The sequence below is a fragment of the Prunus mume genome, linkage group LG7, assembly GCF_029339155.1.
Source record: "Prunus mume cultivar Tortuosa linkage group LG7, ASM2933915v1, whole genome shotgun sequence".
NCBI lineage: Eukaryota > Viridiplantae > Streptophyta > Magnoliopsida > Rosales > Rosaceae > Prunus > Prunus mume.
Window position 1 is genome coordinate 8,375,690 of NC_142704.1, and position 121,896 is coordinate 8,497,585.

Here is a 121,896-nt window from a genome sequence, read left to right on the forward strand (position 1 = left end):
TCCCAGTATTGTAATTACAATATAGCACTCAAACAATTCCGCTGACAAGATGAGAGGGGAAAAGGGAAGATGAGACAACAATCCCAATTGGGAAAAGGCCTTTCGTCGGCAACCAAATTTGTAAGTAGATATGCAGAAAATCCAACACTACTTTGGCACAACATTTAACACCATACCTCAATTTGGCAGACACTCCAATTCAAAGAAATCTAAAATAAAATAATAATTCACAAAGATTCGAATAGGTTAATTAGGTTGGAAACTAAGGAAGGTGAGACAAAACAGATAAAAGTAAGAGGGAAACAAGAGAGAGACAACAGCAGCAACATGCGAAACTGAGAAAACAAACGATAACAGTCAGTCAATCTGGGCAAGCCAACAAAGAGCCGCACAACAGCTTACTGTACCAGACCCGAAACAACATATAAAACTATCCTATGATAGATGTTTAGGACTACACTACACTTATTATCATTGGACAACTTCTCCTATTTTCATGGACAATTGAGCTCTTTACTTTGTTTTAAAAATTTATAAATAAACCCAATCCTAGACATGTATTAATAAAAAAACTCAAGCACTATGTAAACATAGAAACACACCCAAAATCAACCCCAAAGTCAACTTTTTTGGTGTGTTTATAAATGGGTTTTGAGTGTGTGTAATGATGGGTTTTGGGTGTATTTATAAAGTGTTTTGGGTGTTGGGTTTTTTTATAATTTCAACCTCCATTTTGGGTGTTTTAGTGAAACTCCCTTAATTTAAATAAGTTGTGAATATACTATTTTATCCCTTCTGTTTTAGTATTTTCATTAACAAGGGCAGCCTGTGGGGATTTTGAATGTTTTACTTTAAAGGTCTTCTGCCATTATAAGATATAGATTAAAACAAATAAATTAATTATGTGGCAATTTAAGTAGTTTAAATTTAATGACTTGACATGAGCCAAGTTATTTGAGACTACTCAAATTTACTGTCCCTATTATAATTGGTTTGATAAAGAATCAATGTTCAAAAGACAAAAACTACTCATAGTTTGGAAATAAAACAGATAAAGATGTATTGGTCGATCAATATTCAAAAACTAGACCAAAACTACTCAAACGTTCAAAAGAAAATATAACAAAAACAAGATTATATAAATGAGAAAGCATAAGCTAACCTTTAATTATTGTGGACAACGAAGCAAAAACGATATGCAGCCAAAGAGAGATACAAGGGCATACACCTTTGATTAACGAGAGCGAAGAAGGGATGGAGTCAAAGAGATATCTTTTTTTTTTTTGGGTCTGAATCAAAGAGAGATCCAAGAGGGAGAGCTGCATATGCATTATATAGGGTTTGCACTAAACCACTTACTCATCAACTGTCCCTAAAGCCCCAATCTCATAAAAACGAGTAAGAAACTCAAATATCATAAAACAAGTATTAAAAAAAAAACATTGCATGATAAAACAGGTAACAAAAAATGAAATTTTAAAAAGGGAAATTAAATAGGATAAATAAATCATGTTTTATGAGTTGTGTGGTATACGAAAAGAGAATAGCCACCTCTAGAATTTTACACGAGTTGTAAACATTCCTTATAACACACCCACCCACAGCCAAGCCTAACGAAACTTTCCCCAATCACACCAACAAACCAAGCGAAACGAAACTTTCCTCATATCACACCCACCCACAACCAAGCCTAACGAAACTTTCCTCAATCACACCAACAACCAAGCGAAACGAAACTTTCCTCATATCACACCCCCAACCAAGCGAAACGAAACTTTCCTCATCACACCCCCAACCAAGCATATAATAGAACTCCTCTCTGCAGCGGCATCCCCAAACCCTAAATTCCCTGTGCCTCAATTTAGCATTTCAATAGCGAAGGCCTATCATCTGGTATCATGGTGTATTGGAAAAAATCTCAACCTTCCGCCGCCGCCGGTGATCTCACCTCGGATCAAGGCCAAGCTTTGACGATGGCTTCACTCCAACATGATCTCCATGGGAAGTTACGGGAGATGGAGAAATCTCTAGGCAAGATATCGGAGATCGAGAAAACCCAAAAGTTCGAATTGCAAACATTAATATTGGAGCTGCTTCGCTTACTAAGCGAAAGTAGTAGTTGCCCCGTTCAACCTGGCAGTCACATGCCGGCAATCACCTTGACGATGGCTTCCGCCGCTGAACCCACCCCTCGTCAATCGGAAGTGATGAAATCTCTAGCCGAGCTTTCCGCCCAGCAGAAATCCATAATGGAGGAGCTTCGCCTGATACGCGCCATTATTGCTAGCCCCAGTCAATCCCAATGGACAACTCCAAACTTCACGGAGATTTACGAAAGTCCAAGCCTTGAACCCTTTAATCCTTACCCAAGGTCAGTGCATTATGGCTTAGTGGATTTCATATTATCTTTTAATTTTTGTTTCTCTGTAAAATTGTTGATGTTCTTCATTCACATTGTTGTTGTTACTTTTTTTTTAATTTTTTTAATTTTAATATTTTTGATTAATTTTCTTAAATCTCTCTAGCTTTGACCTTGCTTCATTCATTAAATCTCTCTAAGTAGGTAGGTGTTTGATACTATTAACTTGACTTGTTCTATATATCTCTCTCTTCTCTGTCCAGCTTTCCCATGGTGCCATCAACGACAATAAATCAGGGGGAAGATAGATCTGTATATTTATTTGTGTCTTTTTATGATGGCCAATATACTGATGCAATCTATCAAGTGACGTTCAAACACGGAGGAGAAGTCACTCATGAACCCCCATTTGTTCAAGTTGAGGATGAGTTCTCTAATGGTTTTTACATTCAGGGTGCAAGAATTTTCAACCGCTCCGAATTATACATCCTTCTACAGGGAGGTTATAATAACCCTCTCCTGGGAGATTCTTCCAAGTCATTCGGATACATTATTGACACGGAGATTGGGTCATATTATTCATCTCTTCCTCCCAATCTAGCCTCTAAACCATTAGCAACTCTTGTGTCTGCGTATGACAAGCTTTACTATGTTGCATCTCCAGCATGCTTACAACCAATTACGGAACCGTCCTTCGAGAGATATGATCCTAAGCAAGACGTTTGGGAGCGAATGCCTTCTTTTCCATTTTATCGTGATGATGTCCGGATGGAAATAATTGGTTATGCCGTTTGTTATGGTGTTATTTTGTTTTCATTGTGGGACTCCGACATGAATCCCGATGTTGTTGCTTTTCATGAGAGTAGAAACCAATGGAATAGAGTGACTTCTGCCTCTTATGCTCCTTTCCGAGGGAGGGCCGTGGTTGTAGGCGACACTATCTATGCCTTACATGCGCTTATGGTGGAGGAGATTATAGCATTCTCCTTTAGGATGGACAAAGGTGATCACGGTGGCATTGCATATTCCCTAAGCCCACTTTTTATATTGCGTGGTCTGGAGATTGCGTGTCCGCCAATGCCATTTTGTGAGCTTAATACAGGGTATTTGGTTCATTTGGGTAACCATGACTTTTTCCATGTCAAGACTGGCAGTCCCAATAGTGAAGCACATCCCAAGGTTCAATATCTTTGTATCACCACATTTCAAATTGTTGTTGAAGGAGGAAAACATATGATCAGGACTATAAATTCAACTGTTCATCCTGTGGATGTCAAGGGTCGTGATTGGTTCTTCCTTGAGTTCTGCTTCACGCCGTAAGTTTCCTTCATGTTTCTTGTGTTTACATTAATAAATTTATATTTGTACGTTGGGATTATGTTACTGTAGTTTTTATGTAATAAGTTCTCTCATTATTATGACTCAGTGAGTGCGGGGATTATGAACCCATAGAAGGGGACATTGTGACTAGTATAAATCAGCCAAAAGAAGAAGAAACCACTCTGGAGACAACTCAGGATGAGACTTTTTCTATGTGGGAGGTGACTCGTAGTGAGGTTCTTGCTCGCCAATGTCAAAGGTGAAAGAAATGTGTTTGCATGAAATCTTGTTATTTATTTAATGATGTGAATCAAAAGACTCAATTACTTGCATGTCTTAATATTATTGGGTTTTGTAGAAAGAGGCCAAGAAAGAAGCCAAGCTGGAGTAACCGCCATGTAGTATGAAGTAGGTGCCAGGCAGCATGGAGAAGCCAACCAGAAAAAAACCCAGGAAGTTTAAGAACCTGTAATGTGAGAAGCTGTTGCATGCAGAGCTATATGACGAATGATAAGTTCTTCAGAAATTACTTATATAATTGTCAATTATGGATTATGCGTTATTGTAATTTTCATGGAGTTAAGCGTTTGTACCGAGATTATTGGCTTGGCATTTGCTACATATCTTCCTAACTCAGTTTTTTTTTTTTGGGGGCATATGTATATATATTTATTAAAATGTAGTTAAGTAATTGTCAGCTATATGACGAATGATGAGTTGGGAAGAAATTACTTATGTAATAATTGTCAATTTTGGATTACGGGTTATTGCAATTTTCATGTAGTTAATCATTTGTTTCAAGATTATTCGCTTGGCATTTGCTGCATATCTTCCTAACTCATTGCTAGTTTTTTCCCGGCACAGGGGCTCGGATCCGTGGCACTTTGTTTTTTACACTAATTTTGATACAGTTTTCACAACTTCGACTCAATTTTGATATTATGGGAGGGAGGAATAACAAAAGTTTAAAGAAAAACTTAAAAACTGAAAATATTTAAAGTTGTTTTCACTTTTGTTACTCCTCCCTCCCATCCTCCCCTCTCATCCTCTCTCTCAATCTCATCTTCACTCACATTCTCACTCTCATCTTCCTCTATAATCTAGCACAAAAAATAAAAAATAAAAACTAAAATTGAAATGACAATATTTCAATAAATAGTGGGGAGACTTTGGAAAAGACCAAAGGAAAGAGAAATTATAAAATTAAAAATTAAAAAAGCCAAAATGGACAAAATTGCCCTTATTTATTTTTGATTTCTAATAGCAACTCTAAACCCACCAGAGGCTGGGGAGAAAAAAACCTAGTTCCAGAAGCCCAAGCCGGGTTGGGAGGGACCCACGAATCGGTGGCCCTCAGCCGCCGAGCTCAAGCCCGAGGATTGGTGATGTCATTGTTGACGCCAAGGCCAACCCATTCATTTGATTTTTTTGTTGCCAATTGGCGTCGTCTGGGCTCTCCGATCTATTTTTTCTCCAATCCAATAGCCAATTTTTTTGAAATAAAATACTGGAAAATTTTTTTAAAAATACCCAAAAATTAATTAATTTTTTTCTATAAATACCAGCCAAATTTTTTTAAAATTTATATGAAATTTGAAATTGAAAATTTTATCCGATTATGAGATATGAATAGTATTGACACGTAGGAACCCGAAAATATTATCCAAATTAATTATTGAGGTAAAAAAATTTGTGAAAAAAACAAAAAAATAAATAGTAATTGCCTTTTGCCATGGCAACGGGTAGAAACACAAAATACTATTTGCAGTGGCAATCACTATTCACGTAAATAGTGGCTGCCCTATCTCCCCCCTTACCATGGCTAAGGGCAAATGGGTAGAGTTGCTCTAAGGAATTCTTTACATTTACATGTCTTTTGTTTGAAAGTTGAGAGGTTTTTCTGTCTTTTTTGAAAAAACTTTGGCTTTTTCAAAAATGAAAAAAAATTTGTGGCTAAAACCTAAATTTACTATAAAAGTATCACAGTTGACATAATGATAACATACCATTCTATAATTTCTCCACCCGAACCAAGCATGACGAAACTTTCCTCGTATCACACACCCCCAATCAAGCATAATAAAACTCCCCTACAGCGGCATCCCCAAACCCTAGAAATCACAACCTTCATGACTACTCAACCTTCATCTTGGGTAAGGGCCATGTCTTGACCATGACTTCCAGCCAATATGATCTTACCGGAGATGGAAAATCCATCTTCAATATATCGGAGATAGAGAAAACCCAAAAGTTCAATTGCAAACGCCAATTGGCCTACTAAGCAGTTATTCCTGTCTTACTGTAAATGTTCTCTGTAAAATTGTTGATGTTCTTATTTCGCATTGCTGGTTTTTTTTTTTTCTTAAGAAAAATCGAACAATTTCTTTTTGTTTAGTTTTTAAGAGAATTTTGCATGCATCTTTAATTATATTTAAAGATTCTTGGTTGGACTATTTTTACGGCTATCTTGATGCTACAAGAGGTTTTATATCTCTTTGCTGCCATTCAGTTCACTTGTGTAGCATATTTTTGAATTGAATTGGATTACCATCTCCTATTTCGAGCGCCTTTATCTGTTCCTTTGAGGTGTTTTCTTGCAAAAAATGTGTTATATTTTCTGAGGAATCGGATGTTATATTTTACAATATATATATATATATATATATATTCTATGAATTGAACTTTGCATTTAACTATGATCGATCTATTACTCTTTAATATTTACTGTTTTGTTGGCAGTTGTTTATGTGTATATATGCTTACTAAAGTAAATGGTGCAGCCTTTACCTTGCTTCATTCATTAAATCTCTCTATGTAGGCAGGTGTTTGAAAATATTATTTGTGTCTTTTTATGATGGCGAATACACTGATTCAATCTATAAAGTGACATTCAAACATGGAGGAGTCGCTCATGAACCCCTAGAAGTTGGACTTGTGGCGGAGTACTACGACAATTTTAACATTCAAGGTGCAAGGATTTTCAACTACTCCAAAATTATACATCATTCCACAAGACGGTTATAACACAACTCGCGGAGCCAAATCTTGCAGACCATTAGGATATAGTATTGATACCAAGACTGGGTCATATTGTTCATCCCTTCCTCCAAGCATAGCCTCTAAACCAGTAGGAACTCTTGTGTCTGCTTATGACGAGCTTTACTATGTTGCAGCTCCATGGTGCTCATCAACAATTAAGGAGCCCTCCTTCGAGAGATATGATCCTAATCAAGACCTTTGGGAGCGAATGATTTCTTTTCCATTTTATCATGACTATGGGAGCCATACTGAAATAATTGGTTATGCCGTTTGTTATGGCATTATTTTGTTTTCATTGTCGGACTCCTACATGAATCCATATGTGGTTGCATATCATGATAGTAGAAACCAATGGAATCGAGTGACTTCTGCTTCTTATGCTTCTTTTCGAGGGAGGGCCGTGGTTGTAGGCGACACTATCTATGTCTTACATGCGATTATGGAGAAGGTGATTATAGCATTCTCATTTAGGATGGACAAAGGTGAAGACGATGGCATTGCATATTACCTAATCCCAAAATTTATATTGCATGGCCTGAAGATTGTTCGACCACTAATGTCATTTTGTGAGCTTAAGACAAGGTATTTGGTTCATTTGGGCAACAAAGACTTTTTTCATGTTAGGACTGGCAGTCCCAATGGCGAAGCATGTCCTGTGGTTCAATATCTTTGTATCACCACGTTTCAAATTATTGTTGGAGAAGGGGGAAGATCTATGATCAAGACCATACATTCACATGTTCATCCTGTGGATATCAAGGGCCGTGAATTGTTCTCGCTTGAGTTCTGCTTCACGTTGTAAGTTATCTTCATGTTACTTGTGTTTTCATCAATAAAATTACATTTGTATGTTGGAATTAATTTACATTTTGAATGTAATAAGGTTTTTATTATTATGACTCAGTGAGTGCGGAGATTACGAACCTATAGAAGAGGAGAATGTGACTAGTAAGAATCAGCCAAAACAAGAAGAAACCACTTTAGATGAACATGATAAGCAGTTTTTGATCCATGAGGGGAGTCATCGTAAGCTTCTTGCTTGCCCATGGCTAAGGTGAAAGAAATGCGTTCTACAATGAAATCTTTTTATTTATTTAATGACCATGAATCAAAAGTTTCAATTGTGTAAATTTCTAAGTGTTTTTATAGCCTTTGAATTTATTTTATCGTAATATTATTGGGTTTTGCAGAGAGTAGCCAAGCTGGAGTAGCCGCCATGTAGCATGAAATGGGCGGCATGCATCATGAAAAGGCCAATCACAAAAAACAAACCCAAACGAAAACATGGCGGAGGGAAGGATTACGAGTGGAAGAACAAAAAAACCTGTAATGTAAGGTGGTGTTGCATGCATCTATATGACGAATGACGAGTTGAGAAGAAATTAGTTTTATCTAATTGTCAATTTTGGATTATGGGTTACTGCAATTTTCATGTAGTTTAGCATTTGTACCCGTTATAAAATATAAAGATATATCATTGCTTCTGTTATACTAATTCAAGCTAACAGTGCCTTTGGTGATTTGGACTTGGAGTTGGTGGGTACTTGTCAAAGGTCAACTAATTCAAGCAAAACTTAACTACAAAATCAATTAAGCATCCAATTACATAATTACAGCAAAACCAAATCAAATGTATACCAATTCAATGTTTGAGATTGGTTGACTGACCCCTTATTCTCAATTGCTATTGTTGTTGTTGAATCATAAAAAGGTTGAAAATACTGTCAATGATATATATATATTCAGTCTCATTCTATTGAAGAATCCCTCAAATAATTTTATTTGAGGAACACATTTTAGGTATCCTACGAATTTATTTTCAACGATCCAAACCATCTATTTTTTAAGTCTATATTCATAGATCATCCTTGCAAAAAATTAGACAAATCAAAAACCGTTTCGACATTCAATTATGTCCTACAAAATCAATGAACACGATGTTTCAAGAAAGTACTAAAATTTCAAGAACTCAATTGAGTGATCAAATGATATCGGATCAAGTGATTTTTTATAGAGATGATACATATATATATATATACACACACACACACACTAAGTACTTACATACACAAACACACACACACACACACACACACATTGGTGTACCTGAAAAAAAATGCAAATTTGTTATTCATGATCAAACGGTTACAACAGACAAATAAACCAGCTACCAGTGGAGTGTCAGTTAGATTGGCTCAGGCCTTTGGTGTGCTCCCAAGTGGTTCTGGGTTCAAACCCCCACGGTACCCATGTGTGTGAGTTTTCCCACTCTCCCTTAGCCTTACTAACTTTGGATATATATATAATAAAAAACAGACATATAACGCAGCTACAACTCATCTTAACTATCAACCAACTTAAGACCCCAGCTCATATCCTCGCAATGCCTCACATGAGGAACTAATTTGCCGGTGTCCACTCCTGTCTTGGCCTTGCAATCATAGAAGGGAGGCGCATGGAAGCAAGGCTCCATTGACATGGCTCGCTGACAAGGTGGATCGGGTGCTGTCCTGTTCTCGGGTTTGTAGAGTATCCATGGTGTCAGCCCTCCAAGACTCTGCGCGACATACCCAAAGGTTGACCATGAGCTTGTGACCAGCACATCTGTCAAACTTAGCAAGTACATTTCGGTCCATGCCTTGCGGTTGTGCATTAGCTTCTCGGTCTGTTGATACTCCTCATGACTAGGCTGATAAATGCCAATCACCTCCCCTGTCACAGTAGGATGCTCCCAATACATGTCCCTGAGCTTCTCAAAGTACCCAGTACTTAAAGATGTCATCAGCACAGCTTTCGACTTTGGGGTTCCCAATGGATTGACGATGAAATCCTGCCTGTTGATTTCTGGTAGCAAATTCTCCTTCACCGCACAGGCTAGGATCTGATCAAACACGTGTTGAAAGGGGCCAGTTCCTGTATCAAAAACTCTGATCTGGATGCCTATTCTTTCATCTGCTTTTTCCAAATAAGCTTGATAGTATCTGGTAATAAGTCCCCATACTACATTTGTGGGGTGGAAAAGGTATCGACCCAAAAAGTGGAAAGCCGTTTCCTTCCTCGGGAAGAGATTATTTAGTTCTCGCTCAAAAGATGGGATCAAGAAAAGAGATGGAACAAAATAGTTATCTGTTTTCATGATCAACCATGGTATCTTTTGGAGAAAAGTTTGATCTTGGCTGCAGAAGAAAAGCTTATCTTGATCATCATAATCATGGGCTAGATGGAGATATACAAAAGATGGCATCACCGAACCATCGGAATTTGTAAAGTTGCTATTCTTCTTCAGCATCTTCCCATAACAGTGAGGTGATTTCTGATCCAAGCTGTCAAACTGATTCTTAAGGGGGAAATCCATGGGGAGGAACCACGAGACTTCTGGAAATGGTTCACAGAAGAGATCAACCATGTCAACTCCAGGGTCCACTAGTAAAACCCGGTTTGTCAGGACAGCATAAAGAAATGCTGAAGCTAAGGTCAATATCCTATTCCCTAATCCACTAAAGGAAATCCATACCACATAGTTACAATCCAGGGAGCTTGTGTGATAGCCAGACTTGAGTTGTTCCAAGGTTTTGTTATAGGATTCAGTATAAGGTCCACACCGTTTATGTAGAGCTTCATAGCTTCGCAACTTGGATATAAGGTAAGAAGAGGGTCTGTATGGCAGTTCTTTACGATATGAAGCTGACTGGTATCTGCTGACACAAGATCCCTCATCAAATCCATCAGCGAGAAGGCCTCTAAGCAATTTATCCTTTGGCACCTCAAGAGACTCTGAAAACTGATCTTCTGAATCTATGAATTGCAAAATGAAAAAAGAACGATGCAATGTTAGAAGCTTAACAGAAGTAGACAGACCAGGAACTTTACATATATGCATCACTCAGAAGTAGATTATCAGAACCTACGAATACTAGAACAACCTATTAAGGGATTTATATCACCATCATAGCTGCATCATGTGACTCACAAGTATGGATTGCATATGAATTTTCTGGCACTAAGAGAATAACCAAAAAAAGTGGGTAGTGACAGCATTTGAAAGCAAAAGAAAAAAATTAACACAAAGAAAAACACAAAAGGAGATTGAAACAAAGAAACTAAATGTGATAACACATATATTAAACAAAGTAGTTAAAAATGGAAACATAGCAGACAACTAAATATGATAACAAAGTAGTCAGAAATGGAAACAGAGCAGTAATTTAACAACCAACAGCACTTCTTCCATTTTAGAGGACATATTCGTATCGACTCCAACCCACAAGAAACCAAAGGATGAAAATCAGCCAATGTAGCTGACGAAGTGCAGGATTTGAGCCAGTCTAAAGGCACTAAGAAAACAAAAGGTGAAGTAGTAGAAAAGGCCAAAAAGTTTGCCAAACCGCAAGCAGTAAAAGTTCCTCAAGTCCTTAAGTTCAACTTGCTCTCAAGAACTATAGTGCAGCTCATGCAAAAGCTTCGAGAACGTCAATCAAATTGTAGTTCTTTTATTATATGACCCAATAAAAAATCTCTCAAACCCAATTAAACTAAAGACTTCAAATTGGTACAGAAATCACAGTGAAATTAAAATTAACCAAATCCAACTAGATCATACTAAAAATTAAGCTTAAATCTGTTACCTTTTCTGTGTTCCACTTCAAGAACTCGAGCTTTTGAAGTTTCAAAAACGGCATCCGAAGGTGGGTCTCTGAGAACCACATTCACTGAAAAGAGCACCGAAAACACAATCAAGCCAGCCACAAAGATCCCCATCACCTTCATCGAACTCAAACCAGATTTCCTATCCGGGTCCCTCAGAGCATTACGGGTATCCAAATCCAAGTGGGTAGATAAATGATCACCATCAAGGTTTTGCTTGAACCTCTTCATTTTCTGAAAATCTTCATCTGGGTATTGCCAAGACCCAGCTCAGGCCCACTTTGACGCAGTAGTATTCTGATCTGGGTCTATTTGGACCAATGGGTGGGTGAGTTGGATCGTAGAATTGTGCTTCCTATGACTGGTTTTGGACTGTGAAGTTGAACTTGCAGGTTCGGGGGAGAAGAAGAAGAAGCCGGGGTGGCAGGGATACAGTACAATTGGTATTGAATAAGATTTCCTACAATCGGATAGATAGCCAATAGTGGCAGGCACGTCCAAAAATTTACATTTGATATGTCGGTGCGGCCATGTTCATCGTTGGGACACTCCAGTACAAAGAAGTGGGCTAAAGTCCAACCCCTCACGTGGGCAAAATGGCCTAATCATTTTGATTTAGGGACTAAACTTGGCTCCCTAAATCCAAAACTTGTGGGCTGGATCAAATGTTAAAAATCCCGAATGGATTTGTGGCCCAAGCCAGACCCAGTGATTTTTTTTTTGGGAATTTCACTAAAACACCCAAAATGGAAATTATAAAAACCCAAGCACTATTTAAACATATAAACACACCCAAAACCCATCATTACACACACTCAAAACTCATTTATAAACACACCCAAAAAGTTGACATTGGGGTTAATTTTGGGTGTGTTTATGTTTAAATAGTTTTTTATAAATACATGTCATTTATAAATTTGTATTTTAACCCAATGATTTTACTTACACCTTTCAAAACAAGCGATTGGGGAATGAGAGTTTACTCAAATATTCATTGGATGCCTCAGGGTTTTGAACCTCTGCTCACGTGGGTGGATGTGGAAGAGCTGAACTAACTAAGGTATACCCCTTGAGGTTTCAAAACAAGTTTAGTAATATTTATGATTTTAAGTTAATGATTGGTTAAGGATTTCTAATCTCAACCATCCATTAGATGTGTTAGTGAGTTTAATATGCACCATACATGCAATCTAATGATTAATATTAGAAATTCTTAACATAAAATCCATGAAGCATTCTCAATATTTATAAATTTAATATGTTATGTTATGTTTTTTCTTATCAAGATACTATATTATTCTTTTGCTTTCGTTCTATGAATGTATGAGCGTATGACACTATGATAACATGTAAAAATTTCTGTTTATAGTTGAATTAACGTAATCTTTTATAAAATGTGAAAAATTAAATTTCAATTACCCTAAGAGAGAATGATGGGGTGTTCATATTCAATCCAATCTGCCTGATCCAATCTAATCCAAGTCAATTCATTTCTAATGGGTTTTGAAATGTGAAAACGATTGGATGTTCCTTAGAAATCACTTCAACAAGGTCTCACTTTATTAAACCATATATACTTTATTTCAATACAATAACATCATAAATGTGCCTTGTTCGAACCACATTGGGACTAGGAGCTTTGATGTGGCACTATATACATTTCTTGGAGAATTCTCGGATGCTTCAAGTCGCAGTATTTGTTTGTTGGAGCAGTCATGCATGCATTTTCCCTGGCATCACAAAACACAAACAAACATGTTGAAATACGAGGCAGTCAAAAGAGAAAAAATGCGATGATATATCGAAAGAAAGAAAGGGAAAAGAAAAAAGGAAAAAGGAGAGTATCGTTGTTATATTTGACACATTGGTCAATAGAGCAACCAAGTCTACAATACAGTTAAGATAGTTCACAACATTTTGAGTTGGATGTGGGCATTATTGCCCTATATATGCATAGTTGAACACAAAGCTGAGGTAGCAATTTACAAGTGCCAATGCAAATTTGGTAACATTGATCATCTGCACTTGCATATGAAGTGAATAATAAGTACCATAATCATCAAAGAGCATACTTGCACATTCTTCAACACCATTTCAAAATTTCTTTAATATATGAATACGCACTCGATTGATCAACATTCTAATAGAGATTTTATTCATAACTCGGAGAATCTCACGACTACTAGTATGAAGAGTACAAATAGGTCATGGTTTCAAACAAATTCCAATTGAAGGTGATTTTGAATTAATTACAGATTGTGTTTACAACTGAAGCCTAAGTAGTTGCATTCACCTAACCATTGCCAAATATACCAAGCTCTTCTCTCTGTTTGCTTAACAGGTTGTCTTCTCTTCATTTTAAGGTGATTTGTAAGAGGAAACAAAATTACCTATGTTGTCACACTGACTTGTAAGTTAGTGAAAGAAAAACATTTCAGCACCCTTAATTAGGTGGACAAATTGAATTTCTTGTTAAGTCTGTTTTCAACAGTTTCGACTAAAAAAGGAAAAACTATGTTTTCAACAGAAGTATGGGGACAAGAGCCCAACGTTAGCAAACGGCCTTTGGCTACTTGCAAATTACAACCATAGAGCGCCAACCATTGCAGATAAGAAAATCCACACACACACACACACACGAAGACAAAAAAACCCGTGGTGACACGTGTCGCCCACAGGTTTTTTCTTCCTGAATTTCTCCGAGATTTTTCTTTTTCAATCCTGCGCGGAAGGATTGGTGGGAAGGCAAAGAGAGAGTTAGAAGAAAGAAAAGACCAAACCTTTTTCTCACTACGGCACCAACTAACCGTTGAAGCCACAGGCAGAGATTCAGAGGGAAAAAGATGTCAGCTGCTTCACTTTGCTCATCAACTCTCAAGTCCCAGATCAATGGACTTGGTGGAGGTCTTAAGCTTCAAAAACCATGTCTTTCTCAGCCCACTTCTCTTACCTTCACAAGGTATTGTTTTCTTGATTTGGTGTACGTTTTTTTTTTCCTTTGAATTCCAATTGGGTTTGATTGTATTTTGGATTTTCAAGTCTAGGATATCATATTTGTGTGTTCGGATGAAACCCAGTTGTGAAAAGTAATACACCGTTGGAAATGTTTAAATTTTCTGAAAAACTGTCACACAGTTTTATTGGCGTGAGTCAAAATTTATACTGGAAATCATTTTATTCTGATGATGACTGTTGGCATAGATGAAGATAACTTTTTTGGAGCTGCACCCATATGTGCTTTCCTTCAAAGTGCCATTAAGAAAATAGTGATTCTTTCTTGCTTTATGAGAAGGGTGAATTTCAAGTAAATGTATTCATTTGATTTTGTTTATAAAGAGCAGATTTCTGTGTGCTGCGTTCAAATAGATATTATGGTCATCAAATTTGATATATTGGTATTTGACTTTGTGCCTGACTGCAATCGTGCTCGTTTGATTTCAGGAAGAAATGTAAGACTCTGGTGAAGGCTTCAGCTCGGGTTGATAAATTCTCAAAAAGTGATATAATTGTTTCTCCATCTATTCTTTCTGCCAACTTTGCAAAGTTGGGAGAGCAGGTTCTATTCTTATTTTTTAACTTCTTAGTGGAATTTTCTTTTTCAGTTACTAAATTGTAAGGGCAACATGGATTATGGAAACTTGAAATTGTCTATAATCTGTTTCATTGCCAAAAAATTGTTTAGAATTGTTGCATCAGATTTTCAAATGTAGAAATATAAGTTGAAACTCTTAGCAGTTTTGCTGATATTTGTGGCATTTTCATATTGGTTTGGGCGTTAGAGTTTGACTCTCACTTTATCTAGGTAAAAGCTGTAGAGTTGGCAGGTTGTGACTGGATTCATGTGGATGTAATGGATGGTCGTTTTGTTCCAAATATTACCATTGGACCTCTTGTAGTTGATGCCTTGCGCCCTGTGACAGACCTTCCGTTGGACGTGCATCTGGTATTTTTTTGTTCTACTTGTTTTGATATGAATTGGATAGACATTGAATAAAAAGCAAGAACTAATATGAAATCTAAATGCTCCAGATGATTGTGGAACCTGAGCAGCGAGTGCCAGATTTTATCAAAGCTGGAGCCGACATTGTCAGTGTTCATGCTGAACAATCGTCCACCATCCATTTACATCGTTCAGTTAATCAGGTAAGATTTCCCTCTTATCCTTGTGATTGCACATGTGTCAAAACATGGAGACATCTGAGTTACATTAAAATTAGTTTTGTGTTATCTTGTCTCTACTCAGAATTCATGGGATGTATTTAGGCTTATCCAAATTGTGAGAAGTGAAGAAGTGATAGACATAGACGGTGAAACCAAGCTAGGGCTGCATGATCCAAATTGTTTTTCTTGTTTTATGGGAATGCATTTAGGCTTATCCCTGCTATAGACACTGTGTTAAGTAACCATACATTTATGGTGCATAAGATGCAATCATTACGAGAAAAGGAATATGGTTTGTGCTACTAATTCATCTTTTTAGTAATCCTACACTTTTATTATTATTCAGATAAAGAGTCTGGGAGCTAAAGCTGGTGTTGTCCTCAACCCTGGTACCCCACTAACTGCAATAGATTACGTCCTTGATGGTGAGTGTTTCTGTGAAAATATAATATGTTCTCATTCTTTTAGGGAATATAGTCATGCTGTTGCCTTATAAAAACGTTAAAGGGGATCTTGCTTCTCAAGGCTCTTTCCTCTTTGTGGAGTATTTTGCCCATGGGATTGGGGTCTAGTTACATACCTAGCCTTCCTGACAGGCTAAGCTTCAAATAATTGAAATAGTAACGAAAAGGTGAAGAAAATCTGGATAACAAGAATAAACATGCTGGCGAAAAGACCAATTTTTTTGTCGGATACCAGTATTCTGCTAAAGGTTTTTAACATATAGATGTTGGAGGGGATTATTGGTTAATGGTATTGACAACAAGCAATGGTTTCTACAGAAATTACTTGTAGTAGTACAACTATTTTATATATGTAAATATCGTAAGAAAGGAAAACTTGTATAAAAAAATCTGCCAGAATATTCCTTAAAAAACAAAAACTTATCTGTCCCTTAATTTTTAAAAGATGAGCTCATGCATGGGAAGGGAGAGTACAAAGAGAAAAATGAGTGTTACTCCCGTATTAAGTCATCTAACAATATTATAATTGGAGTTATATGGTATATCATCTAGTGAAAAGTAGTGATATTGACTATCTGTTGCATGTTTCAGTGGTTGATCTGGTCTTGATTATGTCGGTAAACCCTGGCTTTGGCGGGCAGAGCTTCATAGAGAGCCAAGTGAAGAAAATTTCAGAATTAAGAAGACTGTGCGTGGAGAAAGTATGATCTCTATTCATATTTTGTGGGATTCTATTCTTGCATTTTATGTGAGCTGAAGAGGTATTCATAGTTTGTTTTTATTACTACAGGGGGTGAACCCATGGATTGAAGTGGATGGTGGAGTTGGTCCAGCAAATGCATATAAGGTGTGTGGACCAAGTGTTGATGTACCTGTTATAAAATAATTGAAATGGAGCCTGATGGTTAACTACATCATGCTAAGAATTAATCGGAAAATCTAACTTACCCTCTCTGAAAACATTAAAACAACTGTTGGATTCAGATTATGTTTGACATTATCATTGTGATCCACAATATTGAAATATAAAATCAATGCAGAAAGTGGGACTTGGGGAAAAGGTTCTGTAAAGAAAAATGGTGGTTGGGGCAGGGTCGTGTTGATTAATTGAACCTGAACACATTTGTTAAGTGTGAAAGGAGGTGCACGACTTAGGATGCAATGAGTCCAGTTTCAAATGTTTGCTATGGTGGCAGGTTATTGAGGCTGGAGCTAATGCTCTTGTTGCCGGTTCTGCTGTCTTTGGAGCTAAAGATTATGCTGAAGGTATAAACCGTACAGATCGGAAACCTATATTATTAGTCCAGATGAACTAATGCACTTATATCTTGATGTTGGCTTCTATTTACCATCTTGCAGCTATAAAAGGAATCAAGAACAGTAAAAGGCCTGTAGCAGTTGCAGTGTGAAATGACCTCCAAATGATCCTGTTGTTTTCGAAAGGTGATTCTATAGTCATCATTGCCATATATGTTATATCCTCACTTCATTTGAGTTTCTGAATGAATTTTCAGAGTATGATATTTCTGGTACTGTAGTTGGATAGGATTACTGCAATTAGACGAGAAAAAGGGAAAAAGAATCACCATAGTAAGAAATCCTCAACAGTGGTGATAAGCAAAAACCTATTAGCATTTTCTGTAAATCAATTCACCAATATGCAGCCCAAATTGTTTTCTTGAAATTCATCTGCTTGATGACTTCTTGAATTTCCAGACATGATGCACGGCTATGGATTTGAGCAATAGCAAAGCTTGTAAATTTAGAAGAGATTCTTTAAAGCATGATTTTGGTCTTGTTCTGACAATTTTTTTGACTAACCTGAACAAAGTTATCTTTGTATATGCAGAAATTTAAGTACAAGCTCGGAAGCATACTCATCATTTTCACCTTCTCTTGTATCAGAGAACAGAGATAAACTATTAAGCAATCAAGTCTGCGGTCCCCCTGTGATGCATAGATTCTGTACCATACAGGGGTTTGATAATTCGAACTTCAAGCCCTTGGCTCTGTAACAGATCATTCCATCTTAATGAAGGATTTTCTTGTCTTCCCTTTTTTCGTCCTTGCCTTTTTGAATTAAATCAGAGTTCGAAACTTAAACACTAACAGCGCATTCAGGCCAAAAAGAAATTAAATTATGTTATCTACATAGTTTATCAAAATTTTGCTATCTGCATAAAGCAAAGCTCCTCAACAGCGAGCATGCGTTTGGGTTTAATGAAATGCAAAAGGGAAATATTGACTCTGAGTGAAATGGCCTCCGGACATCCAAAAACAATGAAATGTCGAAGGAAAATACTGACTGAAGAGTAAATTGAGCACGAGAAGAAGATCAAGGGGGAGCATAAATTTCTGAAAATGTCTGAAATACACAAATGCATTTTCATTGCAAAGCAAAAAGTTTCTTTCCCAACATTTCTGAAATTTTTGTATTGATAACTTGCATCTAAAACAGCAACTTTCAATATCCACTCCATCTTTAAAAGGAGTAACATAATGCCTCATAAGGAACTATGTTATTTACACTGCACAGAAAAAAGAACAAAAAAAAAACAAACCCCCAAACTGCAAAGGTTAAAAGTACAGGACAAGACCATAACCATTATATACATTACTAATGGGCTAGTAACTTCTCTTTGAAACACCACTGTACACAAAATACATGTATTTCATTCACACATTTTGTCTGCATAATGGGCACGAAGCATGTCTGATGAGCCACTTGTCCACACATGCCAGATGAAATTTATGCTGACACAGGGGCAGGGTCCTTGCAATTTCTCCTACTTCAACATCCTGCAGAAACCATATTGTTATCGTTGAGATTTAGGCAGAGCCCTTTCAGTTAAATCAAAGTGAATTAATACATGTAGGGTAATTGCACCGTTCTTGAAATATTAAAGATAATTATAGAGATATTTATACAAAATTAAGATTTACTTATTGATTAAGCAATTTCTATAATAGCAGTACAACAACTATTATTATCTTCGCCACATCAACACTTACAACTACCAGAAACAAAAAGTTCAAGCATTCCTAGAAAGAGTTCTGACCTGCAAACATATCGTGCAACAGAAACCTTGAGCTGCCCTGGTATCCCCAACAATCACATGAGATGGTAGTTTCTTCAGCACATCCCTTGACAGCCCTTTAGTTTCAGATCCTCCAAAGGCATCATAAATCTCATCACGGCGAAGATTAGCGAAGGTAACCTGCTCATTCCAGCTTAATAAATTAGATAAAAAGCAACTGAGGGACACACCATCAGAGTTTTTTTGAATAACTTGTCCCATCATTAATTTTCAGAACAATAAAGTGGTAAGAAAGGCGACAAGGTGTAATGAGGTCAAAGGTTGGATTCAAAAGCAGCTGGGTCATATGAAAATCTAGGAATAAAAAATTTGGGAGCAAAGAAAAGGCGACAAGGTGTAATAAGGAAGTCAAAATTGATGGCTGAGAGAGAAAGGGAAACACAATCCGCTTGCTAGCATCCAACTAAACTGGACATGCCTATGTGCACCCACAAAATTTTCAACTTTCAAATGAAATTGCATTAAAAGAAAAAAGTTTTTGGGTTAAAGAGTGAAAACCTGCCACTGGTTAGCAGTGTGCCCTTCTGGTGGTGCTAAGTTTTCCTCCTCAAATCTCCAACAAATAAGCTCCTCTGTAATTTCTGCCTGAACTCAAAAAATAGACAATCAGTCTCTAGTATTACAATGATGTAATGCTATGCCTGTATAAGCTTAACTATGGGTCCCTGATTATAAACTTCAGCTGAAAACCAAAAAATTTCAATCATGGTTCAGACATTTCTAAGGATCACCTTTGGTGTGAAAGAAAGAAAGAGAAACTTATATACCAGAGCGTAACAACTAACCATCAATGAAGATCTTCGTGAACCAGGCCGACCTAGTCGCAGTAAATCACGTGACGCCTCCAAAATCTCTACAGAGAGTACAGCCCCAGCAACAGCACCCAGTCCAGCTCCACGAACAACACCTTTATCAGAAGCTTTTCCAGCTAAAGCACCAGCAATACCTCCTGTGAAAAATCCAGCTGCAAGAGGACGATAATGTAAAGACGCAAAGCAATCCCCATTAAAAAGAATATATATCACTACTATTATATAGTTACATCAGCTTCTTCATAATCGGACATGGGAAAAATAACATCAATTTCTTAGTTACATATTAGATTTACAATTCTTCAAACATTTATTGAAAAATAGAAATGAAAACACCATGAACATCAAGTTCAAAACATGAAGTTCCATACAAACACAATAAACACAGGCACGCACTTTGACATATCTGAAAAATAACCAAAACCCACGAGCTGATATGATATCACAACCGCTAAAAATTCAAGATTGAAAGAGGAAAGCAAAATAAAATAAAACAAAGCAATAAGAATTTGTAAATACCAAGAGCACAGAGCAAAACCAGAGCTCCAGCAACGAAGTTAATGATAAGCAGAGGAACACGTTGAACGACTCCAACCCTTTGTAGCTCAGCGGTCTCCATAACGGTCAAGTAGAGGCAAAACGTCGTGGGATTACTGAAACTCAAAGTGGGGTTTTCTGCTGCACAAATCTCAGACTACAGGTAGAGAATGAGAAAGATTAATGGGTCACACGTAGAAAATGGAACCCTAGCTCCAGTTCATGAAACTTGCAGAAAATTAATTGAACGGATAGGATAGGCTAATGACATAAATGAGGGAACTGTTACCGATCAAGATTCATCAAAATGATATAAAGGCTCAAACTTTACAGCTTGTTTGCTAATTTTGGGTGGTATCAGAGACGATAACAAATCCAAAACAGGGGGATGATATTTACAAAGCAAAATGCAAGATAAATATCAGAGAAAAGCAATCAATTCTTGAGACTTGGATAAGTCCAAAAAATATATTAAATTAAAAGTCCAAAATAATATAAAAGGAAAAATAATAATAAAATGGATGAGAAGTGGAGTGCGACTATAGTATAGGTGGCAAGCTGTTAAGTGATTCTTAAGTCTAAATAATTGCTACTTCCAAAAAAAAAGTCTAAATAATTGCTCCCCAAAAAAAAGGTCCGGATAAAATGATAAACAATTAAAATTAAATTAAAAAGCAGCCACCCCTCACCTACCCAACCCGAACCTCACAGCTGACCCCACCCCCACCGATTTTCACTATTCTGGAGTGTCTTGTGTCGGGAACATGGGTGTGGGTGCTCGTAGGCTAGCCGAGCTCGAAAGATTCCATGAATTGATTTGTCCGGACGCTTCATGTTTGTTTGAACTCAAAAGAGAGGGAGAAATAGGCGGCCGTGAGGTGGATAAAAACTTATTTATACCAGAATATCACTGTGGTTTAATTCCGAATCAATCACTTATTACCATCGTATTTCGACATAACAATACGAATTTTCAATGTAATAATACTTGATAGGTTTAGGATATCGTCACGGTGGCATCTACATTACATGTAAGTTCTTCTTAAAAGGGTATGGTGGGGTGGTTTGGGTTGGGTCATGGGCGGCTGTCACGGTGGGGTCAGGTTTTTGGTTTTTTCTCTATTGTTTGTTTTGATTTAGACTTAATAATGTCAAGTTGAAGTTACTTAAATATGTGTGTCAAAAATTTCAAAATTTACGGCGTATATTTAAGTTAATAGATTAAATTATTAGAATATTTGTTAATTAAATATATATGTGTGTGTCAAAATTTCAAAATTTTACGGCTTATATTAAAGTTATCAGATTAAATTATTAGAACAATTGTTAATTAAATATAGATGTGTCATAATTTCAAAATTGACGTATTACATTTAAGTTATTTGATTAGTTGACTAAAATATTTCTAGATGTAGCATGTATCTTTCAATGTATATGTTTGGAATCTTTAAGAATCTTTAAATACAGAGATTGGAATCCATTTGCATATGTATCGTGACGTTGTGACATTGTGTGTTGGCACCAAATGTAGTTGAGTTGTCATTGTTTGTTGTTAATATCAAATGTAGTTGACTTTAATTCATTATGTTTATATAACCAATCTAAACTTAAGATTAAATTCTTTCTTTAATTTTCCTAAGATCATTCATGCATTCCTCCTCAGAAAATAAAAGTCCATCTTGAAACATATAAAACAAGTACTGATATTTAAGTTACAAGTAGCAACACAGTTGCACTACAACCTTTGTTCTCCCTCAAGACTCGTTTGGGCTTGAAAGCTCAGGAGAATGGCCATATACTTAGAATCAACTGCTTGAGATCTTCTTTGCTTCAGCAATGCTCCTCCCCACCTCAATTGAACTGCAACCAGGAGATCTTCTTTGCTTTATTTGGTCTCTAACAATCACCTTCTTCTCCCACATGCCTTTGGCAGCATAGATGTTGGACAAAGCAACATCATCGCCAACATAACTTGGCCCCAACTCAAGCAGCTTCTGCCTCACTTGTGACCCAAGTTCAGCATCTCCATGGAGGCTGCATGCACCCAGCAATGTCCTCCAAACCACTGCATTTGAAGGCACTTCTGTCTTCGAAATAAAATCGTAAGCTTCTTGCAGAAGCCCGGCTCGGCAGAGAAGATCCACCATGCAGCCGAAGTGAGCTTCTCTGGGCTTCAAACCGTACTCTTGACACATGCTTTTGAAATGCCACTTCCCTTCCTCTACCAGCCCTGCGTGGCTGCAGGCCATCAAAACTCCTATGAAAGTAACGTCATTCGGGACAATTGAAGAGCTTCCATAGCTACCGTCCTTCGTGTTCTTCCTGGTGTTATTACTCGCTTCTTTCATTTGTCCGAAGAGTTTAAGCGCTTCTTCTGCTTGTCCATGTAACGCATGCCCCACAATCATTGATGTCCAAGTCATAACATCCTTTTCTTGCAGGCTATCGAACAATCTCCTTGCAGTTCCAATATCCCCACATTTTGCATACATGTTAACAAGAGCATTGCTCAAGCTTAAATCTGTATCGAACTCATATTTACGACGGACATAAGCATTAATCCATTCTCCCATTTCCAATGCTCCGAGATCAGCGCACGCGGAGAGAGCAACTGTCAACGTAACTTGATCAGGTTCCACACTGTGCATCTGCATCTGCCTGAACAGCTGAAGAGCTTTGCTAGGCTGTTGATCGTCGACATAAGCAGAAACCAAGGTGGTCCAGCAAACGATGTTTTTGCAGGGTATTTCATCAAACACTAGGTGTGCATCTACAACAATACCCGCAGCAGAGTACATACTCATAAGAGATGTTTGGAGGTAAACTACGGATTGAAAGCCATACTTAAGCAAAAGGGCATGCAGTTGTTTCCCCTCAAGTGAGAGAGACTTTTGGGAGCAAGCTTTGAGGACAAACAAGAGAGTATAGCTATCAATTGTGGAAGGGCTTTTTCTCAATATGTCTCTAAACAGTAAGAAAGCTTTGATGGTGCAATTGGATTTGAGGTATCTCTTAAGGGTCTGGTTTGCTTTAGGTGGTTTGAGGTGTGTGTGAAGTTGGGTTTTAGGAAGATGAAATGGGGCACAAGGTTTTGCCAAAGCAAACCTTTTCAGGAATCTCATGATCTTCGCTACAAGAGCAACCAAAATTGAGCTATCAAGGATAGAAACGACATCATGTATTTATTTATATTCAATATTGGTTTGTGCTTGTTCAATCTCTAATCAAATTTAATTACAGAAATCATTAGGTTAATTGTTAGCTACAATAACATATCATTTTGGTTAATTGTTATTAATACTTTAAAATAGGAAAAACCAGAAACAGAGGACTTTTTAGCATCGCAACACTTTGGGTGGATTTTGGACCATTTCAAATTTGTTCCCCTTGCTCTTAATACCACTGGTGTTCATCTGCTACATAAAATCTATATGTATAACCAACCTTGCTAATAGTCATGGTGGATCCCTCCTAGGTGCTTGTTTCTTCTGTCTGAGGCCAGGGAAATGTTTAACCCTAGATTTTTCTTGAATCATAAAAGCAAGCATGAACTATAAAATAAACCCTTCTGAGCCTAAGCATTTCCTTCATGGAGCATATGCTTATTTTCCTGCAACAATTTGGATTTTGAAGTTCATGGATAACCAAATTTTGTTTGCAACATAGAAGCTCAGTCATTATAATCATGCCATTTATTTTTTTGATACGCATGCGCACAAAGTCGGCTCTGGATCCTCTGGAAACTCTTCATCTGTGATAGTGTCATCTAACACCAGGATGTTGTTCATAGTTGCTTTGGCTGAAACCACAAGACTAATGCTCTTCCGTGGCGGCTAGAGCCCCTGTAAGAGAAAATAAAAACCAAACAAAGACACAAATATATATGAGTGTTTTTCGATTTAACTGTTTGCTTAGTTGGTGACAAGGGAAAGATTTGAGCACAATGTGGATCACTCAGTAACCAGCCATTCTCATGTTGTCAAAAAAAAAAAAAGAGAGGGATGCCTACCTTAGGAGGCTTCCTCTGCCTACAAGAGTGGATCTACAAGTTTAATATCTCATCAATGCATAATGGCTTGACCAGATAATCAGTAGCACCAAATTTTACGAAATTGTAAAGAAAACGGCTTTCGTCCTGCGTCGACAGCACTTCAAAACAACAAGGAAGGCAAAGTATGATGTGCTGATTTACATGGCTCCCAAGCATATTGTTCTTATCTATTTTGATACAAGAAATATAGTGCATAAGGTTTGTGATGTAAAACTAGTAAGCTTACTGATCACTGAAATATGCTGGAAATGGAGAGCCTGCATTATATACTTCAACATTCTCGTGCTTGCACTATGGGAAGGCCAACTGCAGCAAGGATGATATCAATGAATCACTCAGCATTCAGAGCATCCATTTTATTTTTTTTGTTGGCAAAATATAAGTTATCTTTGTTGACAAGACAAGGTTTAAACTGACGTTTAGTAATTAGCTTAATAAATTTATAGTAAAAATAAGAAGTTAACAATAAACAATCGTTAATAACTACTTTCATTTTAAATCTAAACGACTCTTAATATTGGATTACGTCAATCATTAATTTAATATGTTTTTATTATACTGTTTTTTATATACTTAAATAATTATAATCTTTTAATGTTGCGCAATTTTTTTTTATAGGTTTGGATCCTCTGCTTTGTTAGGATATACTTGACATTTATTATTTACATGTCTGAACCTAATTGAGTCGTTAATATTCTGAAAATAGATATTAGCCTCCAAATCCTAAATCCAAGTCACAACGTGATTCAATAATATTAACTACTTGTTGGAGTTTGAATGAAATACATGAACTTAAGTTCCACGTTAGAAAAGAAGAGAAAGTCTCTACTCCTCTTAAGTGGGAGTCTTTCCACACGTGCTATGTGGAAGTTGGGTCTAGTAGAGTGGAACTTGGGCCTCACCTTTTGATTGGGTTTGGATTATATATACATAATAATTAATATTTAGGGAGTTTCACTATCAAATTATAAAAAAAACCCAACACCCAAAACACTATAAACACACCCAAAACCCATCATTACACACACTCAAAATTCATTTATAAACACACCCAAAAAATATACAATTGTTGACTTTGGGGTTGATTTTGGGTGTGTTTCTATGTTTAAATAGTGTTTGAGTTTTTTTATAAATACATGTCTAGGATTGGGTTTATTTATAAATTTGTATAATATTTAATACTCATAAACTAGGTCTTGGGGTTAGTACGACATAAACTATTTCTTGGCGAAATTTCATAACTCTAATTGTAAAACCCTAGGTCAAATTACGTGAGTATCCAAGTCTAATCGCATCATAAGTGCCCCATAATAGTCTTGTGGTTAGGGTTTGAGACTTGGAATTAAGGTTTGGAGGCTCAAACCCATTTTTGGAATACTAAAATAATTTTAAAAAATTAAAACTATTTAAAAAATATATTCAGAAATTAAAAGTAATTTTAAAGTCCACAAAATTATTTAAGATAAGTAAATATAATTAATTAAAACATAAATAATCATAATCATAATTAAAAAAAAGTTAAGATCTTACCTAACTAAACTAAACAAATTAATTTTGTCTAAATAAAATAAAATACAAAGTCCACCAAATAATTTAAAATAATTAATTACTCTTAATTAAGTAATTTATGAAATTAATAAAATATATAAATACTAATTATTCACTAAAGAAATAATAAATAAAGTAATTAACCATTTTGTGCAGTATCGCCGGCTGGCTATACTGTTAAAACATTGAAAAATATAAAGCGTACAGTGGCTATACTATTTAAATATTAATATTTTAATAGTAAGCTGGGCGGCTATACCATTAAAATATTCGAATGCATTTAAAGAGTAAAGCAGCTATACTCTTTAAATATTAATATATTTTAAAGTATAGCATGGACTCTTAAAATATTCGAATATACTTAAAGAGTGTAGGGTATAGCCGCCGGCTATAACTTCAAAATATTCGTATATATATTTAAAAATATAGCGGGGAGTATTTAAAGCGGCTATACTGTTGATAATAGTATTGGAACTCAAGGTTGCAAATGCTAGAAAACAGAGCTGCTGCATATTATACATCCAAACTCCAAACTGCTTGGAATTCAAGAAAACAATTAATTGGGAACTTCGTTTCAGCCCATGATCAAAGTGCAAGAAGAAAGGATTGCTATATACATACACGTACGTTATGTTACATTACATACCCTGATAACTGCATTTTGCCAGTAGTGTGCAAACCTCCTCACAACTCTCTGCGTCGCGGTCACACGACAAAATTCTTACTCTGCTACAATCAATGGACATGTTCTTGATCTTAGCTCTGCTGCTACCATAATGCCTGCTGCTGTTGCCAATGTCTATTTGCTTACCTTTCTCCATTGCAATTCAGATCAGCAGCACACAAGCACAAGGCCTAGAGATGCACATATCCATGCAGCAATCAAACTCCCATGCTACAAATACACCAGTTACCCAACAAAAAGTTTGGCCTACCAAACTTTGGGTCGGCTTGCACGGCCTCCAGCCAGATATTTTGAGGATCTGATAATAAATTTTACAACATCTCACCTTTTCAGAGTTCTAAATTAAGCTCATAGCTCCTTCTCCATTTTAAGGATTAAACCCATTGTCTCATGGATTACGACAACTAAACTCAGAGCACCAAAATCATTTCAGAACATAACCACCACATGTTATGCTACAACTTGCACAATAATTGTCTTGGACTATATACGTTCCAGAATTCGAAAACTGAGATTGATTTTCTCAAAATGATCAAATTGAAATTAATGCGTAACCTGCAATAAACTAGAATTATATCCAAAACTTCTAATCATTTACTGCAAAAAAACCCCAAAACCCAAATTTATAGAAGCAGAGCATTGTGTTGATTTATATCTATATATATACAAGCTGCATGTGGACACAGCTAGAAATTAGTAGAGAAAAAAAACAATGAAGTACATTGGATGCACGGGAGGCTTTATCCTTGCCCAAGATTTCTTGCTGCACATGCTATACCATAAAATTTATCTCACAGTATCATACATGAGTATATTGTAGCCATCACATCCTTTACCAACTGACAAAATATCAAGCACATCCATGATTTCATCCAGCAAAAAAATTTCAGTCACATGCTCAGCAAAACATTCAGTCATATGAAATGGGAAAGAAGGCTTTGCCACCCTTGTTTGGATAAAAGGAAACCTTTCCAGGAATCTCATTATCCGTTTCAAAGTAACCAAAACATTTAAGACAAGGCTTTATGGAGTGGAAATTCAAATAGGCTTGCCCTGGACTGATCACACACTGAGAAAGTTGCTGTGAGAATTCCATGCGAGAAGCAACATTCCCTTCTTCTAATATCTTGAGGATTTCAAACCTTAATAATATCACCTCATTCGACCAAATAAAAAAATAACATGATTTTATGAACTTCACATTATCCAAGTTTGCTGCTACACTAACTTCTGCTCTGTGACAACTTTAACAAATTGCAATACAAATATGAACCAAACCAACAGAGCTAGTTTATGTAAGCAATAGAAACTGTCGAACAAGATTGGCCTAACTCGAATCAGGAATGTTTTGACAATGACCATGAGCATCCGAGTATATTTGCAGGCTTTAAAACCCGTTCACAATAGTAAGCATTGCACTATTCAACAAATAGGTTAGTCTTTTACCTCTCAGTAGAGAAGACGTAATGTTAATCCAACTTGTCTGTTACTTAAGCCAATAACACAGCATGAACCCGATATAGAGACCTTAATTCTATTCCAAACTGTAGCCTCTTACGACCAAGAACCAACCTAATTCCATTTTATCCTCCTCACAATGCCTGAGCTGATTTTAGGTCACCACTTTCTCGATAACCACTAGCTAAGACTGCACATATGCGTGCACTGGGCATCATACCCATCTTTATCATATCTGCATGCAGCATCATCACGCCAATCATATGCTTGGCTTTGAAGTGCCCATTTAACATGACAACGTAAGTTAATGCATCTGGTCTCAAACCATAGCATCTCATTTCCGAAAAGAACTTGGTTGCCTTGAAAATTTGGCCTTCTTCACACAAACCATGAATTAAAGCTGTATAAGTTATGTGATTTGGGGAATATATAGAGGGGCCAGCTTTAGTTTTCTCCAGAAAAAGTTCGATTGCACCAGAAGTCCTTCCATTTTTACACAGGCCATCAATAAAGCAACTAAGAGTAACAGCATTCGGGGTGAGGCCTGCCTCCAGCATCTCCTGATGCAGCCGATGAGCCTCCTTCACATTACCAACTTTAAAATGCCCATCGATCAAAGTTGTGTAAGTTACTATATCAGGCACAAGGCTTTTACTCACCAGTGAGTACAAGTCCATAGCAGCTTCCATGTTCCCCATCTTGCAATATGCATCAATCAAAGTACTGAAGGTGATGACATCGGGTTCCATACCAATTTGAATCATTTGAGAGCACACCTCCAAAGCCTTCCCTATATTGTGTTCTTTACAATACCCATCAATTAGTGAATTATAAATCACAGAAACCGCAATTAACCCCTCTTTCTCCATCTTTTGAAGTAAGTGATGTGCTTCTCCCACTCCACCAACAGTACACAGACCTTTAATTAGGATGCTGTAAGTCATGCCATCCGGCAAAATTCCAAACTTTTCCATCTCTGATTTCAAATCCATAGCTTGAGATAATTGTTGAACCTTACAGTGCCCATCAATCAAAGCATTATACACAGATTTATTAGGAACAATGCCGAACTTAACCATATATACAAAAACGCTCCTTGCAGCTCTCAGTTGGCCTAATTTGCAAAGTGCATCAATTAAAATACTACATATCACAACATTTGGCTGCAAGCCATCGCCTAGCATCTTCCCATACAAGATAAGGCCTTGCTTAATATTAGCCAATTTGCAATACCCATTCATCAGAGTACTGTAAGTCCACAGATTTGGGAGCACACCAGCTTCCCCCATCATCTTAAATATACTTTCCGCTTCCACCATTCTACCCTCATTGCACAGACCCCGAATAATAGATGTAAAGATCACAACCGTTGGTTTAATCCCTCTCTCACCCATTTCATCAAACAATTTACGGGCCTTCAAGTTATCGCCTTCTCTACAACATACACAAATTAACACGCCATATGTAACAAGACTGGGTGACAATCCACGAGAACTCATTTCATTATAAAGTTCCCACATCAATTTGAGCTGACCGGTCTTCCCCAACCCATCTAAGAGCGCATGACAAGCCTGCATTGCAGGCAACACCCCAATGTTGCGGTACACCCACAAGGCTTCTTCAACAAGGCCCATCTCGGATAACCCAATAATTAACACTCCAAACACATCTGGAGAAAACCTTGAGCTTTCTAAGCAGTTAAGTGCATCGAAAACCAAGTGACAAGCACGGCTGGGGTTGCAGAACTTTTGAAGGTCGTGGATGAGGTCTTTATCAAGCACCTGGATTTAACATACCGTTGGGCATTGACTAAAACATGGGTAATCGCTGCATAAAGCTGAAGATTCTTTCTTGGGCCCATTTGCTTTGACGCAATATTGAAGAGCTCTAGTGCTTGGGTAGGGGTTTGACATTTGAGTATGGTGCTCGTGAAATTGGATAACGAAGAAGAGGAAGAGGAAGAAGAAAAAGAAGAAGAAGAAGAAGAAGAGGGAGATGATGAGAAAGAAAGTGCTCTTAAAAGCTTCAACATCTGGTGGAAGTGGAACTGGTAGTAGGTGAAGATGGGTGTGTGTGTGTGGAACAGAAGAGCTTCGACATTTGCTCGAATGATTATTTCGAGCAATTAAAACGACGTCGTTGAGTTCCTTATTATTACGCCAAGTTTGTTTTGCTTTGCCAATAGCTTCTTTAAATGTCGGTTATGGAAGCCATTCCCGCCACCAGCCCTGCAACCTCTAGAGCTCTACAGCAGTACCTCTTCTCTTTATTACAGAGCTGCAACTCCATAAGAAAACTTACCCAAATTCATACCCAAATACTTGTTCACGGGTTCAACCAAAAAAGCTACATTCTTGTTAGATTATTATCATTCTATGTATCTTCTGGGTGTCTCCATCATGCCCTCAAAATTTTTGAAAATGTCGAAAACCCTAGTACTACTTTGTGGAACCAGATGATTAGAGGCCATTCCAGAAGTGAAACTCCCCGAAAATCTGTTCAATTATATAATCAGCTGGTGGGTGTGGGGGCTGAGCCTGATGGGTTTACTTATTTGTATGTTCTTAGTGCTTGTGCGAGGTCAGGGTTGGTGAGAGAAGGGGAGCAGGTGCATGCGAGAGTTTTGGCAAATGGGTTTGATTCTAATGTGTTTGTCCAGACGAGTTTGGTTAATTTGTACGCAATTAGTGGAGGGTCAGGGTGTGGCGTTGAGTATGCACGCCGGGTGTTTGACGATATGGGTGAGAGGAGTGTTGTGAGTTGGAATTCACTGCTTGCGGGGTATATAAGGTGTCGGAATGTTGATGAGGCGCGGCAAGTTTTTGACGAGATGCCAGAGAGGAATATTGTCTCGTGGACAACCATGATTGCGGGGTGTGCTCAAAACGGGAGGTGCAAGCAAGCTTTGTCTTTGTTTGGTCAGATGAGGAGGTCCAATGTGGAACCGGACCAGGTGGCGCTAGTGGCAGCGTTATCGGCCTGTGCTGAAATAGGGGACTTGAAATTGGGAAGGTGGATTCACTGGTACATTGAAGAGAGATTGTGGATGAAGTCCGAGCCACGGTTGGTGACTTTGTACAATGCACTCATACACATGTATGCCAGTTGCGGTTTAATTGAAGAAGCCTATAAATTGTTCAATCAGATGCCAAGAAGAAGCACTGTCTCGTGGACCAGCATCATCGTTGGGTTTGCAAAGCAGGGTCACGGGGAGGAAGCTCTTCATATCTTTCAATTGATGCTGAGCTCCGGAGTTGATGATGTAAGACCTGATGAGATAACTTTCATTGGTGTCTTGTGTGCTTGTAGCCATGCTGGATTAGTTGACGAGGGCCGCCGAATTTTCAAGTTCATGATGCAAACTTGCGGACTTACCCCAAGGATTGAGCACTATGGGTGCATGGTTGATCTCTTGAGCCGAGCTGGTTTTCTAGAAGAAGCACATATGCTTGTGGAGACTATGCCCATGAATCCAAACGAAGCTGTGTGGGGTGCTCTCCTTGGCGGTTGTAGGCTTCACAAGAATGCTGAGCTCGCATCACATGTGGCTAAAAAATTGACAGTTGCACTTGACCCTGACCAAGCTGCAGGTTATCTTGTGCTCTTATCAAACGTGTATGCCTCTACTAAAAGATGGCTAGATGTTGCTTCTGTGAGGCAGAAAATGGTTAAGATGGGCGTGAGAAAGCCCCCAGGCCGAAGTTGGGTTCAAATCAATGGAGTTGTTCATGATTTTGTGGCAGGTGATAGGACCCATAAGCATGCATCTGTAATCTATGAGATGCTTGGTGAAATCACCAGGCCAGCACTGCAGGAGGGCTCCAAACCAGACATATCAGATATGCTTTCCCATGTTGCAGAATAGCAAGAAAAATATGTCGACATCTCAGACAGCTCTCTCTTCTTTTTGAATTTGGAAAGCTTCGGGTCAATTTTCCTGCAATGCAATCTGCCATGCTACTGGAAACATCTTGTCTGACATACGGTGTATGAGACTTGCATCCATTTTCATCATTTCTAGTGGGATATCATTTTCTGTGATGACCCTTTTTGTTTAATTTTTAGAGTCACAAGTTCTTTCAGAGTCCTATGTTGACAGTAGAACACTGGAATCATTCTTAGCTCTTGATGGGTAAGTCAAACAGAAGCATGTCCTCAAGCTTTCTCTCAAACTTTTTAGCCTGTAAAGTTAAAACAGTCTTTGTAAATTAAATAGATGTACCATTCTTTGTAATCAGAGGGCTTCCATTGCATGCAACACAACATCATGGTTCATTCAAATGAATATTTTACATCTGCCCTCTTCTTATCCATATGAACTAAAGAAATACTGAAACTAAGTATAGGATGCTAAGATGTGTTCTTGATTCTGAGACAGCTGAAGTAAAAGACACTTAAATTATAATGAGCTTGCACCAATTCATGCTTTCCAAGAAGGCAAAGTGCCTCATGCATGGCTTGCTCCTAGGGTTATTTGAAGCTTTGGTCATACACCAAGGCAAGGCAAGGAATGAGATACCATATATGCATGCCCATATTGCTTCTTTGCTCAGGTCACCCACCTATTGAGGACAAGCAGGACCAAAGCAAAAGCCTTTTTCGTGGGCCTGTTTAGGCCCAAAAACTAAATTAATAGCAAACCAAACAAAACCCCACCAAGGAAGCAAAGCCGTGTTCTTTTTTTTTTAGGTCGGAAAGCAAAGCCGTGTTCAACCGCTCCTTTATATACACTTGGCGGGTTAAATTTCAAGAAATAAAGTGTTAGAGCATCAAATCAAAACCCACGATCGTTCTGTAACTGTCGTTTTGGCTAAGATAGAAAATGGTGAGTCGGAGCGAAGACCGGTTTGAAATAGCTTTTTTCGACGTGGAGACGACGGTGCCGACCCGACCTGGCCAGGGGTTCACCATATTGGAGTTCGGGTCGATTCTGGTTTGCCCTAGGAAACTGGTGGAGCTCGAGAGCTACTCCACCCTGGTGCGACCCGCCGACCTTTCCTCAATCTCCTCCTTGTCCGTGCGTTGCAACGGCATTACCAGAGACGCCGTCGTTTCTTCCCCTACCTTTCAAGAGATCGCCGATACGGTCTACGACATTCTCCATGGTTTGCTCATTTCCCTTTTCCTTTCTTGCTAAGTCTCTAACTGTCAGTGTTTGGTTGCTGAGAAATTGAGGAAAAATTTAAAAAAAAGTGAAATTTTTTATTCTTTTTCATAAATGAAGTGATATTCGTGCTTTGTTTGGTTTGAATTGCGAGCAAGTTTTTATTTTTATTTTTTAATATGTTGAATTTGTTTTTGGTATGAAAGGAAGGAATCGGAATACTAAGAACGACTCAAGCAAGATTAGCTGAACTAAACTAAGCTCAATTAAAAAAAAAATTAAGGGGTGCTTCGGATTTTCATTTCTGAGGTTGTAGGTAGTGGAAAATTTGAGATTCATTTCAATGATGACATCAAAACTTTTTTGTTGATATTTTATTTTGTTGAGGGATATTTTCTTTATGGTTGTTGTGTGTAGGACGTATATGGGCAGGTCACAACATACTGAGGTTTGATTGTGCTCGGATCCGGGAAGCATTCGCACACATTGGTCGGCCTGCACCCGAACCCAAGGGTACAATTGATTCCTTGGCATTGTTGACACAGCGCTTTGGAAGAAGAGCTGGTAACATGAAGGTACATTTTCTCTCCATCTCTCATATATAACATGTGTGTGTATATATGATAAATCTTATCCGTTAGATTTTGATTCAAATAAGTTTTTTAAATTCTTCGAAATCAATCTTTAAAGGACAAAATGAAATATGTAATTTTGAGGCAGAAAAGATGTGCAGCTTCTAGATGTTGATCTATTTTGTTTGTGAATGTTGATACATACTTGGGATGTATTATTTTGCGCAGATGGCCACCCTTGCAACCTATTTTGGGCTTGGACAGCAGACACATAGGTATTTGTGCAAACATACTAGTAATTTAGTTACTCACTCTTGATTTCATTTTGGTTTTCTTGAACTAATGTTTTATCTAGTGATTTTTCAGGAGTTTGGATGATGTTCGTATGAATCTTGAAGTTTTGAAATACTGTGCAACCGTCTTATTCTTGGTAATAATGTTATTTTGAAAGGCATGGAGAACGAATTCATTCTTTATTAATATGGCATTAATATATTCACACTTCGTATAGTTATATTGAATTTCACTTGTTGGACTGTTTGAAGGTAAAACTCAAGAAAATATATCAATAGTAAAAAATTGACTATAAGTCTGATGTACTCACAGGAGTCGAGCCTCCCAGATATATTCACGGAGAACAGTTGGGTTTCTCCAAATGCTACCACAAGAAGTCGTAGTGATGGAAAATCATCTGCTGAGAAGAGGGGACAAATGAACATGAATACTTCCTCATTAACTATGCATGAGGATGCTCAGGTGTTATCTTTTACAAATCAAAGAACAGGGGAGAATCATCCAATAGCATCTCTTAGGAATCAAAACGCAGAAGTCTCTAATCTGGTTGAACCTATCACAGCTCAACCGGATCCCTTTGACATGGCCCCACTCAGCATTGAAGTGCAGAAAGAGTTGAATCAGCCAGACACCACCATGCTAGAAGTACCTGTATCAGAGACTTCCAATAGTTCTTCCCCAGCTGCTGCATCTGAGAGTTGCAATAGCAGTGTGGGATTTTTACAGCCTGATGAAGTTTTTATTCCTTCTATCTGTGCTTCCCTTGCTCCGTTGTATCGTGGGAGTCAGAGGATAAAGTTATTACACAAAGATGTCACTTTGCAGCTTTGCTGTAGGCGTATGAAATTACGGTTTGGAATCAATACAAAGTTTTTTGATCATGCTGGACGACCAAGATTGAATATTGTTGCTGATGCATCACCAAATTTATGTGAAGTTCTTGATGCTTGTGATGGCATTGCACAGAAGTTGTCTGTGGATTCTGGAAGCAACTCCGAATGGAGAACCGTTGTGATCCGGAAAGAGGGCTTCTACAACTACCCTACAGTGAGATTGCAGTAAGTTCTAGTCTTAGTCCTCTCTCTCTCTCTCTCTCTCTCTCTCTCTCTCTCTCTCTCTCTCTCTCACACACACACACACACAAAAGAAAACACAGGTTTTTTCTGCAGTTCATTGGCTATTGAGAAAGTTAACATTTCATCCCAGTGTATCAAACTCTGCTTTATAATATCTGTTTTTTTCTACAAAATAAACTGAGCCAAAGTTTTATAACCTTGCAAGTCATGACCTTTTTAGTAGTGTAGATGAAGAGTACTTCAAAATTTCCCTCCTTGAAGATTCATCTCAGCTGATTAGATATGCGATGCTTTCTATGTTTGTTTCTGCAGTATACAGACAGCAGTATGGGGATGTTGCGATCTATGCCACAGAGATATATAAAAAAGAGCCTTCTGGCACTGAGGAGAGGCTAGTCTTCACTAAGTTTGATGCTTCAGAACTTAGTACCTTGTTCAAACAGGGGAGTTTTATGGATGCTTTCTTCTCCTTGGACCCATATGACTATCAGCAGAGTGCAGGCATTAGGTTGGTGGCAAAGAAATTGATTATTCATTCGAATTGATGGATGAATTTGTATCACTGATTTATTCAATCAAGGGTGGCTGTTGCTTTGTTAATTAGATTGAAGTAGATTGACGTATTCAGGAGAACAGTTTTTCATGTTCATGATCGAAAATGGAAAACAGGGATACTGATAGTTGTGAGATGTAACTCCAGACTCTATGCTACCATACATATTCTTTAAATATGCTACCATGCATATTCTTTAAATATGTTACCATACATATTCTTTATTATTCTACATTTTCTGTAACGTTGAATGGCTAAGTCAGTCGGTCTTGACGTTGTCATTAAGCCAGTAAAATAAAGCAAAGTGCAATCTGTATATCATGAACTTATTAACGTAGGGAACCCGAGTATGTACATGACCAGAACTGAATCCAAGGAAAAGTAAATTGGTATATGCTAAAGTAGTTGGCATATTTGGACTGCTAGAAGCTTTGGAAGAGCAGTTAATAAAAAGCGGATGTATGACCCTTGAAAAGAAAAAGAAAAAAGGCGAGCAGATGAAGAAATAGAAAGTGCCCCAACTATTATGTTTGATTCTTTTGATGAAACTTGTGCTTGATTTTTTGTCCGTTCGGTAAACGAAGTGGGGTGGACATACTCGTAAGCTTCTAGTGTTGGTCAATTTCACTTCCAATTTTGGAAGCAACAACCTTATCCCCACAATTAAATTGTTAAGGATTTGTAAGATAATGAAGTGTTGAGGAAGTTTCCATTATGGGGTGACTAACTAGCTTAACTTCTTCTTCCTTAGTGCTTTTCTCTTCTGCAACAAAGATTAGTATCTCCATGATCATCCTATGTTTTTTAATTTTCACATCTGAAGTTTGTTTGCCACGTAGAAAGAGAAAAGGGTTTGAGAACCCAAACTCTTGATTGAAGATGGTGGCAGACAGAGGAGAGGACAAGGCAAGCCGCCACGAGAGAGGGAGCACATGCCTGTGCACCAGAGAGAATGGGGGCCGGTAGCTGGTCCATGGGGCAAGTAGGCAAGTAACACAGCAAGAGCAGCCAAATGTCATGATGTTATGATGAATACTGAAACAAATATAGGATGCTAGATGTGCTCTTGAATCCGAGACATCTGAAGTGACAAAGACCCTATTAAGCTTGCATCAATTCATGTTTTTCAAGTAGGCAAAGTCCCTACACGGTTCTCATTAATATTCTGTTTCATATAGAAATGCATAGACGTATATAAATTGTGTTGTGCCTGCTTGATCACAAACTAGATGTCGGACGGTGGGAATTAGAACAAGAAAGCAAACTAGACATGGGAAGAGGAACAAGGTCCTTTTGGCGCTCCTACGGTTGTTTGAAGCTTTGGTCCTTATGCCCAGCCGTAATGATTCCTCTTTCATTACAACAAACTTTTTTTAATTTAAATGTAAGGGATAGTCTAAATTACAAAGAGGGATGTTTCTCGCACACACTGCTTAGGTGTCATCGGATTCAAACTTGAGAATATTGGTTTGAAAATCAAGTTGCTTTTCCAAAGGGACCCGTTGGTGGCATTACTGCCTTTAACGCAATGATAATGTCCATATATTACATTCCTATTCGTGGATACGTAAAATCCCTTTTACACCCCCGGGTCCCCAGAAACAACAATAGTGGGAGGGTGTAAATTTGCAAAGTTTGCTGGAGATGCATGTACTTTTACATCTGAAACAGCGGGGTCCCGCCGGAGAAAAGAAGCTTGGGAGAGAAGCACAAAGCAAAGCTGGCGCGGAAAAAAATTCAAGAATTACTTAGCAAGCAAGCAAAGCCTTGTTCAACTCCTTTTATATATACTTTGCGGGTTAAATTTCAATGATTAAGTTAAGTCTTGAGAGCATCAAATCAAAACCCTTTTAACAGTTTCAACACAATCATTCTGTTTTTCATTACACAATCGTCGTGTCGTGGAAGATAGAAAGAAATGGTGAGGAGCGAAGACCGGTTCGAATACGCGTTCTTCGACTTGGAGACAACAAAGCCGACCCAACCCGGCCAGGAATGCATCATATTGGAGTTCGGGGCGATTCTGGTTTGCCCGAGTACGCTGAGGGAGCTCGACGCCTACTCCACCCTGGTCCGACCTGCCGACCTCTCCTCAATCGCCTCCTTGCCTATGCGCAGCAATGGCATTAACAGAGACACCGTCGCTTCCTCCCCTACCTTTCAAGAGATTGCAGATGAGGTCTACGACATTCTCCATGGTTTGCTCCTTTCCTTTTCCTTTTCTTGCCAAGTCTCTAACTGTTTGTGTTTGGTTGCTGAGAAATTGAGGACACTGAAAATTTGGATTCGTTTTATTGAAGTGATAATCAGGCTTTGTTTTGTTTTGTATTTTTGGTACAAACACTAGTCTAAACTAAAGTTTCTCACATACAACATAGAGATTCGAAGCTTAGACCATTTGTCTGCAAGTCAATTCCAAATTTTACTCGGCTAGACCCATTGTCATAATCATGATTTGTTTGGTTTGAATTGCAAGCAAGGTCATTTTATATATTATCTTACTATATTTGTTGAATTTGTTCCTAGACTAGACTAAGCTCAATCTATTTTCTTTAAGGGTTGCTTTGGATTTTCATTTCTGTAGTTGTAGATGGTGGAAAATTATTTGGGATTCATTTTTCAATATGATGGCATGAAAACTCTTTTTTTTTTTTTTTGGTTAATTTGTTGAGGGATTTTTCTTTATGGTTGTTGTCTGTAGGACGTATATGGGCAGGTCACAATATACTGGGGTTTGATTGTGCTCGGATCCAGGAGGCGTTCGCACCCATTGGTCGGCCTGCACCCAAACCCAAGGGTACTATTGATTCCTTGGCATTGTTGGAACAGCGCTTTGGAAGGAGAGCTGGTAACATGAAGGTATTCCATTTTCTCTCCATCTCTCATATTATGACATATATGTGTGTAAATGTTATCCGTTAGATTTTGATTCAAATCAATCTTTAAAGGACAAGATGAAATATGTAATTTTGAGGCAGAAAAGTTGCGCAGCTTCTAGATGTTGATCTATTTTGTTTGTAGATGTTGATACATACATGAGACGTATGATTTTGTTGCAGATGGACACTCTTGCAAACTATTTTGGGCTTGGACGGCAGGAACACAGGTATTTGTGCAAACATACTTGGAATTGAGTTGCTCTTGCCTTCAATTTGATTTGGTTTTCTTGAACTAATCTTATGTGATGATTTCTCAGGAGTTTGGCTGATGTTCGACTGAATCTTGAAGTTTTGAAAAACTGTGCAACTGTCTTATTCTTGGTAATAATCTATTTTCGGAAGGCATGAAGAGCCAATTCATTTTCTAATATTATTCTTAATGGGTGAAATGGGTCGTGTTGTGTCAATGATTTTAACAGGTCGTGTTCGTGTGTTGTTTTTTTTTCCTACCCGTTACAAACACGACAAAAACGACCTTTGCCAGGGCCTAGCTGAGGGTCTTACACGTGAAAGGGGTGTTAGCTTGGTAGAACTTAGAATATAAAATACTAGTATGTCTAAACACATCCCTCAGAAGTTAGACCTTTTGAGGGTAAACTCAAGAAAATATATCAATAGCAAAAAAATTGACTATAGTCTGATCTGATGTACTCACAGGAATCAAGCCTCCCGGACATGGGCCCCCTCAGCAATGAAATGCAAGAAGAGTTGAATCAGCTGAACGCCGCTGTGGGATTTTTAGAGCCTGATCAAGTTTTTATTCCTTCAATCGATGCTTCCCTTGTCCCGTTGTATCGTGGAAGTCAGAGGATTAAGTTACTACACGATCTGCGGCTTTGCTGTAGGCATATGAAATTACGGTTTGGAATCAATATGAAATCATATTTTTTTGATTATTCTGGACGGCCAAAGTTGAATATTATCGCAGACGCATCACCAAATTTATGTAAAGTTCTTGATGCATGTGATGACATTGCAAGTAAGTTGTCTGTGGATTCTGGAAGCAAATCCGAATGGAAGCCTGTTGTGATCCGGCAATACGACTACCCTGCAGTGAGATTGCAGTAAGTTTTAGTCCTAGTCTCGCCTTTTCTCCTCTCTCTCTCTCTCTCTCTCTCTCTCTCACATGAGAAAACACATTATTATTATGTATATTTAGAATCCTGTCATATTTTCACTCCTTGAACATTCATCGGATTAGATGTGTAATGTTTTCTACGTTTAATTTGTTTCGTTTCTGCAGTATACCGGCATCAGGGGATATTAGGATCTACGCCACAGAGATATATAAAAAAGAGGCTTCTGGCACTGAGCAGAGGCTAGTCTTCACTAAGTCTGATGGTTCAGAACTTAGTACCTTGTTCAAACAGGGGAGTTTTATGGATGCATTCTTTTCCTTGGATCCATATGACTATCAGCAGAATGCAGGCATTAGGTTGGTGGCAAAGAAATTGGTTATTCATTCGAATTGACGGATGAATTTGTATTTCTGATTTATTCCATGCTACCATACATGTTCTTTAAATATGTAATCTGATCAACTCATGTTTTTAGTATAAAGTTATTATTACTTTACGCAAGTTGAAACCTGTGTGGAATGTGGAAAAGAAGTTGAAGATGGAGAGAAATGACGATATATATGTACTGAATATATTTGTGCATGTAGTGATGGACCTAATGGTCCTACAAAAAATAAGGGGAAAATGAAAAGAGCACTCTTCAAAATTTATAACTAATTTGTCAAAATTGTCACTTCTAGCCAAGAGGGACCCACTATGAGATTTGGGATTGTGATCAAGGAAATGGGAATTTTGTATACTTATAAAGCCAAAAATCACCTTTTAATCAAACTTAAGAAATTCTTAAAAACTGGCCCATGTCTTGGTGTTATGAGATGGCCCCCTGCATGGCAGCCCCTGCTGCTGATGTTTGAAACCTGCCAAGCATGTGGCTGATATTTTATTCTTTTGATGAATCTTGTGCTTGATTTTGTTCTAGTTCGGTAAAGGATGTGATGGATGATAGCAAAAATGAAATGAGGTAGACATACTCGTAAGCTTGGTGTGTTGGTCAATTTCACTTCCAATTTTGGAAGCAACAAACAACCTTATCCCTAAAATTAAGTTGTTAAGGAGTTGTACAACCATGAAGCAACAACCTTAATTTCTTCTTCCTCAACGCTTCTCTCTTCTGCAATAGAGATAAGTATCTCCATGATCATCCTATGTTCTTAATTTGCACCTCTGAAGGTTGTTTGCCAAGTAGAAAGAGAAACGGGTTTGAGAACCCCAAACTCTTGCTTGAAGATGGCGGCAGACAGAGGGGAGGACAAGGCAAGCCATTGCGAGAGAGGGAGCACATGCGGCAGAGAGAATGGGGGCCGGTCGCCGGTCCACAGGGCAAGTAGGCAAGTAACACAGCAAGAGCAGCCAAGTCATGATCTTTAATAAGATCGTCCCTCCCTGCAGGGCCTAATTAAACATGTTTTGCTAAGCATGTGGCTGCATTTTTGTTGGTGGATGAAATCATGCATGTGCTTGATATTTTGTCATTTGGTAGAGGATGTGACGGCTACAATATACTCATGTGCAGCAAAAATCTTGGGAAAGGATAAAGCCTCCCATGCATCCAGAGTACTTCATTGTTTTCTCTCTCTACTAATTTCTAGCAGTGTCCACATGCTGCATTTATATATAGATATAGATATAAATCAACACAATGCTCTGCTTCTATAAATTTGGGTTTGGGGGTTCCCTCTTGTGTTTTGCAGTAAATGGTATAGAAGTTTTGGATATAATTCTAGTTCATTGCAGGTAACCCATTTATTTCAATTTGATTATTTTGAGAAAATCAATCTCAATTGGGAATTCTGGAACAAATATTTTGTCCAAGACAGTGATTGTGCAGATCATAACATAACATGTGGTGGTTAAGTTCTGAAATGATTTTGATGCACTGAGTTTAGTTGTCGTAATCCATGAGACAATGGGGTTTAATCCTTAAAATGGAGAAGGAGCTATGAGCTTAATTTAGAACTCTGAATAGGTGAGATGCTGCTGCTGGGTGAAGTCCTAGATATATATAGAGACATGTGCTACAAAATTTATGATCAGATCCTCAAAATATCTGGCTGGAGGCTGGGCAAGCCGACCCAAAGTTTGGTAGGCCAAACTTTTTGTGGGTAACTGGTGTATTTGTAGCATGGGAGCTTGATTGCTGCATGGATATGTGCATCTCTAGGCCCTGTGCTTGTGTGCTGCTGATCTGAATTGCAATGGAGAAAGGTAAGCAAATAGACATTGGCAACAGCAGCAGGCAATATAGTGGCAGCCGAGCTAAGAGCAAGAACATGTCCATAGATCGTAGCAGAGTAAGAGTTTTGTTGTGTGACCGCGATGCTGAGAGTTGTGAGGAGGTTTGCACACTACTGACAACTTGCAGTTATCAGGGTACGTAATGTCATGTAACGTACGTGTATGTATATATCAATCCTTTCTTCTTGCATGTTGATCATGGGCTGAAACAAAGTTCCCAATTAGTTTGTTTTCTTACATTACAAACAGTTTGGAGTTTGGATGTATAATATGCAGCAGCTCTATCTTTTAGCGTGTGCAACCTTGAGTTCTGATATTATCAATCCATGTAGGTTATAACTTATAACACTTCAGAAAATTAATTAAGATCCTTAATTTTGTATAACAGTAATATCAGTAAACTCTGCTGTGGAGGTGTTGGATGCTCTGAATGCCGAGTGGTCATCCATTGATATCATACTTGCTGCAGTTGACCTTCCCATAGATGCAAGCATGAGAATGTTGAAATATATAATGCAGGATCTGCATTTCAAGCATATCCCAGTGATAAGTAAGCTTATTAGTTTTACTTCTTGTTGTTTCTTTAGCTTAAAAGAAAGTTGAAATGTCTAAAAAGGAAGAATATATAACATCACAAACTTTATGCACTATATTTTTTGCATCAAAATGGATACAAACAATATGCTTGGCAAGCCATGTAAATCAGTACATCTTACTTTGCTTTCCTTGCTGTTTTGAAGTGCTGTTGACGCAGAACGAAAGCCGTTTTCTTTACAATTTCTTAAAATTTGGTGCTACTGATTATCTGGTCAAGCCACTATGCATTGATGAGATATTAAACTTGTGGATCCACTCTTGGAGGCAGAGGAAGCCTCCTAAGGTAGGCATCCGTCTTATCTTTTAACCACTTGGGAATGGCTGGTTACTGAGTGTTTTAAACATGGCTTCAAAGCTTTCCCTTGTGACCAACTAGACAAACAGTCGAATCGAAAAACACTCATATGTGTTTGTGTTTGTGTGTTTTTGTTACTTTCTTTGGCTTTTCTTCTCTCTCTTACAGGGGCTCGAGCCGCCACAGAAGAGCATTAGTCTTGTGGTTTCAGCTGAAGCAACTATGAACAACATCTTTATCAGAGATGAAGAGTTTCCAGAGGATCCAGAGCCAACTTTGTGTGCATCAAAAAAATAAATGGCATGATTATAATTACTGAGCATCTGTGTTGCAATTAAAAATTTGGTTCCATGAACTTCAAAAACCAAATTGTAATCAGTATTTTAGTGGTACTAGTGGTACTAAAAGCAAGGTGAACAAATTCGAACTGAAGTTTTACCTTTTCATCATCTTACTTCAATGCCACTTAAGCTCACTCGTAGGCAAGTTTTGAGGAGTTGGAAAATTCAATAGTTTGATCTAGTAAATTATCTGACTTTCCATCTCTTATGACCTATCATTATTATTTTTCATTTCTTTTAATCTTTTTGTGGTTGGAATTCATATGGCTTATTCCTTACAATACATATAGTTACCTTGTCATCAAATGCCTTGCAATCTGCCATGTCAAATTCCTCATCAAATCCAGACCAAACAAAAACTCCAACAATCATGAAGTTTTGTGGACAAATTAATCTTAAACCAACTTCTTTACTTTTGTTCTTAATGAGAAATGTGATCATCCTATACTTACCCGAGTTAGTTTGCAATCCCAACCGTCAATCAACTGACAGTCTTCACTTGTATGTAATTCTTCACGGCCCGCCGCTCCGCCAGCCGTACGATGTGGCCGTGGTGGTTGCTGAGATTGGAGTCTCCGGCAACTGAGAACCATAACCCTGATCCTAATTAGGAACTTTGATTGAAGCACTGGACCTCAAGTGATGATTTTTATCTGCCCATTTTGACCATGGAGGTTCTCTAATATAACAGAGTTTGCCTGGGGCGGTTTTTGTGGTTGTGGCGGTGGTGGTGATGGGATTTTGAAGCTGTTTTCGTTTTGGAGTGGCTTGGGCTTTGGTGGGTTTTGGCTATGGAGTCTAAGGAGCTTAATTTGAAGAAGCACTCTGAAAATGGTGATGGTGGTGGTGATGGGTTCATTGACAGAAGCAAAGTGAGGATCTTGTTGTGTGATAACGCGAGTACAGTTCGGAAGAGGTTTTTGCCCTTCTGATGAAATGCTAACCAGGGTAATATATTATTTACTATAACTTTTTCAAATTAATTACTGGTTATCTTTGCAATGGAAACTGTTAAAGCTTATCATTTGTTTGGCTGCTAAGAAAATGGAAGAAAAATCAGGTTGGTCTTTAGATGCCACCTGTTGAAACAATCTTGTTTAAAGCTGTAAATTGTTAAAGCTTGATTTTTCTGTTAGCTCATTTCCCTTCTCCATGTCTTTTATTATTTATTATTTATTTTTATTATCTAGAAACTCTTTATTGAAATGGTGTAGAGAATTCTGAACATGACAATAAGGCTATGAATGCCAAGATGAAAAGCCAACGTAAAATTGAAGAATGGCCTAAGAGTTTCTTTGAAATCCCACAGTAACATTGCCTTACATGTTGTTAGGCAACTTAGATTGTAGTAATTTGTGTATTAAAATCCGTATCATATCTGCTTTTAGAGCCATCTAAAGTGGAACCTGATTATCTCATTCCAAATTTCAAATTGTGTCAAACTCTAATCATGGATCTTAATTTCTTTGCTTCACAGTCATTTCAGTGAGGTCTCCAAGACAGGTGATTGATGCATTGAATGCTGAAGCACCTGATATAGATATCATACTTGCCGAAGTTGACCTTCCCATGAGAAAAGGCTTGAAAATTTTGAAGTATATCAGACGGGATAGAGAGCTAAGGGGCATTCCTGTAATCAGTAAGCATGTTTTGTTCTTATTACTGCAATTTTCCCTAACAAATTTTTTCTTTTACAAGAAAGTTATGGTCTTAACCTCATTGACATTGTTTGAACTTTTTTCTCTTTGTTAGTGATGTCGGCACAAGATGAGGTCTCTACTGTTGTTAAGTGCTTGAAGCTCGGAGCAGCAGACTATCTTGTAAAGCCTTTACGAACTAATGAGCTTCTAAACTTGTGGACACACATGTGGAGAAGAAGGCGCATGGTTTGTTGCATGACTTTTGATGTTTTGTTCCTGTACATCCAAAATTTATTAGTCACTATAACCATGAACCACCTAGACATGCAGCCCAATCATGGTTTACTTGTTTAAGTTTTTATTTTTCTTTGCTGGAACCTAACTATTTGTATTTGTCCTTGCAACTCCCTAGAGTGTGCATTTATATGGTTTTTATTTCGTTTTTCTTTTGTCTTGTTTTTTTAGTTTTCTACTGCTGCTGCTATGGAGTTTCCAGTCAATAATGTATCAGAATTTCGGCCCGATGTCCCAGGAATACACGACCACCAAACTGGTGAGCCACTTGTCACAATTGAAGTGCTACTTTGCAAAGTTTAGGCGTCTTCTGAGCTTCAAATATTGTTTATCTTCTTTCCATAGCATTTGAGCAAATGAATCGTGATTTGCATGCATAGTTGAAACAAATCATCTTCTGTGATGCATAGGATCACTTATAGGAATATCATGAGAAGACATCGTTTCAATGTTGCTTTCTTTTCTGATGATAAACTATTCTTAAAATAAAATTTTCGTTTGGAAAAATAATCTTTCTCCAATTTGAATCTGATCTAAAAACCTCGTTTCTTCTGCTGCAGGGTGCTGTTTGGCTTGTATTCATTTAATAGTGAGATCATGAAATGACATGATTTCAGTTTTACTGTCTTTTTGATGATTAGATATGTTTGAAGTTTCTGTACATGGGAAAAAATTCTTTCTCCAATTTGAAACTGATTACGAGATTGTTTGTTTGTGCCGTAGGATTCTATTCAGATTATATTTATTTGGTTTACTTACTTAGACTCTGATCTTTTTTCTAGTAGAGTACTCTTCTATTTGGTCTATGCTTGGAAATATGACATTCTTGGAAGTCTTTGAGAATTTAAGACAGTTAAAGCAAGAGAGTGTGATTGACATTGAGTCTCTAGTCTCTACTTTCCTTTATCCTTTTCAAAAGAAGTATGTAACAAACGAAAGTCTAACGAGTTTTTCTCACTCATTGTAGGGTTTTGTTTATAGTAGATGTACCGATGATGACAAAAATGACAATGAGAATTTCTGATAAATATGTGATGGACGTGCTGCATCATTCAATTGACTTAGCTGATCTGAGTAAAGAAAAAAAATCATCTAGAAGCAGAACGGTTTTTCTATGTCATTTTTCATCTTTACCTTTTGAGAACTTTTTCCACTATTTTGTGGTAATATTCTGCAGGAAAATCTTCATCTGGCCCAAAAAAGAGTAACCTAAAGATGGGAGAGTCATCATCATTCTTTACTTATGTTAAATCAAGCACACTTGCCTGCACTGAAGACAATGTTGTTGAACAAGTGAGGATAAAAGAGAAACATCAAGCATTTGGTTACCAAGTTGTGGATGATCCCCAAGTACACATAAGTCGAGAGGCACGGGAAAGCAATTCAGAAGGAGATGACTTGCAGAGCAGCAATAGTAGTGTCCCATATTCCCTTTCATTGGAGGGGTCTGGTACCCCTCTTGGATCAATGTTACTTCAACATGAAAAGAATTTTGAGAAAGACCAATCCTCACAGGTGCTTGTGCATCCAAGAAATGAACTTCAACAAGATTTTTCTGGCTTACCTGCCCAAGCTGCCTATCCGTATTATATTCCAGGGGTTGTGAATCAAGTTATCATGTCATCATCAACACAAGTGCATCAAAAGAATCCGCATGACATGCAAAATCATTCTACAACTGCTATTATGCCACAATACAATCATATTCCGCACTGCCCTCCAGATGTAACTGGGATAACTCCATTCCCCTGCTACCAGTTTAGTATATGCTTACAACCTGGTCAAATTCCTAATACTCATCCATGGCCATCACTTGGAATTTCATCTTCCACTGAAGTGAAATAGAATAAGGTTGACAGAAGAGAGGCAGCGTTGATTAAATTTAGGAAAAAAAGAATGGAGCTTTGTTTTGATAAAAATATCAGGTATGTTAACCGAAAGCGACTTGCTGAAAGGAGTGCGGGACAATTTGTGAGGAAGGTAAGAGGTGTAAATCTGGAGCTTCAGTCAAGGGAGTACTCTCCGGAAGACGGTGCTTCTGGATGTTAAAAGTCATTCTTATTGGACATGAACGGGAATTTTCTAATTCTTAAGATGTGATACTTACTTTGTAGTTGTAAAAGTTTTTCCTGCATGCATCTTTAGATGCTCCCTACGTGGATGGATGAGAATTTGGCTGCTCTGTCTAATTGGAGTATCCTATGAGCATCATCATACCGGTTGAAAAATATTGGTCAAGGGTTCAAGCTTCTCGTTCTAATTTCAATCATATAAAAAATCAGATCATTGTCTTCATCTTGTTCAGCATCGCAAAAGCCCGAAAGACAAATGATATGGAGCTTGTCAATCAACTATTATTCCACGGCAAATTCTGTTTGCTAGGATTGGAAGCATTCATCGTTGGTTCATCGCCATGTTCAAAATCCAAATGGGAAATAGGTTAGTCTTCCAAATTCTTAGTGAAGAAATGTTTTACTTTCTAAATAATGTCTCAAAGGAGAAGTTTTGAATAATGTCTCAAAGTAGAAATTCTGAATAATATCTCAAAGGAGAAGTTTGTTTTTCTTTTGTTCGTACGGAATTTATAATCATGAAAATATCATAACTAAGTTTCTTATTTTGCTCTTTTTTTCCATAGCTTAGTAATATTTTGAAGACCTTTAATTTGATCTATTTATACCCAATTCAGCATGACAGGCAGCTGCATAGCAAATCATCATCTATAGAGACCATGTAGTTAAGCGCCTGAATGCGTACATGTAAGGATCACCAATTCATCACCTTGACTTTTATAACTTTATTTTAGAAAGGAGTTAGAGAAGGGTTTATTTTGAGCTCATAATGTGGCTGGTTTGCTTAGCATGGCTTTCTCATGCTTCCTTGAGTATGTTGACGACATAATGATAGTGAACAGTGACTTTTCCAGGACGTTTTTCTTTCTCTTTTACTTTTAATAGCAATTTTGTCTAGGATAAAAGTTTTATTTTTCCAGCTTCTTGACAGTGTTGGTTCAGGTGGACAGTTGTAAATCTTTTCATTATAGTTCTCCTTCTACAAACAAACATTTCAGATTTTATCGATGCAGCCCTCCAGTCTCGAAATTGCAATAACCATGGATGTCCTTAATGGTGTTAGCAGTGTGCTAAATTTGAGTTCATATGGTACCCAAGAACAATCTTAAAAGTTGAACCCAAGTTGAAGCTGTGATGCCTTTGCTACCCCCCACTATTTTATCCATCCATAAACAGAAAAAAAAACTGAGCCAATTTGAGTGAGATCAGCTTCTGAGATCATGTTATGGAGATTCTATCAGCTGATCAGATCCGGTACAAGCAGTCGTTACATGTCGCTTTAGCTTTTTCCATCACAAGGGCAAGTAGGAAAACAGGCCACAAATGTTCCTGGTTAGGCAAGTAACAGAATTCTGCATGCAGCTCAGCTTCATCCATGTCATGATGTTGCAAGATGGTCCCCAAGTCCCCTACTGAACATGTTTTTTTTAAAGCATGTGTTATTTTGATTATGGGATGATATCATGTGCTTGGTATTTTCGGCTTTTTAGATGAATGTCCATGTGTTTATTGTGCTTCATTTTTAATTCGGTAAGGATGTGACAGACACATGTTTGTGAGATTAATCTGGTAATTGCATGTGGAGCAAAACTCTTGCAGAAGAGCAAAGGCTCCCCCAATAGAGTAGTATTTTTTTCTTTCTCTACTGATTTCCAGCACTACACGTGCCGCTTGTCAATCAACTAAATGCTCTGCTTCTATAGATTTTGAGGTTCCTCTTGTTTTGCAGTAAATGGTATATTACATCGCTTATATATGGACTAGCCTTTCTACACGTTCTCTGAATGTCTGAGGAATTCATGGCAAAAAATATTGTTCATTCTCTTTTCACTAATACAAGATTACTCACTTTATATCTTATGGAGCCTAACTTCTAAGTTTTGGGTTCTATTTCTCTTTTTGTTCACAACAAGAGTTTAATGTAGGCTCTACCCCTTCATCTTTGCACCCCCAATATCATTTGAATTAGGGTTTATGGACAAAGTTTGAATTGTTGTTCAACAACTTATAATAAAATGCAGTCTAATTATAAACTTGTAACTAGATTATTCCCATTATAGTTGAAGCAGTTGTATGATCAACCCATTGCAACTTTGATGGATGTGGAAATATAGACAAACAATTGCCAAATTGTGATATATTTCACTTTCCCAAAAAAGAATAAAAGCAATTTGACATATTTTCTCTGAGTTAAAACCCAAAAATAAAAATAAAAATGAGTAAACATATCCATGTAGTCCTCTCTGTCTCTACCAAACAATCCTAACCTGAACACTACCCTTTTGCACTTTTCTTTTCTGTTCCCCAACCCTCCACGTCTCCTCTTATCTATCATGCGCCTGTCGTCGTGTAGGCGCACGTTAGTAACTTTTCCCGTGCCGAAAATAAAAATATCCCTTCTATAATTGGACAGATGGAGTTGAGAGATACAACAGATCAATTATACCCAATACCCAATAGGCGGATTGAGAATTTAATAATTTCATTACTGTCCGTCTAGTCTTTTTCTAGTTTTTTCGTTCTTTTTGGCTCTTTTGTTTTCACTTTCTTTCTCTTTCGGCCTCCCAAGGCCGAGTCAGACCGATTTTGGCTGTGCTAGCGTGCGCTGCTGGCCGGTGATCCAAGCTCGGAACTTTTTTTACTCTTAATTATTCTATCCGCTCCCCTGCTGGTCAAGAATTCTCAACCGTCGATCAACTGACGTCTCAGCTCGCTCGGGGTCTTCGATTGTACGGACGGCGGGCTTGGGTTTTGACTGGGAATGGAGTAGCTGGGAAGTGGAGACCCCCATAACCCTAATTTCGAATTCTGATTGAGGCCATGAAGTGGAATTTTCTGCCATGGAGGTTCTCTAGTATTAAGAGTATTTGCCTGAGGGTGGGTTTGGGGTGGTGATGGAATTTTAAAGCTGTTTCCTTGAGGAGTGGTTTGGGTTTGAGGTGGTGATGGGATTTTAAAGCTGTTTCATTTCGGAGTGGTTTTGGGCTTTGGTGGGTTTTGGCTATGGAGTCTAAGGAGCTGAATTTGAACAGAGACTGTGAAGCTGGTGATAGCGGCGGCGGCGGCGGCGGTGCTGATGGGTTCATAGACAGGAGCAGAGTGAGAATTTTGTTGTGCGATAACAACGAGTACAGTTCGGAAGAGGTTTTCACGCTTCTTGTGAAATGCTCTTACCAGGGTAATATATCATTTTCTTTTATTTCTTTAATTAATTTACTGCATGTGGTGCTGAATTTTGTGAGTCGTGTGCTTAAATTTTGTTTTTTGGTGTGGGGTAGTCTTTGGTTTCTGAAGTTTAGTTAGGAAAATGTTAACGTTTATCTTCTGTTTGGCTGCTAAAAAAATGGAAGATGATGTGCGTGTGTTAAATTATGACTCTTGATTTCTTTGCTTCACAGTTATTTCCGTGAGGTCTCCTAGACAGGTGATTGATGCATTGAATGCAGAAGGGCCTGATATCGATCTCATACTTGCTGAAGTTGACCTTCCAATGAACAAAGGCATGAAAATGTTGAAGTACATCACACGGGATAGAGAGTTAAGGCGCATTCCTGTAATCAGTAAGCATGTCTTGCTCTTAGTCTTACCACAGCCATTTTCACTTAATGATAAATATTTCCTTTTGAGGAAAAGTATTGTCGTAACCTCACTGTACTGTTGAACCTTTTCTTTTGGTTAGTGATGTCGGCAAAAGATGAGGTCTCTACTGTTGTTAAGTGCTTGAAGCTTGGAGCAGCAGACTATCTTGTGAAGCCTTTACGAACTAATGAGCTTCTAAACTTGTGGACACACATGTGGAGAAGAAGGCGCATGGTTCGTTTGCATGACTTTGATGTTTTTGTTTCTAGAGCTGTTCTTCTAATTATCTCTACCCCTTCCATACCAGTCAATCTTCTCTTGCCCCTTGCCATCATATAGGTGTTGATGTTGCTTTAGGCTGTTAGTATCTCTTTATGACCCTCTTAGGTGAATGTATTATCTTGGGTAGTTCAGAAGAAAGCATGCAATTAGCTTACTTGGCTTCTCAGCCTTCTCTCATCTGAAGTTAAAGTTCGTAACCTTTATTTCAAAGAGCCATGTCTGTGTATCAGTAATACCTCTCTTTCAAGTTCCACTACCTTATTGATGTGTGTGCACTAGAATACTATTTCCTCTCAAATCAGTAATTATATTATATTTTTATGTATTTGGCAGCTTGGGCTAGCAGAGAAGAACATTTTGAATTATGTTGATCCGGTGATATCAGACCCTAGCGGATCTAATACAAACAGTACTACCTTATTCTCGGATGACACAGATGACAAGTCTGCCAATCCAGAGATAGGAATGTCAGCTCATCAGGAAGATAAGGTGACTATGCTATTTTATTCTTTTGAAAAGTAAAGAAGAGAAGTTGGGTTTAATAATTAATAAATATAGAGCTGAAGCTTGATTGTTAAATATATACAAACTAAAAAATATGTTCATTGTGAGACCAATATCTCTACTGACGCTGCATCATGTAATAAGTCTTGCTTGTATTGGTCTAAGAGGGGTCTAATATGCAATATATACAAGATGTGAAATGTGAACTTTATACGCTGTTTTGAGTTTTATTTGGGTGATCTATGGAATCAGTCCAAGTTGGATTATATAGCACTATAAGAGTCCGTAGTGCTACTCAAAATACATGTGGAAGCATTTTAGATTAGGCATAACACCTAAGAGTACATATGCATAGATATTATTTGAGGTGCAGGATCCGGCCATTGAAGGGCCCTGTATATATCTAAGTAACACATTTTAGATGTTAAATATTTAAAATGTACATTAATGGCTTGAAAACTGAATGTAACTCATTATAAATCTTTTTAGTTGAAATTTTATTTTCCTCTACCAGCAGACATCATATATTCAGTAATAACTCATGCTGAACTAGATTTGAGATGAAACAACTGTTGGAATCTGAAAAATTAGTTAGGACTCGGGTTGAATCTGTCAAATAATTCATAATTAACTACAGGAACTTAGGTTTTCTCTTCATTTAAGATTAAATTAATTACTTATTAGTAGCGCTTACTTCAACCATGAACCAAGTAGACATACGACTCACAATGTCATGGACCAGTCATGGTTTACTTGTCTACATTTTCTTTGCTGAAACCTAAATTCATTTTTCTGTGCTGAAACTGTGAAGCCTAACTATTTATATGTGGATCCAGCTCCCTAGGAAAATCAGTGATGTTTATAATGACTATGAACGTGTATTTATATATGTTCTTTTCTTGTTTTGGCTTCCTCTTCTTTATGTTTTTATTTTTTAATTTTTTAGTCTGCTGCTGTTATGGATCTTCCACCCAAGAATATATCAGAATTTCGGCCTGATGTTCCTGGAATAAGTGACCGACAAACTGGTGAGCCACTTGTGACAATTGAATTGCTGATTTTCAAAGTCCAGGCATCTCCTAAGCTTAATGTTGTTTATCATCTTCCGCATTGCATTTGAATAAATGAATCATAGTTTGTGTAGTTGAAACAAGTGATGTATGAATACATAGGATCAGTTAAAGTAATACCATGAGACGACATCATTTCAATTTTACTGCCTTTTCTGATATATATATTTTTTTTTCTTAAGCTGAGTTCTGAAAATATTTTGAGGTTTTGGCTTCAGTTTGGTTTACACTAGGAAAGATGACAGTCTTTGAAGACTTTGAGAGTTTAATACAATTAAAGCTAGAGACAATTATTGACATTGAGCCTATAGTTGTTTGTCTTACTGCAGTCTTTATTGTTTTCATTTCCTTTTCCAAAACAAGTATGTGAGAAAAGTTTAATGCTTTTTCTGAACTTCTTGTATAGTTTTATTTATTATTTTTAATGATGATGACAAACAGAAACAGTGAGAATTCTTGTTATATCATACGCGATGAGCATGTGTTCACTAGATACCATCATGTATGGCTAAGGGCTGTGTTTTGTGTCTAGCTGCATCATTCATTTGACTTCACTGATCTGAGAAACTTTTTCCTTAGAAGCAGAATGGTTTTTCAGTATGCCATTTTTCATCTTTACCACTTGGGTAACTTTTGCCCTTTTCTCTGATAATATTCCTCAGGAAAATTTTTATCTGGCCCAAAAAAGAGCGAACTAAAGATTGGCGAGTCATCTGCCTTCTTTACCTATGTCAAATCAAGCAAACTTACAATCAACTCTCAAGTGGTTGCTCATGTTGAAGACATTACCGCTGAACATTTGAGGATAGAAGAGAAACATCAAGCATGTGGTCTCCAAGTGGTTGATAATCCCCAAGTACATGGAAATGGAGATGCATGGGAAAGCTATTCACAAGGAGACGACTTGCCAAGCAGCAATAGTATCCCAGATTCTCTATCATTGGAGAGGTCTAGTACCCCATCTGGATCAATGGAACTTCAAAATCAAAAGAGTGCTGAGGAAGATAGATACTCTCTGATGCCTGTGCATCCAAGAAATGAACATCAACATGATTTTTCTGGCACGCCTGCCCAAGCTGCCTATCAATATTATATGTCTGGGGCTGTCAATCAAGTTATGATGTCATCATCAGCCCATGTTTATCAAAAGAATCTGCATGATATGCAAAATCATGCTACAACAGCTATTATGCCACATTATAATCATCTTCCACACTGCCCTCCACATGTAAATGGGATGGCGTCATTCCCCTATTACCCGGTTAGTATATGCTTACAACCTGGTCAAATGCCTAATCCTCATTCATGGCCATCATTTGGAAACTCATCTTCAACTGAAGTGAATCTAAATAAGGTTGACAGAAGGGAGGCAGCATTGATTAAATTTAGGCAAAAGAGAAAGGAGCGGTGTTTTGACAAAAAGATCCGGTATGTTAATCGAAAACGACTTGCCGAAAGGAGGCCTCGTGTGCGGGGACAGTTTGTGAGGAAGTTAAATGGTGTAAATGTGGATCTTAATGGTGACCCTGCTTCTGTTGATGATGATGATGAGGAGGATGAAAAGGATGATGAGGAGCTTGTGTCAAGGGATTCCTCCCCGGAAGATGGTGCTTCTTGATATTGAAGTCGTTGTATTTGGTTTTGAGGGACAGTTGTCTCATTCCTAAGATGCATTAATTCCATTCTAGTCGTAATCCTTTCGTTATGGAAGTTACCTGCATCTTTTGGTGCTCTCTATGTGATGAGTGGGGATTGGTGCCTGCCCATTTAATTGAAGTATACTAGGTGCATCAACATATTGGTTGAAGGACATTGATCAAGGCTGCAAGCTTCTGGTTCTAATTCAATAAAATCAAAGATCAGATCTTGGTAAAGCATCCCCTTGCCCATCTTGCTCAGGGACAAAAATTCCCAAAAGACACATGATATAGAGCTCTTCAACCACAAATTCTGCATGCTGTCCTTGATTCATCACCATATTCAAAATCCAAACTGGCAATATGTTAATCTTCCGAATTTATTTTGTGAAAAAATGTTTGAGATTTTGAATAATGTCTCAATGGAGAAGTTTTAGATAATCTCTTAAAGGAGGAGGGTTTTTTTTTTTTTTTTCCCCCTTTTGTTAGTATGGAATTCTGTAGTCATTTAAATATCATAATGTAAGTATCTTTTTCCTTAGCCTTGTGTTCAGTATATGAAGAACCTGCATAGTAAGCTTATTTCCTTTCTTTGATGTAGATGTTGTGGTTTACTGAACAAAGAAGGGGACACATTTCATTTTTCATCTCAATAGGACTTCAAAAGGGGTTTTCAGATGATGAATTTAGGTGCTCACCCTGATAAACGTTCTACTCTCTGTCCTATTTTTCAGCCATGCTTTCATCTCGTAAGAGTCCATGGTTTGCTTTCCTTCATTCCAACAACAATTTTGTAAGATAGAACAAAAACACAACTCTGTTTGCCCCTCGCTGGAATTAGCCAATATCTTGGAGAGAAGAAAAAGAGAAGCTAGAAACAATATCCAACAACATAAAGAACACGGAGAGTTTGATGAAGTGTCAAATCAGTAAAATTATTCCAGGCAGTGCAGCAGCAGTATAGGCTAGTGGGTAAGCTTAAGATATAGGATAATCATGATGGCAAGGGCAAGGACTCCTATTATGGAGCCAACAATCCATTTGTTCCTATTCATCCTGCTTGTCATTTCTGTCAGGACCCTTTTGCTCTTGCCAATGTTTCCATCCACCCCATGGATCTGTCAAAAAGGAAGAAACAAAATCAGGTTTACCACCTCAACCATCTCATATCCTCATCAGACTAATTTAGGCACAGAAGCAAGCCAAACAAGCCTATGCTTTCTGTGGCAATGTCACACATAAAGCCAGAGTAACTAAGGCTAGTAGGCATAGCACACATACTGTATTATGGGCATGTAGAAGAGACTGGCGTTGTTGATGTAAATCTTGGAGGATTGAGACCCCAAGCTCTTCTGTTTCTAGCATTGTTCTTCTACTCTCCTTGACCCTGTCCGTCGACTGATTTAATCTTTCAGTTGTCATCAATAATCTCCCTCTTTGATCGTTCGATGTCTGTTGCATAATCAAACGTCCCATGCCATGAACAAGAAAATTATGACGAGCAAACATAGATCATGCAGCAATGCACACATGAGCACATACACACGCACACAAACACAGAGGTATGGAGAAAATACCGTCAAGGTTTCTGCCATTCCGGGCTCCAGCAACTCGTCCTGGGCTGCATGATTAGCAACAGGTGATGTGATTCTCTTAACTTGGCTTTTAAGATTGTTGAAATCAGTCTTATATTCTCTTAACTTGGCAAGAAGCGCTGCCTTCACACTTGGCTGCAAACTCCTTGCCTCAAGGTCCATTTTCCTAAGCTGGATAGTTTTTCCAACATGGCATGATTTATTAATCTAATAACATAAACAAAAACACACATCTAAGCAATGAAAATTAACTGGAGTTGTGACATACCAAAGCATCAGCATCATCTAATCCAGCTTTTACCTCTGCAATTCTCTGTTTTTTTCCCTCTGCAAAGCAAGAATTCACAGAACACCATCTTTTATGCACATACTAAAGTCTCTCACAAGTGCATATACAAAATTTTAATCTAAACAAGAAAAATAAAACATCCAAATTCATGATGCATCCCACCAATACGAAATGAAAAATAAAAATAAAAATAAAAATAAACCCCAAATACAACTCTCTTTCTTTTTGGGATAAAAAACCCAAATGCATTTTTTTATGTTGAGTTTGCCAAACCCAATAACCCACAAAAAGAAAAGAAAAGAAAAGAAAAGGCAAATGCATTTCTTTTTTCAGAGATTTATTACCTCCATCAACAGCGGTAGCAGCCGTGCACTTCTTTGATAGATTGACGGAGAGCTCGCAGTATTGGCGCTCGTACCCCTCAAATACCTCACTCATCCTTCTCGATCTCAATTCCACCAGCTACCTAATTGTCCTTGATCAGATTAAAGCGTAAAGTTATCAACTTTTTTATTCTAAAACTTCGAATTCGGCATTAGAGGGTTGAATCGGTGATCAATCAGAGAACTTCGGGGCTGCCAACTTAACCATCTCAGGCACAGTAATGGAATTTGAGGATTGCAGGCCTGGCAGATTGCGAGTGTCTCATTATGCCCTTGTTGGTTTCCTTGAATTACATGCAAGGGACACGTATTGACGTGTCGTTTAACGGCTATTACAAATTAGAGGTCATAAAACGTTTGGTAAGTATTCTCATTTTGCAGTAGGCTGGCAGGCTATGTTGGGGTCAAGCTTTTTATATAATGCAGTCTAACTGTTTGACGAATATCCTCATTGAACATGCGTTCTGTATTGATATCAAAATGGCGGAGGTGTTTGCTGTACAATGCAGTCAGCACTCAGAAATCTCAACACTTTTTGTGTTTTTACTATTCTACCATGTTGCCTCCGTCGCCCGAGCTACAAGAGCTGTGTACTATTGTTTCGAGAGCAATTGGCGGTTTAGATGATTTGGAATTGAGTCTAAATAAATTTACAGGTTCCTTGACATCGTCACTTGTGACCCAAGTCATTGATTCTTGCAAAAGCGAAGCACCCACTAGAAGGTTGCTCAGGTTCTTCTCGTGGTGTCATAAGAATTTGGATTATGGTTTGAAAGACAAGGATTATAACTATGGCATTCGGGTTTTTGCAGAGAAGAAGGACCACACGGCAATGCACATTTTACTTTCTGACCTTGTGAAGACTGGAAGGGCAATGGAAGCTCAGACTTTTGGTCTTGTTGCTGAGGCTTTGGTCAAGCTGGGGAGGGAAGATGAGGCATTGGGTCTGTTTAAGAATTTGAGCACATACAAGTGTCCTCAAGATGGTCATACAGTCACCGGCATTGTCAATGCGCTTTGTTCTAGAGGGCATGCTAAGAGAGCAGAAGGGGTTGTTTGGCACCATAGGGATAAGATTGCTGGTATAGAGCCTTGCATTTATAAGAGTCTTTTATATGGATGGTCTGTGCAGGAGAATGTCAAGGAAGCAAGAAGAATAATCAAAGAAATGAAGTCAGCTGGCATCATGCCGGACTTGTTTTGCTTTAACACATTCCTTAGGGGCCTTTGTATGAAAAACCTTAAATGCAATCCTTCTGGACTTGTTCCCGAAGCTTTAAATGTGATGATTGAGATGAGGACATATAGAATTTTTCCAAATTCCATTAGTTACAATATATTGCTGTCTTGCTTGGGAAGAACAAGAAGAGTCAAGGAATCTTGTAACATTCTTGAGACTATGAAGAAAACAGGTTGTTCTCCGGATTGGGTCAGCTATTATCTTGTTGCAAGAGTGTTGTATTTGTCCGGAAGATTTGGTAAAGGAAATAAGATGGTGGATGAGATGCTTGCAGAGGGCCTGCAACCGAATTGCAAGTTCTACTATGATTTGATTGGTATACTCGTTGGAAATGAGAGGCCATATTATGCTCTTGAGCTATTTGAAAGGATGAAGGCAAGCTCATTGGGTGGTTATGGACCTGTTTATGATGTGCTGATTCCCAAGTTTTGTAGGGGAGGGGACTTTGAAAAGGGTAGAGAACTTTGGGATGAAGCCATGGCTATGGGTGTAACTCTTCGCTGCTCAAGTGAGTTGTTGGACCCCTCAATCACTGAGGTTTTCAAGCCAACAAGGAATGAGGAAAAGCTCAGCCTTATAGACTGCGCCAAAGCAAAGGATCAAGAGAAAGTTAAAAAGAAGATGGGCAAGACAAAGAAGACGTCAATACGGAGGAAGGTGAAGAAGAAATGATGAAGAAGAAAATAAGAAGATAAAGAAGGAAAATAAGAAATCTGCTGCAACTTAATCGGTATGCCTATAACTTGTACCGTTTTCTTTCTTTAGCATCCCTTCGGTTCTGTATCCGTATACGTTGGTTGAAAATGCTAAACTCTTGAATAATATCTGAAGCAAGATGACATTGGTAATGGAAATACAATGTTTGTATACCTGTTCTGTTTGAATGGTTACTCATTTGACCAAATGAATTGAATTTTGAGTGTTTTGCATGGTTGATAGTGGTTGAGCTGGCTTTGAATCTGAAGTTGTTGGTAAACTTGTAATGAGAGCTTAGGGAAAATTGTATCAAATGATCACATTTTATATGTTTTTTGTAACTGTGTTTTCTTTCACTTTTCTGAAATTTTAGCCATGTTGTAAACTATTGGTAAATTCATCACATTTTAGTCTACCAGTTGGTTGATTAATTTAATAATCCTTGTGATCCAGAAAGTTAGGAAGGTAAATTGTCTAATATTGTACCCAATTTTATTAAATTGTTTGTCACAGTTGTCTTCTTTGCGTCTAATTGAGCATCATCACCGCAAGTAATTGCATCTTATTAGATTAATGAGGCCTGCTAATTTATATATTACCCAAAAAAATCAAATTAAAAATGGAAATAAAACCCTGCTAATAAAAATATTGAAAAATGAAAAAATGAAAAGAGCAAGCAAGCAACTGCAGCAAAAAAAAGGCTTGCTTTGCTCCAGCTATCGGCTAGAGAGAGACAGGGAGTTGAAACACGGCACATGGACCATGGCATCAAGACACTGGAGACTGACATAGCAACTGAGATGGGATCTTGTGGGGCCCTCGATCCCCAATCTAGCTCCAAACTCACATGTCCGGTTGGGTTAGTCAGACGACGTGTAATTGGGGAGGGGGTTGTATTGCACGCGCTTCAAAGTGGCGTGGGAGTGAACATTCTTCATGGAAAGTACAAGTCGGCGTTTCGAAGCTGAAACGCGTTTCTTGGTGGTTTAGTACCACGCGTCAAATTCCAGCCGTGGAGGCGGAGGTGCAGAACAGGCCGGAGGCAGCTGCTGAGCTTAGGAGGCTCCCATTGACTCTGAAATAATTAAAAGGTTGGAGATTATAGCTATGGTTGGAAAGGAAATAAAAAAGATATCCATTGTTTTCTCATCTTAAATGAGTAAATTAGAAATGTGTGTCTCTTCATCAAAGTGTCAAGCTATTGAAGTCAAATGAGACATGACTAAAGTATTTTCTTTGAGGTTTCACTAAAAATGGAAATGAGATAGTGGCATTTCTTAGACTTTATTTTTCAGTGTTTTAAAATACGGGAATGAACATCTTTTATTCTCATTTTCAGAGATATAGACATGACAGTTTCATTAACCTCAAGTTTATTTCGCGAAGCAAACATAACATTATTAATCATTTATTTGGAGATATCACACAATTTTGCAAGATACCTCATCAAATACCATTATTACATAGACACAATGTAACCATTGGAAAAAAATATCCCGTGGATTATCCCTGGGTCAGCACAATGTACGGTGATGAAGGCATGCCCCACAATTCTCTCTCATGGGAGATGAAACACAGGATCACCATAGGTCAGAGGTCCAGTAAATCCGGGCTCCATATTCATTTTCAACGAGACCCAATGGGATTTGGGCCAAAAATAATAATTTAAAAAAATAGTCCAAATCCAGATCAGACAATAAAATATAAAGACAGAATGCCCCACGACAGTCGGTGTTGGACACATGTCTCTACATTTCCCCAATTTCTAATCATCTCTCAAACAATCAGACGGACCTCGAACCAACCTCGCCAGCAGTTGCCACCTCGCCATAACCAAACACTCCCACCATGTCCTCTTCTTCCCCATCACCCCCCTTTAGGGTTTTACAGCGTCTTCCAGGCTTCTTCTAGCCTTTTTTTTTATACAAATTACAATACCACCCAAAAACCCAAAACACACTCAAATTTACACAAGCCAACAGCATATATTACATACATATACAGTTTGAGCAGGTTTTTTAGAGAAAGAGAGAGATGGGTCAAGACAGTAGTTTTACAGCTCAGAAGAGAGGTGCTGGTGGGTTGCCCACTAGCACCACCGGAACCTCGGCCAATGGCAGAGCAGGTCGTGCTTATGGGTCTCTGCCACGTGGCCGCCAGATCCAGAAGACCTTCAACAACATCAAAATCACCATCCTTTGCGGCTTTGTCACCATCCTCGTCCTCCGAGGCACAATCGGGGTCGGCAACCTGGGTAACTCCGAGGCCGACGCCATCAACCAGAACATCATCGAGGAGACCAATCGGATCCTCGCCGAGATCCGATCGGACTCTGACCCCAACGACCCGGATGAGCTGACTCAGACCGAGATCAACCCCAACATCACATACACTCTGGGACCCAAGATCGCGAATTGGGACAAAGAGCGGAAGGCTTGGCTTCAATCCAACCCTGAGTTCCCGAGCTTGGTTAACGGTAAGCCTCGCGTTTTGCTCGTAACTGGGTCTCCTCCTAAGCCGTGTGATAACCCAATTGGGGACCATTATTTGTTGAAAGTAATTAAGAACAAGATTGATTATTGTAGACTTCATGGCATTGAGATTGTGTATAATTTAGCTCATCTAGATAAGGAACTTGCTGGCTATTGGGCCAAATTGCCTTTGATTCGAAGACTGATGCTTTCGCATCCTGAGGTTGAGTGGATTTGGTGGATGGACAGTGATGCATTGTTTACTGATATGGTGTTCGAGCTTCCACTCTCCAAGTATAATAGTCATAATCTTGTGATTCATGGGTACCCGGATTTGTTGTTTGAGCAGAAGTCGTGGATTGCGTTGAATACCGGTAGTTTTTTGTTTAGGAATTGCCAGTGGTCTTTGGATTTGCTTGATGCTTGGGCTCCAATGGGCCCCAAGGGTCCGATAAGAGAGGAGGCTGGGAAGATTTTGACTGCCAATTTGAAGGGGAGGCCAGCGTTTGAGGCCGATGATCAGTCAGCATTGATATACTTGTTGCTTTCACAGAAGGATCAATGGATGGAGAAGGTGTATGTTGAGAATTCCTACTATTTGCATGGTTACTGGGCTGGATTGGTGGATCGGTATGAAGAGATGATAGAAAAGTATCATCCGGGCTTGGGTGACGAGAGGTGGCCATTTGTGACCCATTTTGTGGGTTGCAAGCCGTGTGGAAGTTACGGGGATTACCCTGTTGAGAGGTGCTTGGGCAGCATGGAGAGGGCTTTCAACTTTGCAGATAACCAGGTGCTTAAGCTGTATGGGTTTAGGCACAGGGGATTGTTAAGCCCTAAGATCAAGAGGATCAGAAATGAGACGGCCACTCCTTTGGAGTCTGTTGACCAGTTTGATATTCGGCGGCATCTGGTGCATGGGGATAGTGGATCACACAGCTAGTGAGTAAAACATCCTCAAATGTGTGATTATTGTTAGTTAATGATGTAAAACATCAGTTACAGAAGATTTAAACTTGATGACAGTTCACGTTTACTTGTATTTTTGTTTGATCAGTTGTCTTCTTTCCAACTTCCAAGAACAATAGAATAGAATTCTTTCACAATCTTGAGATCATCTTTGTATTGTGTTCTAGTAATCCTTAAGGAGGAATTTTATTTATTGATGGCAGCATACTTTGCTACGTTCTTGTTTTTCGCGTTGAGCCGAAAAATTAACCTCTTCTTGCTGCTGGCTTTATGTTGTTCTTGATTAACATGCTGCATGAGTATTTGAAATTATATGAATGTACTCGTAAGAGATTTGCATAGTTTGATCTCTGTTTTAAACACCTCCACGCACTTTGAAGCTAGCATGCCAGCAACTTGTGGGTGGAAAAACTACCCAACAAACAATGCTTGCGCCTCCAAGTCCAAATTTGTCCCAAATTATAAATATAAAAAGGATGAGAATCTACATTTCTCAACAAACAAGCAAGCAAGTGAACAAAGAGTTTCCAAATGGAATTATTATGAGCAGCAAAGTGCCTTGTAAATTGTAATTGGGGGGAATTACTATTAGTACTCTTTGGCAATCTTTGCTCTCTCAATTATAAATTTGCCTTCCTTGTACTTCTGAGATATATCATAAGCTCGAACGTACTTCCAACCCAAGACCTCCCCACAGTTGCTGCAAAATATGTCAGCTATAGAGAAAACGCCAGTGATCAACTTCCTGTCCTCCTTTTGTCCCACAATGATGTTCATTGCATGAGAGAACATATATCCTGCCCCTGATTTTGTCTAAATAACACAAAACATTTGATTGTTGGATATATAATTGCACACATTAAGTCATTAATATAAGCATACATTTGTGATTAAATTGTTGGATCAAGCATGGCCTCTCCCGGCCCGGGATTCCGGTTCAGGAAGCTCCTCTTCAGGAGCCGGGGCCAAGTAACGGATTTGACCATAGTGACATAGGAGGGTAAAGAAAAAATATAGATCAAATATCATGCCATAAGTTTTGGGATAAATAATAATAGCATAGAGTTTTTAGTTAATTGCTCACCACAAACTTTTTGGATATAAGATCATCACGCAGCGCAAGAGGATTTTGGCAATTTCTGCAACTGAAGAAGGGATTTCCACCAAATTGCGCCATTTCTGAAACTGAAAGCTTCCAACACCAAGAAAACAGAAATCAGATCCCATTGCAACAATAAAAGGATGAACTGTGCATGCAGGTGATGAGGATATAAAAAGACTGAGCCAATAATCTGAAAGATAAACAATGGAAAAAGAAGAGTTGAAATCTTCCTACGTGGAGTAGTACTGTAGGATCAACACCTTATCCACCCAAAGATGAGAATGAACAAGCATGAGGCGATCATATTTATAAAGACATGATCACAACACCAAGACCGTTGACTGTGAATAGTACAAGGCTAGTAGTTGATGAAAATAACTAAAATGATTAAAAATTCAACGGAAGCCTATGAAAGTTTCATCCCTTACCTAATATATAAAAAAATTTGACTCAAAGGCGGAACAAAGAATTTTTTAATGGGAAGGCAAAAAAGAAAGAAGCAAACAATCAAAATTATATCCTATACGTTCATGATCTACACGCAAATGCCATTCATTGGTTTAAAATAACAGAAAAGCCTTCAAGAAACACATATGGTGGGCCATATAGGTTTTTTTTTTCCTTCAAAAACTTGCCAAAAGGAAGAAGTTATCGCTATTGGCCAATATAGACTTATGTTTTTCCATCAAAAGTCACTGTTTGGACTGCCATTTTCTTCCTTCCCATTCATATTTATTTTAAGACAAGTGGAGAGCCCCTATGTTGTGACGTTGCCATCCACAGCCCACAGCCAGGGCTTTCGGTGAAGCAAAAACAGTGGCCCGTTGCTTTGGACTGCAAAGTCATTCATTCATTCTCTTTCGGAATAATTTTTAATTGCAAGTTTATCCTGGCGTGGAAATGTCCCAAAGGATAATATTATGGCTTAGGTGTATTTTTTAGAATACTAGGATTCTTGGTGGATGGATTGAGTATTGTGATTTTTTGTTTAAATTTTTTTTAAGTAGAATGGAGGAAGCATATGAAGTGATTGAGAACAACTTGGGAATTGGGATGGTATAGCGGAGAAGAATTTTCATGAGACGATTATGCTAACTTTTATTTTTATCTCAATCATCACGTGACCTACCCAAATGACTATGAGGCACAAGTTGGGAGGGATATGCTAGCTTGCTGAGCAAACTTTATTTTGTTGATGTTACAGGCTTATAGCTCATATCATATGGCTGCCTTTGGTGGTGCATGCATTCTAGTAAGTATCTTTCTCATTTGTGAATAGCAGCTGTAGATGATAAAATTCTCAGAAAACAATATTAAAGAGGTCAAGGATGAAGAAGCCGCAAGAGATCATGCTAAAGCAGCAACTTGCTCCTTCAACGGTACAATTTGTGATCTTGTAGTCAGTTACTGCTGCAAGCTCAAATTAGCTAGGATTAACGACTCTGTATCCATATATTATATATACTGGTGTAAGTCTGACACTTGTTCTTTTTGGTCAAACTTGTCTTACCTCTCTCCAAAAAAAAAAAAAAAATTTGAACGGTTAAGATTGTATATGATTAACAATTGATATGTGATCCACACCACAAGGACGTTTCTATGCAATTTAGCCTATGTTTTTTATGATGCCAACTTTTCTCAATATTTTACTTTTTTTATTCGGTTACTTACTAAGTTTATATTCATGCTGAGGCAGAGCTTGCCTTTCAATTTTTTAATTTTTTATTCCGGGCCATTGGGCTGCTTTTTACATCCCTAAAAGCCAATATTTAAAGCGTATAGCCGCGCGGCTATACTTACGCGTTATACCCAAGAGTATAGCCGCGCGGCTATACTATTTAAATATATATATATATATTTTATTTAAGGAGTCATCGCCTCCAACAAAATAAAATCCTAATCAGTCAAGGCCTGAGGCTCAAGCAGAGAGAGAGAGAGAGCAGCAACTAACCAACCACTGTTCAATTTGAAAATTGAAATAATATCAGAGAGATGATGATGATTCAGATGAATAAACCAGTGGTGCCGGGGCAAGTGTGTCTGACGAGTGCGAGGGTTGTTCCAACACCACCGAACAAAGCAGCAGCAGCAGGATCAGCTGGAGGATGGCTCCGAAACCGCGTCAATGTCGTCGGCAAAGGCAAATTACTAGTAGCTGTACCCACACCAATCCCAATCCAAAGAAGAAGAAGAAGCTGCTTTATGAATATGAAATATATTTTTTGTTCCAAGAGTCCAGCCGAGCGGCTGTACTATTTAATATATATTTTATTCGCATAGTTTAGCCGGTCGGCTGTACTCTTTTATATTTTTTTATTCAGAGTATTAGCGCGCGGCTATACTATTTAAATATTTTTATTTAAAAGGTATAGCCGCGCGGCTTAACTCTTGCGGCTGTACTCTTTTATTTATTTCATATTCACAGAGTATAGCCGATCGGCTATACGCTTTAAATATATTTTTTAAATCAAAGAGGAAAGCCGTTCGGCTATACGCTTTAAATATAATTTTTTATTCAAAGAGTATAGCCGCGCAGCTACTTTACGTCGTTATTTTCTTTATGCACGTTTTAAAATGTCTTATTCACGAAATAATCACGGCCTGCGTCGTGGTTTTATATTCCTATGAGCAAGAGCAACGACCTACGTCATGATTTAATGACTGGATTTGTTTCTTTATATTATGCCCATCTTTTGTTGTGCCTTTTTTTCTAGCTTTTGTGTTGCAGAGTTGTGGAGAAAGTTTGGGATTTTACTTACAGCTTCTTTTTTTGCAGTCCTTGTAAACAAGGATTGGTAAGCATACCCTAGTATAAATAAGCTATTAAGAGACTTTTGCCCTTCTTTGATTCATTATTTACTTGGCAGTTTCCGATTGCCAATTTCCTTGATAAATTTGTCTTCAGCCTGGTGCTATTTGGATAGAGAAGATGAAATACGATTCTTATGGGAAAGAAACAAACCCAAAGATGTGGAAAAGCAGAGAACAAAGATCTGAGAAGAAAGCCAGAAAATTCCTTGTAAGTTCTCCGCTCTGTTTTAGTCATAGCATAGATGTAACTGCATGCATCTTGTTGCTTTTCTTTCTTTCTTGTGAAGGATGAGTACAATTTGGTGGCCGGAATCCATGAACTGCCACATGAAATCAGTGTTAGCATATTCTCTCTATCTTGATGTTGATAAAGTCATGTTACGCAGCTTCAAAGTCCCTCAAAACAACGCCAATTGGGTCAATCATGTGTTGAAACAACATAGAGGCTCAAATTTCGAACAATTCAGGGTATGCTTTGATTTAGATCGTCGTTTCACCAGTTCCATTGATAAATGGATTCAATTTGCAATGCAAAAGACAGTGCAAGATAGCTTGTGCTCGACCTTCATGTAGAGTATGGTGTTTTTTTCGGAAGATTCCTATACTTTCCCTCCACACTATTAGGTCTTGAAAAGGGGTCCCTCTTTGACGACGCCTTATTGTGGCATTCCAAGTCCACACTCTGGTTTTGAGTTCCTTAGAGTTCTTGATTTGGCAAATGTTGATGTGACTCGAGAAGTTCTTGACTACTTCTTGTCTAATTGTCCAGTTCTCAAACAATTATCAGTGTTTTGTGCAACAAATTTGGTTGATTTAAGAGTTGTCCGTCCATCAATTGCACTCAATTGTTTATCCATAAGACATTGTCATGGCCTTTGAAGAATTGAGATTTGTGAGGCAAACCTTGTGTCATTTATTTATGTTGGACGTACGGAAAACTTGCTTCTCAGTAATGTGCTATCGCTTGTTGAGGTATCCACTTTCGAGGATGCATAACATTTCAAGAGCCTGAGTCTTGCCTTCACCAAACTTTCATGCTGTCTTTCTCAACTAGAGACTCTTATGTTGAATATCAGTAGTAAGGTTAGTATTTTTAATTATCATGTGTACTTGGTTCTGTGTTCTTTTTGTTGAATTACGTGTTCTTTAATTAGTCTGTATTTGGCTGCAGTATAGCAACATATATTAGCAAATCTTAAGCATTTGGAGCTTATAGTTCGAGCAGATGATCAATGGATTCTTCATCAATTAACTTCTTTCATAAAGGCATCTCCTTGCTTGCGAAGACTTACACTTGATGTAGGTATTCCTATTTGATAGATGACATGGTAGATTGCACTAGAGAAACTTGTTATTGATCCCGTTAGGTGTTGGTGTTTTCATCACACCGGGCGAATAAGAGAATGAAGACTTCAAAGAGGAAGAAGAGGCAAGAGATCATGCCATGCACCAACTTAAACAAATAGTTCCATCAATTATACAATTTGTGTGCTTGTACAGTTCATTTTGTAAAATGTAAGGTCAGTCTCCCAAGCGATATCCCAACTTTAAGTTCTCCAACTTTGGCTCAGAGGGAGTTCCCTTGTTGGAACAAAAGACATTGTTTTGAGTTCTCAAACACAGAGATAATCTAATATGACAGTATAATTTATATAAACATGTTATTTGTTTAATAACATGCTCAACACAACTCGAACCTGCTACAACACGTTTATTAAATATGCCAGATTTTAATTGAGCATTCTTGACATGTTTATTATCTTGACATGACACTACCCATTACCAGCCCCACATAAATAAATGAAACAAGGTTTGCATCATAAATCTTAATGCTTCTAAGGCGAGGACAATGTCTAGTGGCAACATACACTGATAATCTTCCAAGAACTGGACAATTAGACAACAAAACTGAACAACTGCTCGAGTCACATCAACATTTGCCAAATCAAGAACTCTAAGGAATTCAAAACCACCGTCACAATAAAAGGCCACAAAATCAAGAACTCTTGGGTGTGAAATAGAGATGAGAATTAGAATGAGGAGATCGACTTAGGCTAAAGGTTTTCTTTTGAAAGGGTTGCAATCCACTATCCTAGGTGGAATAGAATATAATATGCCAATACACGCATGCCACATATCAATTATTAATAATAAGTAATAAAAAATAAGTAGCATATATGTGTCAAGTAGGTCAATTCGGGGTTGGCGGGTTGACTCTAAATTCGGTTCTTTTAATAAAAGGGTCGTGCTGTACCCGTTCATTTATGAAATCATCAAGTCCGACTCGAGTTCACATCCCTAGCCCATATAGGATCGTGCCAGGTACTTGTATGAGCCCACATCAAACTTTTATTATTGTATTTTTCTTGTAACTTTTTTTACAACTTTATTTTAAGCTTTTTTTATATTCATATGTATATACAAACAAGATTTATTATTTGTTGAAAAAAGAGGCCAATAACTTTATTTGAAAAAAGCTAGATTATTATTTGGGTTTTGAAAATTGAAAATTAAAAATTAAAATTTTAATATATATTATTAAAGAAAAGAAATAGACTTTGGAGTTTTAAAAGGGCCGGCCCGACTTGCACAGCCCATGACGGACTACTGGCCAACTCGGCTCATTAGGTTGAATTATCTTGTCCTGGCCCGCCTAAAGATATGAGCCGGGCCATGTCGGGCCTTAACTTTGCCATGTCATTAATTTAACGGTGAAATTGACGAACAGCGTAATCTGGTCAAATTTAGAGGCATTGGGTATCAAATTGATCAAATAGATGAAATTGACACCTCTGGTCCATTTCGATGGAGTAAAGACACACCATCGGAGGACGGAGGCGATCCTTTGCTTCCATGGTGTTTTCTTGAGTCTTGCAGCCAAGTGAAAAATGGTGGGCGAGCACTTTGCTCCAGAGGGCTTCGAATTCAAACAAATCCCCAAAACCCATTTGAAGGAATGCTCCATGGTCGCCATCAGAGACTCTCCTCTCTCATCCTACAATGACTGCTCTGTCTTCCCTCCAATCAACCACGAAAATCTCCACCTTCCATCACAACCCAATCAACAACACTCTGACCCATTATCGCCATCGCCATCTTCTCCATCACTATCATCTTCTTCGTCATCGTTGCTGTCCTCTTTTTCACCTTCCGATTCCGATGAATCAGGCCCGGTTTCACCGTTATCGTCAGGTACGCAGGTCCGGAAACCTGTTCAAGGCACCACCTGGATAGGAATTGGGGTTGAAGTAGTGTGTTCCAAGCTTTTTGCCATGGCTTCCTCATTTGGGTTCGATAAAGTTTGGTGCTTTGCCTCTGGCGCGGGCATGGCGGCTGGGGTGTTCATGTTATTGTCCTTGTACTTGCGCGCTCGGCAAAGGCGGTATCGGAATCATTTGAAATTGATTGTGAAAGAGAAAGATGAGGTTAGCTGATCATCCATGTTCTTAAAGTGTATGAAATTTGATTGACTTTTGTGTGTTCGTTGAAATTTGATTTGCCCAACAATGAAAAAGCTGATAACTTTATTTTCAATATAGTCTCATTATTGTTGATTTGGTGCATTTGCAGAAAATTAATAAACTCCTGCACCAAATTGCTCAGATGAACGAAGTTCTGGTAGCTCGGCATAGAGTTCTGGCTTCAAAACTGGCTAATTGACTAAAGAAATACAACATCATTAGCTGCTGAATTGGTGAAATTAGGAAGGCCAGTACAATAACAGAGCTGAAAACATTGGGGGGTTTGCAAATTGCAACACCAAGCTAATGCTCCAGTCATCTCTAAGGAGAGAGGATCCCAATCTCACGTTGCAATGGCACAAGTTTGAGCTCTGCTAACAAATTTTAGCGGACAAAGTAAGGAACCAGCAGGTCTGGCATCCAAGCTCTAGAGTTAGATGCACAATGTTTCTGGTTTTTGTGACCCAGTTTAAATATATTAGCTTTTGTATATTTGGTTTGGTCTCTTTATGAGCGTATGTGTTGACAGATTTTAGAATTATTTAAAGTTTGAGCTCATGAGTTGGCAACAATTCTATGCAGTAATTTTCCTGGAAAGAGCATTGTGTTTGCGCTTGACAGCGAAAAAAAGTCACAGATATACAATACGAGGATATTTAAAGCTAAAAACGTACGGAGGATAATGCTATAGATGGATAAAGTTCAAAACAAACTGCTTTGACAACTTAGCAGGTAATCACTAATATCTTACAGAATTATTAAAAACCAAGAAAGAGACCTATCTAGAAGATTTTCTCAAACAATATTTTTTGGTCGATTTTCACAAACTGGGAACATAAGTAATTCAATCAAAGCCTGATTCATCACACAGCTTAGAACTTGAACAATTGGAATTATGGCCAATTACCTCCCCTGGATATTTCCCTTTTGAGCAAACGCTGGAGAACCAATTGTCACTTCAGAATCATCATTCACTCCAACAGCAGAGCCCAGAGCAGAGCCTTCCTTTGAGTCATTTTCACTCGGTTTTTCCAAAGAAATGAGACTGGAAGTTTTATCTTCTGGAGGATCAATCTGTGAGGCTGCCTCTTGAAGCTGTGAAGCGTACTCTAAGTTCCACAATACATCTCCCATGGTAGGCCTATCAACACCATATTCAGCCAGGCATTTTTCTGCAGCTTCTACAAACTTCCTCAGGGAACCAGAGTCGACTGAGCTAGCAATATAAGGGTCAATTATCTTCTCAATCATACCCTTCCTGTGCCATTGCATTGCCCACTCAGCCAAACTCACCTGCTCTCTTGGCAGCGCCGGGTTTATAACAGGCCTTGCACACAGTGCCTCAAAAAGCACCACACCAAAAGAGTAAACATCAGATTTCTCAGTAAGCTGTTGCCTCCTGAAATACTCAGGATCGAGATAACCAAAACTACCCTTCACAGCTGTGCTGACATGAGTTTGTTCCAACGTTGGTGCAGCTTTCGACAGGCCAAAATCAGAAACTTTTGCAACAAAATTCTCATCCAGGAGAATGTTTGTTGTCTTTACATCACGGTGTATGATACCTTGTGCTGCACCGGTATGCAGGTAATGTAAACCGCGAGCAGCGCCAATGCAAACCTCAAGCCTTTGTTTCCATGACAATGGTGGTTGGTTTGAGCCATAGAGGTGGTCACGAAGCGGTCCATTAGCCATGTACTCATACACAAGGATCATCTCCGCATTCTCATCACAAAACCCAATTAGTGAAACGAGGTGGCGATGGCGTAGCTTGGAGAGCATGTCCATTTCTGTTCTGAATTCATTAATGCCTTGCTCTGAATTTGGGTTCCCTCTTTTTATAGCAAGCTTAGTACCATCTTCCAACACCCCAAGATACACTTTTCCAAAACCACCAACACCAATCACTGCCTTCTCATCAAAGTTTTGTGTTGCATTTTGTAATTGACTGAAAGTGAAGGACCTTCCATAGCAATTAGTTGAAGAGAAATAGGTTGAGTGACTACTTTTGCTCTTGCGTGAGCCGAAGACGACTGATCTTCTTGAGCTGCTCTTACTGGAGAATAAGCTAGATTGGCTGGAATGTAGAGGAAGCAGCCATGATGAGAAGCTATTTCTCTTTTCCCAACCTTGAGGTCTTCTTTGCCACCTCACAATAACTACAACAACTAACAACATTGCTGTCAATCCCATTCCCAAGCCAACACCTGCAACTATCTTCATGGTACTTATTCCTGTAGGTCCCTTGTATGACCCATCAACACCGAAAAGACCATCCAAGCTATCCGCTATGTTGCTCATCTTTAGGATCTCCAATCCATTAAGAAGTGCATCCTGAGAGCCTGACTGAGTACTACCGGGACCAACCTGAACCCGTATGGTATTATTTTCACTGGAGATTGATGTGGCGTTGAGCACAAAATCTTTGTAATAAGCAGTGGAAAGGGCACCCGTGAGTGAAGAAAGGTCAAGATTGGACACGGCCGACATCCCATTGACATATACATTGAAATACAAAGTATTAAGGGCCTTGCTCACAATGTCACTAAAATGCATTCTGATCAAATAGGAAAAGTCCTCTTCAACATTCAACTTCCAGGTGAGGTTAAAATTCTGTTGACTTGTAGCAGAGTCTTTCATGTGTTGAGCGGATGCATAAACCAAATTCGGGGCAATCAACACAGTAGCCCCACTCTGTGGATACTTGATGGCTTTGGGAGCCACAGACACATTTTGAGTTCCTTGTGGAAATGCATTATATGCATTATCAGGCTCCCAAGTCCTTGACAATGTGTCATTTGCAGGAGATAGCAATGGACCTCCAACATTTAACCGGTATCGAACTTGAAAAGCATAATTAGATAAGCCATTGAAGTCACCAACCGGTGAAACTGATGTGGCTGAATTATTGAACAGAGTATCAGGAGCAGAGACAACCTCAATAGCATTGACAAATGCACAGGATTTCTTCTTGGGACTGAAATGGAGAGAAATCCGGTTTTCTGTGACATTGAGAATGTACTCTTTAAACACCAAGGTGGTACTGTCTGTCACAGAGAAGTCATGCAAAAGAACATACTTATCTGTGTTTACTGTGAAAACAGCGCTTGTCAAATTATATGTTTGGTGTGGAAGTGGATGGAAGTAAAGCCTAATCCAATGCTGGCCTGGTTTGTTAATGTAGAAAGTGTAGGTGGATTTTTCAGAGAAAATTCTTGCGGTGCGATACAAAGGCTGAGAGGAAGATGCTATATTGGAAGAGGCATTGGCAGTGATTGAATCAACTGAAGCCTGCACATCTTCGTTTGTGGACAAGAGACTAGACGTGTCACGGTCCGATTTGAATGTCCTGCCATCATTGAGTTTGGTTTGTTGTGGCGAGCCACAGTCGATGAGAAAATTATCAGGAGGAGAGAATGTGGCTGTAGGAGGAGAAGAGTCATTGCCTTTGGCTGAAACAAAGCTTGTGAGGCTGAATGTTAATGCGCACAGGAGAAGGAAAAGAAAGGGTAGGGAGGAGAAGGGCTGAGGCATTGATGCCCCATTTATCTCTCTCCCCATTGATGTCTATGATGGTGCAAATTAAGGAGGAGGAAATGACGGTGGCAATGGCAGTGGTGGCGGCAATGGAGGATAGATCATAGTAATAGAATTGGGCCCAAAAATGCAAGAGCTTAACTCAAGAACAAGGAGGGTGGTGGGGTTATGGGGGAGAGAAGGTATACGTGGATTTCGGGCATGTACGAATGTACAAAAATGCTTAGACAGTTGGAGGAAACAGAAAGAGAAGATGGAGATGAGAAAGGATGTTGTTGGTAAGCAAGAAAGGGGAAAACGTGCAGAGATGTTTGTTTTGGTATTGTTTTGTTTGTTTTGTCTGTTTGAGTTTGTGATGAATGAGAGAGACTTGGTAAAACAAAGGGAGAGGAGTTGAGAGGGAAGCGAGCTATGCGTTGGGCCCTCAAAGCAACTAAGATTGTCATTGTAATATTTTTACTAGGACAAGCCTTATCCTCAACGCAAAATTATATGGTGGCGACGTGTTTTGGACATAAACACAATTTCAACAAAATTATGGTTGTCACATTTTAGACTCATATATTAGGGGTATTTTATATTTTATACTCATATTAGATTAGGGGTATTTATTTGAAAATAAGAATTGGAGCATGCATACTAGGTTTGCAGGCAACCAGCCTTAAGTGTTTCCCATGTAGAATGGAGATGGGCGGCTTCGAAGAGGTTAGCAAATAAACAAAAGAAAATGCAGGCCAACGTTGGTTGGTTCAAATCTTCATTATAAGTCAACTCTTGAACTTGTAGAAAAGTACAGGGTTGGCACCAAAGCATTGTTGTGTAACCAGGAATTTTCTTGTTTTAATCTAAACATTTTGCATCTCCCTTTCATAGTTTTTGAGACCAGAAAATCAAATGACTAATGCTAATATAATATGACAGAGAGCAAGAATAAAAATAGATTTTATTTATGAGATATGATATAGGTTCATAAATACAACAAAAAATAGGGATCCACCAACATTTTGTGGATCAAAGAATGTTGAATTTATAAAATTGCTTGTATAAGAATTTACTTTCTAAAGTGTATCCATCATAATTATGAACTAAACTCAATTACAACCTTTTTCTCATTGCACTTGACAACCCTGCTCTTCTGCTCTGAGATATATCAGTCCACGTTGTATTCTCTGCAGATGAAATTGGATACAAAACAATCTAATGAGACAACAAAGAGAAGTTTGCAGCTCTGTTTTGAAATCAATTGAAGGTACCAGAGGTCATATGGCATTGATATACGAACTATTATAAATGAGATTTCATACAACATGTGTTAGATGAGAAGTAGCATCTCATTCTTACATATACCACACCCACGTGCACCTGAAATTCCCAAGGTGAAGAGGGGAGAAAAGTCCAATACCTCTCTTGTATCTCGCAAGCGTAGGAGATCCAACCTTTCATTTGGACGCCGGTTTGATAAAGAAGCAAGCTGCATCCAATCATACATTAATACCGGCAATCACAGCCCACAATATACTCAATTTTAATAAAGAGAAATATAAAGTTACCCAGAAGCTGAAGCACTCAGGATCTTGTAGTGAAGGCATCATTGCTTCCATGCCGAGAAGTCTCTCAAGTCGTCTTCGATCTGTAAAGAGATACTATCATACATCAAAAGGGCACATAGGGATACTGAACACAAGAACATTCTTATGTACATTGGCATTACATATAGGACTGAAAATTTTCATGGCTTGAATAAGGACAAATTGTCACAAGTAAATAAGATCTGTTGATCTAGAGATAAAGATCCTCCCCAAATGTTCCAAGCAGAAGCCTCCTAAAGATGAAATCTGAACGTGACAGACATTTCAGTGGAACAAAAGGTTTAACCTAGTAAAACTAATGTTTCATTTCCAACCATTACAACTGACCACCAAATTGAAACATGCAATCTCAGTCGGGCAGTAATATTCACCCAAAATAATGGAAAATCTGAGTCAGGATATTTGTAATGGTCATCCAAATACCTATTATAGAGGACTAAGAGATTTAACTTATGAAGACACCCATTAAAAAAACAAAAAAGAAGGCAAATTCCGACTTCATTCACTAGATGTCATTCCTGAGCATTTTACCTTGACGTGCTGCTCTTTTACCCCGCCCTATCCATAACCGAGCATACTCTGCTGCATTATTTGTCAATTCCTGCAACTGTACAGACATAGAAGTTAAATCATATAGGCGCAACCAAAATGAGGGGGGAAAAATGGAAGAACTTTGTCCTGCATCTTCCTACAGTGATGCATGCTATACTTCAGGCTTTAATACATCAGCTACAGGGCCTTTTAGCAATGACATTATTAGACTTAATTCAGTGACAACTATAATACATTTGAAGATTTACAACCAAATTCCATTACGTCACGTGTCACATGTAAAATAAGATGCCTTATCCCCAACACTTTTAAGCTATGCTTACTGTATCTCAAGTTTTGCCAATTGAAGTTGAAAACTACGCAACTTTGCATCTAGAAAAATGTGTGATTAATTTTTTATTTTTTATTTTAAAAAAAACTAAAAAGCATTGTTAAGCACCAGATCAAGTTTAACTCAAGCTTCTTATTATTTTCTACAACAAAAAATTTAAAAATAAAATATAAAAGAAAAGAGCACACTCCCATAGAGAGATTACAGCAAACCAAATTATCATGAACTTACGTCTACTCTCTCTCTAGACCCTTCTGGTGGATCTATGTCATGTACCCATTCAATCTCTGCAACACGGTACCTGAAGAGCACATCAAAAGACAAAAATATTGAACAAGAGCAGTAACTAAAGATCAAATGAATGGCTAGAGATCTCATAAGACAACTCACCCATCTTGGTCCCAAGATCGAATTATACGAAACCGTCGGCGACTTTCAATCTGCATGAAATAGTATATTATAAGTATGTGAATGGATCACTAAAAAAATTAAAAAATTTAATAAAAAACTTCAAACAAAATACGTTCTGACATGGAAATATTTATCATAGATAAGCCCATTAGTTAATTTGCAGCCTCAGGTGTTTAAATTAAAGACCAAAAATAAAGGATAATTGTACATTAAATGAAAAGTAGATCAGTTTTAGCATTCATAATGCATTAAAACAATGTAAACAGAGCGCAAAAGTACAGACTGAAGTAAAAGGCACTAGTATCTAACCTCTAAATATAAACGTCCATCTGGAAATGGTTCACACCTACATAAATAATAATTTTTTTCTTTAAAAAGAGGAAGCATGGTAGTGGAGTCTACAAATGACATTCTACATACTAGAAAATTAAGAAGGAAAGGAGGAGGATGAAAGACCTACTCAGTAATTTCCACTTCACAAGCAAAATCAGCTATTGAACCTGTTGAAGAATCAATGATAACCTACAAAATTAAAAAAACAAGCCACAATCAATGAAACTATACTTTGGGTCAAACTTTATATACCTTAAGAAAGTTAAAAGGGAAAGAAAAGGACCAGTTACAATAATCTACCATTCCCATGCGACGGTTGCCTTCCATTATCCTCCTTACCTGTTGTTTAAGTGACAAGGTACAAGAAAAATCTATGAATATTCAACAAAAACAACAAAACATATGGATCACATGGACTGTAGAAATGTACCAAGTATGTATATAAAACTTGCCAGATAAGTTTGTCAACATAGTTCTTTTGCAGCAAATGCACTTCTACGTTTAAATATTTTATGAATGTCATATGTGAAAAATATAAACTGCTAACCAACTTACCATAAGTCTATACCGAGGTTCAAAAATGTTTAGCGGAAACTTCTGAAATGGGAGGACAACATCCATTACAAAGAGTGGCATCAAATCAACACCAAAGTTTGTCATTGTATCATTCTCCAACTTCCTTTCGGCAAATTCCTCTGGGAAGTTCTTTTGTATAATGTCGTTAAGTGTCACACTGGCAAAAACAAAAGGAAGATATTGAAGATAGACCACAGAACTGAAGCAAACAATCTTGGTAAACTCTGAAAGCTATAACACTAATTAAGCACAAAAAATTAGAAAGCACATATCATGCTGACAAACCTAAAATATATGCCTAGCATTGAATGCATGATGGAAATAAAAGTTTGAATGGCCCCACCAAAATGATTTCCTAAATTCATATTTATAGATTAGTAATTTCATATTACTTGGATTTTTTTATTTCCAAAATCTAGAACCACACATCCACTAATTGTTATACTCTGTAAAAGTAAGAATGCCAGACTCAATCTATAATAGGTGGAACTCCTGGGGGATGTGCAACCATGCCCATTACAAACACCATAGGTATAGAAAACCATAAAGCAATAATTCTGATGTCAAATAATACAAGCACCACATTCAATTATTATAATATAGCGATTTACCTTATTGCACATGTTCTAGGACTAATGAAAAGAACTGTTCGGCACAAAGGACATTTGTTACCTAGGAATATTTCACAAGTCAAGGACAAAAAAGGGATTAGAAGATATAGATTAACTCAATTAAATAGAATCAGCAACAGAAACACACTCACCTCGATCCGTTGCCTGAAATAGGCATGAACGACAAAAGGAATGCCCACAAGGAGTTGTGACAGGTTCATATAGTAATTTCAAGCATAGTGTGCAATCAAAGTCATCACTGCGTTCTGCTTTTCTATGGCTTCTCCTCCCTGTGAAATTAGCTTGTATTCTCTCTAAATTCTGAAAACATTCCCGAAGAGGATTGCTACAGAATACCACACAAAAGATAAAATAGTATAACATTTTAGAAATTCACAAATCGAATATCATAGCCAGCTGGTATTAAACAATATATACTTAATATCTATGTTTTGTTTATCAGCAAAATGGATACAGTTCTATATTACCTAAAAGGATCAACCTGAAGGCCAGAAAGAATGACATCCCGGGCCATGTCATATCTCTCCAACTGCAAATTAAAATCAATGCAAACCTTAAACCGGGACAATCAATCACTAGCAAACAACTATAGGGTAGAAAAATAATGGTTTTAACCTCTCATCTTCAATATAAGCACAATAACTGTGTAAAAGAGACACATGGCAAGACCAATTTACAAGCAATTAAAAATATCCCATGGCAACCCCTTTCTTTATAAGGAAAAGGATTTAAAAAAATTTAAAAATAGCAACACATCCTCACCAAAACTAGAGCTTCGGTCTTTAATATGAATGCTTTTTCTGAATTACTTCGAAGGTTCATTAGCTTCTCCACATCCTTTAAAGCAAGCTGAAATAATTGTTTTAAGTTCTTTAGAATGTTACCAATGGCTATCTGGTGAAAAATTTATTTACTTTCCAAATACATAAGAAGTGAGCCAATAAGACATACTTCAGCATGTGTTGTGGGATCCAAACCATTCCGTGCTCTATATTCAGAAGCCGAAGCCGGTATATGTCTAAGGAATTTACTGATCCTGCTTGAAATGAGTTCAATGGAGCATTTTACCAATAGTGTACAAAATTAGATCAAAATCATGTTGAAGGTGCTTGAGAAAGCACAGTATAGACATGAATTGGCATAAAAATTAAGGCAAAAAACTTAACCTGATATAAGCAGCACATCGGTTGCCAAGAATAACAGGATCACATGGTTTAATGTTATTGGCTCTGGAGTAACAATTAATTGCCTGAAAAATTAAACTTGATTCATCAGCCACAGACGAATAAGAACCTAGAGAAGCTAACTGAAAATTATTTCAATCTAAAACTTAAATAAAAATGACTCACGTGAACTTACACAAAATAAAAAATAAAATGATAAAGTACTAATTAATCACCCTAGTCACCAAGGAAAATGTATCACTAAATTCTAATCTTTAATTTGAAGAAATAAGCATGCCAATAGTGGAAACAGAGCAGCATCAAAGACACCTATAAATGATAATTAGAACCACAATAATAGTACTATACTAATCCTTCTCAAATTTAAAATCCTCACTGACCTTTGACACTAAACACGGCAAGAAAAAACCCACATTAATATCACAAAAAAAGTGGTTAAAAACCTACATTTCCCTTCAGTTGTATAGCGGATATGGCTAGATGCCCTATGCCACATCCTAGACCCAACACCATAAATATTTCAGAAGACTGGCAACCAAGACTGGTCATTCTAACTCCAATAGGCTAAAAGAACATTTACTGATAGACATACAACATTGAGTGAAATACCATGTGTTCTTTTGTCAAAGCTTGTGCAGCATATAATTACCTCTTAGAATCTCATATCAACGACATCTACATGAACACAATCACCATTTCCAATAAAACTAAGGTTACTTAAAGCCCCGGTCATCTACGGAAATCCAAATATAGAATGGAAGAAAATTACAATAACCTCTCATATCAGTCCTTAAAACTCAAATGGTTAGCTAATACCATACTAGGTAACTCCAAAGACAAGGTTTCCTCAAATAGTTGCCACAAATAAAGAGGCCTACTATGAGCATCGCCCCAACATTTCCTCCCCCCAAAAAGCTGAAGCTGATTAATTCGAAAAAGAAGATAAAGAATCCCAAATAAAGAAACCAATACATACACATGCATATGAAAATGATTAATGCTCAAATGTCACCTCTTCAAAGCGGTTCTCTCGAAATGCCTGATTTCCATTCTTCACGAGATCAAAAACATGACTAAATATGTCCCAGGGCAATGATGGCTCTCCTTCATTAGCCTGCATTTCGGACATTTCCGTACCATCAGACTCGCAAGTCCTAAATTGTTAACAGAATAACACATTATCATCTTAAAACTAAAATCAAATTTACCATTTGCAATGTTTTTCCCTGACTTTAAACTAGTAACATATTACGAACCAAAGTTTAATCTCTTATATTCTTCACTTGAGTCTCACATAAATTAGAAATCCACCTAACTAATTCAGAAAAGCTTAAAAAGGATTGCCCATTTTAACTTTTTATTTTTTATAGAGATATTGCACCTAATGAAGCAGCTACAGGACCACATATAGTTACATGAACAGGCTCCAGTTTAAGTTCTTACACTCACATATATAAACTGCATAATATTCCACAATCTAAAGTGACATCTTTAATAGTTCGAAAAAAAAAACAACCAATCAAATGCACCAGTTTTATGAACCAAAGAAAAAAGAATACAAATTTCACATGATAATTCATTTTCTTAAGATTACTAACTAACCAAACAGTTACAAAGGAAAGAAAATAAACAAACTTAATAAGCTTGTTTTTCCGTAAAGTCTTCACAGCAACAAAACATTTTAAAAGAAAACTACAAACGAAACAAACAAACCATGAATCCAATTGATCATGAAAACTCCGTTCTCGGAGTTCGTTCTCCAAGAAAATGCCCACAAAACACAAGAAACTTCAACTTCTCCACCTAAGTTCCAATTACATGTAGCAAGCACAGTTGAGCTAAATTTTCTTGTTTCCTCCACTCCCACAGCTTAAAAAAAATATTTAAAATATTTAAAAGATCCTTTTCCCCACATTTTCTTACATTTATTAAATTAAAAAAAGCACGTTTTCCTCGAAAAAATAAACATAATTCCAGTAAACAAATTACTCAATTTCTTCCTGGTTTCCCGACATTTTCTCAGCAACCAAACAAGAGAACCCACAGCACAAACGCACACTCACCGAAATGTACTCGTCCACGTCACCAGGCACGTCCGTGCCGAACCCGGAGGACGAAGGCTCTGCCTCGTGAGACATTGAGAGAGCCCAATCCAATCGAATCAACGCAGCAGCCGAAACCGAAGAAAAAAAAATCGAAGCTTGAGTTGAGAGAGAGGCTCAAGACCGAGTCTTTGAAGCTTGGAAGCGCTTATAGAGAAGCGAAATGGCTGTTACTGCAAGCGCAAGCTTCGTGTTCGTTTCTCTGTCCCTTCATTTCACTCGCGGACCACATTCCTCTACGTCTCTCTCTCGGCTTTTCCCTTTTTACTACTTACTGCTCTCTCTCTCTCTTTGCTTCCAAACTCGCAGATCCTCTGTGGCCTGTCCTATTTAAAGCAGAGAGCCTGGGTTGACAAACGAAGACTTGCACACGTGACTCGATCGGATTAGCCGAGGCAATTCCCGGGACTTTTTCATTTATCCCGGGAAAATTATGTTAATAATATTCTCTTCTTTGGTTAGAGAAGATTAATTAATGCTAATGAATGTGATTAGAGAGCATTGTATTTGAACGTGTGGAGTGCTGAGATGCTGAGTTGGAGACAGACGTTAAAAAGCCGTCTTGATGCCGTTGGTTGGTTGAAACGGCAACCGTCTTACAAATACCATAAGACAACACATTTCTGGTTAAGTCCACTAAACCCAATCTTAAACCTTATATTAGTGTTATATTAGTGTTATATTAGTGTATCTGTGTGAGTTGGAAAGAAGACCAAGAAACTTTTTTTATTTAAAAAGAGAGAGAGAGAGAGAGAGAGAGAGAGAGAGAAAAGTGGTCAAAATGAGTGCAAGATTCTCAAAAAGGAAGGAGGGAGGGCGTTACGGCAAATTTGGCTAGGAGTGAGTGGGTTTATGTGGAGCAAGGGTGTTAAGGGTGTGTTTGATTGAGATAAGGCCACGTTGACTTGGTGACGTCCACATTATTTTTAAGCTTCTTTTTTGGTTTTATCATCTCATTTTTTATTTCATTCTCATTTCTCGTTCATAACAAAACTTTCATATTCTCGGTTTATGATTCTTATTTTGAACAAAAAAATAAAGAAAAGAGGACAACGAAACGGGAATAAGTAAGTATAGAGTTTCGATTCAAATCCCGTTGCAAGTCAAAAAGTATGACTGTGTTTACTGGTTACTGGTTTACCAAAGTTAAATAGTAAACATTTTGACTGTGACAAAAGGTTACATGAAAAACGAACAACTAAATGTATGAAACAATGTGGAAGATTGGAAGCTTGTTTTGTTTGTCGTTATGAGTTTGAAAGCAAAGAACTTGGCCTACATCATCTGTGGGTTCTTCTCAGTGTATTGTGTGCATAATTGGCGGCCCTATAAATTGTCTGGTTATGATATATATATATATATATATATATATATTTTGCACGATGCACCATCAACCCACATATGTCTCTTTATTCTCAAAAAAATCCAATTGCCCATACCAACCCAATTGGGTATGTGGTGACCTTTACAGTTTTTTAGTTGTTGTTGGAAACTGTAAATACTTTTATTAGCTGGACTTTTTTTAAACTAGTTTTAAAAATTTTATTTTCTATATTCATGCGGATCCATGTGTGTCGTTTAGATAAAAAATATGGAATTTGACAAAAACTGTGACCGAAGGATCAATTTGCAACGCGATGTAAACTTCTCAGTTCACATAGTAAGGTTTTAATTGTAATGTACCAAAGTTCAAAGTGAATTCGTCCAAAAAAAAATCGTTCAAAGTGAATTATATGATCCATAGTTTAATGAGATTCTAATATATGGCTCTTAGGTGAGGTCTTATCTCTTAATCATTAGATCATACTAACCAATTTGATTCAACGACTAACCAATTTGACCCAACAATTAAAAGATAAAATATCACATAAGAGCCATATATAAGACTTGCAGGGGAGTAAAATGTAATTTACTGTAAGAATAGTAATATAGTATAGGTTAGGTCATGTTTAGGCCCAACTATAAACTAGCTTGGGTCAGGCAGCATTAGCCCAATTTCTACTGAGAAACCTTCAAAGGAAGCCTCAAATTAAGATGAGCAAAGCCCATCAGCTGCCTTAGTTCAACATTTGCCCAAGAGCCTTTTACATTCAGCATTAAGCCCAAAAATGGGGGTCATTAGAGTCAGGTCCCCCCTTTGGAGACCACCGATAGGCCCAAAAAGCTTGAATTACAGGACAGATAATAATAAAAAAATTAAAAACAAATTAAAGTGGCCATGGTTAAGTACTCATGATTTTCATTTCAAGGAAGTTGCTTTCAACAATATATACTTAAGTATTAAATATATATATATATATATATAAATATACATCCGCTTCCAAAAATGTAATATTATTATATTACTCAATCGGTGTCATTTGGTGTGCTATAACTCATAAGTCAGTTGACTTAACCCATTGACACATAAGTTGGAACTAATCTAATCAATTAGAATGCCATAACCACCAAGTTGATTTATATAATTATAAATCCTCTTCAATATTTTTTTTTAGGTACTTGAGATGTTCGACAAGGTGTGTGGATAGATAGGTCCCAACTATAACGTACGTAATCATTAAAATATGTTTGACAATGTGACAATATATTAAACTCACACATATTATATGGATTCTAGGACTCGAATCCCTGACCTTTCATAAGAAATAATTGTTCCAAACCACTACACTGGTAAGTCATTTGCCTTTATAATGTTTTTAAAAGAACAAATAAAAGTAGTACAGTTTCTAGGCGGATAATGTCACAACAAAAAGACAATAGGATTAGGTTAAAACAATGTTTAATCTGATTTCATGGTGGTAACAAATCAAGGGAGGGTTTGATAAGTTTCCACACAAAATGTGGGGAGTTTGGAATCTTGAGTCATGTTCAATTACCATCATACAGGAAGTGCATAATCCTTTTTTGTTTCTTTCATTCAATTTTCACTCTTCTTTTTGTACAAAAGTGGTCATTTGCAAACATAATCATTTGATGATAGAACTAATGTCTTGCATTATTGAAGAATCAAAATCAATTATAGGGTTAGGGAATTTGATTTGCTGTTCATACATGGGCTACAGCCATATATGATCGAACAACTCTTGAATAATTTATTATCAACTTTATGCCATGATCTCTCTATCCTTTGTTGGAAAAGTCTTGGATTTGAATTGCAATAAAGTATAATTAATAATCCCAGTATATAAAGAAAAATAAATTACAGCACAAGAAAAATGCTAACTCTACTTCCATGTTCACAGTTTCTTTTCTCCTTTCACTTCATTTGCATCTTGCTGTGTGCATGATTCATAGCCAATTATCTACAGCCCAGAAGGAACATATACACTTCCCTTTGATTGTAAGAAATCAGAATTAATTATGCCGGTCTATTTATGCGAAGTGCTCCACTTTACCATTGTCATTATGTTGGCCAAGACTGAATTTTTTGAGTTCACTTCTTTATCAAGTAAAAGTTGTACGTGATAACCTCCTCTCTTAACGGGGTTTAATTCAGTGAAAAAGAGTCTTGACTTGCAGATTAATAATCTTATATTTTTAATTCCCACGAACATCTTAGTAGTGTATGAGAGAAACCCACCTCTTCTTATAATTTAAAATATTAATTCAAAAAAATTGTACGTGATATCTTCAAATTACACATATCAAGTAAACTCGTGTTATTTCAAATATGTAATCTATCTATATTTAGCAGGGATGGATTAATTTAAGTTTGTTACTCATCAACCATAACATATTTTTCTATGGGTACTTTTCAGTTAGAAGGTCACCAGAAACAGAGACACCTCACCAAAGCAAAACAGCTCTTTCTATATTCCATCATACCTAATTAATATAGGCAATATAGGCATATACAGAACTCTCAAGCTAAGTAGGCAAGTAACCACCCGACCAAGACAAAAGTCTGCGCACCAGCGGCATTATGAAGACGGTAAACCCCATCATCTTTGTACCTTATTGGCCAGAAATTGCACTCATATTATTGCATTCTAAATCATTAATCCAATCAACTTTATACATACTATTTTGTAGATTACGTCTGTTGGCCAAAAAAGTGTGTCCATTCCCTTGTACCCGAGTTAGATCCCTCTCTTCATACATTATAATACTTCTAGAATATCGCTTTATCAAAAGAATATATATATATATATATATATATAAGCAAAATACACATTTGTAAACGTAGAGAAGCAGATTAGAATTATTCATGACAAAATGGATGATGTGCAATTGTGTTTGTGCATAATTTCAAGAGGTGGATGTGGAGCCATCTATCAGGGATGCAATTTAATGTCAAAATGGACGGTGAGGATTTATGTTCAACAAGTATTGATGGATTCAATTTCAATTAAATTATTTTCATAAATAATTGTTGATATAATCATATGATAAAAAGGTAACCGATCTTAGTCTAACCAGATTTGTATTTAAGATTTTCCACATTTCCTTTTCCTTCTTCTTTCGTACGTAGCTATTATTATAATTATCTTGCAAGTTAAGAATTATAACTTGTGCCACGTGAAACATTACAAAATAAGGAATTACGGACCCTACTTTATATGTGGCGTGAATGCCAAATATTTATCAATTCAGAAATTTATGGACCAACTACCTACAAGATTACAACCAATTTTATAAATAAAAAAGTTATTGATCCAAATTTAACTAGATTTTCTATTCAAACTCGGGTGCAAGTAGGCAGCACATCCCAGCTCAAACTAACTTAGCTAAGCGCATGTCTGCCTTTGAGAATGATTATATAGAATTTATAGATATATTTGGCAAACAATAAAAACTACCTTTCTTCTAATGGAGTTGAAGTCCAAATCTCACCCATATTTTCCTTTGATTTTACATCCAAATCAAATATATAAAACAAAACAGAAATAAAGCAATACTTAAGATTCAAGGGAAGCGGATCCCACAAGAAAAATTAAATTTTCCCATGAGTAACAATGAGGCTATAGCTATAATAAGCTAGAAAATAATGCTATCATCATGAAACAAAAAGAAAAGAAAAAAAAGAGCAAAAACAATGTGTGGTAGAAGCAATATTCCAAAACAGGCACTCTTTGTATCAGCAAAAGCCAAGCCATGAGGAAAACAAGGTTTCTTTCAGCTCATAAATTTACATCAAGAAATTGCCACAACAGGCCTCCTTCTGCCAACTACTATGTTGGGAATTTGGAGATTACAAAGACACAAAAAAAAAAGCCCAAAAGAGTCCAAGGAATTTGTTTGATAAAAACAATAGCTTTGCCAAAACAACTCCACCTCTTCAAATTTGTTAGTTTTAGTTGTTGGCCAGACCAGGCATCCAAAACACCAACCCCCTTAATCCCTCTTTCTAACCTACCAATTAGAGAGAGAGAGAGAGAGAGAGAGAGAGAGAAAGCAAAACCCAAGTCTCTTCTAATATACACCCAATTGGTGTTTTACACACCCAGTTTGATATCTACATCTCTCTTCCCTTGCAATGCAAGAAGACCACCCAAGAATTTCAATGGCAAAAGCAGGCAAGATTCTGAGAAAATCAGTCCATACTTTTCTTCAGAACTACCAATTCTTCACCTCAATTGTGGCACTCATTGCTTTACCCTTCTCAGCTTCGGTTCTCATCTCTCAAGCATTGGTTCCTTCAAGCTCTTCTCTTTTGCCCACCATTTACAACCGCCTTCAGAGTCTTTTTGATGCTGCAGGCTTCCCATCCTCTTCAGAATTCTTCTCAATTCTCAACCACAAGCTTTCCCAAACAATCTCTTCCTCAATCTTCACCATACCATTCACCCTCACCTTCTTGCTCATAACCAAAGCCTCTGTGATTCAATATCTCAATCACCAAAAGCCAACAACTTTCTCATCACACCCTTCTTTTTCTTCTGTCATTTCTCTCTACACCCCACTCCTCCACACCCATATTTTCAACTCATTCTTGATCCTCTCTGCTAATGCAACAGTGTTTTCTCTGCTATTCATTGCCTTCAATTTTCTTGAAGGATTTGGGTTCTCGTCTCCCAACACCCTCCTCTTCTTATCAGCATCTGGGGCTGTTCTTTACTCTATAGTTCTTGCCAATGCTCTCATAATATGCAACTTGTCATTGGTTTTATCAGGGACAGAGAGGAGTGGTGGCTACTTGGCAATTCTCAAGGCATGTATTTTGATAAGAGGAAGAACTGCAACTGCTTTGTCTCTGGCTCTGCCTGTCAACTTGGCCCTGGCTGCAATCGAAGCATTGTTCCAATACCGGGTTGTAAGAGCTTGTCATTTTGCTGGAAAGCTTGGATCTTCTATGGCTTTAGAGGGGCTTTTGATTGCTTATTTGTACTCAGTTCTTGTTGTTCTTGACACAATTGTGAGCTTTATGTTCTTTAAAAGCTGCAAGCCAAGTTCTTGGGCTGATCAAGAAGGTAAACACTCTGGTGGGATCGAATACAGAGACGAAGAAAGTTGTGGTGGCTATGGAAATTTGAAGACTCTGAAAGAGCTTCCATGAATTTGATTCAAGCAACCAAATCAAAGAACCAATCCAATATCGTTCTTTCTTAATTTTCAGCGGAAAGAATATAGAAAAAAAAAAAGGTATTGCAAATTGTTTGCATCTTCAATCTTCAATCTTGAATTCAAAGTTGATTTCTTTTGCTTGGTAATCACACCACCAGGCAACTTTCAAGACATAAAGCATCCGAAAGTAGGACAAGTGATCCTATGCACAGCACGGGGAACAAAAAGTAGATCAAAATTGTACACGAGTTTGTTTATGGACATCGTTGCTTTGTGCCAGCCAAGTAGATTGGCAACTTTTACAGTGTGGATGATACATAGGTTTTTCTTTTTTGTGAGTTAGTTCTGTGTTGGTTTAGCATAGACATATGACATTGGTCAAATTCCAATGTTATTGTAATATGAAATTACTTGTTAATCGAAAGCCCTTGCAACTTCTTTATTCTATTTTTATCATTCACTGTATTTGTTTATTGTAATTGTGTACAAAACTATCAATATGCAAAGAGTGTTGCTAAACGAACCCTAAAATTAACTGAATACACCATAATATTTTAATTAAAATAAAATAAAAGTTAACTAAATACACCCTATTTTACTACCAAAAATACCCTTGGTACACCCTAATACACTCTATCACACAACACCTTAATACCAATCCTAAGCTAGGCTCTTCTTTTACATGAATTCATGCCATCTTTTTCAGATTTATAAATGTATTAAATTGAACTACAGACACAAACATTGAACTTAGTATTTGGTTTCATAAGTTATATGAAGGAATTTTCATGGGCCTCAACATATTACTTGGATCTAAACCCGAAAAGCTACGAAGGCATTTCAGATGTTTGTGGCGAGTCTGTAGCATACCCACATGGTCATGGATCTCTTAAAATCATCAATGTTAAACAACCCAGAAACTGCTCCCTTTGAAACACAAATTAAAACCAATTTCCAGAGGAAGGTTACAAAACATTTTGGCCCATGAAGAACAAATCAAGATAGTATAACGCATTTGGTAACAAAATCAAAATGAGATTTACCAATACTAGACGACCACGACGCCAGTATAATAGTACGACGAGGAGGTTGCTGTAATAGTGGAGAAGCGGATGGTATGACGACGGTGTTAGTGTGACAACGGAGGAGACAATTTTATGAATGAGATGTTGCTATGTCCTGTGGAGAAGATGACGGTGTTTCACAATTCAGTATTTCCTTTTTGGTGATTTTATATTAGGATAAATTAGTAATTTAATAAATAATTTTATGAATGAGACGTTGCTATGTCCGGTGGAGAAGATGACGGTGTTTCACAATTCAATATTTCCTTTTTGGTGATTTTATATTAGGATAAATTAGTAATTTAATAAATAGTTTAATAATAGGTGTACTCAGTTAACTTTAGGATTCGTTTAGCAGCACTCTATACAAATTCAATTGATCATTTGTCATTGTTATTGTTATTTATTTTTACTCCTTTTTTTTTAACCTTTCTTCTGAATCTTTTAATTTCAAGGTCAATAATAAAGAAAATAATTATATGCATCTTCATTCGTTTTCCTTTTTCTTTTGGTGAAACGAGTCGCATCTTCGTTCTTCAATCATAATTCAACCATAAGAACGAAACAAGCAGTTTCTAAATCAGCCTATAGTTACTTTACAATTACCACTAAAATAAAAAAAATAAAAAATCCCCGTCTTCTACTCTCTTTCTTAGCCTCTTTACCTATACAACATCTATCATGACGGGGTCCTATCCAAAATTTTGATGTAACGAGGAAAAAGCCAAGAGGAACTAAATGCTATGTTACAGGAAAATGAATTGAATTCTAAACTAAGGAGAGGATTAGTGTGATTTGTACACGATTTCATGGTACAGCAGGAGTGTGCTTTACAATCCCAAAGGCATCTTCCTTGGTGCTGTACAGTTTATGCCAAACGAATGGTGAAAGCCTGAACCAGATTTCCTAGGCTGAATCAAGACTGAACTTGCTCTCTCAGAAGGATGCCAGAGGGGCCAGATCCGACATCATGATGGCTTTTGAACCCAGATTGCCTAGGGAATCTTTGCTTCTCAATTAATGTTATAGAACTGTCGAGTGAAAGCCAAGGTCCGGTCCCTTTGTACGATATCCAACATGATTGATCAGTTGACCATGATCATCTTATTGAAGATCTTGTCAAGCATGCATAAGTTAAGCTTCATGCATTCAGTTCAAATGCTGCAGGACTCAACTAGTTGCCCCTTCCCCTCATCCAAACAAAACCTTGAAGGGCTTTCCTTTGCACAAGTACTGAGAAAAGGATTCAGACCAGGGTCCTAAAAACAATATGCTCCTTGCCACTAGTTAGAAACATTGCAACCGAACACTCTTATGTATGGCAGGAGAGCTCAATTTCCCCATGCAGTGGTAGCATGACTATAATCTTCACTATTGTGTTACTTTTTGTGTGAGGTTAATGCCCTTGGCCTTTCCATTTCAGCTTCCTTATCGGCTTTCTTTTTCTCCAATTCAGCCTGTTTGCAATTCCCTTTGTGTGCTTTCCAAAACAACTTAACAACTATAATTTTCACCTATTTTGTTGCCTTTTTTGTGAGATTAATGCCCTTGGCTTTTTCCATTTCAGCTTCCTTCTCTGCTTTCTTCTTCTCCATTTCAGCCTGTTTGCAATTCTCTTCGTGTGCTTTCCGAAACAACTTAACAAAATTTGAGAGAATTGCAGTAACTGCATTCATCAAAACAGGGTTCAATATGATTGCAGTCAGCTTCAGAATTACTACATGAAAAGAGTAAATAAGCCTATGTAAAGTAATAAAACCCCCCTCCCCTCCCCCACCGAAAATAAAAGACCTGTATAATGGACCCACTCAAAACATATAATCTTGGGGAATGCAAGAATGTACTACAATGTTTATACCATTGTAGGCAGCATCTGGGGCTCTTGCTAATTTCAGTCTCTAAAGAATCAATATCACATCCACAACTAACCTTGCTCAAATGGACAACGGACAGGATCCTCACCAAAATATAATGCAAGTGCATCTGCATTTCTACCCTGTCCGTCAAAATCAAATGATAAAGTTATGATCATAAAATACAAAATAACACTGATGAAAGGAGACGATTCACAATTCGCATATTACCACCACAGAATATAGGTTTGTCACAGATGCCACTTCGGTCTCAGCAACAGTAGTGAACTCTTTCAATGTCTAGAAATTTCAACAATGAAAACAAGAACAAAAAAATTGTAAGGGCACCGATAAAGAAACCAGACAAAGAAAATAAAGGCATTCACTAAGCCTTAAAAGCATTAAAAAAGAAAGACTACATACCTTACGGAAAACCTCTGACACAGGGCCATCATTTTCTGATGCCCCCAGCTCCTGCTTGACCTTTTCTAACCCCTTGATTATAGCTTGCATTTCTTCTGCTAAAGACTTCAATTGTATCTGCATGGAAGCGAGATCTGTCACATACAAATCTAACTACAATGCTTAGAATTAACATCAATGAAACAGATGGGCACCTTTGTTGCAGGTTCAAGGCTGACAAGGTCCCGGTGAAAATCAAGAAGTCCTGGTGATTTAGAAGCAAGGGTCTAAGACACAAGAAAGCCAAAGCTGAGATTCAAATTATAACAGTATTTTCATTTATACAAAACACAGATAATATGTCCATCTGAAAGAGAACTTGTAAGCATAAACATATGGCAAGGAAGACATAAATTTTGCAAGCAATCATCTCTTATTCATCTGTTCTCAATCAGTTTAACACTAAGCAAAGCATATAGTTTTCCTGCTTCCAATCATACTATTATCTCAAGGAGAAACTAAAACATCTTTCCTTATGGTTTTTTGGACAAGACCATTGGTGGGAATCAACTGGCATCACTTAAATCATCTAGCCACACAGCATAATTCAATTTTTATTTTTTTCTTTTGAAAAGGAACTGATATTGTATTAAAAAACACAAAAGAAGCTACAATGATACTGGACTAGATGCCCACCTCAACAATACAAGAAAGCAATTTGATTGACAACTCAACTATACAACACCACACAGAGCATAAATGTCAACCTGGCATATCATATTTAAAGAGTACCTAGGATTTTATCCAGAATAACATACATCCAGTCCCTCTGAGTTTACGACATGAATTTTCTTTCTTATATTACTAGCTCACCAAGAATAGAATATACCACTGACCCACAAAACATAAGTTTCATTGCATAACCAAAAAAATTTAAGAAACATACCTTACAAAGATAATGCATGAGTGTCATCTTACTATTACTGGAACGTGTATCATAGAGCTTCGGTAGACTGTCCAATTTGAACCCAACAGCAGAACCTGCATAAAACATTAGACAATTCATTTTATTTCACCAAGGCTACTTCGGGAAATATTTTTGCATTTTGTAATATAAAAAATAAGTATGCAAGAAAAATCAGAAAAATAACATCAAACTAAGCCAAGTGCAAAGAGATGGTTTCAAATATAATGGATGCTATTGCTGGTCTTGGTTGTCAAGGATAAATTCCTAAGCCCATCTAAAAATTCCATGATCAAGTCCTTGGTATCAGCTTAAAAAATTGTACACAGTTCCAGCATGTGAAGCACATGCCTCAGAATAAAGTTGGGCATAGACCATAGACTGTATAAGCCTAATTGAATTATTTACTGGCCAGTGCATAGAAGAAAGTGATGCAAAGATTAATCAATCTTTCTCTCCGAACCCAGCAGTGCTCTGAACTTTCAAACAGAAGCACAATGCATAGAAGAAAGGGATGCAAAGATTAATCAAATCTCTCTCTTCGAACCCAACAGTGCTCTGAATTTTCAAACAGCAGCACAATGTTCCCCAAGGTATTGCACATGGTTAAATCAAATGGCACACAAGCTTCTAAAAGCTATTCAGAGACCTGAGGCAGTGCTACTTCCCAGTCTACAACATTGACCGTGCTACTCATGGAGATGTAAAATAGCCTAAGTATCTACTTTAGGAAACATATAAAAGAACCTTCCTACTATGCCTTAAGTGAAGAAACATAAAAAACTTCCGCTACAACTTACCCCTTGCAGTTCCATTGGTTCAGTGTGTTCCCAAGAAAAAGAATACTCTTCATAATTTCCTTCAACTTGCCAGAGTTCCGAACCTAAGTGAGCAGTAATCGATTACCAAGTTAAAACTGGTGTCTATAAACTGCAGGAAGCAATTCATTCTTAGTAGTGACATACCTCCTCGCATGCAGAGTTTACTGTGTTTAAACTTTTTTTGAATTCCGAAACCTGTAAAAGAGCTAAATAATCAGGCAATAATGCAAAGAAGACATTATTTAGGTCATATTTACTGACATCAGGAAAAAAAACAGATACTACCAAACCTGAGAGCCGAACTGAATCTTGAAAGAAAATACTCTCAACTTTGACTCCACCCGAGGCACTTTCATCAACTCCAAAAAGTACTGAAACATAACAAATGTACATAGACTTTATATATCTGACAATTACTTATAGCTGTAAAAATATTCAAGAGAAATTAAAATCAAATATGCACATAACGTCATCTGTCTCTCCAACATTATAACATCAAGGAGGACAAGATCATTGGGACATTAGAAGAGTTGAATCACCCAATCAAAGCTTTTGTATATGACACAGGAAGGGCCAGAGGTAATAACTCAATCATAGTAAAAGATCTACCCAGGGAAATACTTGAAGAAAATAATATGGCCTGGTCAAGAATGAAATGTTGTGAATTTGGCATACCTGTTCACACTTCCCCAGCGTCTCCTTGTCACCAGTGTAATTCTAAACAACAGAAATCACAACCAAGCAAATATATAATTAATGAGAAGATGGCGATACTTAAAAGCAAATACAAAAGCAAAAATCTCTTAAATGTGTACAAGGACTAAAGAATAACCAACAAATAGTAAAAACAAATTCTAAATAAAATAGAAGCTACACCTTGAGAAGTTCCATCTCCTCTTTAGTAGGACAAAATTTGATTAAATTTTCCACCTGATCAACATCTAATACTGACTCATCCATTGCTAAAACTGCAGCCTGAAAATATGCATAACAATACATCATTAGCTAAATAAGAAAAATGTTCAATTATTACATCAGCATTCCAAATTTGGAAATTAAAAGCCAATAAAGAAGATTCATCAGATATGCAAATTATCTATATTCACAGCATGGAAAATTAAATTCAAGGAAAAAAGAAGAAGAAATTCAACTGTGTCAGCTTACCATCATATCAGAGAGCGGCATCTTAACTTTTGTAAGCATAATTTCAGTGTTGTTTGCCCTTCTCAGGTCAATCTAAAATGTGGTACACAGCAAATCATAGTAAGAAAGCAGAGAAGTAATAGCATCTAGCATTATATTGCAAAATGAAAAAAGAAACTTCATCAAAATAAATCTTTGCTTTAACAAATATAGGTAACAAGCGGCATCGTTGCACACTCAACTAATCAATATTAAGTGCATCTATACGAAAAAAACTCCAGGGGCGTGGAGGGATGGATGACAAATAGTTACATTCTAACAGAACATATATATAGGTATTGAAAATATATGAAAAGTCATGTTACAGTTTCCTGCCCACACTATTTCAATGAATTTTTTGTCTGAAACATTAAAAGGAAGGCGGCCACAATGGATAGCCAGGAGAAACTTTATATTAGCACATACAAAATACTTCTCCATGTATTCATCCTTGAAAAATTGCAAGTTACATTTTCTTTTGTTATAGGAAAAAAACTTTGTACACTTTATTATTCAAATTAAGGCAGGCAATAAAGTCTGGTAAAGAAGAATCGAATCTCATAACAACCACAAAAAGGAACAATCAAAAGAATCACCTTTCACTAGTATAACTTTTAGAAGATGCGATGATTTTACAGCATAATAACCAATTATATAAAATTACCAGGTGGACTTTTTCAGTTTTGGAACCAGTAGACTTGCGGCGCCCACCAGATTTACCTCCTGAATCAGCAGGTTTTGGAACTGTAGCAGAGAAAAGGCTCTCTATCTCTGACACGTCAAATTCTGGCGCACTAGAGTAAAAAGCAGCACATTAGTGATCAGGAATGAATGTGTGAGTGTTGAACAAGTATGATCCTTCAAAGCAACAACATAATTTTTTTTTTTTTAATAGAAAACATCCTACTAATGCAATGATAAGTAGAAAAATAAAATGGATTACGTTTGAGTCTCTCCATGTCTTTGCAGTTCTTCCCACAGGCTTCCTTGCAATGCCCTTGTCACCTTGCTCCAATGTAGTGGTTTCAAGGAGGACCTTCGAGGCGCTGTGGCAGCAGCCCCAATCCCACGTCCGCGCCCTCTCCCAGGAGGCCCAAGACCACGACCTCCTGGAGGTGGTGGAGCACCACCTGGAGGACCAGGTGGAGCAGGAGGCCCAGGACCATGACCTCCTGGAGGTGGTGGCGGAGGTGGTGCTCCAGGCAGTGGAGGAGGGCGACCTCCACCAGGAGGTGGAGGAGGAGGAGGTGCACCATGCCCTGAAGGTGGTGGAGGTGGTCCCCCATGCATTGGAGGGGGCGGTGGAGGTGGGGCTCCACGCATTGGAGGGGGTGGTGGAGGTGGGGCTCCATGCATTGGAGGTGGTGGTGGTGGTGGAGGTGCTCCATGTACTGAAAATGGTGGTGGGGGTGGTGGAGGTGGAGTTCCACGTAAAGGAGGTGGCGGTGGAGGGGGTGGAGCTCCTTGCATTGGAGGTGGTGGTGGAGGTGGTGGAGCTCCTTGCATTGGAGGTGGTGGTGATGGTGGTGGTGGAGCTCCATACAAAGGAGGTGGGGGCGGCGGAGGTGGAGTAGATGATACTCTAGCCATAGGAGGCGGCGGTGGAGGAGGAGGTGGAGTAACACGAGCATGTGGTGGTGGCGGTGGTGGTGGTGGTGGAGGTGGGGTAGGTACTTCAACTCCAAGAGGTTTCAATGCACTTACAACATAAGGAGGTGGAGGGGGAGGGGGAGGCGGTGAATTTTGAGAAGTTGCCACCATAACACGGGCAGCTGAAGAGTACCCAACCTTCCAAAGAGATGAAGAAGGCTGTGAAGGCAATATGGTGCCACTATTCTGCCCACCAGATTGCAAGGGAGGGGGAGGTGGAGGTGGAGGTGCAGGGGGAAAAGCTATACCAGTATTCTGCCTGCTAGATGACGGAGCAGAAAAAGGTGGAGGGGGAGGTGATAGAAAAGAGGACGAGGGTGAAAGGGCCTTCAAGGAGACGAAATTTGTACTTAGAAGAGGTGGCGGTGGAGGTGGTGGTGGAGGAGGAGGAGGAGGTGGAGGAGTTGCTATTGCAGCCACCTGTGACAACGAGGTAGCTGGCGACAAAGACTTAGGAGGGTGAGTGTACAATGAAGAGATGTGAGACATAGGTGGAGGAGGTGGAGGCGGCGGAGGCGGAGGTGGAGGTGGAGGGGCCACTACTTGTTGTAGGCCAACATGTGCTGTTGAAATAGAGGAAGACTCTGTCTCTTGAATTGGTGGTAGTGTTGATGGCAAGCAGGATGTAAGTGTCTCCATACGTGTCTCCGTAAGTGTCTCTGGTGCAGACTTTGAAGGCTTCAAAGCATCCACCTTACCATGTTTAGGTTCATTTTCCACATCCTTCGAAACTACAGTCCCAGAAGCAGTATTAACAAAAGAAGCCTTCAATTTAGCATTTGCACTTGTATCTTTTGAAGAAGCAGTACTTGCAAAAGCAGCTGGTGCACTATTATATCTTGATGGTGGATATGAAACATGCATTGAATTAGTATAAGAGCCTTTGTTAGGGGGAATCCACCTAGATACTGCGTTTGGTTTAGCTACTTTTGCCGAAGGACCCTGAGTTTCTAGTTGTTTAGTCTTCTGTTTTGCTACAGTGGCTTCTGCAGCTACTTTTGTGTTCAATGAAGGCTGTTTCCTAGAAGCAGGTGGCTGCAATTTCTCAGATTTTTGTCTAGAGACCTCAGCACTCACTTTTTGTTGTGAAATCTTGGTCTCAAACCTCTTCTGTATAGCCGAGTCTTCTTCATTAATTATATCTTCCATCTCTTCCAATTTCCGACACACCTCTTCTACCACTTCCTTAGTTCCAGTTTGATTCTGCACATCAGCAGCAATCAGGATGGAATTTGACTTCATATCTCCATCATCCACAGCAATGTCTTTCACTGCATCAAGATTTGAATCCACCTCATCCAGCTTGTACTTCACGTCGTCAACAGCAATGTCCTTCACCGCATCAATATTAGAATCCACCTTTCTGTCCTTTTTGTGTTTCCCATCATCTGACGTACAGTCTAGGAATGCATGAGGATCTAAATCCTCCTTCCAGACTTCTTTCCGATCTATATCTTTGAGAGTATTGTTGTGAGTCATGGACGTGTGGAAGTCCACCTTCACTTCCTGTGCATCCATTACATTGCTAAAGATCTCTTCCACCTCAAAAAATTCTTCAGGTGAAGCACTCCCTGTCTCATTTCCATCTTCACTTGCCACAACTGTGGTGAGATTAGGCACAACAGCATCAGCGTCCAGAAAAAGTACCTGATGCAGATTTCAGTATGCATTCAACTCCTAAAGTTTCAGAAAAGGACATCAACATAAAAAAAACAATAACATACCTCTGCTCTAAAGTCCTTTGAGAACTGATCCTTGGCATCCCAAAGAATATCAATATCATCGCGGCCAAGCATCAATATATTTGACCGTACAAATGTTGTGTGGAACATAACCCTGAGCATCATCTCCTCACGAACGAGATCTTCATCCAGGTGGATGCATTCAAGAACCACATCCCCTCGAACACGGCAACGAATATCAATTTTTACCAGCACACACTCTGCCTGCGATTAGGATTCATAAGAACGCTTAAAAATATATATATATATATTCACCAGTTTTTGTTGCATGAAGTAGACCTTACCTGTACATAGAGGTGGGTATTCTTTTCATTCTTTAAAGTTGAAAAGAGAAGCTTAGAAGTTCTGTTAGCCGGTGTGGAAGGGTCTTGACCATAAACACGTATGAAAGGCCTGCAACCTTTTCCATCATCAAAAAGTGGAAGGTTTCTAAGTATCAGACAATCCAAAAGTAAAGGTGTATCTGATGGAGGCCAGTCAGATCCCAAATTTCTTCGTGAAATGTATTGAAGATATCTCAGCTGCGAAGGCTGTGGGTTTAAAGGAGACAAAAGATGGAGAAGTTCCCTAGGAGCTTGCTTGTAAACCATTTCAAGAGTCTTCTGCTCCCCATTGTATTGCTTACGGTATAGGAGAAGACCTGCAAGCATAAATGCAAGGACAGGCCATCCTCCTCTTTCACAGTGCATCAACAGCACATTCTGTTGCCCCTCCAATGACAACCAACTTTCACTTGATCGAAGGAAGTGATGAATCATCTCTAGTGGCAACAGTGGGCAACCCTCATATTGCCGAGGGTAATCCATAACTGTCATGTCATACTGAGACAGCACATCTGAAATTTGGCTCCGCCTCTCCCCTTCTCTAAAGTTAAACACCATGAAAGAAGCATCTGGAAAGTAGTCTTGTAATTGTGCTACAATGCCACCCAAGTATACTTTGTACTCATCTTCTTCCAAGACATCGGTGGAGAAGCAGCAATCAAAAACTGCATATAAAGAGGAAAAGGAAGTAACAATCAATCCCATTAACACTAATGCATCACAATTTTCAACTAAGAGAATTGCTAAAGAAATAAAATCCACATAAGAGCATCGAAACAGAAAAGAGTATAAAAAATGCATAAACTTCCACCATCCATAAGGCAATGATATACAATTTATCCAAACAAATTTATCAGTTTTTAAAGAAAAACCACGTTGAAGAAATTACAGAGAGAAGAATATCTTAATTTCTCAAAAGACGGTAATGTCACATGACGAAACCTTTCTACATTTCTCACAACCCACAAAAGGTTTAGACCAAGAAGGAGAACTAAAATCTTTCTTTCTCAATTGAGCTCCATTTCAACACCAGGCACATGATCACGAGCGCAATAAAGCCAATATGAAAAGAATACAGTTTCAGAGTGACTCACTAACAGAAGCAGTGAAATTCAATCTCCTCAACTTTTCTTGTAACTCTACAGCTCTGCCTCAGCTGGTTTTACCATATCAAAATATCAATGGTACAATTCAAGCAAAGCAGGGAACTACTTCCCATAATTTGTTCAATACTTACACAAAAACAACATGTGCGCACAAATAATGAGGATAATTCTACAACAAAATGTGCACCGAGCATAATGCATTACAGCAAGAACCCCAAAAACCAAAAAACTCTCAATTTGACGCAAATTCAATCGCATTGCCCCGAAACCACACGAAACTTCAACAATTGAGCACACACAAAAACCAAAATTTCGCAAAATTGTCAATGAGAGACGAAAGGTGACGTACCATACACCCGTTCGGAGATCTCGAGAAGCCGATCCGGCGGCTTCCGATAAAATAATCGTCTGAACAGCGCCATCTGATGGCGCTGTTTCTCCCCCGATCGGATCCAAAACGGTAATTCACTGAAGCTCCGATTGGATCACAATTTCGAACCCAAGAAATAGGTTTAGCCAGATCTCGTCCTTATCCGGTTCTACGACGACCCAAACCCGACCCGAACGAACCAACCTTTCCGGCGTTTCGCGAAATGCAAAAGAATTTGCCAATTGAGGAAAATGGGAAGATAGAACAAAACGGGGGAATTGAATTTCCAAGAAGAAGTGAGAGTGGAGGGGTTTTGGGAAGAGAGAGCAAATACGAGAGAGGGAATTAGAAATCCGTAGGAATTTAGAGAGAGAGAGAGAGAGAGAAGCGTAGTGGACTGAAAAGGAGAAAATTATCAGACCCGTCTCCTTGTCCTTGGCACCTGTGTGTGTCTGCAACTCTCGCTTTCATTTCTTTTTTTTTTTGTTTTTGCTGTTGTTTGGGTTCGGGTAGCTCGAAGATGGGTCGGGCACCGAACCTACGTGGCAAATACGAAACTGGAAAATTAATTAATTAATTGATTAGTTACAAAGTTAAACAAAGATTAAAGACAACTGTTACTGTCTGAAAAAGATTACGTTTCTTTCTTGGGTCTTGGTAAAAATGGAACAGTGAAAACTGTTAAGTTATAAATACGTAAATTAATTTGTTCTCTTTTTAGGCTGCTGTTTGTGTCTGAAATATTATCATTTTGTCCTAATTTGTTTCCCAAGTTTATTTCTTCTTCTTTCCGTGAAAGTTAGGAAAGAAAAGGAAAATTTTATCACACACACAATCATAGAGGTTCAAACTTGAGACTTGATCTACATATCAATGTGTATAAAAGTTCAATCGAGACTCTACTATATGAATGTGTCATAATAAGTTCGAATGTGAGATCATGAATTCACATACGATATACAAATTTATGATTAATTAATAAGTGAAAGATTCTTTTTTCTTCATTATTATTCGTATATTTTTGTCAGATTTACAGTGCAAGGTTTTCCAAAGATTAAAATCCCAATGTTTTCAGCTTTCTGAGGAGGCGTGGGGTGCGATCGAAACAACGTCATGTCGTAGTGTAGCAATTCCCAATCCCCATACCTAAGTATTGTTGTGTGCGCAATGCGCTACTCTCTGCTCTCTCTCTCTCTGGGTGCCATATGCTTTTGACACGTCACACGATCTGACGGCACTTGTTTCATCAAAACGTTTCTTTCGTTTCTTCTAATCTTCTTCATCAAATTGTACGTTTCCCGAAACGCCTTTTGCTCTTTCTCGACAATACGACAGCTTTGAAGTGCCAAGCGCTGTCGTCTAGCAACTGGAACCACGTGATTGATCTCACGTGTGTACGTCTGGTGAAAGTCAAACATTTGGACAAGCTTAGCTTAGCTGTGTTGTGGACCACCAACTGGCATCGGTATAAACCAATCACGAATCGGATAAATATGCTTCACATCAGGTGGTGCAGACCAGACCACCTACTGTTGCGGTCTGGAAAGTACTGAATAATTACCCTCAGAGGATTGGTCCCTCCAAGTTTGGGCCGTTTCTTTTTGTCTTTTGGTCAAACTCTGGGCCGTCTGTTGGCTTGGTGTGAAAGGCCACCCCTTGGGTTTTTCTTAAGGCACCAATCAGCGCCGTCCATTTACATACTTTCATCCAGTCCAAGTAATGGACGGTGACAGTTAATTGTTAATTGTGCTGGGCAAGCAATCTCTCTTTATTATCACATAATCAGTTAAAATTATTGATTAGTTTGGTAGTCACTGTCAATTTTAGCTTCGTTGTTGTCACTAATGACAATTTGTCACTAATGATTTGTTGGTCCAATACAGATAGAATACTAATAAAATTCAAGTTTGTGTACAGATGACAACAACAATAGAGAATGATTAAATTTAGGAGAAGAATGATATTTTCGTTTGTTCCTCCATGCGCAGTGATTAAGGTTTAATTATATACATGTAATGGTTGATTAGTGACCCAAATTTGAGCATAGAGCTGCTTTTATTTAACACATTATTATTTACATTTAAATAAAATACATTATTCTCGTATACATGTTTTTTCTACTTTTATATTAAATGTAATTAAAGTTTACGTAAGTTAGACTTGTCAACCAATACAATATTTGTGTATGTTATAGTAATTTAGAATATCATTTCTTGAATGTATTATTATACAAAATTTTCTAATTTTGTAGACATGAGTTTAGCCAAGTTGTCCGAGAATAATTTACTTGATGTTTCCATGTTACGTGCATCACACGTTTTTTGTACTAGCTTATTAGGGGATAAGAAAGGCAGCCAACATACAAGCAAAATCCTCAGAGAATCAAAGGCACTAGATTGGTTTAATTAACAATACAATACCATTGAGTATTTTAAGTTGTTATTTTGTTGATCCTTATAAAATTCCATGTAAATTGTAATCGAAGGAACACTGTCATTGCAGAAATCAGAGGCACATGTTGAGTCAGAGCTAGGCCCACAGGGTCAAGGAGATCCAAACCCACGTGCCTTGCATGCAATGCAAAGGAAGTGATTAAGCAAAAAGTCAACAGCATGAACGGTGAGATTGCAATCATCATCTCAAGAGGGGTCCATGAAATGATTGCAGCCACTCCATGCATGCCATGTGCAGCCCAGCATAATTTGAGAGAATATTATCAATTGGGGAAGAAGATTGTGAAAGCGAGATCTCATCTTCCAAATGTGAAGTTTTATGAAAAACAGAACCTTCACCCAGCTACACCATCATGTGTCTGTTAGGGTAATCATGGTAACAGTAAATACCAATTGCTTCCTTAACTCTGTTTTAACTTTTAATCAACATGGAGGGCCCACACTAAGAAAATGGTCTTTTACTTTAATCTCTAAAGGAAAAGCTCTGTTTGCTGGTGCATAATTTCAGGTTAAATAATTAATTTTAGTGCACTGTATAATTCTTTTGTATGTGGCAACGGCAGTGACACATTGGTCCATTGGTTCCTTTTCATGTACCCCTTTACATTGTGATGATGGAGGCTGGAGCCCTCCATTTTTACTAAAATACCCATGCTCTGATTTGCACCAATCTCTTTGCTCTATCCAGAAGAGCCTAGTAGATAAGATTTTAGATAGTTAATGTTGTCTTGTATTTGTTCTGATTCTATTAGTTGCTGATGCTGTGTGGTTATATTATGATTTGAATGGAATTTAAATCTAGCTATGAACAGAATTTGCATCTTCTTCCTGCTGGTTTACCTGAATTTGTCTACAAGTGAAATGACCATATGATTCTTTGACATAAGAGTCCAAGACAAAACTCCCAAAGTTGTAGTCGCATTGCAGCTAAGTTGTGGTTGCCATCAGTTGCAGAAACATACATTCATATCAAGGTTTTGGATATTTAGCAGAAGATATGGTTTAGCTTTAGCTATGATGGACATGTAATGCTTGTGATTTTGGTTCAAACACTGAGCCCTGAGCCGAGTTATTTGACCTGAGCTTGAGGCTTTCAGATTTTGGGCCTCTGAATGTTATATCTCTGCAATGATTTCAGCCCTGAGATGAGTTATTTGATCTGAGCTTGAGGGTTTCAGATTTTGGGGCTCAGAATGTTCTCTGTGATGATTGATCAAGCTTGTCTAACGTTTATATATGCAGCCTGTGAATGGAGTTTATGAGGAAGAAAGATCATCTTGCATGGGCTATAGAATCTTTCCTTTTTTGCTATTTTTTCTAAAATTTGTTTCAAGACTCTTCTGAAATTTTAAGAACTTCAGAAGAACCAAAGCTATAAGGATAATGCCTTAGCCTGCGCAACAAGAAACTATACAAGGCTTTTCCTCAGAAACCATAATCACTAATCTATACATTTGCCCAATGGGACTTTTACAAAAAAAAAGAAAAAATGAAACAAGGAACTAATTAGGCAAACAAAATGTTTTGAATAAGAGAGAAAACAGATGTTATTCTAAAGAAGAGAACCCATCATTCTCTACCATTCTTTTCCACCTCTTCCAAATAACCTTAAGGGGAAATGTAGTTTCTGTCTCTTTTGTCACTGAGTTTGTGGTGGAGATTTTCACTTTCTCAAATAGTTGATATGGCAGCGTAGTTGGAAATGCCAGCTCCCAATCTGAACTCTTGTATTATCTGTTTCGTTGTCGAGACTGGTTCTCTTTCTAATTTACTCAAACACGACCTATCAGTCAATTACTTCCCCTGCTTCTTACCTGCAATTCAGAAGTAACAATCTTTAGCCACATAAAGGCCATTAGAAATATCATTAAGGTGCACTTTAAAGCTTTGCTTAAGAACCATCTTGGTCAAATAAAGTACAAACTAAGAATAACCATTAACCATAGTATTCTGACTTCAATTTTTAAACAAAAACTAATTTCTTTCCAAGCAGAGTCTCTGGGAAAACACTTATAGAAGATATTCATAATAATTCATAGTATTAGTCTTGTACCTCTATGGAACCATGAGTTCCGGGTCGTCCTTCTGATGTGGCGCTCATGTCTTTCTAAAAGTTCATCTACTCTATATGGTTGAGACAACAATGGTCCAGAAAATTCAACCTTGTCTCCTTGATCTTGAAGTTGAAAACCCTGTCACAAAACCAATATTAATGAGGCTAAAGAAGCTTGGTGATTATATATATTGAGGGCACTTGTTTTCCATTGTGTTCAATTCAACCAACTTTTCAACCATCTTAAACTCTTAGGCCATGCCCAGTTGTCACATAAAAATTAAATGAACTTGCTGAATATAATAGATGTGCAAATCTGCCATCTTAAATGGGGCTCAGAAGAAATTTCCCCACCAGAAAATTTAATGGTTATCAATATTTAAAAAATGATGCCATAAGTCGAAAGTCAGAAAACCAGGATTGTGATTCAGTTATCATGATACATTACATTAGTCTTTGACAGATTAGTAATGTATCTAAAGTCTTACATCGTACAAACTTACCAGATCACTTTTAGCTGCCATTTCCTCTCTCTGATAAAGTGCCAACGATAATTCCTGCGAGTGGTACCCATCCGAAGCATCAAAGGAATCTGGATGCTCAAGCTTGCCCCATTGTTTCATCATTGCGAGCTTTGCTATCTCGTATGAATCATGCCCTCTAGAGTCAGTGCGCACCCTGTACTTGAGCTCCCCATTTTCATGCCTTCTTGAGTCAAAGTTATTTCTTGTATGCACTGCGATCGGAGGTTCTATTGCATTAAAAATGTGTCCTCTTGAAATAGACCGAGTATGAGATCTTATGGAAGCATCATCTTTTCGCCTTTTTGCCCATGCAAAACCACTTGATGTAGAAACCTCTAACGGACCAGAGAAGGGAATGTCTCCTTGAGATGCATTCTTTACATGTGAAGACTCTTCTACTTTACCAGCTGATGGCTTCGGCAACTCCCTGCCTGTGATAGCATTTTCTTCCTTAAGAATATTTCCATTATTACCATTGATTTTATATGTAACTTGAGACTGGACTGCTAAGTCCTGCAAGACAAGGTTGAGATGACTGTTAAGAACCTTCCAATGCTAACCTTAGAACATGTATATCCACAAACAACATACATGAAGAGAGAGAGAGAGAGAGAGAGACCTCTGCTGGTGCTAATTTACTACATCCAAGTGATTTTCTTGTTTGCTTTCTTGTTTCGGATCCACGAACTCGCCCACCAATCTTTTTTCTGAAAATTTTGTGGCAAAAGTAAGTATCAATTTTCATATTCTGGTGAGGAACTAAACAAAATTTTCTCATACAAGAGAAAGTGAATCCTCACCTCCTTGCCTCCTCTCGATTTTTCGCATCAATCTCTTTGCTAGGTGGGTATATTGGCAAGCTTGAAGGATCACATGCATAAGGCTTCATTTTAAAATACTGAAAATGGTAATAAAGAATATTGTATTAGGAGATTATGAACGATGAGAATCGATGCTTAAGGTAAATTTTTGCGCATACATACTCCATTTAGGGCACCAAGAATAAGAAGCACAGTGCACTAAGGGGAAAAGGACTTTAGAACCATATGATTTAGCAATGAATTAATAAAGCACATTCTCTTATATGTAGTTTTCTGCAAGTATAACAAATGAAATATTACATTATTTTGCATAGTTACCTCAGATGCAAGAGCAGAGGAGGCAGTCCCACGCTTGTGTGGTTCTACAGAAAGAAGAGTCTCTAGTAGGTTCAAAGTGGTTGTAGGCAAATCTTTAAAGGTCTGCCGCAGAGAACTATCATAAGGTTGTTGTGGCTTAAACAGAGTTGCATGAGGAAGTTTGGACTTCTTCCAGTAATCATCTGGTGGGGAGCCACAAAGCTTGAAAATCTTGTGTAATTGTTCAACCTGCAAGTGGAAAATGTCTATAAGAACTTGATCTGGAGAAGTCAAAGCAAAGTATGACAGCAAGCAATTCTTTTGCATTCCTCAAAAGGCATACATAACAGAAATGTACTAATCTATCCCATGCCAAGTCACTTGTTTGTTCTCATATGTTTATACACTTGTTATGAAAAACATATCTTTAATTCCTCTAATTATGCAGGCACAATTACAATGGAGGACTTTGCCTTCAGACTGCTGTGTTGAGAAACATGTAGACTATTTTACCAACGAAACTAATGGAGGTCTCTGCATATGCATAATACACATCCTTTAAAGAGCTCACGCCAGCTTAACAGTTTGTAGTTTATTTTCAATCATTTTCCTATACCCTTGAGTTTCATTTTGAAAGCCAATCCACCAAATATCTCAGTGAAATGTGCCTCTAAATCTAATGTAATTATAATGGCTAGAGGCAAAAAAATAAGTTGTTTTCACTTTCTCATTGAGATTTTGTATGTGCTTCCATTGGTATACATCAGTCAGATTTAAGGACTAAAAATGATAATGAAAAGCCATGTATTCTGATTAGTTAATCACCTCAGTCCTCCCTTGAAGAACAGGTTTCCCAATTAGTAGCTCTGCAAATGCACAGCCAACACTCCAAAGATCTATAGAAGCTCCATAATCTGTCGATCCAAGCAAAAGTTCAGGAGGACGATACCATAGAGTGACAACACGACTGGTTAGGGGTTGCCTCTGCCCAGAATTACAGAAGTTTGCCAATCCAAAATCCGCCACCTTCAAAATTCCATCGTTGCTCACCAGAAGATTTGATCCTTTTATGTCCCGATGCATTACACCCCGCGAGTGACAATGCTCAAGTCCAGATAACAGCTGCTTCAAGTAACATTTAATCTACAAAATAAAACCAACATCACCCATTTTAGCATGAAAGTGGATAACAAGATAGATGACTAAACCTGAAGTAGAACGGCACAAAAGAAAAGGCTATGAATGAGAACTTCAATTATTCACAAGGCAAGGCAAGCAAACCTGTGCCTCACTGAACTTGATGTCAGGATTAGACAAGAGTCCCGTAATGTCATGTTCCATGTACTCGAACACAAGGTATATGCTACATGATAATCGGGAAGTAATTAAGCCCTCCAATTTAATGACATTTGGATGGTCGAGCCTTCTAAGAATCAAGATTTCTCGTGCCATAAACCTGACGCTTTCCGGCTCAAAATTGTCAAACCGCACCTTCTTCAAGGCAACTATCTTCCCAGTTTCGAGGTCCCGTGCTCGGAACACACTACTATACGTACCCTGTCCAATCTGTATAAAGAGTTGTAATTGAATAAGAACAACACAGTCTGGGCAGCAAAATTGATTTAGTACAGTTATGTACTAAAAGTTTAGACAGAGAAGACAGTCCAAAAAACACCCGTTTGGATTTGAAGCATCACATTTTAATGTGAACAAAACCAGATACTGTTTCATAAAAATTCCAAACAATCTGAAAAAGGTTTTTTTTCAAAAGCTTACTCTGATGCATGCCACCAATTTCAAGCAAGTAAATGCTAAAAGTTTTTATCTTTTATAGAAGAGGAAAAGTTAAGTGCAAGATCACCCTGTTGAAAATAGCTTAATTTTCTCGACAAAATTGCCAGCCTTTTTTTAAAAAAGTTCAAGAGTATGATTAATGGGAATGTTACACTAGATTGAATTTTAACGTTAATCTTCAACATTTCTGTAAAAGCCAAAACTTTTTCGAACAGGAATGAGAAACCAAGCAAAATAAATTAATATCCATTACACAAAAACTCAAAACTTTGCATACAGAACTTAATAAAATGAGTGAGAAAGAGAAAGAACCTTCTCTAATTTCTCATAGGCATCGGCGCGGAGTGGGACCCAACCTTGAATGGCTTCACCGGCGACGGCGCTGAGCCAAGCCGGCCAGCCGGCGGCCACCTGCTCACCCTCCACATACTTCTGCAGATTACTCAGTCTGAAACTCAAAGACTCGCAATAACTATTGTTACTCTTATGATAATTACCACCGCAGCCACCATTTGAACTCGCTCTTCCCGACTCACCCAACTCGCTCCCACTCAACTCAGCGCCCTTCTTACTCTTCTTCTCCACCTCCCCCAACCCGACCCGACTTCTACCCGAATTCCCCACATTGTCCCTGAACGCGCCCGAGTGGTCGAACGCAGGCGTCACCGACACTGCTTGCTTCGAGCTCACGCAACCCATCGCGGGCCTTCTACCCAATAACCATTTACGGCACACCCGCCAAACTTTGGGTCGACCCGGATCGGGAAACTGTCAGCTGAGCTCGGGGTCGGAAGTCCGGAGCAACCAACCCGAGTTTGCTGGGTTGCAGTTTGTTAGCTCTCAAAACATCAAAAAATGGAAATTGCAGAGCTGGAATTGAGGAGCAAACAGACATGGGTTTTATACAAACAATCCAAAGATAGAATGTTTGTTTGTTATCTCAATGATTCATTCTTCTTTTACTCGCTTCGCTTTCTCTCTCTAACTTTTTCTTCTTCTTTTCTTTTCCCTTTAGTTTTTTGCTCTTTTAAATCTAATTTCTATTTTGTGCGGCAATCGCGGGAGATGGTGAATATAGGATTTTTAATGCGCGGCTTCTTCATGCAGCATAAAAATGACCGAAATCAACGGAAAGTTATATGAGGCCCTCTCGTGGTGCCAAAGTTTGTCTTTTTTTATTTGGTTTAAAAAAAAAAAAAAAAAAAAGGTGGTTGCTTTCTATGCTTTTTGAAAACAAAATGAGAACGCTTCGTTCATAAGAATTTGTTTTGTTTGCATTGCAACTCTTTTATTCTCTGTTTTTGTTTCCGTTGAAACTTCTGCTTCCCTGTTAATGAGGTATGTATTTTTGTAGGGTAGTATTGGCCTGCAGAAGGGCACTGCATGAAGGAAATAGACTGGCAAGGCAACACAAGTGGCCCCAATTAGAAAATTGAGCAGTTGGGTCAAGAGTCATGGGTCATGAACTCATGGGTAGTTGTTGTCTTGTTGACTAAGATGGTATGCATTATGTATTGAGTTTTTCGGACTTTTATTTCTGTGTTTTCGAGAAACAAATTTGATTTTGAAAAGTCTGTTTCAAGCTTAGCGTTTGAGTGGGAGCGGGGATTGTTGACAGGCACAAGGCATAGAGGGAGTTGATTAAAGAAGAAAAGGAAGCCTAAAAAGGGTAAAAGGAGAAAGGAAAAAATGACATTTTCCTTCTCTTCGATGTGTTCTGTTCAGGGTCTTTTCTTTTGCCCATTTCCCACTTCTGAGTTCTGACATTTTCTCATCTGGCCTTCTTCACCTTCATAAGTCCCATGGCCCACACATGTTGAGTTTGATGGGGTCCATTAAAATAATGGGACAAGCATCTCTATGCTAAACTTGGTTTAGCCTCAAGTGGGTTTGGTGCACTTGCACTGCCCACCTTAATGAAGAAATTAAATATCTTATATTTTTAATTAATTTGGTAGTGTAGAAAATAAATGAATAGTGGGGTTTCACACTTTCAAATGATATTTTGGGGCCATGCCATTGATGATGAATGTCAAAAGTAGTTAGCTGAAAAGGCAGTGTATTCAATCATGTCTGAGAAAGTGAGTATGTGAACTAATGACAGGTATGAAGTTATGAACAAGTATATTTTATGTTAGGGTTAAGGGCTAATCCTCTGATTATTTTATTTTAGGGTTAAGAATTTCATTGATTTGGTAATAAAATATACAAGAAAAATACGCAATGTTATGAAGCTTCGATTGTACTTGCATATGACATATACAAATAACATTAATTATTTATAATGTGAATATTACTTACTGGTTTAGGTTATCTTTCATTTTCAGCTGTGTGTGATTATAATAATTAATCCATCTTAGTTTAATTAATTAAGAAATTAAGAAATGATATTATGATGTGTGCATGCCAGTTACCACAGCACTACTACCTTAAGTTATGATTGCTGCCTCCCATGATCCAATCAAGATCATTAGCTACCACTTACTTATGCACAAGAAAAATCAAAATAAGTATAAAAACTTGACATGATACTTATTTGTTCATATATATATATATATATATATATATTATAACATTGACCACCAACCAAGGAATGCATTTGACTAAGTTGATTTGGGATGACCTAGTTTCACAAGAGACTTCATTTTGTTTATGAATGAAAGCTTGTTTACGAATTGATGAGATAATAAAACTGTGCAATTACAAACCAAATCGAATATTGGGATTGATGATGGGGCAGTTTGAAGGTAGGTCGAGTTGCATGTGTGTCACTGCCAAAGACCATTTAGTCCAACGACTTCACTGATTAAAGTCAACAAATATTAGGATTAATAATTAACGATCATTTTTCCGCTCTTTTTTGTCAACTTACATTACTTTCTATTTTTTATTATAATAAAAAATAGAATAACACACTTGCAAGAACAAGTCACAAGACAAACAAAACAACATATCTATTTTTTATGGGGGTTCTTTTGTTATTATTTTTTGAGACAGGAGAAGATCTGATGGGAAGGAACAGTACCCCAAAAGGAAAAAGAAGAAAGAAGAACAGATCATGTATCTTTTTCCTCTTATATCCACATGCATGCATAGAGATTCTCCCCTAACCTAGATTTCGTGCAGTTTGCGGTGCTTGTGTGAATGATAAGCCACCCTTGCCTTCCACAAGAAACCACATATACAAAAAGATATGAATTCTTCAATCTGTCTCCTCCATTATATATATATATATGGTCCTAGTTAGGGACTATAATGTTTGCCAGCAGAATAGTTAGGGGTTATCATTGTTATAATTAACACTAGTAATAGTATACATACATAATGTCAATTTGCAGTAGCAGAAAAATAGACCTCTAGCCAGTGTTCCTATTCTTTATTGATTTTGGTCCAACCTGCAATGATTTGAGTTTGACGATGTATCATGAACCATGCATAATATATGGTTAGATCTTAACAAGTGCTAGCTACAACCTCGTCTAAGAGAAAAGATAATGAGAAACTTCATTAATTTGTTAGGCAGGATAAGAAAACTGCTTACCTGCATTTCATAATGGCCCCGCTTTGTTAGGGGTGTGATTTCAAATGTTAGGCCAATGGCCATGATAGCACAAGGAAGTTAAGATTTGATTCATGCTTCTAATGAGACCATTTATCAAGATGGCCCAAATTTAGTGCAGAGTCATAAATTCAACAGATGATTCACTGTAGTTTTTTTAAAAGAATTCAGAATTTGGTCATTGGTTGCTTGCTAAAGGGCCTCATCTAGGGTAACTCGCAAGCAGCCGTTTTGTCTTTTGACTTGTACTGGCCAAGCATCTCGGCTACAGTTCTGCATCGGCACTGGTTTCCTGGCCGAATCACATCACCATACACGGCCATTTCAATTATGTCAAGCTCCTTATCTGCAAGTTAAACGAGATACATGATTCTGAGATGCACGTCTCACCAGTTCTAATAGCTGCTACAGGAACGAGAACGTGTCGAAGGCTAGTGCATACATTTGTTTTTTAATTTTTTATTTCAACCAAGCAAATCACATTTATGTTGCCTCAAGCAGATAGGCTATCAGAAGTTTGGATGATTATTTCTAAAACGTATGACTATGATGACATCAAAGTTCAATAGCAAGTAGTAATTAAAGACTTTAGACTTGCAAGATCTAAATTTCTCAGGAACAAGCAAGAAGGATTCAAGGATATAAGGAAGGATCAGGGAAAAGGGTTTTCATAAGAATAATGGTAGAAAGTAGTTATGAATTTTCAAGCGAACATTTTGCTATCAGAAACAAGTTCTAAGTAGCTTAATCTACTATGTGTCATTTTCACATTGAATACAAGTTGGACAATGTGCATCCCAATTCCTGAGTAAAGAAATATGCTCCATTCTGTTTAGATAATTGATCATAAGTTAGTGTCTTCTGGATATAAAGCTCAGAACTTTTTCACAACTAATTAAAATGCATACCAGATACCAGAACCTAAGTAAATTTGTACTTCCAACTTAATATCAATCTCAATATGGAAAACCGGTAAGTTTAGGTGCAACTCAACAAAGACCAAGCTAACCAAAGTCAACCCTTCATTCTGTCCCCAGAAATCTAACCCACAATACTCTTAGCGCATCTCCATTGGGAACAATGACCTGACTAGAACATTTACAAAGCATTGGACATATTGAGACATAAATCCCAAATACCATGACAAACACTACCAAGGTATATATGGACCTAAAACAAATAATCTCATTGTGACTATCCCTTCGGACTTTAGACCAGAAAAACAGTTCAAAATCGTGATGAATGCTTTTGGGATGATACCTGAAATAGTTGTCAATGGAATAAAGGTGCATCAGAACTAAACTTCTACAGTTAAGTAACATCACGGAGATTCACGAAGCACCTTCTAAACTTTGACTATAGACATGGGCAGTAGAAACCAATGACATAATAAATTAGTCATGTGAAGTTTATTTTTTGTTTGGATTGAAAGTCATCTGCACTCTTTACTTGAAAATATTTTAGTAATGTTCCCCTTAGAAGCAATAGATACAAGAGGGATTCACTAGTATACCCAATATAGGAGCCCAAATTATAAAAAAAAAAAAAAACTCTATATGAAATGAACTTTAGAAACACACCCAAAGCTCATTTACAACATAACAAAAAGGCTTTTAACTTCTTTTAAATTACAAAACTGCCATTGATTTCTTAAAACAAACCCACCCCAAAAACCTCATAAAAAAGCCCAAAACACTCAATAGGGCATCAAAGTAATTTAATAATCAAAATTAAATTCAATAGGGTCAGCTGTCCTTTTTTGGATTTTTTTTGAGTTTGTTTATAGAACTTAAATGGTGTAGGGTTTATTTATAGTTTTAGTGCTAAGAATGGGTATATGACTAAATATCTCTAGATACAAACCATGAGAATGGAATGGTGTTTACAATTCAATGACCAAAACTATTTTGCTCAACCCAATAACCAGAACATGGAAAGTATAAGCTAAACAGAACGGAACATAGAATCTAATATTAGTAGTGAACAAGAGAACATGGAAATCAGACCTGTAAACTTGACATCACAAGAGTAACCTTTCAATTGAGTTTTGTCAATCTGGTCTTTGTCTGATTTGAATCTGTTCACTCTTGTTTGAAGAATCTGACAATTGTCTTCTGTGGATTCACCACCTACAACAAAATCCCAAATCTCAATGAACTCAAACACCAAATTGGTTGACAATCAAGGCTACTCTTTGTTTATTTGGTGAACTGAGGAGTAAAGAACTTGATGTAGAACATCAGAACTAATTTTGAAAGTTTATGCCTCCACAACGCCAAGGTTTTGAAAAAAAGTCAAAACCAAAGTAAATTACATTATATTATAATGAGTCACCGAAGTCCTGTATTGTTACTTACGATGCCACACAGCAACAATTGTAGAAAAAAGTTCAAAACTTTTAGTTCTATATATTGTTTCTTTCCCACCATTACTCAGCACCAAGAATAGAATTGAAAAAAATACAGAGGGCAAGTAAATTTCGAAAACAAAACGCGAGATGATTGCAGTATTTCAGAAGCAAAACACAAACACCAATATCGAAATTGAGCTCAAGCAACTAGTATATGCAATCAAAACGCTAAAACAAAAAACACTCAGTTCACAAATCATCAAAAAGGATCAAAAGATTGAAACTTCCCAGAAAGAAAAGGAAAGGATTCAGTCGAAAAAGAGAAAAGTTAGGACCTTTGGAGAAGGGAACTATGTGATCGTACTCGAAGCAGAGGCAGCCCTGGCAGTTGCAGAAGCGCTTACAGACAACGTTACCAGCAGCGTCTTTGCGCCACCTCTCAGGGTGTCGACCTGGCACTACATCAGCCTTTGCCCAGCAATTGCTCTTTGCTTTTGAATCGAAGAAGCGTGGTCTATCTTCACCCTTGCTCTTGCTACTGGTACCATTATCACCACCACCACGAGAACGGTGAGTCGAAGAAGAAGAAGGTGAAGAAGAACTCATCTCTCTCTCCCCCCTTCTCTCTCTCTGATTGGTTTGTGTGAATTGGACCAGACGAGGAACGAGGGGAAGTTTCTCTCCCAGAAGAGACTAGGGTCTAATCTAGAGAAAACTTGCCTCAAACTGGAGTAATTTGGGGTGCCAGGTCAGATGCTGACCTGGCCTCACAATCCAATGAGATTTTAACACCTGTACTAACTGAATTTATGCCCCCCTCCCGCCATTTCTTTTGTTTCTGTTTTGAGAACAGTACCTCCCTCATTCACAGCTCAAAACTCCCTCAAGCTCTCTCCTTAGCTCCTGTCAAACTCCTTGTAGATTTGTGGGTTTTACAAAATCAAGCTCTGTCCTTTTCATATGGTAAGTGGAAATTCCCAAGGGCTTTTTTATTTATTTTTCGTCGTTCTAGTAACCGGTGTTAGGTTTATAATTTCGCAATTTTTTGTTAAATTTCAAGAGAAAATAGAACAACATGCAATTGGTGTTGATCAAGCAACGTTTAAGATCAAATGAGGCTAGTCAACTGATTCATAATAATCATGAACAATCTGATGCCAATAAGTGGCATCAATTTTTCATATGGAATAGCCAAAAAGGGAACAATGATGTAAACAATTCCTGTTTTGCTTAAGGTTTTTTCTTTTTCCAAAAAAATAATGACTGTAAAAATGAAAAATGTCACGCATCCTTAAAAGTCTTCAACTTTAATGGCATCTCGAGGCATTTCATAGGCCTCTTTGGGCCTTGATTTCTTCACTCCGGTGGTGAACCACACTTTGTCAGACTTATAGCCCTCGACGCTAACACTTGTGACTTTAACCCAAACCAGAACCTTTGTCTTCATTCCTTCTATTCCACTAAGCTTTCCCCTTGACAATGTTCCTTTGATGCGGATGTTGTACCTCACAACAGATGAGTCCTTGAAACTCACCTCACAGGGAGAGGGCAAGTAGACAATGAGCTTGCCCTTTGATTCATCAAATTCATAACATGTTATGTTCCGGGGAAACAGGCCCGGAGGAAGGTAGTACTCTCGGAGAAGATCAGGCAACGGTTTTTGTGGCTTGCCTATAAAAGAAGAGCAGAAGGGTCAGCTTCATTTATTTTGAAACTACATGTACCTTGAACATCCTCACAAACTTTGCCATTTTAGTAGAAAAAAAAGGTATGTTGTCTGTAGAGGAAGCGGTCACCAACTACGTAGAACCAGGATCACTTAAGTGACGTGCATTTTGAGTTCACTCTAAGAAGAAAGTATGTTTATTATTGTGAAGCAGATAAAACAACTAGAAGCCATGCTAATTCTGATACATCAAGTGAATTTCCATGTCATAAGTGAACAATTTGAACCAGTCCAGCCAGATACCAAAATAATTGCATACAGAACACACAGATAATGATGTATTATTATCTTCATCCTGCTATTAAGTAGGCAGTGGGAAGTATCCGAAGCGCCCGCGAATTGGTCAGTAATCTAGGCTAACTCAGTTTCTGTCACAAGTGTTGAGAAATCCAAATATTTCTTTTACATATCTAAACCAACTCATAAATGAAGGATACTCCATAACTAGTGAGAGGTTTCTTAGGCCACATCATGGCCTGGTGACGCTCTACCATACATGCATATTCTTATATGCTATGCTTCTATTTGGTTCTAATTTACTTGTTTGTGGATTTGACCTGCCCAAAAGGAGCTGTGTATTCCTACCTTAAATTAAATTAAGTATCTTCAAAGTAGCTCTGAATCATGAAATCAAGTGCAGCTGCAAAAATTTGGCAAATGCAGAGACTTGTCTAGAAAAACAAGACCAAGAAGATGACAAAAGGAACTTGCTTTTAAAATGGCTACTTCCAATTACACTGTTTTCCTCTGTTCTACCTTGCAACAATGTTCCCGTTCTAAATTCTAAACCAATGTCTAGTACTTATTGTCTACCCCCAAAAAGTTATAAAAGGTATCCAAATGGAAAGATGTACAAGACTAAAGAGGAACATCAATACTTGTGAATTAAAATTTTTATCAGTAAACTCAGAAGGAATGATATGTCAAACAACAATAGATAGCACCGTGCCATGTTCTTGTATTCAGTCAGACTAAAATGAGTGCATTGAGTTTAAGAAAAAGTTCCATACCTTTCAGCTTGTTGAACATCCATTTCGCCTTCTCCTCAACGGTGTTTGAGAGTGACTGAAATGATCATTCACATGTATAGTGTCAGGCAACACAAAACTTGTATGGTATTATCAGCAAATCGAAACACAATCTAGATTTAACAACAACAAAAAAAGATCTCAGTGAAACAGAATTCTAAGGAAGACAATATCTTAAATTCTCAACGGGTCTCCATACAAACCCACCAATTGATAATCTTTTTCCCTTAGCTCTTTGTAAAATGATCAAATGGGTCTTCCCCATTAAGCAGCATTATGTCAAGATTACAGAAAGAGAAAGAACAAGGGCCAAGAAGGCAATACATTCAAGATCATCAAGAAGAATGCAAGAGAGGAAGAACGAAGAGAGATTGAAAAACCAAAAGAAAAGGGTAGGGAAGAGAGTGTAAACATACAGAGAGATCTTCAGTGATGTTGGAGATCTCTTCCTTGGCCTTCTTGGAAATCCAAAAGCTCCCAACTTTCGTCAGAGCTTTCTCCATTTCTCCTCCTTTCTTTTGGCTTTCTCAGTTCCTCAGTCCTCTCTCAAGGTCTCTCTTACGACTCAACCAGATTGGAAGATGAAGAAGAAGAATGCCTCAGTTAATCTCTCTCCGTCTGTGTGTAGTGTGCAGTGTGCTTGTGAGAGAAAAACAGAGTAGAGATGATGAGTCATATCATAAGCATATGAAATATGAGTGGCAACTACCAATCTGCCAACTCACATGATGCTGCTAAACCTACATCACAAAAATAAATAACAAAAAATTCGATTAATGAATATTAAAAAATTCATTTACCGGTGTTGAAAAGTAAAATTAAGAAGCTGGTTTTTACTCTTATGTTTAAAAGTAATAAAACTGAAAAAAAAAAAAATTTTTTTTTTTTTTGGGATACATTTTGGAAGAACAAACTCTAAAAATACGGATCGATTCATTACAAAGTCAAAATCAGATCATGAATTTAGCTTTATTTTCAAATTTTGATAAGCTTTACTCATTTTTTTTATTATTATAACCAAATGGATAAGTTTAAGCTCTATCAAAATTATAAATTTCAAATTTAGAGATTGAAGTTTACATCAGATTACATCAGAAGAAAAGGAAACATGTCAAATTTAAATGGTTACTTCTGAAGTAATGAATTTCTGATATTTGATAAAGTTTTTCCTCGTGTCGTCATGTTGTCAAACCTAAAGGACGATAAATATTTTAGATACATTTTAAGTTAACTATGCTTCCGAATTCACTCAAGCCAATAATAAGTGTTAATTATATTGCAAGTTAAGGGAAGATGGGGACGAAACATTTTAACCATTCTCCATTTCATGGTTCAATAATTGTGTACGAGGCTAAATGTGCTTATGAGGCCATGAGACAAAATCACATGTCATCCAGTTGGCATTTTCGTTCTCAAGTGAGAAGTCCTATTCGATCGGCTCTTTATATTAAATCAAACATACGAGAATGTGACGCTGATGAACGTATGTTACACTTACGGTCGAATTAAAGATGTTTAGTTCGAAATTTTTAAGGTATATACCATCTTCAACAACTGGACTTGGGACAATTGCTTGCTTAGTCATCTATGTTCTTCTATATCCTTTATCCTTTGAGTTTTGAAGGAAATTAAACAGTTCCAAGCACTAGAAACCAAGGGCTTTGATTTTGGTGATCAATCCAAGGCACAGGCGGAACACAGACTGGAACTTTGTAGCATCCTCCAAAACCAAATAAAACCATGATTCATTTTGTTATGCGTCTCCAGAATTCTTGCTTGTTTCAGATAAGTTTTCCTCTGCTTCCTTTCTCCCCTTTCACTCACTCAATTTCAGGTACCATTCTTCAGTTTCCTATTAATGAATTTTGAGGTATAGCTTGTTTTTTTAAATACTAACATAAATTGTAATTGTGTCATTTTTGTTTCCAGGATATTCAATTGATTGGGAAGTATGGGAGAGATCGATACCAAACCAATTGAATCAGTCCAGGCTGCTTTGTCTTTGTTTGAAGAGAAGACTGATCACCGGAAAACCCGGCCTACCGGCACCGATGTAAGACCTAACCTTATATGTGTACCTGCCATTAACTTGTAGTTCCAAGATTAGAAGATTCATTCTTTTGACTTTGAATTGTGATATGTGCATATGGTTTTTCTAGCCTAACTCATAGCTTTGTTTTCTAGGCTGTGAATTTTAGAGATGTGATGTATGAGATTTGATCATTATTTTGTAATTTCTAGGGTTTCCAGTTTGAATTTTACGCAAGTCTCAAATTGTTAGTAGTTCTTTGAAATGCATATTTGAAGGTGATATATCCATGCATTGTGTCTAATCATACCAAAACTGAATTGCTCAACACATAAATCTTGTAATGAATTGTATGTAATTGTTTTCTTGATAGGCTGTTTTGGCATGCATTACGCACCTACCATATGGAAATCCTAAAATCTTGCAAATCCTTTAAATAGTGATTTGTATATTGATTAATTTTGTTGATCCTCCAACATTCTTTTGCAGGAGGAGAGTGAGAAAGAGAGAGAGCTTGAAGGTGTTTTGAAGGATTTGGCCAATTACAAGGTACAACTGGAAGCAAAGGATGCCGCCTACATGCAAGTTCTTCTTAAGCTGCAACACCACCAGTACACAGCAGATGAACTTTCCATCCTGCTTCAAAACATTGAGCTTGAGAGAGATAGATACATAGAAGAAAGCAAAGAAGCTAGAACTCAGGTGCACCAACTTGAGTCCAAGGTGAGGGAGATGGCTGATCAGCTCTCAGACACTCTCAAGGTAAGAGAGCAGCTTATGCATGTTTTTAGCGAGTTGAAGGCTACACAAGCAGAGCTGCTTAGCATGGAAACAGAACTCGCTGATGCCAGAGATTCGGAGCTCAAGGCTCTAACACAAGCGGAGCTGATGGAAACAGCATTCGTCATGGACAAAGAGAGGGCAGATGAGCTTCTTAAACATGTCTCGGAGCTCAATGAAGCCGTGGTTATGTCAAAGGTTGCTGCTATTGAAGCAGAGAAAGAGAAGTTGGTTTTATTGTCTGAGAAAGATGCTGAGATTGAGATAGCTGCACAAGCTACTCTTCAAGCACAGGAGCAGCTAGAGGATGTGAGAAAACAAATAGGAATGAAGGAGGAGTTGGAGGATCAGCTCCTTGCTAAGTCTTCATTCATTGATATGCTTCAATTGGAGATTAACCAGGTGAATGAACAACTTAGTTTTTCTGAGAAGGCTGCTTCTGATGTCATGAATGACTTGAAGCAGCTAGAAGAAGAGTTAGAAGTTAAGGAAAGAAAGATCTTGGACCAGGAAGGTTTCATTGAGGCACTAGAAATGGAGCTGAATCAATTAAAATTGGAGTTAATTAATGCAAATGAAGTAACCAATAGCTTGAAGAGTGATGTTGAAATTCTTACTGAAGAACTACAGAAGGCCAAAACTGAGATTGATGAGATCAAGGAAAGCGAAAACAAAGCACAGGTTGAGATAGCAATGCTGGAATCTGAGCTTCACAGCGGGAGGTCAAAAGTTGCAGCAGCAGAGGCAGCTGAAGCAAGAAATGAGAATGTCAAGTCTGGCTTGTACCTAGCAATTCAGCAACTAGCAATAGAAGCAGAGACAGCCAAGAAGGAAAACAGAATGTTAAAGCAAGGAGCAGATAGTTTAGAGGAAGAAAATCATGAACACTCTATCCTTGTTGATCCTCATTTTAAGAAAGATTCTCAGGAAGATGTTGTGGTTTCTAGAATCGATGAACTGAACACTGAAGCAGAAGAAAGAACTGATGAGAATGAGGCCCAAGTAACAATTTCTTTGAAGGAATACGAGTCCTTGATTAAGAAGGCTGAGCAGGCTGATCAAATTCCTTTGCCATTGGAGGAAGGCTTTAGTCAGTTAAGCTTAAGCACCATGGAAGAAGAGTCTGAGTTGGAATGTTTGAAGAAGGAGTTGGAAGCAGCAATGGAAAAGGTAGCACAATTCCGCAACCGGGCTGAACAGGCTGCTACTAGGGCTGATCTTGCTGAGAAAGCTAAAGCAGGACTAGGAGGACCAGATAAGGATTTGGCGACAAGTGAAAGCAAAAGAGAAGAGCTGCTCTTGCTGCACTTACGGAGGTATCTACTCCTAAACAATACAGCCCTCCTCCATATGAGTCCCCTAAACAATTTAGCCCTCCTGCATCCGAAGAAACACAAAAAATATATCCGCCCTTGGGTAAGATACTTAACATGAAATTCTAGTTGTTCTTGGTTAAGCTTAGGCCAGCTAATTGTTCACGTGACTGGCAAATACTGCTTGTTGAATTCATTTGTTTTCTAAGGTTAGTGTATCAGAACGTTGGATCAATAATGCCAATTTCTTAGTGTGCTTATGCGTTTTATCCATGTAAATGTATTCCTTATGCTGCCGTTGCACGTCTTCATCTTGTACATCTTCTTTTATTATTATTTATAAGCGACCATTTTCCTATACTAGAAGATTCATTTAAACTTAACAAATAGGCATTTTGTTGCAATTTTACACTTCAAGCACAAACGATGTTTCAAAGGAAGATGCTGAAATTAGTCAAAGCTAATTGTTCATGACACTTTCGCTGCTCTCCGAAACAGAACAACCTCAGGCAGCTGCTTCTCCAAAGCAACAATCTGCCACCTTAATATAACTCAGGTTCCTAAGCTTAATAACCAACTACAGTCAATTATGACTTGAAACTCTCCAATATTACTGCTGCTGCCCATTCACTAAGTTTCATTAGGCTTTCGTTGTCCTCGAATTCAAAGTAGCTAGCAGAAAAAGTTTGTAACATATCAGTTTGCACACTATGGCACATTGAGCAGACATAGCACAAAAGTTTGATCCCATTAGTTTCTTGTGCATTGCAACAAGTGCAGTTAAGGAGGTTATGATATGGATGAGAGCAGTACAGGGCCATTTAAGCCAAAATGGATTTAGGGTATGTTTCTACTTAGAAGCACTTTTTCTAGAAGAACCTCTCAAACACATCCTTGGTATTAGAATTTTGGACATGGGGTTTAGGGTTTTAGCTATAGCATGAACATAGTTGATAGTCATAATGTGAACTCTTGAACTTAATTTCTTTATTCATATACTATTATGGTCCAGTCTCCAGTCTTTAAAGTATAAAAGTTTGAACACGAAACTATGAGTGCATATTTTAGACCAAAATGATCACAACTTTCTGCACACGGGTGGGGTGGGGATTGTTGTACGTAATTGACCATAGATTAGCAATTAATAATCTTATAATTAATGCACTAATTGAGTTGTATTTTGATTAAAAACACATGATTCACGGATCTTGAACGTAGTTTGTAACACAAACCTTTAGTGTAGTAGTGGATAGGCAAAAGTTGAGGAAGTAGTGGTTTTGGTGTTACAATTGGGTTAGGCTTACTTTGTTCTTAATATATGTGGTTTAGCTAATCTATTTTGACTTTGAAATTGAATAGCTGCCTCAAACTTATCTTGATCTTGCAAAGTTTTCAACATTACGATTTGGTAAATTATATGTTTTGTCTCTTCTTTTAGGGATTTTAGATTTAGAGAAAATATCATCAATTGTGCGCCGTATGGTTACTATGATCTTGTTTCCAAGCGTCTGAAATTTATTAACTAAAAATAAATTCCCTTACAAAGTTTCTGTGATCTTGTTTCCAAGCGTCTGAGATTTATTGACTAAAAATAAATTCCCTTTCAAAGTTTCTGTGATCTTGTCTCGGGTTGGATTATTGTCCTTGTTTAGATTTCTTTAAATTGTCTAGTTGAATAATTGAGCAAGTCATGAAAAAAAGTTTGACATTGATTCTCTTCCTTTCCGAACCTCAGTCCAAATTCTCTGTTTTTGCATGCTAATATTTAAATGCACAAGGGCGGCCAATATGCACCAAATTTCAAATCCAATTATAAAATATTTTGCAGAATTTTTGGCTGAGAGCTATAAACTAGATGGAGCTATATATATATATATATATATATATATATGATTAAAATCTCTAAACTCATCATCTCAATGATTTATATAAATATAAGAGGCAAGAACTCAGTTTCTATATGTCCACATTCGATTACCTCATCACTGCTAGAGGATAAGTGCTAGCTTCAAAACATTTCATTATCTTGTTGTCAGACGCTTAATTTCTTGTTAATATTAATTTATCTAGTGGCAAATTAGAAATTAGCTATCTCTATAGTCCAACAAATGAGGGGGGTGCCCATTTCTTTATTTAATTTCATTTATTTATATTGAAATGCTTAAGTTTGAGTCTACACTGCTTGGCATTTTCTTTATTTTTATTTTTATGAATTTGAAGGGTTCTTTTATGTACAATAACATGAATATAAAGGCTTCTTAGAGGACCATCATTGTATTTATATAAAATAAAATATAAAATAAAAAAGCTTTTCAAAATGATTAATTAATTTTCCCATTGTGAATTTGTGATCACAACACTCCAACTAGAACAACAAAGCTCTCTCTCTCTCTCTCTCTCTCTCTCTCTCTCTCTCTCACAGATTCTCACCCAACAAAGATTAACATAAACAGTTGACAAAACAGAGTCTTCCACTTTGACTTTGAATTTATTAATTACTTGATTAAAATATGCTTTATGATATAATTAAATCAAGCAAACAGTGACTGCCCACGTCCCCAAGCACATGTATACATGGAATAGTT

At 37.8% G+C, this 121,896-nt stretch overlaps 23 protein-coding genes and 4 pseudogenes across 30 annotated transcripts; 14 read left to right on the top strand and 13 right to left on the bottom strand.

Annotated features, from left to right (window-relative positions):
* The first annotated feature begins 1,780 nt into the window (after positions 1 to 1,780).
* On the top strand, positions 1,781 to 4,280 carry LOC107881577 (uncharacterized). The gene is made up of 4 exons (XM_089055897.1): positions 1,781 to 2,371; positions 2,623 to 3,675; positions 3,786 to 3,938; positions 4,038 to 4,280. The coding sequence occupies exons 1-4, from the start codon at positions 1,899 to 1,901 to the stop codon at positions 4,084 to 4,086; spliced, it is 1,728 nt and encodes a 575-aa protein (XP_088912023.1). The 5' UTR covers positions 1,781 to 1,898; the 3' UTR covers positions 4,087 to 4,280.
* A 1,231-nt stretch (positions 4,281 to 5,511) lies between these two features.
* On the top strand, positions 5,512 to 7,776 carry LOC148915386 (uncharacterized; annotated as a pseudogene).
* Positions 7,777 to 8,821: 1,045 nt separating this feature from the next.
* On the bottom strand, positions 8,822 to 11,824 carry LOC103338482 (galactoside 2-alpha-L-fucosyltransferase). The gene is made up of 2 exons (XM_008241693.2): positions 11,344 to 11,824; positions 8,822 to 10,513 (listed from the first exon to the last, which is right to left on the bottom strand). The coding sequence occupies exons 1-2, from the start codon at positions 11,591 to 11,593 to the stop codon at positions 9,060 to 9,062; spliced, it is 1,704 nt and encodes a 567-aa protein (XP_008239915.1). The 5' UTR covers positions 11,594 to 11,824; the 3' UTR covers positions 8,822 to 9,059.
* Positions 11,825 to 14,075: 2,251 nt separating this feature from the next.
* On the top strand, positions 14,076 to 18,040 carry RPE (D-ribulose-5-phosphate-3-epimerase). Of its 2 annotated transcripts, none has more exons than XM_008241691.2 (10): positions 14,076 to 14,321; positions 14,804 to 14,918; positions 15,165 to 15,305; positions 15,392 to 15,505; positions 15,870 to 15,948; positions 16,579 to 16,688; positions 16,778 to 16,834; positions 17,184 to 17,253; positions 17,347 to 17,430; positions 17,893 to 18,040. In XM_008241691.2, exons 1-9 carry the CDS (start codon positions 14,206 to 14,208, stop codon positions 17,394 to 17,396), a joined length of 852 nt encoding a protein of 283 aa, XP_008239913.1. In that variant the 5' UTR covers positions 14,076 to 14,205; the 3' UTR covers positions 17,397 to 17,430; positions 17,893 to 18,040. The 2 variants fall into 2 exon arrangements, with proteins under 2 accessions (XP_008239913.1, XP_008239912.1); XM_008241690.3 differs by having other exon boundaries at positions 14,077 to 14,321; positions 17,837 to 18,040.
* Positions 18,041 to 18,391: 351 nt separating this feature from the next.
* LOC103338480 (RING/U-box superfamily protein) lies at positions 18,392 to 20,924 on the bottom strand. Of its 2 annotated transcripts, XM_008241689.3 has the most exons (6): positions 20,724 to 20,865; positions 20,417 to 20,591; positions 19,871 to 20,049; positions 19,584 to 19,670; positions 19,047 to 19,205; positions 18,392 to 18,786 (listed from the first exon to the last, which is right to left on the bottom strand). In XM_008241689.3, the coding sequence occupies exons 2-6, from the start codon at positions 20,514 to 20,516 to the stop codon at positions 18,664 to 18,666; spliced, it is 648 nt and encodes a 215-aa protein (XP_008239911.1). In that variant the 5' UTR covers positions 20,517 to 20,591; positions 20,724 to 20,865; the 3' UTR covers positions 18,392 to 18,663. The 2 variants fall into 2 exon arrangements, with proteins under 2 accessions (XP_008239911.1, XP_008239910.1); XM_008241688.3 differs by having other exon boundaries at positions 20,417 to 20,924.
* Positions 20,925 to 22,070: 1,146 nt separating this feature from the next.
* LOC103338479 (Tetratricopeptide repeat (TPR)-like superfamily protein) lies at positions 22,071 to 23,709 on the bottom strand. Its single transcript, XM_008241687.2, has one exon. It carries the CDS (start codon positions 23,554 to 23,556, stop codon positions 22,240 to 22,242), a length of 1,317 nt encoding a protein of 438 aa, XP_008239909.1. The 5' UTR covers positions 23,557 to 23,709; the 3' UTR covers positions 22,071 to 22,239.
* Positions 23,710 to 23,887: 178 nt separating this feature from the next.
* On the bottom strand, positions 23,888 to 27,190 carry LOC148915387 (two-component response regulator-like APRR1; annotated as a pseudogene).
* A 688-nt stretch (positions 27,191 to 27,878) lies between these two features.
* On the bottom strand, positions 27,879 to 30,208 carry LOC103338550 (Pentatricopeptide repeat (PPR) superfamily protein). Its single transcript, XM_008241762.3, is given in 2 exon segments — positions 27,879 to 29,950; positions 29,953 to 30,208. Coding segments are annotated over 2 exon segments (1,896 nt in total). The 3' UTR covers positions 27,879 to 28,310.
* Positions 30,209 to 30,370: 162 nt separating this feature from the next.
* LOC103338548 (pentatricopeptide repeat-containing protein At5g66520 pseudogene) lies at positions 30,371 to 32,410 on the top strand (annotated as a pseudogene). Its single transcript, XR_016128470.1, has one exon. The product of XR_016128470.1 is annotated as a pentatricopeptide repeat-containing protein At5g66520 pseudogene (transcript).
* Positions 32,411 to 32,501: 91 nt separating this feature from the next.
* Positions 32,502 to 36,033, top strand: LOC103338478 (protein NEN1-like). The gene is given in 7 exon segments (XM_008241685.2): positions 32,502 to 33,281; positions 33,698 to 33,855; positions 34,081 to 34,127; positions 34,219 to 34,282; positions 34,459 to 35,204; positions 35,535 to 35,549; positions 35,551 to 36,033. Coding segments are annotated over 7 exon segments (1,530 nt in total). The 5' UTR covers positions 32,502 to 32,998; the 3' UTR covers positions 35,768 to 36,033.
* A 1,528-nt stretch (positions 36,034 to 37,561) lies between these two features.
* Positions 37,562 to 40,301, top strand: LOC103338477 (protein NEN1-like). Its single transcript, XM_008241684.3, has 6 exons — positions 37,562 to 37,973; positions 38,477 to 38,634; positions 38,835 to 38,881; positions 38,972 to 39,035; positions 39,372 to 39,778; positions 39,958 to 40,301. The coding sequence occupies exons 1-6, from the start codon at positions 37,694 to 37,696 to the stop codon at positions 40,184 to 40,186; spliced, it is 1,185 nt and encodes a 394-aa protein (XP_008239906.2). The 5' UTR covers positions 37,562 to 37,693; the 3' UTR covers positions 40,187 to 40,301.
* A 1,687-nt stretch (positions 40,302 to 41,988) lies between these two features.
* Positions 41,989 to 43,309, top strand: LOC148915388 (two-component response regulator-like APRR1). Its single transcript, XM_089055664.1, has 4 exons — positions 41,989 to 42,163; positions 42,417 to 42,578; positions 42,769 to 42,908; positions 43,089 to 43,309. Exons 1-4 carry the CDS (start codon positions 41,989 to 41,991, stop codon positions 43,215 to 43,217), a joined length of 606 nt encoding a protein of 201 aa, XP_088911790.1. The 3' UTR covers positions 43,218 to 43,309.
* A 188-nt stretch (positions 43,310 to 43,497) lies between these two features.
* On the top strand, positions 43,498 to 49,000 carry LOC103338547 (two-component response regulator-like APRR1). The gene is made up of 5 exons (XM_089055663.1): positions 43,498 to 44,209; positions 44,739 to 44,900; positions 45,014 to 45,147; positions 45,367 to 45,454; positions 46,373 to 49,000. The coding sequence occupies exons 2-5, from the start codon at positions 44,831 to 44,833 to the stop codon at positions 47,038 to 47,040; spliced, it is 960 nt and encodes a 319-aa protein (XP_088911789.1). The 5' UTR covers positions 43,498 to 44,209; positions 44,739 to 44,830; the 3' UTR covers positions 47,041 to 49,000.
* Positions 49,001 to 49,685: 685 nt separating this feature from the next.
* On the top strand, positions 49,686 to 54,880 carry LOC103338476 (two-component response regulator-like APRR1). Its single transcript, XM_008241683.2, has 6 exons — positions 49,686 to 50,445; positions 50,666 to 50,827; positions 50,947 to 51,080; positions 51,462 to 51,617; positions 52,579 to 52,660; positions 53,365 to 54,880. Exons 1-6 carry the CDS (start codon positions 50,271 to 50,273, stop codon positions 54,318 to 54,320), a joined length of 1,665 nt encoding a protein of 554 aa, XP_008239905.2. The 5' UTR covers positions 49,686 to 50,270; the 3' UTR covers positions 54,321 to 54,880.
* A 279-nt stretch (positions 54,881 to 55,159) lies between these two features.
* LOC103338474 (vesicle transport v-SNARE 11-like) lies at positions 55,160 to 56,709 on the bottom strand. The gene is made up of 5 exons (XM_008241682.3): positions 56,568 to 56,709; positions 56,203 to 56,261; positions 55,917 to 56,105; positions 55,621 to 55,791; positions 55,160 to 55,457 (listed from the first exon to the last, which is right to left on the bottom strand). Exons 1-5 carry the CDS (start codon positions 56,659 to 56,661, stop codon positions 55,305 to 55,307), a joined length of 666 nt encoding a protein of 221 aa, XP_008239904.2. The 5' UTR covers positions 56,662 to 56,709; the 3' UTR covers positions 55,160 to 55,304.
* A 354-nt stretch (positions 56,710 to 57,063) lies between these two features.
* On the top strand, positions 57,064 to 58,940 carry LOC103338544 (Pentatricopeptide repeat (PPR) superfamily protein). The gene is given in 2 exon segments (XM_008241759.3): positions 57,064 to 58,529; positions 58,531 to 58,940. Coding segments are annotated over 2 exon segments (1,509 nt in total). The 3' UTR covers positions 58,574 to 58,940.
* Positions 58,941 to 60,270: 1,330 nt separating this feature from the next.
* LOC103338470 (putative xyloglucan 6-xylosyltransferase 5) lies at positions 60,271 to 62,209 on the top strand. The gene has a single exon (XM_008241677.3). The coding sequence runs from the start codon at positions 60,577 to 60,579 to the stop codon at positions 61,954 to 61,956; it is 1,380 nt and encodes a 459-aa protein (XP_008239899.2). The 5' UTR covers positions 60,271 to 60,576; the 3' UTR covers positions 61,957 to 62,209.
* A 213-nt stretch (positions 62,210 to 62,422) lies between these two features.
* On the bottom strand, positions 62,423 to 63,473 carry LOC103338472 (Yippee family putative zinc-binding protein). Of its 2 annotated transcripts, none has more exons than XM_008241680.3 (3): positions 63,319 to 63,473; positions 63,067 to 63,167; positions 62,423 to 62,795 (listed from the first exon to the last, which is right to left on the bottom strand). In XM_008241680.3, the coding sequence occupies exons 2-3, from the start codon at positions 63,157 to 63,159 to the stop codon at positions 62,571 to 62,573; spliced, it is 318 nt and encodes a 105-aa protein (XP_008239902.1). In that variant the 5' UTR covers positions 63,160 to 63,167; positions 63,319 to 63,473; the 3' UTR covers positions 62,423 to 62,570. The 2 variants fall into 2 exon arrangements, with proteins under 2 accessions (XP_008239902.1, XP_008239901.1); XM_008241679.3 differs by having other exon boundaries at positions 63,067 to 63,174; positions 63,319 to 63,470.
* A 5,183-nt stretch (positions 63,474 to 68,656) lies between these two features.
* On the top strand, positions 68,657 to 69,702 carry LOC103338468 (uncharacterized). Its single transcript, XM_008241672.3, has 2 exons — positions 68,657 to 69,320; positions 69,466 to 69,702. The coding sequence occupies exons 1-2, from the start codon at positions 68,784 to 68,786 to the stop codon at positions 69,553 to 69,555; spliced, it is 627 nt and encodes a 208-aa protein (XP_008239894.2). The 5' UTR covers positions 68,657 to 68,783; the 3' UTR covers positions 69,556 to 69,702.
* A 419-nt stretch (positions 69,703 to 70,121) lies between these two features.
* LOC107881621 (Protein kinase superfamily protein) lies at positions 70,122 to 72,917 on the bottom strand. The gene has a single exon (XM_016795872.2). The coding sequence runs from the start codon at positions 72,915 to 72,917 to the stop codon at positions 70,260 to 70,262; it is 2,658 nt and encodes an 885-aa protein (XP_016651358.1). The 3' UTR covers positions 70,122 to 70,259.
* A 908-nt stretch (positions 72,918 to 73,825) lies between these two features.
* LOC103338543 (zinc finger (C3HC4-type RING finger) family protein) lies at positions 73,826 to 80,908 on the bottom strand. Of its 2 annotated transcripts, none has more exons than XM_016795632.2 (18): positions 80,565 to 80,908; positions 79,514 to 79,615; positions 78,484 to 78,566; positions 78,269 to 78,353; positions 78,080 to 78,166; positions 77,785 to 77,846; positions 77,449 to 77,642; positions 77,297 to 77,357; positions 76,665 to 76,842; positions 76,410 to 76,448; positions 76,237 to 76,298; positions 76,086 to 76,122; positions 75,756 to 75,805; positions 75,597 to 75,666; positions 75,014 to 75,089; positions 74,444 to 74,523; positions 74,296 to 74,364; positions 73,826 to 74,062 (listed from the first exon to the last, which is right to left on the bottom strand). In XM_016795632.2, the coding sequence occupies exons 1-18, from the start codon at positions 80,637 to 80,639 to the stop codon at positions 74,003 to 74,005; spliced, it is 1,470 nt and encodes a 489-aa protein (XP_016651118.1). In that variant the 5' UTR covers positions 80,640 to 80,908; the 3' UTR covers positions 73,826 to 74,002. The 2 variants fall into 2 exon arrangements, with proteins under 2 accessions (XP_016651118.1, XP_088911879.1); XM_089055753.1 differs by having other exon boundaries at positions 74,235 to 74,364.
* Positions 80,909 to 85,613: 4,705 nt separating this feature from the next.
* LOC103338467 (uncharacterized) lies at positions 85,614 to 87,554 on the top strand. Its single transcript, XM_008241671.2, has one exon. It carries the CDS (start codon positions 86,080 to 86,082, stop codon positions 87,097 to 87,099), a length of 1,020 nt encoding a protein of 339 aa, XP_008239893.2. The 5' UTR covers positions 85,614 to 86,079; the 3' UTR covers positions 87,100 to 87,554.
* Positions 87,555 to 88,699: 1,145 nt separating this feature from the next.
* LOC103338465 (formin-like protein 20) lies at positions 88,700 to 99,055 on the bottom strand. The gene is given in 18 exon segments (XM_008241670.3): positions 88,700 to 89,837; positions 90,101 to 90,167; positions 90,256 to 90,324; positions 90,448 to 90,564; positions 90,642 to 90,713; positions 91,373 to 91,467; positions 92,191 to 92,206; positions 92,208 to 92,273; positions 92,356 to 92,406; positions 92,502 to 92,582; positions 92,887 to 92,928; positions 93,088 to 93,186; positions 93,376 to 93,447; positions 94,058 to 94,187; positions 94,337 to 96,690; positions 96,768 to 96,989; positions 97,070 to 97,773; positions 98,564 to 99,055. Coding segments are annotated over 18 exon segments (4,482 nt in total). The 5' UTR covers positions 98,637 to 99,055; the 3' UTR covers positions 88,700 to 89,685.
* Positions 99,056 to 102,443: 3,388 nt separating this feature from the next.
* LOC103338464 (protein IMPAIRED IN BABA-INDUCED STERILITY 1) lies at positions 102,444 to 107,581 on the bottom strand. Of its 2 annotated transcripts, none has more exons than XM_008241669.3 (9): positions 106,839 to 107,581; positions 106,014 to 106,298; positions 105,558 to 105,875; positions 104,754 to 104,981; positions 104,415 to 104,512; positions 104,234 to 104,321; positions 103,594 to 104,127; positions 103,091 to 103,229; positions 102,444 to 102,851 (listed from the first exon to the last, which is right to left on the bottom strand). In XM_008241669.3, the coding sequence occupies exons 1-9, from the start codon at positions 107,223 to 107,225 to the stop codon at positions 102,832 to 102,834; spliced, it is 2,097 nt and encodes a 698-aa protein (XP_008239891.2). In that variant the 5' UTR covers positions 107,226 to 107,581; the 3' UTR covers positions 102,444 to 102,831. The 2 variants fall into 2 exon arrangements, with proteins under 2 accessions (XP_008239891.2, XP_088897308.1); XM_089041182.1 differs by having other exon boundaries at positions 102,733 to 102,872; positions 106,839 to 107,580.
* Positions 107,582 to 110,006: 2,425 nt separating this feature from the next.
* Positions 110,007 to 113,151, bottom strand: LOC103338463 (HNH endonuclease domain-containing protein). The gene is made up of 3 exons (XM_008241668.3): positions 112,771 to 113,151; positions 112,092 to 112,214; positions 110,007 to 110,431 (listed from the first exon to the last, which is right to left on the bottom strand). Exons 1-3 carry the CDS (start codon positions 113,039 to 113,041, stop codon positions 110,292 to 110,294), a joined length of 534 nt encoding a protein of 177 aa, XP_008239890.1. The 5' UTR covers positions 113,042 to 113,151; the 3' UTR covers positions 110,007 to 110,291.
* A 385-nt stretch (positions 113,152 to 113,536) lies between these two features.
* LOC103338462 (uncharacterized protein At5g01610-like) lies at positions 113,537 to 115,886 on the bottom strand. The gene is made up of 3 exons (XM_008241667.2): positions 115,606 to 115,886; positions 115,172 to 115,226; positions 113,537 to 114,106 (listed from the first exon to the last, which is right to left on the bottom strand). Exons 1-3 carry the CDS (start codon positions 115,690 to 115,692, stop codon positions 113,727 to 113,729), a joined length of 522 nt encoding a protein of 173 aa, XP_008239889.2. The 5' UTR covers positions 115,693 to 115,886; the 3' UTR covers positions 113,537 to 113,726.
* Positions 115,887 to 116,994: 1,108 nt separating this feature from the next.
* LOC103338461 (uncharacterized) lies at positions 116,995 to 119,669 on the top strand (annotated as a pseudogene). The gene is made up of 2 exons (XR_016122303.1): positions 116,995 to 117,242; positions 117,708 to 119,669. The product of XR_016122303.1 is annotated as an uncharacterized LOC103338461 (transcript).
* Positions 119,670 to 121,896: the final 2,227 nt, after the last annotated feature.

What these genes read in the sequence shown, in the direction of transcription:
- LOC107881577 (XM_089055897.1), top strand. Translation starts at nt 1,899, where the DNA reads ATGGTGTATTGGAAAAAATCTCAACCTTCCGCCGCCGCCGGTGATCTC. An exon ending in CCCTTTAATCCTTACCCAAG is followed by an intron (nt 2,372 to 2,622) that starts GTCAGTGCATTA and finishes TTCTCTGTCCAG; the next exon opens with CTTTCCCATGGTGCCATCAA. An exon ending in CTTGCTCGCCAATGTCAAAG is followed by an intron (nt 3,939 to 4,037) that starts GTGAAAGAAATG and finishes TGGGTTTTGTAG; the next exon opens with AAAGAGGCCAAGAAAGAAGC.
- LOC103338482 (XM_008241693.2), bottom strand. Translation starts at nt 11,593, where the DNA reads ATGAAGAGGTTCAAGCAAAACCTTGATGGTGATCATTTATCTACCCAC. An exon ending in TGAAGTGGAACACAGAAAAG is followed by an intron (nt 10,514 to 11,343) that starts GTAACAGATTTA and finishes TGCAATTCATAG; the next exon opens with ATTCAGAAGATCAGTTTTCA.
- LOC103338543 (XM_089055753.1), bottom strand. Translation starts at nt 80,639, where the DNA reads ATGTCTCACGAGGCAGAGCCTTCGTCCTCCGGGTTCGGCACGGACGTG. An exon ending in ACGTGGACGAGTACATTTCG is followed by an intron (nt 79,616 to 80,564) that starts GTGAGTGTGCGT and finishes TCCGAAATGCAG; the next exon opens with GCTAATGAAGGAGAGCCATC. An exon ending in GAGAGAACCGCTTTGAAGAG is followed by an intron (nt 78,567 to 79,513) that starts GTGACATTTGAG and finishes TTAATTTTTCAG; the next exon opens with GCAATTAATTGTTACTCCAG.
- LOC103338474 (XM_008241682.3), bottom strand. Translation starts at nt 56,661, where the DNA reads ATGAGTGAGGTATTTGAGGGGTACGAGCGCCAATACTGCGAGCTCTCC. An exon ending in TGCTACCGCTGTTGATGGAG is followed by an intron (nt 56,262 to 56,567) that starts GTAATAAATCTC and finishes CTTGCTTTGCAG; the next exon opens with AGGGAAAAAAACAGAGAATT. An exon ending in GAATGGCAGAAACCTTGACG is followed by an intron (nt 55,792 to 55,916) that starts GTATTTTCTCCA and finishes ATTATGCAACAG; the next exon opens with ACATCGAACGATCAAAGAGG.
- LOC103338479 (XM_008241687.2), bottom strand. Translation starts at nt 23,556, where the DNA reads ATGAGATTCCTGAAAAGGTTTGCTTTGGCAAAACCTTGTGCCCCATTT.
- LOC103338472 (XM_008241680.3), bottom strand. Translation starts at nt 63,159, where the DNA reads ATGGCGCAATTTGGTGGAAATCCCTTCTTCAGTTGCAGAAATTGCCAA. An exon ending in TTATATCCAAAAAGTTTGTG is followed by an intron (nt 62,796 to 63,066) that starts GTGAGCAATTAA and finishes TGTGTTATTTAG; the next exon opens with ACAAAATCAGGGGCAGGATA.
- LOC103338464 (XM_008241669.3), bottom strand. Translation starts at nt 107,225, where the DNA reads ATGGGTTGCGTGAGCTCGAAGCAAGCAGTGTCGGTGACGCCTGCGTTC. An exon ending in TCAAGTTCAGTGAGGCACAG is followed by an intron (nt 105,876 to 106,013) that starts GTTTGCTTGCCT and finishes TTTATTTTGTAG; the next exon opens with ATTAAATGTTACTTGAAGCA. An exon ending in AATCGAGAGGAGGCAAGGAG is followed by an intron (nt 104,322 to 104,414) that starts GTGAGGATTCAC and finishes CAAAATTTTCAG; the next exon opens with AAAAAAGATTGGTGGGCGAG.
- LOC107881621 (XM_016795872.2), bottom strand. Translation starts at nt 72,917, where the DNA reads ATGGGGAGAGAGATAAATGGGGCATCAATGCCTCAGCCCTTCTCCTCC.
- LOC103338462 (XM_008241667.2), bottom strand. Translation starts at nt 115,692, where the DNA reads ATGGAGAAAGCTCTGACGAAAGTTGGGAGCTTTTGGATTTCCAAGAAG. An exon ending in ACATCACTGAAGATCTCTCT is followed by an intron (nt 115,227 to 115,605) that starts GTATGTTTACAC and finishes TGATCATTTCAG; the next exon opens with TCACTCTCAAACACCGTTGA. An exon ending in GATGTTCAACAAGCTGAAAG is followed by an intron (nt 114,107 to 115,171) that starts GTATGGAACTTT and finishes CTTCTTTTATAG; the next exon opens with GCAAGCCACAAAAACCGTTG.
- LOC148915388 (XM_089055664.1), top strand. Translation starts at nt 41,989, where the DNA reads ATGGAGAAAGGTAAGCAAATAGACATTGGCAACAGCAGCAGGCAATAT. An exon ending in GACAACTTGCAGTTATCAGG is followed by an intron (nt 42,164 to 42,416) that starts GTACGTAATGTC and finishes TTTGTATAACAG; the next exon opens with TAATATCAGTAAACTCTGCT. An exon ending in CAAGCATATCCCAGTGATAA is followed by an intron (nt 42,579 to 42,768) that starts GTAAGCTTATTA and finishes GCTGTTTTGAAG; the next exon opens with TGCTGTTGACGCAGAACGAA.
- LOC103338477 (XM_008241684.3), top strand. Translation starts at nt 37,694, where the DNA reads ATGGTGAGGAGCGAAGACCGGTTCGAATACGCGTTCTTCGACTTGGAG. An exon ending in CTTGGACGGCAGGAACACAG is followed by an intron (nt 38,882 to 38,971) that starts GTATTTGTGCAA and finishes ATGATTTCTCAG; the next exon opens with GAGTTTGGCTGATGTTCGAC. An exon ending in GTGCAACTGTCTTATTCTTG is followed by an intron (nt 39,036 to 39,371) that starts GTAATAATCTAT and finishes ATGTACTCACAG; the next exon opens with GAATCAAGCCTCCCGGACAT.
- LOC103338476 (XM_008241683.2), top strand. Translation starts at nt 50,271, where the DNA reads ATGGAGTCTAAGGAGCTGAATTTGAACAGAGACTGTGAAGCTGGTGAT. An exon ending in TGTGGAGAAGAAGGCGCATG is followed by an intron (nt 51,081 to 51,461) that starts GTTCGTTTGCAT and finishes TGTATTTGGCAG; the next exon opens with CTTGGGCTAGCAGAGAAGAA. An exon ending in AATAAGTGACCGACAAACTG is followed by an intron (nt 52,661 to 53,364) that starts GTGAGCCACTTG and finishes AATATTCCTCAG; the next exon opens with GAAAATTTTTATCTGGCCCA.
- LOC103338480 (XM_008241688.3), bottom strand. Translation starts at nt 20,516, where the DNA reads ATGGAGACCGCTGAGCTACAAAGGGTTGGAGTCGTTCAACGTGTTCCT. An exon ending in CACGAAGATCTTCATTGATG is followed by an intron (nt 19,671 to 19,870) that starts GTTAGTTGTTAC and finishes TTTTGAGTTCAG; the next exon opens with GCAGAAATTACAGAGGAGCT. An exon ending in GTTGCACGATATGTTTGCAG is followed by an intron (nt 18,787 to 19,046) that starts GTCAGAACTCTT and finishes TGGTTTCTGCAG; the next exon opens with GATGTTGAAGTAGGAGAAAT.
- LOC103338470 (XM_008241677.3), top strand. Translation starts at nt 60,577, where the DNA reads ATGGGTCAAGACAGTAGTTTTACAGCTCAGAAGAGAGGTGCTGGTGGG.
- LOC103338463 (XM_008241668.3), bottom strand. Translation starts at nt 113,041, where the DNA reads ATGAGTTCTTCTTCACCTTCTTCTTCTTCGACTCACCGTTCTCGTGGT. An exon ending in CATAGTTCCCTTCTCCAAAG is followed by an intron (nt 112,215 to 112,770) that starts GTCCTAACTTTT and finishes ATTTTGTTGTAG; the next exon opens with GTGGTGAATCCACAGAAGAC. An exon ending in TTGTGATGTCAAGTTTACAG is followed by an intron (nt 110,432 to 112,091) that starts GTCTGATTTCCA and finishes TTTAACTTGCAG; the next exon opens with ATAAGGAGCTTGACATAATT.
- LOC103338468 (XM_008241672.3), top strand. Translation starts at nt 68,784, where the DNA reads ATGGTGGGCGAGCACTTTGCTCCAGAGGGCTTCGAATTCAAACAAATC. An exon ending in TTGTGAAAGAGAAAGATGAG is followed by an intron (nt 69,321 to 69,465) that starts GTTAGCTGATCA and finishes GTGCATTTGCAG; the next exon opens with AAAATTAATAAACTCCTGCA.
- LOC103338547 (XM_089055663.1), top strand. Translation starts at nt 44,831, where the DNA reads ATGAGAAAAGGCTTGAAAATTTTGAAGTATATCAGACGGGATAGAGAG. An exon ending in AAGGGGCATTCCTGTAATCA is followed by an intron (nt 44,901 to 45,013) that starts GTAAGCATGTTT and finishes TCTCTTTGTTAG; the next exon opens with TGATGTCGGCACAAGATGAG. An exon ending in AATACACGACCACCAAACTG is followed by an intron (nt 45,455 to 46,372) that starts GTGAGCCACTTG and finishes AATATTCTGCAG; the next exon opens with GAAAATCTTCATCTGGCCCA.
- RPE (XM_008241691.2), top strand. Translation starts at nt 14,206, where the DNA reads ATGTCAGCTGCTTCACTTTGCTCATCAACTCTCAAGTCCCAGATCAAT. An exon ending in TTGCAAAGTTGGGAGAGCAG is followed by an intron (nt 14,919 to 15,164) that starts GTTCTATTCTTA and finishes CACTTTATCTAG; the next exon opens with GTAAAAGCTGTAGAGTTGGC. An exon ending in GAAGACTGTGCGTGGAGAAA is followed by an intron (nt 16,689 to 16,777) that starts GTATGATCTCTA and finishes TTATTACTACAG; the next exon opens with GGGGTGAACCCATGGATTGA.
- LOC103338467 (XM_008241671.2), top strand. Translation starts at nt 86,080, where the DNA reads ATGCAAGAAGACCACCCAAGAATTTCAATGGCAAAAGCAGGCAAGATT.